At 41.3% G+C, this 104,785-nt stretch overlaps 4 protein-coding genes across 14 annotated transcripts; 3 read left to right on the top strand and 1 right to left on the bottom strand.

The window, feature by feature from the left end:
- Window positions 1–7,039: 7,039 nt before the first annotated feature.
- Window positions 7,040–24,514, top strand: cdk11b (cyclin dependent kinase 11B). Of its 7 annotated transcripts, none has more exons than XM_085444780.1 (20): window positions 7,040–7,097; window positions 7,820–7,950; window positions 8,267–8,406; window positions 8,984–9,111; window positions 9,201–9,342; window positions 9,707–9,843; window positions 10,073–10,192; window positions 10,314–10,412; window positions 12,462–12,593; window positions 12,668–12,742; window positions 17,209–17,438; window positions 17,552–17,642; window positions 17,736–17,857; window positions 17,954–18,059; window positions 18,229–18,350; window positions 19,665–19,772; window positions 20,138–20,254; window positions 20,661–20,809; window positions 23,151–23,340; window positions 23,875–24,514. In XM_085444780.1, the coding sequence occupies exons 2-20, from the start codon at window positions 7,840–7,842 to the stop codon at window positions 23,965–23,967; spliced, it is 2,412 nt and encodes an 803-aa protein (XP_085300906.1). In that variant the 5' UTR covers window positions 7,040–7,097; window positions 7,820–7,839; the 3' UTR covers window positions 23,968–24,514. The 7 variants fall into 7 exon arrangements, with proteins under 7 accessions (XP_085300906.1, XP_085300904.1, XP_085300905.1 ...); XM_085444778.1 differs by having other exon boundaries at window positions 9,668–9,843; XM_085444779.1 differs by having other exon boundaries at window positions 9,198–9,342.
- Window positions 24,515–25,574: 1,060 nt separating this feature from the next.
- On the bottom strand, window positions 25,575–34,865 carry mmp23ba (matrix metallopeptidase 23ba). The gene is made up of 8 exons (XM_085444781.1): window positions 34,485–34,865; window positions 31,242–31,378; window positions 30,401–30,540; window positions 29,808–29,975; window positions 29,549–29,713; window positions 28,589–28,699; window positions 26,060–26,186; window positions 25,575–25,947 (listed from the first exon to the last, which is right to left on the bottom strand). Exons 1-8 carry the CDS (start codon window positions 34,626–34,628, stop codon window positions 25,773–25,775), a joined length of 1,167 nt encoding a protein of 388 aa, XP_085300907.1. The 5' UTR covers window positions 34,629–34,865; the 3' UTR covers window positions 25,575–25,772.
- Window positions 34,866–39,573: 4,708 nt separating this feature from the next.
- ubiad1 (UbiA prenyltransferase domain containing 1) lies at window positions 39,574–44,456 on the top strand. The gene is made up of 3 exons (XM_085444472.1): window positions 39,574–39,773; window positions 40,828–41,452; window positions 43,521–44,456. The coding sequence occupies exons 2-3, from the start codon at window positions 40,888–40,890 to the stop codon at window positions 44,006–44,008; spliced, it is 1,053 nt and encodes a 350-aa protein (XP_085300598.1). The 5' UTR covers window positions 39,574–39,773; window positions 40,828–40,887; the 3' UTR covers window positions 44,009–44,456.
- Window positions 44,457–47,436: 2,980 nt separating this feature from the next.
- On the top strand, window positions 47,437–86,617 carry mib2 (MIB E3 ubiquitin protein ligase 2). 5 transcript variants are annotated; one of them, XM_085444852.1, is made up of 19 exons: window positions 47,437–47,517; window positions 60,707–61,105; window positions 62,147–62,318; window positions 67,916–68,022; window positions 69,355–69,549; window positions 69,821–69,963; window positions 70,329–70,436; window positions 70,529–70,633; window positions 71,243–71,405; window positions 71,993–72,126; window positions 73,524–73,672; window positions 74,127–74,283; window positions 74,983–75,137; window positions 80,668–80,794; window positions 80,896–81,156; window positions 82,729–82,907; window positions 83,143–83,336; window positions 83,475–83,540; window positions 83,853–86,617. In XM_085444852.1, exons 2-19 carry the CDS (start codon window positions 60,883–60,885, stop codon window positions 84,092–84,094), a joined length of 2,880 nt encoding a protein of 959 aa, XP_085300978.1. In that variant the 5' UTR covers window positions 47,437–47,517; window positions 60,707–60,882; the 3' UTR covers window positions 84,095–86,617. The 5 variants fall into 5 exon arrangements, with proteins under 5 accessions (XP_085300978.1, XP_085300975.1, XP_085300979.1 ...); XM_085444849.1 differs by lacking the exon at window positions 47,437–47,517 and adding an exon at window positions 51,355–51,767; XM_085444853.1 differs by lacking the exon at window positions 47,437–47,517 and adding an exon at window positions 51,778–51,949.
- Window positions 86,618–104,785: the final 18,168 nt, after the last annotated feature.

Here is a 104,785-nt window from a genome sequence, read left to right as displayed (position 1 = left end):
TTATATCCCAGCTCCCTGGCACATAGCAAACACTTCACCTTGTACAAAAGTAAAGCCGCTTAACATAAATTGTATTGCACCATCATTATTATGAAAATACATCTTCTGTAGAAATTTACATACCTTGTTGGGAGGAATAAAATCAAAATGTTCCCACACAGGGGAGGACATCCTCCTCTTCTTAGCTGGCTCCATTCTCTCCTGACTTTCTCTCCTCACTCTCATAAACCTCCAAACTGTCTCCAAACTCTCACTAACCGCAACTCTCCATCAAACACCTACATTTTGAATGAAGTCTGAGGGGTTTATATTGCTGTCATATCTCGCGGCAAAGTTCGAACCACTTCATGAACCAGTCACGTGGTACAGCCGGGCAGCGAGGCTTCGGACGTCATCATTTTCAGCTCTTCCCATAAATGAAGCAAGCCTCGATACGCGCATCGCGGAAACGCCCCCTCAATTACTCGACACAAGCTTCGAAGCCTCGATACAGAACGTCACATCACTAGTGTTTGGTTTAAGTTGAGTTCTTTAGGTTTCCCCAGTTTAGGTTTGTTTGCTCCCCGCTCTGCTCCTCCTGTTTTTGTCACCTTATCACCTCTGTAAATAAACATTCACTCGCACCCCAGCCAGTGCCTGCATTTTGGATCCTTTTCTCAATTCACCACACGACTGCTGCGCAGCCGTGAAAGTGTCTGATGCTAAAATACCACATATGTTCCCTCCTATAACAAAAATTAAAAACTAAGGATTGTTTACAGTTGATATTTTTTATCAGATATGTTCCCATTAGTTTGTGTAGGAATTATTAAACTGCATAGTGACAACCAAAAAACTGGTTCACTCACACCTTAGACCGATGTTGGACAACATGCCTTCCTCTAATGTTAAGTCAGTCTTTGCATTTTTTCCAGGTAACTCCCACAGGCATGACATGATGATTAAAGCTTGGATGTGTAATCTGTCGTGTGTATTATGTGCTCTCCAGCAAGATAAATTCATGTTTTTTATATAGTTTAACAAAACTGTTTGCAACATAGGGTACAGAGGCCTGTTGATTCAAACAGGTTTGTTTAGATGCACCTTTTTTGAGTGCATGTTTTGTATGATAAGTTTTAATCTAAATAAACACTTTAATTAGTAGCTTTAAATAACAGTCATCATACCCTGCAGAATTAGAGACGGAGCAGCCGGGCTATGTAAAAAGCATAAGGGGGCGTGTTCGCAGTCATGTCCAGAGACGCTCCACCACGAGTTACTACTGAGCAGACTCTGGCTCCAAAAGTGGAACATGGCAGCGCCCACAAGCGGGATATTTTGGCTTCATTTTCGCAGAATGGGAGGAAGTGCTGTCGCATCGTTCATCTTTTTATACAGTAATTGGTTAGGACCAATCAGCCAAACAGCAATCTTCTCCTCAAGAAATTTCAAAAATATACAAAACAATATATATAACTTCATAAGTCGACAAAAATAAAATCCAGAAAAATCATGTCGCTTTTCAGATTCATGATTCTTTCGGTTGCATCATAAAGATGTTTCAAGTTCAAGTTTATACACTTAACCTTAAGTTGAGGTCTTTCATGTTTCTTTAACAAAAAAAAATCCCTATTCAGAAATCTCTCTTCTATATGATGGTATGTGTGTGGAAATGTGTATGCGTGTCTGTGAATGTACAACGGACCACACAGCAAGCATTTGTTTGGCCTGCTAATATGGCGCCTCGAGCAAAAATCCTGGCCACGCCCCATCCCTTAAGATCCCGCTCCAAAGTCCTGTTAACCTACGGATCTACAAAGAAGATGCTGCACTTTTAACTCTGAGGGAGATGGAGAATGAGCCTATTTCTAAAAAAGTGGAGTGTGTTCCTTTAAGTACTATATTGTATATATTGTCAAAAACTAAAGTGTACACACACACACACACACACAGTTCAGTTCTACAGTTCTTGGCAAGCTCCTTTGACTACGATGACCTGAATGACTGAGAACCTTCACAGACAAATCTCTTAAAATGTTTCCAATAATGAAACATTTCAATGTAATGTAGACAAAAACGAAAAATAAAAAGATAGTTATGGATCAGGACTCCCCGATCCTTACTGCGCATGTGCAAAGTTGGACCGTACAAATCGGGTCTATCCGAATATGCGATGTCTTGATAAACCAAGCAGATATTTGAAATTTACACAGCTACTTTCTCGCCTGAAGATATGTTAAACGTTTATTTTGTGACCCAGAAAGATTAATAAGACTAATTTTAAAACTCAGTAGCAGCCACCATTGTTGGCAGCTGAAATTTGGCTGGGCCGCGCTATGAATTCTGGGATATGGTGAGCCACGAAGGACACACCCGACCCATCCTTCAAATTCGGGGAAATGAAGGACGCATTTGTCGGGGGGGCCAAGATGGCGGAATAAGCGGTTGTACAATCTGCGGGTCTGATTAGGAAACGTGATTTTGATGTCCTGAAAAATACTTTACTGACAAACAGTTACTCCAAAAGGAAGTAGAACGCAATCGAAACCCCCCGGAAGCTACTTTGAAAGACCCTCAGAAGGACACAAAGATAAACTTAGAGCAATAAAAATGGCTAACCCCAAGCTAGCAGGTAGCCTTTCCGATCACGATTTAAACCTTGCTGCTATGCAAGAAGCATGTGAGGAGGAAGATATAGAAGAGATGGAACTTCAACAAGAAATCGCAAGACCCATGGGTGACCACACTCCGTTACCAAGTCCCAATCCCAAGAAAATGAAAAGCAAAACTACCGGGAAGCAGGTGAGCATCGAGAATATACAGGGAGTGCAGAATTATTAGGCAAATGAGTATTTTGTCCACATCATCCTCTTCATGCATGTTGTCTTACTCCAAGCTGTATAGGCTTGAAAGCCTACTACCAATTAAGCATATTAGGTGATGTGCATCTCTGTAATGAGAAGGGGTGTGGTCTAATAACATCAACACCCTATATCAGGTGTGCATAATTATTAGGCAACGTCCTTTCCTTTGGCAAAATGGGTCAAAAGAAGGACTTGACAGGCTCACAAAAGTCAAAAATAGTGAGACAACTTGCAGAGGGATGCAGCAGTCTCAAAATTGCAAAGCTTCTGAAGCGTGATCATCGAACAATCAAGCGCTTCATTCAAAATAGTCAACAGGGTCGCAAGAAGCGTGTGGAAAAACCAAGGCGCAAAATAACTGCCCATGAACTGAGAAAAGTCAAGCGTGCAGCTGCCAAGATGCCACTTGCCACCAGTTTGGCCATATTTCAGAGCTGCAACATCACTGGAGTGCCCAAAAGCACAAGGTGTGCAATACTCAGAGACATGGCCAAGGTAAGAAAGGCTGAAAGACGACCACCACTGAACAAGACACACAAGCTGAAACGTCAAGACGGGGCCAAGAAATATCTCAAGACTGATTTTTCTAAGGTTTTATGGACTGATGAAATGAGAGTGAGTCTTGATGGGCCAGATGGATGGGCCCGTGGCTGGATTGGTAAAGGGCAGAGAGCTCCAGTCCCACTCAGACGCCAGCAAGGTGGAGGTGGAGTACTGGTTTGGGCTGGTATCATCAAAGATGAGCTTGTGGGGCCTTTTCGGGTTGAGGATGGAGTCAAGCTCAACTCCCAGTCCTACTGCCAGTTTCTGGAGACACCTTCTTCAAGCAGTGGTACAGGAAGAAGTCTGCATCCTTCAAGAAAAACATGATTTTCATGCAGGACAATGCTCCATTACACGCGTCCAAGTACTCCACAGCGTGGCTGGCAAGAAAAGGTATAAAAGAAGAAAAACTAATGACATGGCCTCCTTGTTCACCTGATCTGGACCCCATTGAGAACCTGTGGTCCATCATCAAATGTGAGATTTACAAGGAGGGAAAACAGTACACCTCTCTGAACAGTGTCTGGGAGGCTGTGGTTGCTGCTGCACGCAATGTTGATGGTGAACAGATCAAAACACTGACAGAATCCATGGATGGCAGGCTTTTGAGTGTCCTTGCAAAGAAAGGTGGCTATATTGGTCGCTGATTTGTTTTTGTTTTGTTTTTGAATGTCAGAAATGTATATTTGTGAATGTGGAGATGTTATATTGGTTTCACTGGTAAAAATAAATAATTGAAATGGGTATATATTTGTTTTTTGTTAAGTTGCCTAATAATTATGCACAGTAATAGTCACCTGCACACACAGATATCCCCCTAAAATAGCTAAAACTAAAAACAAACTAAAAACTACTTCCAAGAACATTCAGCTTTGATATTAATGAGTTTTTTGGGTTCATTGAGAACATGGTTGTTGTTCAATAATAAAATTATTCCTCAAAAATACAACTTGCCTAATAATTCTGCACTCCCTGTATATGAAGTTTTACTTGGCTTCACAAAAAGATGCGAGGAAAGGTTTGATTCGCTTGACAAGAAGTTGGAAGCCTTTGAACAACGCATTGAAGTAAACACACAGGCAACCCAAAAAAACAGAGAGGAAATTGACAAGCTAAAGAAAAAGGTGGAGTCGCTGGTAAAGGAAAACAAAGAATTAAAGGAGAGCTGTCTGGAGAGTGCACGGTACCGCAGAAGATGGGACCTCAGAATACTGGGTCTGACAGAGAAAGAAAACGAGAATACACATGAAACAGTGATCGGCATTCTAACAAGAGTGGTTCCTGTGTCAGTGGAAAAACTGCAGCTTATGGTTGATACAGTACACCGACTGGGGAAGAAAGACAATGCTGTGAGCAACAAGGTGCCAAGACCAATCATCATACAGTTCAGCATGAGGACAGCTAGGGATGAAGTATGGAAGAAATCCAAAGAGGCCAGGGTCTGCAAAGAACTGAACATAAAATTTAAAGAGGACTTCTCCAAAGAAGACCGTGAAGCTCGGATCAAGCTGTGGCCCAAGGTGCAGGAAGCTCGAAACAACGGCAGAAGAGCATTCCTGAAGGAGGGTTATGCAATAATAGACAGTAAAAGAATTGATCCGTGAGATGCACTTGAAAAAGTCACTGCAAGTTAACTAAAAAAATGTATGTATGTATATATGTGTGTGTGTGTGTGTGTGTGTGTGTGTGTATATATATATATATATATATATATATATATATATGTGTGTGTGTGTGTGTCTATATATATATATATAAACATTCTTTTTTTTTTTTTACAAGAAACACATTCTAGTAAGGAAGAGGAAACATTTTGGAAACATCAGAAAGTATTCTTTATTCGCATGGTACTACTCACTCAGCAGGAGTGATGACTTTAACAAATTTGCAGGGAAGGTTATTGATCATAAAAGCGATGGAATGGGACATTGGATCATGGTGTTGATAGAAGTCTGTGAACAGAAAATTATTCTTATCAACGTGAATGGATACAATAACAGGTCTCTAAATAGAAACATGATGTCAAACTTAAGTAAATTAATTGCAAACTGGAGTAATGAGGATGGCTAGTTCTACCCAGGTAATAACTGGAGGCAATTTTAACCTGGCACCAACAACCTGGGCTCGAACTGGCAATCTTCCGATTACAAGACGAACTGCCAACTCTTGAGCCACAATCGCCCATATGAGTAGTACAAGCCAGATTGTTTTATTTAGCATAACTGATTAATAGTTAAATATTATTGTTGAGGGGCACAGACAGGACTCTGCACGCACACACATTTAAAAAAATTGCGTCAACAAAAGGGCACTTTGGGCACCTACCAGGAAAGGGACAGGTGTTCAAGCCCCCCCTTTGCATGTGTCAAAGTATATTTTAAATATTTATTCAATTCTTTTCCAAACCCCAGCAGCTTTCTGTTCTAAGTTTTGAGTCTCTACTAAAATAAAAATAAAAGCACTCTAAGTTCTTTGTTTTTATTCAATAAGCAGCAAAGCTATATACTATTTTTGTGAACTGTGACTTTCCCCTGTTAACCTTTGATCACCCCCTCACCTGTATGTCATCATCCACATGTGTCTTATCAGTTTGCATTTGCCTTTCCTCACTGTTTTGAGTCAAAAACTTAACCAGCCTAAACATTTGGACTGTTTTTGTTGTAACCCACAAAAATCCCTTTTGCCCAGAATGCAATACCACCAAAAGGTAAGGTGTCTATCCTGTGCTGGCACTTTTAAATTTAAGCCAGAGATCAAAAGCCCTGCGTCCTATGATAACTTGGCCATAGTACATGTCAGTCTGTCATAAATTCTGCTGTAATCTTGCTCTTCTTTTTTCACCTCATTATATGACTCTATCTCAGTTATAAACCCCAGTGTGGTTCATTATGGTTTCATCCTGTGCAGATAGTAGGCTACATATGAACTAAAAATGTTAATGATGATGCTCATGATACTCCCCTGTGCCAGTGAAAACTCGATTTGATGTCTTTTGTTGTCTTTTCTTTGGCTACACTGCAAAGAATGTTAGTGATCCAGTTTGATGGAGTTGGAATAACAGCTCCCTCTGGTGTCTGTAGTATGAATAAATTCAGCAATCACTCATTTTGAGGCATGTACTCCACTCTGAGAAGAAAGCGTTTAATGTAGTTTTCTTTGACAAATATTATATGTTAACTTCTCTATGCTCTACTCTGCCGATGACCTTACATCAGCAAGGTGCTTTTAAGCCCCCTCCCCGACCCTCTGTGACTGTAGTTTGGTAAGATGCTAAGATCTTCTGTGCACAAATAGATGTTATATCTGCACTTATAATCAAAAAAGACCTGCACTCCCTCCCTTCTGGCCCACTGTACAGCACTGTAAAAAGTGAAGGAGGGCATGCATTTTGGACTTTTAACTGTATTTTCATTAGTTTTACGCTATTTATAGACATTTAAAATGACACCTGTTTTTCACTATCTATTATTGAAATACAACTTTGTTTTATAATTGCAAGACAGCCTGGGAAATAAGCCACCAGAATTCTTTCTTTAGTTTTTACATTTAATTCTTACAATAAAGATTTGTGATATTATATTATATTATATTATATTATATTATATTATATTATATTATATTTGACCTTGTTGTTTTACACCGGAAGTATTACATACGTTACCAGCGCGTTGTAACTTCCGGTGTGCCATAATACCGCTGCGCATATTTCAGGTTTGTTTGACCATTTCATTCGCTCGGTCAATAATTTTAAAGTTAACTGCATTTATGCTTTCAGTTTTAGATATGCACACGCCTATATGTGTGTAATTGATTAACATTATTGGCAATATGAGTAGTTTCTTTCAACACCATCTTATTAGCTGTTGAAGTTGTTTAGCAGTGATTCCCCATGTTAGCTTTCGCTAACTAACGTTTAGTAGCTAGCTTGTTAGCATCCACCGCTTTAGTCAGCCGATTTAGCAAGAAGTCGCTTTTCGACTGTTGCTCTATGTATATATAAACTTAATAATGGGTATTTTATTTTTGGTGGCGACCTGTACGTGTCTAACTACACTTGGTTGGCGTCTCTGATATATGAAAGTGGTAAAAATGACTGACGGCTGAGCAACACTTGAACTCTCCGACACACTGCACCAGGGCATTAAACAGCGTGTACACAGTGTATGTTATGTCCACCAGCTAAAATTGGAAATCCGCAAGTCTTTCATTGTCTTCCGTTACTTTATTTAATTATTTCAAAAGCCGTAATCAGTTTTTTATTAGTAGTTGTCCAAAGCAAAGACGGGGGTGGGATTCTGAAGCGTTGATCCTAATTCAGTTGAATGGTAAATTAAATCAGTAATTAACAAATGGTAAGCCCCTTTCTCTGATTCAAACAAAGCTACGCTAAGGAGACAGTACTGAACCCTCTGTGTGTTTGTGTTGCAAAGCAGGCGGTGGAGAGCAGACGCCGATGGGGGACGAAAAAGACACCTGGAAAGTTAAAACTCTTGATGAAATCTTACTAGAGAAGAAACGCAGAAAAGAATTACAAGAGAAAACTGATCCGAAACGCCAGAAAAATGTAAAGTATCTAAAAGCTAATATACACTCTATGTTACACATGCATGCTGACACAGAATGCAACAAACAGATTTGTGAATTAATGTCTTAGGTCTCAGTTATTGTCATGTTAGCATTTTTATCTTAAAACCCAGATGTTAATTTAGGATTGGAATATAGAATTTATTAAGAAACATAGCCTAATTAATTTTGTCTAAACATTAGTGAAGTTGCTAAATACAAAAATGTTGTGGTCTTTTTTTGTATGTTAGCCCTCTTGTACTCACTGTCTTCTTGTAGGCTTTAACCCCAAATTCTGGATTTCTTGTCTTGGCCAGTTCTCAAAGGGCCTTGCTTCACAGGCGGATGATCGGGAAGCCAAACGAGACACTCCGGAGGAAGGAGAACTTCGGGATCAAAGAATGGAAATAACAATTCGTAACTCGCCATATGCACGTCAAGACTCAATGGAGGACAGGTACTTGGAAGTTGGGGGAAATTATGAGTGGGTAAACTGATCCATGACTTTTTCTTCTTTTTTTTAAATGTGGAAATTAGTATACATAACCAGCAGAAGCTACTATAACATACAGCTAGCATGCAGGTTAGCAGCAATAACTTATTACAAAGTTATAAGAGCTTAAAGCTGCTGTATAATGTTAATTCAGGTCACGTTTTTTTGTTGTTGTTGTTGTTGGGCTTTTTTTGTTATTGTGCGGCAAAGCAAATTTGCTGTATCAGTTGGGACAGCACAACAATACAGAGGACACACTAAACATGCAATGCAAAATTACAACATAAGGGCAAAAAATTATGAACATGCAAAATATAGTACAATACAGTACAGAGTACTATAAATAATATAATTAATATAAATAGTAGCAGATTATTGACTTTTAAGTAGTCTGCTATTGCTTATAAGTGGTTATAAAGCCAATTCTGAACAGATTTATTTTATTTTATTTTTTTAGTGGAATGATCCATAAGGGTATTAGACAGATATTGGTTCTGAATTGGTGCAACTCTCCTCACAATGTTTTCTTTGTTTCTTTTAGAGGGGAAGAAGACGAATCACTAGCAATTAAGCCTCCACAGCAAATAGCAAGAAAGGACAAATCTCACCACAGAAAAGAGGAGAAGCGAAAAGATAAAAGACGTCATCGCAGTCACTCAGCTGAAGGAGGTTCAGAGACTCTGCTTCACATGTTTTACAGATACATATTTTTATTTTTAGGGCTGTTTTTTCATGTCTGTTTGTTACTTAAACAGCAGGAAAACATGCACGACTCAAAGATAAAGAAAAAGAGCGCGAAAGCGATCGCAGGAAACGTCACTGGGAAGAGGACAAAGCCCGGCGAGACTGGGAAAGGCAGAAAAGAAGGGAACAGGCCAGAGCTCATTCACGTAGAGAGAGGTGAGCACCAACTTTGGCCAGAAGTAAATAATCTCATGTCAGTTCAGATAATTTCTGATAATTTTGCCTCTTTGATATTGTCAACGCTAACTTGTTTGAAAATCTGTTTTGTTGAACTTTTGTTGATTGCATGTCAGAATGTTAAATCCTGTCAGCGCTAATGTGTTTGATCCTTTAAAAAAACACTAATTTTATATGTGATGTTTTTTTTTTAAATTAAATAAAGACATGAAACATAAATAATTCAAGTTAATACTTAACTACTGTCCATTTAAAGAAACCAAAGAAAGCAGTGACAAGAGTGAACTTTGGATTATCCAAACAGACCTCCAGTGGACTCTGCTGGGTTTTTTTTGGATCACAGGGACCGACTGGAGCAGCTCGAGCGCCAGCGGGAGCGTGACCGAAAGCTCTGGGAACAGCAGAAAGAACAACGAGAGCTAAAAGACCGGGAGAGGAGGGCTGAAGAGCGACGCAAAGAAAGAGGGACTCGACGAGAAGGTCAGTGAGTGTAACTAAACATGGTGTCCTTTCCCAGCTGTGTAATTTCAACACAGAAGAAGAGTCATAATTTTATTCTCATGTAACTGGGGAAGCAAATGTATTTAAGCAAGTAAGCAAATGTCTCAAAATGCTAAACTGTGACTTGATGGATTGGGATTTTTAGACCCTGCAGCCTGTCAGGCAAACCTGCATCAGTGATTACCTAATTAATTTTTCTCATCTAAAGTGCCATCTCGGATGCTACCTGAGGAATATGATGACAAGCCAAAACAAAGTCACCGCAGCCGTAGTCCAGTACGTGTTCCCAGAGAAAGGTCTGATCACAGTGAAACACGGAAAAGCGGATGTGAGTTTTAAATTGTTCTTGTTTTTTTTTTTTTAATCAATGGTTATTGTTGAGACTATTAAGAGATTATTGTGGCTCCAACGTAACTCATACTAATTTTAATTTTTTTTCTTTTCTGCAGCATCAAAAGAAGAGAAGCCTGAGAGCAAGGATCTGCTTGCTGATCTGCAGGATATCAGTGATAATGAAAGGAAGACTAGCACTGCAGAATCCTCCCTGGGTGAGTTAAATTGTAACCTACAGATTTAGCAATTAGCAGATGATAATAATAATAATAATAATAATAATAATAATAATACATTTTATTTATAGGCGCCTTTCAGGTCACCTTACAGTAACACGTAAACAATACCATAAAAAACATAAGAAAAATGCATATATAGCAAACATGGTAGATAAAATTTAGACATAAACAGTCATAAAAGTATAAAAGCAAATATAAAAACTGAGCAAGGTAAAAATGGCCTAAGACAGATCAGGTGTATGCAATTCTAAATAGATGAGTTTTGAGTAGTGATTTAAAAGTGGGGAGACAGTGTGTGGTCCGTAGAGCAAGTGGAAGTGCATTCCAAAGTCTCGGGGCAGAACAACTAAAGGCTCTGAGTCCCATGGTAGTCAGGCGAGCAGGTGGAACTGACAGAAGGGAGGCTGAAGAAGAGCGGAGTGTACGAAGGGGTGAGTATGTATGGAGAAGATCGGATAGATATGGAGGAGCAAGGTTATGAAGTGCTTTGAAAGTGAGAAGCAGGATCTTGAAATTGACACGGAGGTGAATTGGGAGCCAATGGAGCTGTTTAAGAACAGGTGTTATATGTTCAGTGGATCTAGTTCTGGAAATAATATGAGCAGCTGTATTTTGAATCAACTGCAATTTATGGAGGGATTTATGAGGTAGACCATAGAGAAGAGAATTACAGTAATCCAGACGAGATGTGACAAGAGCATTGACAAATATGGCGGTACTGTGTAGTGTGAGTGAGGGACGAAGACGGTTATTACGGAGATGAAAGTAGGAAGACCGAGTGATATTATTTATATGTGCTGTGAAAGACAGAGTGCTATTGAGGATGACACCAAGACTCTTAACCTGAGGGGATGGTGTGACAACAGAGTTATCAATGGATAACGAAAGACTGGTTGGAATTGTAGTCAGTTTTGATCTGGTGCCTATTAAAATGAATTCTGTTTTATTGCCATTAAGTTTAAAAAAGTTAAACTTAATGGATGTCAAAGACTCCACTACAGCAGACGATTAATATTGATAGGGATGTTCGTTGATTGGTCAAACTTGGTAAGACTTCTGATCATCATCAGAAGAATAGGATGACAACAAATATCTACCACAGCTCACTGTGTTAGGAAGGCTCTGTAGATTTGCAATAGGGCTGCACGATTTTGCATAAAATGAGAATCACGATTTTTTGGCTTAGAATTGAGATCACGATTCTCTCACGATTTTCTTTTCCAGTATAAATATTTATTGCACTTATCAACTGCACATCAACTTCGTAACAGTTGAGACTGAACATAAAAACAATAAATAAACATAAAAACAACAAATGTCTCACGTTTTGCTGTTGCCGCAAAATGTCTCACGTTTTGCTGTTGCCGCAAAATGTTGTACTGCTTGAAATTCCGTCTCCACCGTTGCTCGACACTGCGTGCATAGAACAGGTAGTGCAACAATAGAAAAATAGTTGCGGGACGGCACTGTGTAGCATTTGTCTAGGGTGTTGATCATTTTCCTAAATCCCTCGTTTTGCACAGTGTTGATGGGAGCCATAATCTTTGGTCAGGTGATAAGTGATAGCCTCCGTAATTTCTTTGTGTCTGCGGGAGTTTGACGGGTATAGGGAAGCGCTGAATAAGGTTCCCGTTATTGATGTTTGGGTGGTTGACCGGGACGGATTTTCTCCTGTCACTTTCTCGTCATCCCTGACGTGCTCGCCGTTGTTTTTTCCCTGCTAATTTTAGCATCACACGGCACAGCTTCTGTATCACGTGGTATAAGGCTCCGCCCTTGTCATTTGTTGAGCAGGAAGAGTGAGCGCTTGTTTTCATGCAGATTACGTCCCGGATCAAAATGCGGTACAATCGTGGTCGTCGTCTTTTTTTTTTTTTTTTTATATTAATCGTTGTCATTTGGAAATGAGATCGCACATAAGTATGAATCGAGATCGCGATTTTCTAACGATTAATCGTGCAGCCCTAATTTGCAGTTAATTTCCAGTTTTTAAACAGTTTTTTTATCTTTCCTTATTTCATTTAGCATCAGCGTCTGTTTCTGAGGAAGAGGAAGATGAGGAGGAAGATGAAGAAGAGTCCAGCAGCCAGAGTGAGGGTGAAGAAGAAGAAGAGGAGGAATCTGCTTCAGGCTCAGGGCGGTCTGAGCAGAGTGCAGGTACAAATATTTGTGGCCCATACGGTTCTATCACTGCCATCAGATGCTTATCAAAGTGGCTTTCTTCCTCTCAGAAGACGTGAGTGAGGACGAGCAGTCTGGGGAAGATTTTGAACAGGAGAGGGAAAATGGAAATCACATACCTGCAGGTGAGTAAACCTCAGATATCAAAGAGAGTAGAAATCATATTTGGAGAAGTAGAGAGTTGTTTTTTTTTCTTAGCTTTTTATACCCAGCCAGGACTCTAACACTGCAGACTGTGCCTTTAAGAAACAATCGCACCACCATAAGGGCAAAACACAGAAATAGTATGAAATAGTATTCAGGCAAGAATGAAAAAAAAGTTCCTTAAATTAAGCCCTTTACTTTAGTTTTATATTCGGTAATTAGATGACATCAAGGCATCTGTATAGCTAGATTTTATCAGCCAAATGTTACTGTGCAAAAAATTCAGTACTGTTAAAAATGTACAGGATTTTCACATTTAAGAGAACACATTTTCTGATGGTGTTTTGAAGATGTGTATAGATTTTTTTATTTGATTGTTTTGACCTTATGTCACTAAATTGATTGATTGAATCTTTATTTTGAACATGTTGAAAAAGTATAAAAAAAAAAAAAAAAAAAAAAGAATTAAAAGAGACAAATGAACAAAGCAAACCAAAGGAAAACGAGCAACCACAACTCCAAATAACGTCCATGTTCAAAAAGGAGCAGGAAGAAGCATAAGCTTATTTAATCCCACCCCTTTTCCACTATCTAGTATCAATAGACTACAGAAATACCTCCTTGTAATTACATTATATGTTATGTGTAATTTTTTTTTTTTTTTTTTTTTTAAATATATACACATATATGTTTCTATCTATCCATACCTACGTATATACACACATACGCACATATACACATTTTCAATAACCCCATTAACACCTGAAGGATACACAACCTACAATTTTATATATATTTAATATATATATATATATCACACATACATACACACACATACACATACACATATATACACATATATATACATACATATATATATACATACATACATATACACATATATGTATATACATACATACATACATACATATACACATACATATATACCCATACCAACAAACCCGTGCATGCGCACACACATGAAAATATTAGACAAGAACACCCTATCAAATCTCTACCTTTTCCCTGTACCCTGTAAAAACCATATCCTTAAACCGCTTTTTAAACTGCGCCATGCTTAATTACATAAATTAATTACAACATTAGCATGGCAAAAGAAAAGAATCTTTAAAGTCATCATTTTTAACTCAAACTATGGCTGTTTTTTGTTTTTAACTACTGTGCTTTAGTAATGATGCAAAATAAATACTCTCTGTAGCACATTCATAAATGACTAAACTTCTGATAAAAACTCCCCTCGATCACAATCTACACAACATTATCGCCACAAGCTAAAAATGGAAAAGTCATCAGCATCACTAATGAGGCACGTTTTGGTGGCTGATGGGTCACACCTCAGGTGTGTGTGACTGTGCTGTGGATGTTCCTCTCATATCTGAGAAGTTTGCTGAATGAGCATTTGTGTACAAATCACACATTGTTTGGAGTTTATTCATCTGAAAATTCCAGTAATTTAAATTTTCTGACATAATTTTGAGAGATCTTATCTTAATTTCATGGAAAACGAATATTGTACATATTGGAATGTCTTCTTGATTGCTCCATCACATGGCTGTTTTTGTGCAGAGTTGGGATTCTTGTCCTGCTTTTGGACAGCTTTTCCTGTGCTGTGTCACATTTATGAACCATGTTACTGGGAAACTATTCTTTATCTCATCCAACCGATGAGCGAAGTGGGTGTTGTCTTGCTATCCCTAAATGATTCCCCAAAATTGCTGCTACTCCTAAAGTAGAGGTTCCCAAAGTGTGGGGCGCAGAGCCATTGCGGGGGGGGGGGGGCAGTATGAAAAGAAAGGGGAAAAAAATGAATGCTTGGATGAATGCTTCCAAGCCAAAGACTAGAAAATATGATGAAGCATATCTTCCCTTTGGCTTTACATGCAAAAGTGCCAAGGTAGGTCTCCCCTGCAGAGTTTGTTTTCCTTACAGACAAACAGTATCCCACATTCTTGATTTTTAGTTCACAAACACTTCTTATAATGACTAACTGCTCCTGAAATTTTGGCGATGTTAGCTGTTTATACAGTAAAGTTACAGTGGGATACAAATAATATCAGGCTGATCCTGCCACCATTTGTTCCCCCGGTTCAAATCACGGACAAACAGTATCCCGCAGCTGTTTGTTTTTGAACCCATTTTGCACATAGAGGCATTTTTTTGAAAATGTAAGCGTGTAAAAACTGAAGATAGTCAGATTAACAGTAGCAGTATTTTGTCTATCTGTTATTGTAGAAATTCATCTCATGTAAACAATAACATGGCGCACAGCGTGACGTCAAAAAAGGCACACACCTTTGATGTTGCGTGACAAACTCCGTATTCCTCATCCACACGTAAACGCAAAAACAGAGTTTTCGAAAATCTCCAACCTGGCAGGAGTTTTTCAAAATCTTGTAAAACAAGATTTTGTAATACATTACAATTTAGAAACTAAATTGTAATGTATTCATTTAAAATGCATACCTTATTTATTAGGGGTGCAACGATACACAAAATTCACGGTTCGGTTCGGTTCGATACTTTGGTGTCACGGTTCGATATTTTTTCGATACAAAAAAAAATGTTCATGCCTTTTTAATTTGTCATTTATTAAAATTATAAATATATATTTTAACACAAAAGTACAGTTTTTAAATTTAACCCTAACCCTTGTGCGTGTTGTTTTTTAGCTCGTCATATTGCAGCCACAGAAATTCTTTTGTCCATGAAACCATAAAGCTGCACTTTCTTTTTGCCTTATAGTCTGATTTGTCATAACTTCTCCGTTTTGTGGTAAGCTTTTCTTTGGCTGTCACTTCTTCACCCTGACCTGTCTTATTTGGCTCAGCAGAAGTAAAATATATATCTGTCTGTGAAGGTTCTCAGTCATCCAGGTCATCGTAGTGAAATATATATCCTGCCGCACTCACATAAGCTCAGCGATTCTCTGCGCGATCAACCTCTCACATGTTTAAGCTGCGGGAGATTTCACTTGTCATGTTTGCATAGTAAGCTAACAATTAATAAGACGATGTCAGAGGAATTGGTGCACAAATTATCATCACTCACAGATCAGTGCTGTCGCTCTCTATACACAGTTCGCGCGATTGCAAAGTGAAAGCAAAAAAACAAGCGCAAATTCAAACACGATTTCAATATGTCACATATTGACAGTGGCTCACCCAATGACATAATTACCCAGCTACATTTCTGAAAGAATGCAAAAGCATTGATATATATTTTTCCTTCCTACAATAGCCCGACAGGCAGGGCAGAGATAGCCCCGGGACATCGGGCTAGCGATTTTGCGAGCCCTGTATCTGATTGAGGAATCACTCATCTTTGGAAAAGAGAGTTTATTACAGAGAAATGTCTCTTTCCAAAATAAAAGCTATACTATCCGCTTCTTCTGGGCTCTATTCTCAGCAGCATATTAAACATATCAGGTCTCCATAAGGAGAATCCTGTGCTAACAGCTGTCTAAATGACTCGGCTAAAGTTTGTAGCATGCATGCTTGTTGTTTTTGTCTTTGCACTAGGATGATGTCGGCGTAAATGTGCAGTCATATTCGTCGTGTTCCCACTAGTGCTTTCAGGTTAATCTCGTTGAAATAACCTTAACGCCACAACACGGCAAACCTCCGTTAACGAGCTACCCTATAAAGAGGGGCTAGACGGCCAACACATTAACAAGCTAACTGCGCTAACACACTAGCTCCCACCCATGTAATTGAGCATTGCATGGCACATCCAACATACTGTTTTACTTTAGTCCATGACTCGCTTACCTTCAGGGTCATACGTCACATGAAAACCAAAATAATTCCAAACGCCAGATCTGAATGAGGGTGGGGAGGTCCACTTCTGTCTCGCTAGCTTGCCCTGCGCTCTTCCTTCTGACCATGCTGTCTGTGTTGAGTGCTCAGTGAATCTGCGTTCGACTACTCCGCCTAGGCTGCACTCTCGAGCCTAGGCGGAGTAGTCAAATGCAGATTCACTGAGCGCTCAACACAGACAGCATCGTCAGAAGGAAAGTTGATAAAATAAATTACAAATTTTGTATTGTTCTTTTTTTTTCTCCCCTTTGGTTTTCTTTCTTTCTCTCCCCCTCTTTCTTTCATTCTTTCCCCCTGTCCTATCCCACAGTCATGTCTGTCCCGTTTGCAACTGAAAATAAAATAAATTCATAATTATAATAAAGGTCAATCAAATGGACCAATATGATGATCCACTTAAAATAAATCCTCTTGGCATCTTTCTTGGCCTCAAGACAACAATTCTGATGGCTATAGATCCAAACGGGACACAAAAAAAAAAAAATTGAAAAAAATTGTATTGTTCGATACATATGCGTACCAAACCGAAAGCACTGTATCGAACGGTTCAATATCGATACGAATATCGTTGCACCCCTATTATTTATAACATGTAACCGTTTACCACACAGTACCAGAGTCCCGTTTTGACCATGACTCAGAAGAGAGTGGTGAGGACATGGAGGAGGAGGAGGAGGAGGAAGATGAGGAGGAAGAAGAAGCAGGAGAGGGGGAACCCACCCCTCACTCTCAAACTCATTCCCGTTCAGCCACTCCAGAAGGGAACTACATCCCAGAGTCTCCCCCAGTCTCACCTGTGGAGCTGAAGAAGGAGCTGCCCAAATATCTGCCGGCTTTTCAGGTTAGGGTCACAAATGTTGCGCATCATCCATATGAGCGCAAATTATGGATGTATGTTATTATTTTTGGCCCATTTTCTGTATGTTATAATCTTGACTTGCATTTTGTGTTCAGGGTTGCCGCAGTGTTGAGGAATTTCAGTGTTTGAATCGCATAGAGGAGGGAACCTACGGCGTGGTGTACAGAGCCAAGGACAAAAAGACCGGTATGAAAAGAAAGATACTCATCTATTTGCTTTTGTGCTCTTCAGCTGGGTTTATTGTTTTTAGTAAAACTGACTATAGTATCATGTTCACAGATGAGATTGTTGCGCTGAAAAGGCTGAAGATGGAGAAGGAGAAGGAGGGCTTTCCCATCACATCTTTAAGAGAAATCAATACAATTCTCAAAGCTCAACATCCAAACATTGTCACAGTAAGGGTAAGAAAACATTTTGATATTTGCTTAGCGATTAACATTTCACCATTTACAGCTTCTACTAATGATTTGTACATACAACTAATCCTTTCCTATCAGGAAATAGTTGTTGGAAGCAATATGGACAAGATCTACATTGTGATGAACTATGTAGAACATGATCTGAAGAGTCTGATGGAAACAATGAAGCAGCCCTTCCTGCCAGGTAGAATGGATACATTGCTTGAATCCATTTTCGTGTATGTCTGTGTGAGAGAAAGGTTGAAAAAAGATCTTCTGACTTCAGTAGAATGTAAGATCTCATAGATGTTTCTTTGCTTCTGGGTTTACCTCTGAAGGTAGTTAACTGTACAATGTGCCACCTTCTCTTCCAGGAGAAGTAAAGACTCTGATGATTCAGTTGCTCCGAGGAGTCCGACACCTCCACGATAATTGGATTCTTCACCGTGATCTGAAGACGTCCAATTTGCTGCTGAGCCACAAGGGTATTCTCAAGGTATACCAGGAGAGCAATTCTAACTCTGAGGGACTAATGGTGTGGTAACGTTAGGCTACGTTCACACTGCAGGCGAAAGCGCATCAAGTCCGACTTTTTTGACCCTGTGCGACCTATATCCGATCATGGTATGACAGTGTGAACAGCACAAATCCAACATTTTAAAAACCAATCTGGGTCACTTTCGTATGTGGTACTGAATCAGATACATATCTGATGTTTTAGAACGCAACTGCTGTTTGAATGGTCAGGTCGCATTAAATCAGTCTTTTACGTCACTGACACAAGACAGACGCCAATTATCAGTGCCGGAAAAGCGCCCGAGAAGACATCGTGAACGCTTCTTGGCCATCCAGTGAAACTGTTGGGAAGACGATGTTGGAGAAACGTGAACATGTTATTTGTACTGTATAATCTGCAGATTCTGACAGAAATCAGCAACTATCCTTTGAAGCACCGCTCCTCTCTAAAACAGCAATAAGGATAATTATTAGGCCATATGTAAATAACAAAATAACTTTATAACTTAAAGCAAAATTCTAAATGTAAAGTCAGAAACAAGTCTTTATATTAAGGGCCATCAGTCAAACAATACTGTTTGCTCTGGGTCTAAATAGAGCGCGTTGTGTGTGACGTCTTCTTTTGCACATGCTTTGAGGGTTCACACTAGAGTGCGTTTGCTGTCGCATTTTATTTGTAGTGTCAACAAGCAGACAAAAAAAATCGGATTTGATCAAAAAATCGGAATTGACCTGCAGTGTGAACGAAACCTGAGACACTGATAGTTGGTTTATCACTAGTCTTCATTAAGAACAGTCACTAGATGACAACACTTAAAAGTCCTGGTTTGACTCTTAAATACTGTCTCACTTTTTTTACATTTTTTTTTATCTTTCACATTTGTTTTTAATGGAGGAATAGTAATGGAGGAAATCCAAAAGGTGATTTCATTAATCTGTCTTTCCAACAAGCTAGCAGCGTGAACACAGTTGCATAAACAACACATGATTAGTAGAATTCAATTAGAGCATGAATTTCTGGCAAAGTGTAGTGAAGACTGGGTCCATGTGTAAATAAACAAAATTTTTACAGACACTTGTTGGCGTGAATTTTATGCAAATTGGCAGTAGATAATGTGAATTACACTCGATTGTGTAATTTTTTTTCAAATTGAATATGACTCCCTGCTGCCAGGATTTGATTTCTTCTTTAATGGTCAGATGATTTTGATATAAACATCTTTAATGCTGAAATACTGTTATTTAGCCCAAACTAGAGCATTTCAAAGGTCTCCTCATCCGTCTTGGATTGTAGATTGGTGACTTTGGTTTGGCCCGGGAGTACGGTTCCCCCCTGAAGCCTTACACCCCGGTGGTGGTTACCCTGTGGTACAGATCGCCTGAGCTGCTGCTTGGAGCCAAGGTGAGAATTCAAATTCACACACTGCAGGAGTCTGATGAATCCTGAATACAATAGCTGAAACTACAGACAGTAAAGTGATAGCCTTTCATAGATAATAGTTACATCATCCTGACTGATTGTTTTACACAAAGGCATATCTCTCCAATAGAAGACAACATCTGTTGAGCATTTGGCTTGTAACACACCAAATACCACAAAATGCTATTAGAGTTTTACATTGCATGATTTATGCCGTCAGACGGCAGAGGCCTAGCGACCCATCAGTGTGCATCCACTTTCACATAAACTCCAGGAGGAACGTGCCAGGCAGACAGTCTACTTTATGTTTCTGTGGACTGCCACTGTGTTTGTTCTTCTCTCCGCAGGAATACTCCACAGCTGTGGACATGTGGTCAGTGGGCTGCATATTTGGCGAGCTTCTCACCCAGAAGCCTCTCTTCCCTGGAAAATCTGAAATTGACCAAATTAACAAGATTTTCAAGGTAAATGCTTTCATTTGTGCTTATAAAAGGTGGGGTATTGTCACTATAAATATTAAAGCTTTTCTTTTTACTGCTTGTAAGGTTTTCTGTCAGAGTGCAGTTCTGCAGTGAACCACAGGGTGGAGCTGCTGGTAGCTGTCACCCCAGATGATGTTGTTATACCTTACACTAAATGATCTAAATTAGGCATAACAGCAATATGAAGCGATGTTACCTGGGCCTCCCATGTTGTTGTTACCAGTGATCAGTTTTGAAATGCACCAAGGACTGGCTACTTGCCACTTCTGCAGTTAATGAGCACATCAGCCAAACTGGGAATCTCTCGTGTCCACTTTTTGTTTTTGTTTTGTTTTTTTGGGGGAGTGGACTAAAAGTATGTCTGCTGACTTGTCTGTGTTGACTCTAGGATCTAGGGTCGCCCAGCGAGAAGATCTGGCCCGGCTACAGCGAGCTGCCCGCTGTGAAGAAGATGACTTTCACAGAATACCCCTACAACAACCTGCGAAAGCGCTTTGGAGCACTGCTGTCAGACCAAGGCTTTGACCTCATGAACAAGTAGGATTTTTAGAGACTTTTTTTTACTCTTGCATAAGAAACATAACTCCTTTCACTGCACTGCAGTCAGGTTGTAGTATTGCAGCTATTGTCTGTTTTCATGTGTCTGTAGATTCTGTGTTTTCAAAAGATACTAAAGAGGTTATAAACCATAAAGACACCATTTGAAAAGAAAGGTCAAATACATTATAAATTAGCCATTTTTAAGGGATAGAGAATAAGTCCCATAGACTTGTGTAAATATTTGATGGCAAATTTTCAGTGTTGAGAGAACACATATCACTGGTATACAGTGATGAAGAGCATGTATTAGGTAACAATCAGCATGGCTCCTGCAGTGGAAATTGCCTTACTTGGACGAACCCTTTTCTACCCTGTCAAATTCTGTTACTCTTTCCACAGCTTTTTATTTAGTCGGTGCACTTCTGGCAAGCTTTCTTAAAACATGACAGCAGTAGTGGATATATCCCAGCAGGAGTCCAGTTCCATCCCCCTTGTTCCGTTTCACACACACGCACTCACCATGGTGACGCTCCACAGTACAGGAAAATGTTTTAGAAAACACACATTTAATAGGGAAAATCAGTGATGGCTTCATAATTCTTTCTCTCACATTCCAAAGATCAGCATTGTTCTGCACTGCGCAGATGAGCTTCTCAACTCTCCTCTCAGGTCTTTAACCAGCCACAGAAACTTTTCTCTACACCTGTAAATGACAAAACCATGCTGGTCAGCTAGCTCCCAGCTGCAGAGGATGGTAACAACATGTTTGCTGTGCTGCTGTGTGAGGAACCACAATTTGGTGGAAATTTGGTTCATTTCCAAAATTGCTGAAACTTCAGCTGTCAGTGTACAACACGTAGGGAAGTGCTGTTAGAAAAGCTTCACAACGGAGCAGTACAGAGAAACTTTGGAGGTGTATCTGGCAGGTTGACATTGCAGAGCAATGGTTTTTTTGGTTGTTGTTTGCAATATCACACCTCTCCTGTGTGTGAAAGCATTTGAAGACCCAGATTCAGTGTCTAACTGAAGGAGGTTTCAATTCACAACTCTTTAACCTGTTATACGTTTACCATTTCAACATGTAGTAGTTAAGAGATCCCAATTTTAATCCTCCTAGAGAGCCAGAATCCTGCCTGTTTTCTGTCCTGTTTCTATCCTGTTAGATAATGAGTTTCCATTACCTGGTGTCCCGTGCATAAATAGGACCGTAGTCCTCAAATGAAAAGCAGCTGGGTCCTCAGTCAAGAAAAGGAACAAGCTTACAGGACAGGGAGAGTGCACATTTTTGTAATTCCATAACAAAATGGTGCATTGGACACAAGTAGCAGGTTTTGTCTTATGTTGCTAGTATAGTGCTCTTGTCTTCTAGACCTGGTGTCTGTCTAATCCCAGCCATTAATCCTCCTGTAGATATCCTCTCACGTTAAATTAGAGATCATTTGTTTTGTAAAATCTTTTATGTTTAATGTCTGCACTCACTTACGGAGGGTTCCCCTCAGACACAGTCTGAGTCTGTGTTGCTCCTGTCATGTATAATTCCGACTGTTTGCAGAAACTCTCTGGCCTTTGGCATCAGCACCACACCTTGTGTTCAGACTGTGTCACTACAGGGCCTGTTATACACTGTTATACACTAAACACTAAACATTTTTGTTCTTTGACTATGTAAGAGTAACTTTGCAGAATAATCAGAGTGATCCTTGTTAATATTATTTGGGGACGTTGAAGATTAGGTGGGTAGTCCTTCTGTAGACAACCATATTGTGAATATGAATTTTTTGACATCATTTAGATTAGAAAAAGTAGGGAAAACAACGGTGAAATGGAGCTTTTCGAGCATTTTGATGCCAGTTATATGCCAGCGTTACTCAGTGTGACTGTGACCCAATAAAGTAAAAGTCAGCTGGCACATGTGTAATCTTCAAATGTTCGCATCAGACACAACCATCAGCAGGACTTTGATTACACAGAAACCATTAATTAGCTGTTAGGCGCTGTTAACTTACAGCAACCTGTAAAGCTGCGTCAATCCCATCCATGCATGCGTCATTCTGCTGGCCATTTCTCGTCACTATTTTTTGGCCATGGCACAGAAAGATCGCTCCTTCATGGTTAATCCTACCTACAGAGCCCTGATTGGTTTTCCAACTGTGGAACTGGCCTTCATTGAGCTAAAAGGCAGACCCGTTTGAATAGCAGAGAAAAAAAAAAACCTGAGGTGAGAGCAGGTCTGGCAGTTTTGTCCACACAAGAAGCCTGAGTTCTCCGAGGCAGTTTGGCATCTCTGATGAAACGCTGCTAAAACATAAGTTTAAAATTATTATTGATTGTTTTCCAGGTTCCTCACCTACTGCCCCAGTAAGAGGATTTCATCAGATGAGGCTCTCAAACATGAGTACTTCAGGGAGTCTCCTCTCCCCATTGACTCCTCGATGTTCCCCACCTGGCCGGCTAAGAGCGAGCAGCAGAGGGTGAAGCGAGGCACCAGTCCTCGTCCACCCGAGGGAGGCCTGGGCTACAGTCACCTGGTAAGAGCATTAGGCCTGACTTTTCTCCATTACACACAGCTACCAGGCTTTCTGAACGCTGCCTGTGTTAAATAGATTACAGACCTACAGGCTTCTGCTTTGTGTCCGCGTATTTCCTCCTCGTGTTTTCCATGATGAGCACTTTTTAGTTCCTAATGTTTTCAGCAGTGGTCCGGCTCACCCAGCAGCTTAAGGCCACTACTGAGATTTTTCAGTGGAATTAAGTGTTGGTATTTGCTGCCTTACACGCCAATTAGACCATGACAAGTGTATTTTTGTCTCACTTTTCTTCTCGTCAGGGTGAAAAAAAAGCTTGAGCTTGTGATTAAGTATTTGGAGTGTTAATAATAATAGTCTTAATACAAACTGTTAGTTGTAATCAAATCCGTCATTAAATTCAGGTTAGGGGTTTCCAAAGGTAACTAGAGTCATAAAATAATATTGGTCAGTTTTGTAATAAGCATGTAAGAAGTGCAAGATTTCAAAAGTTTTTGTTAATATTACAAGTTGTGAATGTTTCCATTGTCTCTGTAGGGCGATGATGACCTGAGAGATACTGGCTTCCACCTGACAACCAGCTATCAGGGGGCATCTGCAGTCGGTCCAGGATTCAGCCTCAAGTTCTGAGCCTCAAGCTTCAGGACGCCCAGCTGGAAAACAGGAAAAGATCCAGCAAAGACTCGTGGGACTTCTTGTTTTGTTTTGTTTTTTGTTTGGAACCGGATCGTATCACTGGTTTACAGCTTTAGAGCAGATCAGTATCTGATCATTTACAACTGTTACCACATAGTCAAGACTGTCTCACAGCAAGACTGATGGCTCAAACCTGTTGAATTTCCACTCTTCCTGTTTGGGGTTTTTTTTTTTTTTTTAAATATTAAGCCATTTAACTAACTGAAATGTGACCTTTGTAGCTCTTAAAGAGGAGAAACAACCATAAATCTATTCGAAAGTGTTTCTCTCATGTTTGACTTTTATTTTCCCTTTTATATTTCATGAGAGAGGACCAGGTTTTATAAATGGTTGGTATTTCCTGGCTGCCTGAGCTACTGTATAATGATGCAGCATTTGCTGTGTGTTCCATCCAGCATAATGTTAAAATTTAAATGGGAATGTCAGCTCTCCTGATGACAGGGAACTGATGTTTTTGCTAGAAATAAAGTTTGAAACTTTGTTTTGTCTGCCTTTTTTCCCATATTTATAAACTCTGTCCAAGCTATGCAAACACAACCGCACACTGCCAAAGGAGGGGGAAAAAAATGAAGGGAAGTCGAGCCTGAAAGAAATGCAGCCTTCAAACCAGCTTGGTAGCTGCTGTCCAAAAGTGATGTCATTCCTTGTGCTGCACCACTTTGTCTCAGTACTTTGTTCTTTCAGGGGGAAAAAAAGGCCCCGGCTTGCTTTGCTTTTGTTTTTAAATGACCCTGACTTCAGAATGAAACCAATAAATTCTTTGATTTCGAGCCAAAGAAAAATAAACAGTGCAGCTCGGGTCCCTGCAGGACTGGAACAGGTACTGAAAAAAGGCCCCTCCTGTCCTGGGGCTCGCAGAGCCAGCACTAAATGGAAATATTCATTAATCAATTTTATCTATCCCCTGGACCCACCGTAGGCCTTTCTGCAGATTATTACACCTGATGTGTTGAATAAGCTTGGACAGAGAGCTGCGAGTGGAACTGACTGCTCAGTCCCTGGAGGCAGACTATTGGCCTCAGCGTGCGACTAGTAAAGTAAGCTAGACGTCTGAGGTGTTCCATATGCGGTTTAAGGTCCAAATGGTTCCAAAGGCTGTAGACAACATTGTTTATTCTGGCTTTAGTAGCTTACTTGGGGCAGTGTGTAAATTATTTGAATGCTATGCATCTAAAGCAAGGGCTTCTGTAAGTTTTTCAGGTCCATTAAAAAAAAAAAAAAAAAAAGACATTTGGGACATTTTGTAGAAGGCTATGGTGAGTTCTCCCAACAGTACTAATATCTTCTGGGTTTCTGTGCAACTAATTAGTCCCTATTTTTCAGAGGAATCCCGTGGGTGGCCTTGGACTCCTTCAGCTGCCTTAGCTGAAAGAGCTTTGAAGAAGTCCAGGCTTGATGAATCCAGACTGACGTCATCGTCCCGAACAACTGATGAGAGCTGCACAGAACTTTCATCACCAAATAAAATGCAAACCACAGCATCTGCCACAAACAGCTTTTTACAGTCAGGTAGTGTTTTCCACAAAAAAATGTAAAAAATATCTGTCACAGAGCATTTATTCTTTGCACAGATGTAAACGCATTTACACAAAGACGGTCAACAATTTTACGTGGATACAGGAAGAACGTTTAAAAAACAAAACAAAAAATACTAGTATGTGCCCTAGTGAGTGAGGTCTCCTGGTGACCATCTGTGAATATGTCCTGTTCAGTGTGCAGAGGAGCTGGGCTGTTCTGCTTCAGAAGCGCACGCGTACCCTCCACGAGTAGTTAGTGAGAATTTTGTTCTTCTTCTTAACGATGCAGGTGTACATGCCTTCGTTGATGGCGTTGGCCACTATAGTAATGTGGTCGTCTTTCAGTGAGATGTAGTTTGGGTGAGAGAACTCCAGCAGCTCCCCGTCCTTGTACCAGCTGAAACAGGATTCGCACGTTAGAGACGGCGCTCAGCAACTGCAATACTGTAGCATCACTGTAACCAGGTAAACTGATAACATATTGGAGGGATAGAGAGAGAGACACTCACTGTACTTTGCCTTTCTTTGATGCTATTTTCTTCCCGCAACGAAATGTCAGTTTCTTGCCCTCGACCACCAGCTTGTGTTTGGTCCTTGGGGGAGCCGGGGTGGGAGCTACGGTGGGGAAAGGGAATTCTGAAGAGGATAGAAAAGAAAACACTGGTGAGCTGGTGCACCACAACAGGAAATGCAAAGGTCATAACTTGGTGTTCTTAACCATAAAATGATTATCTTAAGATACACATGTGCAGTGTGACAACTTGCAAGATGTGGGCTAATTTAAACGATAATACAACGTTTGGGTTGAATATTAGTAATTTAATCACTCTAACCTGTAGCTGTGTTTCCATTCATATAGCCGGTGTGTGGCTCTTGGCTGACTTTATCTAACTTAGTCAGTGTGGCTGTATGAAATAAATGTTTCCCACCCGTGATCAAAAAGGAACTAAAAGATTTGTGATAACCATAAACCTCAGTTTCTTTCACTGTCTCCAGCTGTCACAGCCTTTCCTCACACAGCAGTGCCTGAAAGGAAAATGTGAACTAGGTGCAACAGTTTATTGAAATTATGCAATCATACATGGAAATACTGTATATACGGCAAAAACAGAGTTTGTGTGCAATTCTAGTGAGCTTGAAAGTCATTATTGTTATGACCACCTTTATTCTTCCACACAGCCTGAACTCTCTTGTCATTTCTTTAAGTAGTCATCAGGAATAGTTCTCCAGGGTTCTTAAAGGGCATTCAAAGCTCTTCTTTGGATTTTGGCTGCCTTTTGTCAAGATAATCCCACACTCCTTCAATAATGTCGAGGTCCGAGATATGCCAAGTTTTTGTCTAATAGCTCTTTGGGAATCATCTTGTTGGTGCAAAAATACGATTCCATGCCTGTCAAATTGTGTTATCTTTGGTATTTTTCATAGATTTGACTAAAGAAATGGAAAAGATGATGCTTTTTTTTTTACATACTGGCAGTAATTCTAAGATTGTCTGTTATGTGTAGACACAACACTGATTCATCCCTTGAGTTAAGCATCTTTTTTATGATTGAATGATTGATAGGTCAGTCTTATGAGACTTAACAAACAAACAAACGAGTGAAAAAGCAGCCAATGTCCAAAGAGAAGCTGTGAAAAATCTTCAGAAAGCCTGGCGAACCATTCATCAAGAAAACTTTTTTAAAAAAGTACAAGAAAGTCTTGTTTATTGGAGCAAAAAATTAAGAAATTAAGTTATCCTGCTTTCTGCTTTCCACTATATTTTGGATGCACATAGTGTCATTTGTACTCCATATTTTTTAAGGTTTAGTTACTTATTAGTTATTGTTTTAATCTGCTGAAACGCTGTATTAATGTAGAATTACTGTAGGTAAAACTACCCGAGAGTACATAAGTAAATAATATCCTCTCTAGCAGCAACATTAAAGAGAAACACAGATGAATGAATGCATGTTCCTGCCTGATGAGTCATTTTCCTTTAGTACTTGAAAGATATTCTGTGTGGGCACTACACAGACTTTTGATATAATAGTCTATCTGGGCGTCGGGCTGCACATGAGAGATTTTTATCAGTGTTTTCTACGCCAGGTTTCTTCACTCTGTTTATTTATTTTTCACCAAATATATAAATTTCTTGATTTGAGCCCCCGTGCGTTCCCCATGTTTTGTTTGTTTTTAAATCCCAGAAACGCCCATGCTTTCACAAACGCCTCGCCAAAATGCTGATTACTGTCAAAATCATTGATAGCAGCGTTATCACGTCAGGCATCCATGCTGCTAACCTGCTGGCGGTGTGCCTGTGTTATCAGTGTAATCTCTCCCATCTGGTGACAAGCGCAACAGGCCGCCTCGTGATCAACTCAGTCTGCCTAAAAAACAGTCGCTCTCGTTAATGCTGCAAAAATCCAAATTGACCTTGTGTGTCTCTAACCCTCAAGCCACAGTCTGAAATTCCAGCGGTTTGGAGTCACTCAGGAATTTTCCACAGCCGTACAACGTCTCCCAATCAGCAATGAGGAACAGATTACTGTGAGCCAGGAATCGTATCCTCTTGCCTCTCTCCACACTGTCCCCCTGTTGCTGACAAAAAAATCTCAGAAAGCCACAGTCTGTGGGGCTGTGATAGTTAAAACTGAGCCACTTCTTGTTGTGCAAAAAAAAGGAGATCTTTGCACCACAGCATCCCACAATAAACCTACAGAGGCAGTTGTCTGATGAGTGACACTTGTGTAAAGCAGCCCTCACTGAGAGAGCAATCGACAGGTAGCGGCCCTGCTGTGTGAGCGTTCTGAAACGCTGCCACTCTCCAGAAATAAAACACAGACTCTCCCAGCGCCAAGTGTAATCTCCCTACAAATCAGACCCTTGAAAACCTCCAGCGCAGCTCTGCATGGCTGGACCTGTTGGCTCCCGTTGCTCCATTGGCAAACGGTTCACAGCAGCTCCTTATGCTGCTCAATTGAGAGAAAACTTTCTCTGTCTTCTTTTTTTTTCCTTCCCCCTGGACTCCTGCTGCCGTTGCCACTGCTGCTTCTTACCGTAACAGAAATCACAGCTGGAGGGGCAGTGCTTCTGCATCAGTCTGCGCTTGCTCTCGCAGTAGCCTTTCCGAGCCCAGGCCGGACAGATAAATAGACGATCCAAACATCCTGGAGGAGGGGGGAGAGATGAAGTGAGGAGGAGGGTCAGATGGCAGCTCTTAGTCAGGCAAAAGAATTGGAACACCTCCAACCCTCCAAACACGAACACACAATCTGCTTTTTGTGCCAGTGAAAATGACTCACTATGACACACGCTAAAGACCACTCGTGAGTATTTTGTACAGTATTCATTAATGTTTCGCTTTCAGTCATCAAACGCAAACATTGTGCTCTACATTATGATTGGTTTTGATCAGAAGCGCGCAGCAATACTCCTTTACAGGAATATCTAGATGCTTCTAATACCAGCATCAGACTACATTCTGAGAAAGCGTCCGATCCGGGCAATGCCTTAAATCATCCCGGTGGGATGTTGGACAGCGTCCTTTACAGGACATATGCAGTTTGAAGGCCAGTTGGAGTCTAGACCCAATTCGTCATCTCATCTGACAGCGGCAGCATCAATCTTGTTTTCCCTCAGCCATGTTTAACAACAACGTTAAGGAATTCTTGAACCTGTCAAACTGCCCGAGGGAATGAATTCTCCTGCAGGTTCTTCTGTCAGGCTGTTGAGAGGCTTCCCAGATGCACCGTCAGTTTTCTGCCCTTGTGAAATACCAGTCGACACTCAATGCTCATTTTCAATCCTGATGCTGCCATATGTGTCATCAGCCTCATCATGTGTCTTGATCCCAGCTCTTTATGGGCCTCATTCATTCAATCAAGAGGCTTTGGGGTGCCTTTCAATGTGTCATCTAGACCACATACGTCCCCCCAAATCCTCAGATGTGTTATGAAAGTACAAAAAGAAGACCTTTAATGTTTGTGTGAGAGAAAACATAAGGACTGTGAACAAACCGTAGAGCCGGTGCAAACCCCACACCTCATCCTGTGTGATGAGCTTGCGCCCTGTCAGAGTTGCATTCAGGTGCATCAAAGCTTTGGGATCCATGGAGTGCATGAGTCCCAGGACGTGACCGATTTCGTGAGCCGCCACGTGGACGAGATCCGTCAGCCAAACCCCTGCAACAGAGACAGCTCAGCTCGGTGTCTGCTGCATTCATTACTTCACGCATGAAATATTAAAAGTTTCAGCAAACACAATAAAGATGCGTGCCTTTCTTCCAGCTGAAGCGCATGTTTCCCAGAATCCAATATTCGTGGTCGTCAAAGTGGATCTCTCCTGTTGGCGGGAAGAACGCGTGAGCCAGTTCTCCTGTGATGCCATCGAAACAATGGTGCAAGTGGGACTGCCAACAGTCTGTGTGGTTGACTGGATAGAAGCCTGCCAAAACAGAGAAACGGAGAGAAATAGCTCAGAGCCAAGGAGGGAAGCCCTCCCTCCATTATTCCTGCTCCGTGGAGACTGGAGTGGGGAGATGATGGATCACAAATGACAAACTCAGAGGATGACGACCATTCCTCTCACTCACTCTGAGAATTTATGCAGGACTCTCGAGTTTGCACCCAAAGGGGGCAGATAAAGCAGAATTTGGGGACTTTTGCCATGAGCTGATATGTCTGGAAGTTGTTAGACATTTTTTTTCATTAAGAATTATGAATATGTGTTGAATATAAGCTTGGTAATGTCATTGCAGTGCTGCGATTTAATGAGGCAAAGAAATTGCGGCGACAACAGCAGGGAGAAACAGAAAAGTCTGGCACTCAGAACTAACCAAGCAACATCTTTTGAGGGAGAGATGCACCCACCGATCTTGATGTCCGCCTCTTGGTCGGCCGGCACCTCTCTGAAGGTGAACGGCGAGACGTCGCTCCACATGCCAAAAGCCTTGGCGATTCCCCGACGTGTATCGCTGGCGTTCATCAAGTTTGTAGGGAAGGAGAGCAACCTGCTCGGAAACAACAGCACGGTGTGGTTAATAGTTGTCCCTCAACACATTCCTCTACAGCTGAGGAATCTGCCAAAACACAATAGCTACTGTTCAGACACAAAAGACACATTCCTCAGCACCGCTCTGTTTTAGTGAGACCAGATAGTTTCTAATATCACAGTTAGACAGTAACTTAATAAATTGTTGATACCATCCATTTTACTAGTGCGAAAATTACTTAAATTAAGCTGTTTAAAAAAAAAAAAGTTTGTCTACCACCAACCAACGGTTTTTGGAGCTCCTCTAGCTCAATCTAATCTTCCCGTTAGCGGATCATTTTACAGCTCCAGGATGAATAAAGTTACTGGATCTTCTCCTGACAGTTAACACAGCTCAATCCAACTCTTTGGAAGCCAAGCAACTGTGGCGTGCCTTTCAGAATCCCCTATGTGCTCACTATTTTACAGTGTTCACAGTCAGATGATAATTCAGACCACTTTTTGGTGCTTCGACAAACTTTTGGTGGACAAGGTTCAGTGCAAACAGTGACTTAAGATTAGAAAATGTAGCAGCTGACCCACATCAACAGTAGTTATAGTGCACGATTGTCTGAAATCTGGAGCCTCGGTCTCTCATCTCGGTTTCTTTTAGCACAAACATTCGCTCTCCCTTTGCCTAATTTGTATTGCTTTTGTGCATCGCAGGCTGTAAATAAATACTTGTATGTGAGCTTGAACTTGTCCCATTTGAGCTTCTCCGGGGTGAGGGTGTAGCGCTTGTTCCTGGAGAGGTGAAGTACTTGTGACCGGGCCTCTTTGCGGATCCCGATGAGCAGCACAGTGGTGTGAGCTTCTTCCTTGGACAAAGAGAAACTTTGAATGAATGACCTCACACTGTGACAGGAGTAACTGAATCCTAAAGACTCATTTGGCTTTCCTAAGAATTCAATGAGATTCAACTGGTCACATTAGTGAATATTATATTTTCAACTTTCCATCTCAGGAAAGAAGTAAGAAAAAAGTTGCATTAAGTTTGATACTTTTCACCAGTATGTTGAGTCTGATATCTCTTCGGGGGGATGACAGCTGGAGTCTGGACTCTGTTATAACACTGAAATGCTGCCTATGGGTGCTTTGAGTTTTAATGCTTTCATAAATATTCTGCGGCTGATGTTGAGTTGCAGAGATATTCCATAATAGTGATCACACCTCGCAATAAATCTATAACTTTCTATGGAAATGGGTTTGAGCAATAAATCCGCTTTTCGGCACTAGAAGAGAGGCTGCGATTTCTCAGTTGAGGAGCCCATTCCTGTGCTTGACAACAGGAATGTTTCTCGCACTGCCTGATGGCTTTAATGGGGTTTTAAGGAGGCAGACATTTAAAAAGAGAAACTGCTGAGGGTACACAACTGGCAGTCATTGGGAGACACGTGCACAGCACACGCTTTTGAAGGCGCTGGGTGAATATAGGCTTAAACCTGACTTTGTTGAAAAGTACCACTTGGTCTGTTATACCTGGCTCTTTACAAGAGCCTGACTGATGAGCAGGAATACCGTGTGTCAGGTGAAATGCAAGGGGATGAACAAGATTTTATAGTAGAGAGCAAAGCAAAGTGAAAGTTTTCAGTATGCTTCAGACTAAGTGTTTCTTCTGTGGTCTGACAACAAGATTAGAAATGTCCTTTCAGGGTCTAACATGCAGCCAACACGAGGCTATGGGTCATGCTCGCCAAGTCTCTTTGGGTGTGAAACTAACCAGTGTCTCCATGTGACTGCAATCATCGTCTGAGTGAAAAACAGAGAGCAAGACACCACAAATTCTTAAGAGTATTGGGATTCTTTTTCACGAGCATTCAGAACATGCATAAATACTGATACATTTAGATTTTTTCAGGCAAGAAATGACACAACCTCTGTTAAATCGTGGATGCGCTGATTAAAAATGGCTAAAGGTTCAAATAAAAAGGTCAGATTATGAACAAGTTGTCCCCGTGAGCCATTCAGTTTCAGACAATTTTTCCTTCTCTTGCCTCTCTATGATGTCATTAAGCGTGGATATCTTTAATATGGTCATATCAGGCACTCTGCTCTGATTGTAACCACCGAAGCCCCAAACCATTGGCTGTTTGCATCATCTGTTTGTGAGGGGCAGCCAATCAGAGAAAAACCTTACTTTTACAGGGGTACGGTCCTACTTCAGAAGTCACTTGGATATAAAGCTGGATTCTACTGTAAAACCACAACTCCAGGATTCTTTGAGTACCATGCCTCTTTTTTTATATAATATCTCTGACACTAAAACCCAGTACAAATATAATTTTCTTTTATAAATATAAGTTTCTTGCTGAGGAAAAACACTGAAGATGGAGAGAAAATATCAAAGTCTCTCCCTTCATTTTGGAATCTACGCCCAGTCCTCCAGTTCCTGTTCCTGCTTCACCCAGTCAAGACAAACAGATGCAGTACTTCCTTCATTTCCTTTCCAAAATAGTACTTTGGGTGGCCAGACTGTCCCACACCGTTATTAAACTTCACGATCTCTCGTGGTTTGGTGTTAAATATAACATTTCACTACCAGATTAAAGGCATAGGTCACTGTTTTATACAAAAGTTGCTTTTCCCGACCTCAGCTGACATGCTGGAGTCGTGCGTTCAGTGACTTATGAGGTGTTAAAGCCAGCGCGTTTCTTAATGTGTCACGTCTTGTTATATTCACCACAAAGCTCATCTGGCATGTTTGCCACAAATAAAGATGAACCGCAAACCCACTAGTCCTCTAGACTAAACCTCAGAGCCGGCGGTGAGAGCTGACAGAGGGCGAAACATCTGAGGACAAATCCCACATGGATCGTTTGGGGAGTCTGGAAGAGTTTAACCTCGTTTCCAGAAATTTCTAAACAAGGGATTATGATTTTCATCTGAACCTCAGAGACTTTGAGGGTTCTAGTCAACAAAAGCGATTTTCTGTACACAAATCAAAACACAGACTGTCTGTCGCACTTTTTGTCAACACGCACATATTCATGTTAAAATGAAACAGAGTGAGGCTGAACATTGTCAAAACAAATATTGTTAATCTCGTTTAGTAATATAGAAATAATAAGTATGTTACAGTGGATAATTGCCGATTCATTTCAGTATAAATCAATGAGAAATGCTCTTTGGTTGTTCTGTTACTTAACTTCATGAAGTTGTGTAATCCCCACCAGCGGGCTTCTTGACTGACACATAATGAGAGCGTGTGGCAAAGGCAGTGACATAAAGCGATCCCTCAGGCTCTATGTCACAGCGGGTGGGTGGCACTGAGTGAAATGTGTGGAGAAACACATTTATCCAATTCGCTGAAGATATTACTGCACAGAGACCCATTCCATAGACATAACCTAATAGCAGCATTCATCTAACTTCACATAATTGAATCTGATGCCTATTACCATCACTCACTGATTTCATGTGAGGATTTCCAGCTAAAAATATCTTTGAAGATCCAGACGAATGGCTTGAAATTGCACGGATTCTTGCATAATGTAACAGTGAAAGAAAATGATGTGCATCGTTCCTAAATGATCTGGTATTTTCCTGATACCCGCTGCTCTGTTTTGCTGATTGTCAAGTGGGCACCGCCAGCACAACTAATAATAAAGCCGATAATAACCTTTGTGGATTTGTGGTAAATATATGGTGCGTTGCTTTTACCTTACCTCTTACTCTCAATATAAAACAGCGTTTCATTGCTGGGTTCACCATTACTGCCACTTTCACCATGAACTATCAATAAGCCTTACTTTTCTACCCCCGTATGTAGTCTCCTGTTACATAAACAGTTTTGCAAATGGAGCAGAATTCTGAATGGAGTTTGGCGTTATGTGACTTCAAAAGGTAACCAGCATCTTAATAACTTCATAAGCACAACTATGTGCCGGACTCTGCAGCTGCAAGGAAAAAGTGGTCACAGCATACCTCTAATCTCCAGGTGGGAAACGCTGTGGTCTGCTGCATCCCTGCAAGCAGAAAGCTGAGCAGCACAGCAGCCAGCAGAGGTGCGAAGCCCCAGTCGCCGTTTCGTAAACTTCTGCCACTCTGACAGCTCACCATGGCTGCCATAGCGCACCTCCAGGGGAGACAAAAACAAGAAGAATCCCTTCTGCAAAAGACTGCTTCACCATCTATTCCAGTGAATGCTACTGCGTGGCCATAGCACGCATCGCTGCTGGTGGGTCACTACTTGGGGAGCTTGTGGTCGCTGTGCGCAGCAGGCAGCGCAGTCCAGCCCCGCGGACCGACCGGGTTGTGAAAGCAGTGCAGACTGCATCAGCTCTGCTCGCCTCTCTTCCGCACTGAGCGCCTGCCAGCGGGCTGGTTTCACGTTACTGTAGACGGGGCAGGGGGTCAGTGTCGAGACGACCTAATGAAAACCAAACGTCCGTCAAACCACTTGTTGCAACCGCCGGAGATGCAGCCAAAGCGGAGTCAAAGGCTGATTTTTTATTTTTTGGGCAAGATTAGTTTTTGCACGTTTATGTAACGCTGCTGAGTTTATTCTTCTCCTCCTTACAGCGTGGCAGATATTTTTAGGTCAGAATAAAATCGGGGCTTTATTTAGTCGGCTGTTTTGTTTAAATTACTCTATAAGAGACAGTTTTAAGTGTTTATTTTAAACATTTTATTTTAGTTTTACAGCTTGCATGTCCAGGAAGAAGAGTATGATATGAACAATGAATGTACCACAGATAATAGATTTTACTTGTAGTTTTCCAGCTCCAGAGGTGACACTAATATCGTGTACATGGTGAAACTTGAGGGGGTATGGACAACTCCTTTTCAAACAAATGATGTAATGATATTTTGTAATGATTGTGAAGGCACATGTTTGAAATGTTTGAAATAAAAATGAACTGAACTGAACTGAGGTGGTCACAAAAATATTGATGATACCAACCTGCTATAGTGGATCGATACTAGTGCGATAGGATCAATATTTAGTTTCTATTTTTCAAGTTCAGTATGGCAGGGCAGTGCCCATCTGAGTCTGATAAACTTTGTCCAGCTGGGATGTGGAGAATCTGCAGCGCTTGGAGAGAAGAGTTGAGCTTTTGTGAGGGAGCCACAGGAAGTGGGTTAACTAAGCCACCCTCCTCTGTACTATCCACCTCCAGATACTGTCTAAAGCTGGGCACAGTGACACAGGCAACCCTTTATGGTTCTGGTTTGTGCTTGTCTAATCCATTAACATGAAATCAGTCCAGCTAGCTGCAGGGACATCAACTGAATACTCTAGACCTTTGGCCTCAGATAAAACTGTGTCCCTGGACTCAGAGAAGAGAGAGCCCTACCATGCAACAGCAGTTTTTCCTGACACTTTCTCCAAAAGTGTGACCTTTTTTTCCAAGATGGAGTGCTGGAGCAGGCAACATGCAGGCAAATGTCCATGCACACGTTGTGCTTGTCTTTGTCATGCAAAGAAACCAAACCGGTGAGGACAAGTGCAAACAAAACTACTGCTTAAAATCTCTCGAAGGTACAGTTTCCAGAGGCGATCTGCAAGTCCTTCACTTATCACGTTTGTGTTTTTTAGAAAGGAAAAAAATGTGCTTGCTAGACTGAATTCGTATCAGGCCTCTCTGCATTGGGGGTTTATTTGTGTCCAGTTTTAAGGAGGGATCTGTTTGTTGGAACCTTACTCTTACTCTGTTACTCTGTCACTCTCCGGTCGACCTCACTGCTGCTTCGTTTCTCTCTCTGCTCATCAGCAACTTCTGCTGATTCCCCTTTGTTAACACCAAAGCAGAAAAACTGCAGATTTAGTTTTTTCTAGTACACCCTTGGGTGAAACCAACAACAAAATGTCCGGGCACATTTCGTGCTTGTCCTTGTCATGCAAAGAAACCAGGATGTTCATCACTGAGATTTGTTTTATATTCAAAAAGTCCAAAACCCACTTTTTTCCCACCCCAAGTTTGGAAGTCTTCCTAGTTTATCAACTGAACTTGTTGTCTGTTCTTCCTTTTTCAGCCAGACTCAAAATGCATAGTCGATTCCCAGAAATCATCACAAAACACAGACATGCGACATTTTAAATTAACTGTTGTTGTTCAGACGTTGATTAATGAAAATAAATTCGTTTTTTATTTACTTCAGAGGTTCCCATTTAAAGAGATTAAAGATGCCACTAATAGCTTGGTAAACAGTCAGTTCATTACACTGTCAATCTGAGCTGACACAAAATAACACAGAAGAGTAAATCTGTACAGGTGTTGATTTAGTACTGATGATATTAAACTTTCCCTTTTCATACATAAAGACACTTCCAACCATGATGCATAAAAGGTGGAAAATGGTGCAGAAAAAAATCCACCAAAATGCAGGAAAGGATGTGTCAGAAATTTAAACTTGAGAGAAACCTGCTGCTTCTGGGATGAAAGTCAAACCATAAGCAGTGAGTCAAAAATAAGGTTGAGTCTAATCACAAAAATGTTCCATGAAGTTGTTCCCCTACAAGACGTAGTGACACTTAAATGGCAGTTTACATTTGCACCCTCTGTGTGACCCTGTTATGACTCTGTATTTAAATAGTGTAGAGGTATTTCTATCATGTGATCATTTTTGTGGCTTTTAGGTCAAATCTTGTTTGAGTGTCTCTGACTCCGGTTGGTAAATAGTTGCTTTTTCCCCCGACACACAGTCTGACTGACAGGAAAATTGGTGGAATTTCTCGAATTAATAAATACTTCATAATGTCATGCCAGTTTCAGGGTTCTGGTATTATGCATGCTGACTCGCATGCTTGGCCCCGAGGACACATAAATGATATTTAATAATGATTCTGCCCGTGTTTTTCCTTCCCGTGACAAGCCAAGATGCTCTAAAGAAGACAGATCAACAAAAGTAGAAGGTAATCAACATTTTTTTTTCCTGAACTTAACTTTCAACAAACTAGAAGCATTACTGCAGCATTAAAATGCTTTATCTGTTTGATTTGGTACAGTGACCAAACCCAGAAGTTATTTCATAGAAATGATTCCACTGGATCCTTTTCTAAAGTGATGTAGCTGAATGCACTCCCACATTATTTGTCTTAGATAACCCAGTAGCTGGAGCGACCAATCCATTTTTGTAGTATACATTTGTGTAAAATGTTACAACTTTTTCTCTCTCTTTTTTTTTTACATTTTCTTACCGAGTATATCGTGTGCAGCCCAACTGCTCGAAGGGGGAGATTTTCTTTTTCCCCTGGTCTGATGACCTTCCCCTGAGTTTGTTGTTCTAGTACACCCTTGGGTGAAGCTGGGAAAGGTCCTCAGCCAGCTGACTGTCATCTCTGGCCAGACCTGGCTAATCTTTTTTCCCTTAAATGGCTGGAAGCTAGACCGCTTGAACTCATGCGTCACTCATCCAACCACAAACCACTCTACTTACACACTGATTTTCTTTTTTAAGTAGCTTAACTGTGATTAACTGAGGTGAGTAAATCACTCTTTGTTATATGGCCAAGCCACATGTGATAGTTAGATTTCTTTCCCTGTGTTTGTCAGTTTGTTTGTTTCTTCCAGTCATCTGTTTTGGATTGTTTTCATGGCTATGAGCACAAACAGCTTCTTGTGACCTCAGTATGCATATGATAACTATGGCTATAACCACTTTTTCCTTTAAATTGTATATGTCATTGGAGGGTTGACATTTTGCCTGATTACATCATTGTGTGTGTTTGATGATGACATAATAAATATATATACAATACTGTGCAAAAGTCTTGAGCCACGCTCATTTCTTTACATTTTGCTTCCAATGAGTCAGGCCTTCTTGGGATTTTTTAAATGGTCTTGAACAATAGTTCTCCAGGCTTTCTGAAGGACTTCATGAGTTGTTGGTTATTTTTGTTGTTGTTGTTGTTGTTGTTTTTTATATTGGCTGCTTTTTCACTTATTTTCAGTCCAGTCCTTGTACCTGACCATTGTCAGAGAAATGTTGTTAAGCCACTTAACACTGACCTATACATCATTCAAGCACACAAAAATGCATCTAGCTCAAGGGGTGAACCAGTGCTGTGTTCACACATAACACAGTTTAGCAAAGAACCATTTTTAAAATGTATCTTTAGGCATTTTATTACCATCTGCTTCTCACAAAAAAACCCCCAAAACAAAACACAAAAATCTTTTTTTCTTTCTTTAGTTGAATCTACAAACGATGAAATAACAGAGTCTGACAAACATAAAATAGTGTTTTCACCCTAACATGGTGACTCCCAAAGGGCTATTAGCTAAAGAAGTTTCATAGCTTGGTTTGATGTCCAGTGTCTCCTTAAATATTTGAGGAAACTGGACAAGTTGGAGGTCTGGAGAGAGGTACAGTGAGTGTCTGCAGCCACCCGTAAAACACGGTGGAGGATCTGTTGCAGTGGGGCTGCATTTCAGCCAGTGGTGCTGGAGACCTTCTTAAAACAGATGGAATCTTTTAAAAAGTCCTGTCAGATTTTGATCCTCCACCACCATTGATCTGCTATCTGTATTCGGGTTAGCTATATATTTTTTAAGCATAGCAGTGATCACAAACACACTGTCAGTGGAGTAAAAGCATTGACAATGTGTTTGGGAACACCATCAGTCATGGATAGGCCTCCACGGAGCCCGGACCTCAACACTACTGCTGTACTGTCGGATCGTCAAATGACAGCCAACGTCCAAAGAAGAGCTGTGAATGTTCAAGAAGCCTGAACTATTCATGAAGATGACTTAAAGAAATAAATGGAAGACAGTTCAGGCTGCGTTGAAGAACAAAGGCGTTCACATCAAATATTGTCGTTCAAGCTGGATAGAATTTTACAAACACGTTTTGTTTTTGTTTTTTACATTTTTGTGCCCTATATTCTGTGTCTTTGCTTATGTTCCAATAAACTATTTCCCATTTTCCTAACAACATATAAAAAGACTTTTCCAGTGCTGTATCCATCCATCCGTCCACTTATTTTCTGCCTCATATCCGGGTTTATATCTAAGAATAAAAAAAGGAGGGCGGAACCCTTTTTACGACGCTTGTTTTCTTCGACCTTTGTACGCGGTTACACTCGTGGCGGAGGAAATGGCACCCGTCTGGTCTCGCAGGCTTTACAGTGGCCAGCCAGTCGGGTACTGTCGAAGCTGACACGTAAGCTTTCTAACTGCCTCCTGCAACACAGAGCTCACCTTGAAGAGAAATATGGTTTTAAGTGGAGAGAGTGCAGGTGTGTGTGGGATATTGAAAACATAGCAGGTAAGAACTGCTGTCAGACATTTCCTCCCCTCCGTCCCTGTACATACAGCCATTAGCTCGGATGGCTAGCACTTAGCTTTAATCCCATAATCTCAGTCGTTAGCCTCATGTTGTTTACCCCCTTTTGAGTGCCGTGTCCTTGTCTGGGTAGCACCTGAGCCGTTTTTCTCCCGAGGGTAGTTTCACCCAAATTTCAAATGAAGTTTGCATTGGCAGTAAGCCGGAGTTTGGCTTTTAAAGTACCCACTTAAAAATAAATTCCCTGGCGTTACTTTCGCGGAACTCAGTGAGACTATTTCTCACGCAATTCGTATTTATTAATTCATGGCAGTTTAACAAACAAACTCAACATGGTGTGTACATGTCTACAGCCTTAAACTGTGTGAACATTTGCCAGAAGATGGAGGATGTGACGTGGTTGTGGACGTCAGTAACAAAGTCTGTGTGAAACTTTTAGAAAAAAATGCGTAAAAGTTTTTAGTTCTTCGCCAAAACCAAAACAGGATAGCATGTCACTCCTGTTTTAGTTTATCTTAACTTTTGGATTGTTTTTATGATGACTTTTAAGGCCCTCTCTGGACTTCCGTCAAAGTATAATTGAAATCATATGATACCATAAACTTGTGGTTTCAAGTCAAGACTCTGTTAGCCATCCCTGTCTTTTTAAATCTCTCTTATAGACATTTTTTTTAATAATTGGGCTTTCTCAGTGTTGAGTTACTGTTGTATAATGTGATCTCTTTTGGGTGATTATTTTTCAATATGTTATATTTGCTTCTGCTTTTAATCTCCATGTACCCAATACATGTGTCAGACTCAAACAGCTAAGAGTACTAAGTTGTGACCTCTTGAAGCTGGCATTCATTTCTTTCTTAAAACTGGGGATCTTTTGTGTGTAAGGTAAAGGCACGTATTTCCTCAAAGTACTAAAGTTTACTACCTGGCTTTGTTTAGCGTATTGGAAATGACATGCTCATATGATGGCTGTGGTCTTGTAAACACTGTCAGGTGTCTATTTTGTAAATTTATATTTTGTGTTTTTTGTTTCTTGCAGAAATCCCAGACTCGGAACATTTAGGAACATTGCTCGTGTTGCAGACCGCCTTGAAGGACAATGGCCAAAGAGCAGAAACAAAGCAGGGCGGAAACGTTTTTACTTGCAGGGTCGAATGGTCATAATGGCCAGCAATGGGCGACTGGTATGAGTAACTCTGTGCAAAATCATCCTGCACCTGCTAACAAAATGTCAAGGATGGCTCGCGTTGCCTCGGATGTAAGGCACAAGTGTGCGGCCTACGTGCTAGCATTGAGGCCATGGAGCTTCAGCGCCTCACTAACGCCCGTGGCCCTTGGCAGCGCCTTGGCGTACAAACTGGATGGCTCCGTGGACTTGGTCGTTCTGATGGTGTGTGCTGTGGCCGTCCTCGTGGTTCACGGGGCGGGTAACCTTGTAAACACCTACTATGACTTCTCCAAAGGGATTGACCACAAGAAGAGTGATGATAGGACTCTTGTGGACGAAATCCTGGCACCACAGGATGTTGTTATGTTTGGCGCTTTGTTATATTCTCTGGGGTGCTTGTGTGCCACTCTGCTTTTCTTCCTGTCTACGCTGAGGCTGGAGCACCTAGCCCTAATTTACTTTGGGGGTCTCTCCAGCTCCTTCTTATACACCGGTGGTGAGTGAAACGTTAAATTGAGTATTAATCACTGCTTAGCTGTTTGTCAACACACATCTTAAATTTAAGCTGTCCTATGCAATTTGTTGGAGGGTCACTTTTGGTTCATAGCTTTGCAGATAATTTGTACTGTGCATCTACCCTAAAATCATTGAGGTGCGATTCAACGCTGAAAAAATATATTTCACAATCTGGTGGCAGATGTTTAAGAGACAGATGACTGAAAACTGGCAAAAAAACCCATCCCCACAGTTACCTGTTTGTTGAATTTGGGTGAACTGGCCCTTTAAGAAAGCATTTCTTTAAAAACATGACAGAGATGTGTCACATTTTTTCATGAGGTGACGTTTATGCTTTCCAACAGAAAGCATTTTCATCAGGACTTTTTTTTTTTTTTTTAAGTGTGATATTATTTTGTTTTAGGGAAAAAAGTTCAGGTGATCAGGATTCATATGTAACAAAACATTTCTGTCAACCTATCAGAGCTGATTTTCAGGAAAAATGTTTGTCTACCAGCACAAGATGTTGAATAACTTCTATTACCAGATATCTGCAAATGCAAAGGACACGAGTTTTGGTATGAGAAGCTTTCTGGTTTCTGTTTGTAGTCTTATGTAATCGTATGAAGGTAAACACTTCATACAAGGACTGGATTTGCTTTAATGCAGTCTGAAAACCAGATCATCTCATGACAGTGTAACTATTTATTGGCTTTTGAAAATATTTCTGCCTTGCTAAATAATGAGCGGTAGATGCAACACAAAGTATTGGCCTGAATTTACTATGATTATACCAGAGTGCTTATAAGATTGTTGAGCTTAAGCAGAATTTATGGGCCTGCAAATGTGTTGGATCTGTGTACGTGTTTCCATTCGGACAGTGATGCCTACACCATAACCTTCCATGTAACATGATGTGCATCTCCCGTCGTCACGTTGCTGAAAATGGCGGATGTAAGCATCAAGTAGGCCGGAGTAGGAAGGGACTGACAGCAAAGTTCAGTTGGAATGGGGAAAAGCACCCAAGAAACCGCAATAAAAACGCAGACAGTAGCTGCAGTGGACTTTTGTAACTGTTTTTACCACTGTGTTAGTGGACAGTGCACATGTTGCCTCTGTTGGACTGCAGGCAGAATTTATGGTCCAGGAGAGGTGGCACATTCGCTGACTGCTGGCACTTCAGGGATGGCCTGGATGCCTGCAGAGAGCTTCTGTTGTCAGATGGAGGCGATGTACAAAGTATGTCGTACAACTGGTCTAAGGGTTACTCCAGCTTGTGGTGTTGGTCAGTGAGCCACAGCGAAAAGCGAAGTTTTCTCTGTGAAGCAGCCACTGTCTGTGCTTTTCTTTCTGTATTTATTTGCAGTTCTGCTGTTCCATGTGTATTCCACTGTCACTCTCTTCACTATTCCCTTCCACTTTTCAGCCAGTCACCATATGTCCAGATGATAAATTACGCTTCAGTATGCACACTAGCTGGTGGGTTCCTAGATTGGCTGTTTGATAACATAGTCAGGCTAAGGGATCACTTTATCTATCACTTAAATTTCTAACATTGTGTTTAAGTAGAGTCAGTTGCAGTGAGGTGGTGGAGGGGTCGGGTATTCATAGATCCACTCAGGCTGAAGTAGGCAGAGGTGTAGGGTTACATTTATTCCTGAAAGACTTTACCATTACAAATAATAAAGTAAAATGCATCATTTGAATGAACGGTGATGTGTTTTTAGGAATTTGATCACTGCTAAGGGGAAAAAAGTTGGTGTTGGGGAACATCACTGATATAAAAACAGCAGTTTACTGGCTGTGGTAGGTACTGGTGAGTGTGTGATAATAGTTGGTCAGTTTTTCAAACTGGCTTGAAAGACTTTACATGGCAGTGAGGCACTAATGAAAGGCTTAAAAAAATCGTGATGATTCTGACCAAACTAAGACTAACCCAAACTTTTTAACAATGCAGTACCCAGACTGCTGGAATACTCTTTTAAATGTACTGCCAAAGTTTTGACTGTGAGACTCGGTGGAACTCAATTTGCTGTTTTTGACCGATCCTGTTTTCTCTTCTTCTCCAGGCATTGGCCTCAAGTATGTGGCCCTGGGAGATGTAGTCATCCTCATTACCTTCGGCCCACTGGCAGTCATGTTTGCCCACGCGGTGCAGGTCGGGTACCTCTCCGTGCTCCCGTTGGTGTATGCCGTCCCGCTGGCCCTCAACACAGAAGCTATCCTCCACAGCAACAACACACGAGACATGGACTCTGACAAGCAAGCGGGGATCGTCACCCTGGCCATCCTCATTGGACCTATGCTGTCTTACATCCTCTACAACCTCCTGCTCTTTGTCCCTTACGTGCTCTTTTGCATCCTCGCCACCCGTTACACCATCAGCATGGCACTGCCTCTGCTCACGTTGCCCATGGCCTTCTCCCTGGAGAAGCAGTTCAGGAGCCGATGCTACGCCAAGATCCCCCAGAAAACAGCCAAGCTCAACCTCCTGATGGGACTTTTCTATGTATTCGGGATCATTCTGGCTCCTTCTGGCAGCCTGCCATTACTGTGATTTAGTATAAAATTCAAATTTTGTCGATTTAATACTGACTAGTTTACGTACTGATTTGTATTTGTATTCATACAAAACTGTCTAAAGGCTCTCGCTGGCTTTAATTTATTGTTTAATTTATGACCTGAACAGACTTAGCTCCTCCTTCGGGATGCTGAAAACATAATCAAGATGCTTTTATCGAGTATTAAGCCTGCTGTAATGTGTTGGTAAAAGTACGAAGTGTTGGTGTTGATTTGTAGGGGCGGGCAACATTTTCATAATATAAAGACTAAAAGTAAACCTACTGTTGCCATATTTCTAGACATGACATATAACATGATCCTACAAACATCAGTAAACCATTGCTGTCCTCTCATTATGGTACATACTCTTAATTTGTTCATTGTGGTTTTTATTTTGGAGAGCCTAATAGTATTTTGTCAGTAATAAAAGTTACTCATACTGATGTGCCATGTCTTCACTTTGAATCAATGGTAAGATTGCTTACTCATCTTTAATCCAGATCGGTTGAGATAAGTAAACATCACTAAACACTTAGAAATCCTTAGTTTTACATTGGGTGGGGGAAAAAAAACAACCTCCAAATATGAAAAAGAAAATGCATCACGCATAATGACAGAGCAACTAATGCTTCATAATATGGACACTTCTCTCATGTTCTTGGAGTGATACAAAGTTGGCATGACTAGTAGCACAGTCTTATTCATACCACGGGGAAAGATCATTTACATGTCGAAGGAACTTAGAAAAGTGACTGAACTTCTTTAGGGTTTCTTTTTTTGGGGATGATGATGTTTCACCTCTCTTCCAAGGGGCTTCCTCAGTTCTAAAACCAAAAGGTGGAGACACGAAGGTATTTAAATTCTAGTGTTTTTTTTATGCTTAGGAGGTGGTCATTGACCCACTGTCATCACATGAGCCAAGGTGTGAGTCGTTACCACCACCCACAGGTTTCAGGTGAAACCATTGGAAGAACTTGCCTTACCCTATCATGTGATCTATTGAGATCACATGACACAATGCGCTTGGGAAGGGGGGCAGCCGCTCCCTCTGTTCAATGATGGACATAGCTGACCTCTTATTCCTCTTTCAAACCATCTGTGGTCTTGCTTCAAAACTTGAGCATTGGCATCCTCAACGGAGGGACCTTTAACCTTTAACCTCCTAAGACCTGAACTCTTTCATGGCATGCAGTTTTAATTTCTCTTTGATATTTGGGCTGATTGGGACCTGATGAATGTAAAAACAAAGAATTACCTTATTTTTGTTTCTAAGAAAAATGAGAGCAACATATAAGGATATTCATTTAAAATTTCGATAGGACAGTAGCAGTATAATGTCCTCGTAAGTGGATATCAGGCTCTTGTAGAGCAAGATTGAGTATTTTGGTCTAAATAACCCAAAATGTGATGTCCACATATATGGACGCCAGGTCCTAGGAGGTTAAGAGCAGATGTCTTATCATGTCAAAGTGGCTCTTCTTTCAACTCTGTGCCTTGGCTAACATGACAAGGCACAGTGGTCAAACATTTCCTAAAGAACAAAAACACCATAAAGAAGACAAGTCGCCTTCTTAATATGACCCGGATGACTGAAAACCCCCACAGACACATCTAGTTGTTCCTCCACGCCACTATAACTCCACTAAATTACATTTCTAACAGCAGGCACTAAATAATACAATAATGTTGAAGTTTCATTAACAAGTGCATATTGTCCCCCAACAAAAACCATGGTCATAGCTGGCCAGCAGGGGGCAGTATTGAACAGGTGTTAGGACAACCGGCACAGAAAGCTGTCACAGGCTTTGCGTTATTAAACATTTCACGCGCTCTCTGACGTTTTGGTGTAACGACTCGGTGTTAGACTAATTGTTTACATATTATATGTCTTATATGATCAAACTCTATGAGTATCACTAATTTGAATATTAGCAGAAGACCGATGATAAAACACAGCCTCTGTGGAAAGTTATTTTAAATAAAAGATCGCAGAAGGAGCTTTATTTTTATTCTTTTAATTGAATACTTTTTATTTACTGGACGTGTTTGCAGTATTCCTTTTTCTTTGTCCTTAAACATAGCTGATAGTTTTACACTTTAACCTTAGTTACAGTGCAGTTAAGAGTCGAGTGCTTTAATTGAATTTCATTAGGAAGGCTGTCCCGAGCTTTACTTTAATAATTACATGGCTCCATACTGCATTCTGCAGTTTCCACCCATAGCCCAGAGACATGAGGGGCAAATGAAGTGGATGTTGACAACTGCCACTCCCATCTGGTAAATGCTGTAAACAGTGGAGCACCATAACATTATGCATTGAAAATGCTATTGAAATGTTGGCATCCTATAAATACTGATGAACTGTAAGGTACATTTAGCTTGTGTGACTCGTTGTACTTCATTTAGGTGACGAGAAGGACACGTGAAATATAAGTCAGCTCAGTGAACGACTGTTAAATAACCTTGTTTCAAATAGTTCTGCTTTCCCTTTAACCCATTTATTGTGTTTCTAAAGCAAGTTTGTTTGTTTTGTTTTTTTAAAAATAGCATTATCACTTCAAATGTTCTTGTTTCTTTGCACTGAAGCTACACAGGTGACAAATGTGATTGGTTATTATTTGAAGTCAAACGTTATAAAACACACTTACTGGCCACTTCATTAGTTACACCTTCCTATTGCCTTCAGAAGTACCTTAATTCTTTGTGGCATAAATTCAGCAGGTTGCTGACAACATACCTCAGAGATTTAGGTTCATGTTTACATGGCAGTATCCCACACTTGCTGCGGAGTTGTCGCCTATTGTCCAATTTGACCTCTGTGAACTGTGGCCTCAGTCTCTTCTTTGTAGCTGGCAGGAAGGGAACCCAGTGTGGTCTTCTGCTGCTGTTGCCGGTTTGTGCTGTTTTGCATTCAGAGATGCTCTTCTGTATATATTGGTTGTAACGAGTGGTTACTCGAGTTACAGTCACTGTGCCCTGACCTCTGTCATCAACAAGACATTTTTAATCAGACAACATGTTGTGCAGAAAAATCCAAGAAGATCAACAGTGTGAAGTACTCAGATCCTGGCACCACTAGACATGGCACGTTCAAAGTCACTTAAATCACAACTCGTCCCTATTCTGATCCTTGGTTTGAACTTCGTCTTGACCATGTCTATCTACCCAAACACCTCGAGTTGCTGCCATAGCTGATAATATAAGATGGGTTGGCTGTCCAGATATCTTAATTAACGTGACTGTTGAACCGGTATACCCAATAAAGTGGCCGATGATCGTATACACAGTTTGTATTTGAATGAAGATTTGTTTCCTTTTTCACGAGGAGCACGTGAAGGTAGCACCAGTGACGCAACGCATGGGCGTGTTGTCATGGCTGTGTGCAGCAAAAGCTTTCAGTATTGTAAATACTTATTTGCCTTGAAGCAAGCCATGTCAGCGTTGATAGCAGGCAGCAATATGGAATTTTATTTCACTGCAAAATAAATTCGTGGAAAAGACCCGGTGAGTAGCTCCACCTATAAAATAAGCTGCCTCTTTTTTTTTTAAATATACCAGTACAGGTTGGGCAAACATGAATTAGCTAGCTAGCATTAACGTTAGAGAAGCTAGTAATACGCAGAATCCAGCCATCCCTAAAAAAGCGACGCTGATTTCTGGTCACTGTTTTACCGAGGAAAAAAGGTCTCTGTGTGTGTGTCACGGCACAGTTTTGACTAAATAAGAACACAGATGTGAGTCTGTCCAGCTGCCTTTAAGATGAAAGGCTTCCGTTAATTTTCCTGTTATAATCACAGCATCTTTATACTGTGGTGAAGCTGCTTGAACTTCAGTTGTCAATTCAAAAAAGCCACACTTAAGCTAGAGCGAATAGTTTTGGACTGCCTTTAAAGTGTAACAATCTGTATAACATTTGCTATAATTAAGCCGGCAAATTGTGAGAGGTGTTTAGTGTCACGCCTTCATCACATGAGAGGTCAGGGAGTCGATAACAAGGAGGCTTACTTTCAGTTTGTTGGGTGTCATGGTTGTTTTACTGTATCCATCAGCATTGGTCAAACTTTATATTCACTGTCACCTGACTGAAAATGCTGAAAAAGACAGAACTGTGGGAGCATAAGAATAAAAACTATTAGAATGAATGATGGGCACTGTTAGAGAAATTATTTTGTCATTGATGTTGCAGTGTCTGGTTATCCTGACAGGTGCTAAGACTGTGGCACTGTTTTTTGTTTTTTTTTAACACCTGTCATCTTTCTGGTCATTTGTTAGTGATGAATCAGAGCTCAGTTGCAGCTGCCTCACACTGGAGCAGCAACTGGTCATATAACTGGACAGCCACACCTACTCGGCAGCATAGTTTCAGCCCTCTGCTGTGTCTCTGTCTCTTATTGGTTCCACAAATCTACATTACAGTAATAACCTGAAGCGCCTGCTCGCTTTCCTACATCACGGTTGTGGCTAGTGTTTTAGAGAAACAGTTCACTTGACTGCGTTTGAGAACAAATGGGGAAAATATTATGTGGAAATACCCAAGGTAAGGTATTATGCTCTTTGATTTAACTTTTGGAAGAAGCTTGAAACTTTCTTCAACACATGGCCTTTTTAAAATAGCAATTATTAGAATTAATGATTTCAGTGACCCTGTTATGGTTTGTGTTTCCATCATTGTTGGCTGGAATGATACATTCTGTAAATAATGGAAAATATGGTGACCTTTTGAGTGTTTCCACATCTCTTGTCATTTCTTGTCTTTTTAAGTAGATTTTCTAACTAAGCTAAAAAAGGGGATTTTTGGCTGACAAGCATGCATAATATCGCATAGCAGAGCTTGATGTTAGTGTCACGAGTGCAGTAATGGGTTTAACAAAGTGTAGCAATCCACAGGTCAAAAACAGTCTAATTTTGCTGATGTTTTAGAGTGCAGCATTTGTGCCAGAAAATAGAATTTTTCTTGGGATGGAACAGCGCCTCAGGTGAAGAAAACTGCAGCCCAGAACTTCGCTAACCATTACCCAGTGGATGTGCTGTTTGGAGCACATTAAACATTGTGGTTGAAATTGGACATTACCCATTGTGTGCTGCATGTGAGAATGGACGAATTTGGACAATGACCTGACCTAGGATGTTACCCCCCCAGGTCTGGTTGTGGCTTCCTGAATCCTCACAAGGTAGCACGTGGTAATACCTCCCTCACTCGGTCTTCTAAATCTTCTTTTGGCTCTCCCTTTGGGAACAGCTTTCTGTCATTTCCAAAACCACAGCTGCCAGGATCAGCTGGTCCAAGGCGTTCCAGTGTTTCTGAATCTTTTTTTTACAGCTAGTGATGGTGAAATGGAGCGTGAGGTTGAGGTTGAAGGTTTGAACTGTCACTATTTCTGTTATCCTGAGCTAAAAGTGTACTTGTATTTGCTAATGTAAATTGCCAAAATGACTGTTTTTTTGTGGAGTGGCTGGGCTGAGTGTGAGCCAAGATAAAGAGCTCCAATTTGTGGAAGGAGTTGCTTCTCCATTGTGTCCTGTGTTACCATTTTAAGTGATTTCCGTGTCTGATCAGGATTGCCCCTACTGCCTTGCATTTGAGTTTTTTGGGCACATCAAATTTGGGGAAACCCTGGGTTGGACAAAGAACACACTGCTGCTATTAGATCTCATCTGGTCTTGGACCACCTCTGGGTGTTTGTGGTCTGTGTGTTGTGGTAGCTTTCCTGCTGCCATTGTGATCTGTCAAGAAATTGATTGATGGGTGTCACTAAAAAGTAAAGTGTGGCTATATTTGCATTTAAGGGTGTAAGGGGAAACTTAATCAGATTTGGTTGTGGTGTCCAGAAACACAGAGAGCATTGCTGAGAAGGCTTTTTTTAACCCACTCTTGTAATTACACATGATTCTTCTGCTGCCAGATTAATTGCATGTCTGCATGCTCTATTTAGCTTTTGATTACCATAACATGTTGCATAGTTAAGTCATCTGACCAAAATATTATTATTTCAAACCTGGCATTTGTTTGTTTTTACGCTTGTAAAGGGGTTGCAACTGGAGAAACGGGTTAAAATCAGATACAGCCTCCTCTGTATTTATGCCACTTGGGCTCATTGCAGTTTCTACAGTTTTCTAAAGACTAATTTGTAGCTTTGTGAATTACTCCTGGGGGGTGGGGGTCACTGGATATAACCTAGTATCAGACTTGGCTGATGTGCTGGAGCTTTAAATGATTACAGTGAATGAATGTTTTCACTCTGTGGAAAAACAAACATTCATAATTTTTCATCATCACACTAAATTTCCATACCGTTTCATCTGTAGTATGTTTGCATTCATGGCACGCATTTGGACTGAGCAGTGAGGACGCCTTGGTCTCATACTCCAGGCCTGAGTACCCAGGACATAAATAGAAGTGAGCGTTTGATTCTTTGCAGTGCTAAATGTGTTTGCTGTTCCCTGTTGTCTTTTGTAATAAAATCAAGGTTCTAAATAAAGCCAGTGTACCTGCTGGGACAGTTGGTTGATCAGACATGTCTTGCAGCTATATTAAAACATCTTTTTTCACAGCCTCTAACGAGGCTTTTATTTCAGCAGTCCTCCCAGTCTGGTGACATCTGATGACATGTTTGTGTGTGTTTGCGTCTGCTGGAAGAGGAACTGGGTGACTGAATGCTTCCTTTTATATATATATGTCTATTACACAGACAGCAGGAGCTTTGTTTACAAGAGTGGTGTAATAAACTTCATTATATGGCTGGGTCTCAAGTACTTCCTAAGCTTGCACTTGTCTTTTCGCATCTTGGCATTACTATCTGTACATTCATGTGTGTGCTAGCATGGACAGAGTGTCATTGGCTCACTTTTGGATCCATATTGGTGATGTCTCCTACAGCTGTAGCCACATTGGAAGATAATTGTTCAAAGCTAGGAAAGCATTGGGAATCTCTTACTCTCTCTCTCTCTCTCACACACACACACACACACACACACACACACACACACACACACACACACACACACACACACACACACACACACACAAATGCCCGTCTCTTCTCAGTGTGAGCTTGGAGGAATCTCTGGGCTGGTGTTGCTATCTGACTAGCAGTGGTTGCACAAACCTGTTTGCGACTCAAAAAAAAAACAAAAAACGAGGATTGTGGCAGATGCCCATTCATCAGAAACCATAACCAGCCCCACCCCTTTCCATTTCCCTGAGCAATCTCCCAACACAAAACACAATATCCAGACCCTCCCCCTGAAGCATATGCCCCTCCCCCCTGCTCTGTGTCCTTTGCTTGTCTGCTTATTGGCAGTAGAGCGAATGTTGTCCCCACGGGCTATGAAAGAGAGGGCTGTGCATCCTTATGCAGAGCTTGATGCGCATGTGTTTTTGCATTTTTTTTTTTTTGTTTCTGTAAACACAGCGTGTCAGCTTCACATGCGTGCTGCCGATGCTCACGTCCCTCAGTGATGGAGTATAGCATCAGAGGAAGCCTTTACAGAGCAAAGCCCATTGGCCTGTTTTTTATGTGAGACCACGGGAACGTCAAGCTGAATGCAGCGCTCATCAGGCAGCCGCTTTTCCTGGCCTTCCTCCTCCCTCTCACCTCCTCCTCCTCCTCCTCCACGGCGGTAATCCTTGCTGACACAACGCACAAAGGACTAAATGCTGGCTGCATCCTCCAGCAGCAAGGCACTCTCCTCTTCCTTCAGCTCTGATCCTCTACAGCCTGTTTGTCTGTACACTACAGAAGGATGCTGGTTCTGTAAGTCTGCTTGCAAGTGCATATGATATCTCTTGAAAGACATGCTGGCTGTCCTACTCCTCCGCCCCCCAGTATACCCTCCTCCTCCTTCCTCCGGTTCATTCAGGGAGTGCATCAGAACGAGGCGTCAGTGCTGAAGAGGCGTTTTATATTTTCCTTGCTGGAAGCTGGTGGGACCACTGGTAGCTTATTTTTCATTCTCTGATGTTTTTATGTAGCAGGATGTAGGAGCTGCTTCCTCTCCTTCCTGTTTTTGTCGGTCTCTGTGTTCACCCTGCTGCACATCACTATACCAACAGGTAAACCAGCTAAATGGGGTATGCATTATGTAGCAAGTGATGCAGCTTCAGTGATGTCCATTTAAGCAATGCTACCTGCCTTTTGTGTAAAATATTGAAATCCATTCTGTCATTCTGTTCATATTTCAAACCCCAGCAATATATGGTAGACATATTTCCTGATTTCATAGTTTAGCTCCCAGACAGAGAAACTGATCATGTGCAACATACATGCAGCCAGCATGTGTCCACGGCCATGCTACTACAATTGTGCCACATGTCTTTGCAATCTGTAGTAAAGCTAGCAGTCGTGCTGAGGCAGACATCTGGCCGCTTGGCTGCTGCTATCTTTGTTTGATTATAACCAATCTGTCACATAAATGGCTAAACATGTTTGTCCTGGCCTGCAGGCACTGCATCACGCTAATGTACGTGTTGTCAAAGTAATGCAAGTGCTTTTGGATTTTAGTGTGTCGATTCACAAATGCCGGTTGTTTAATCACTGTTCTCCCCATCTCACAGGCATTTGCGTTTATTAGAAGTAGCTGTCACAACACTGCGTGCTTGGTGAAGCGAACTAAACTCGATCAAATAAATGGACACTGGCCTAGATAAGACTTAAAAGTTCATATGTTTCAGGTGAGGTTAGTACAGCCTGGATGTTTTGATATACAAATACCTAAAGTACAGAATCAATGCTGAGTCACATTGATTCTGTACTTTAGGCCTGTCGTCAATTGCGCTGATTATGTGTAGGTTTTTTCTTTACCTCACTCAGCCAGTATGTTTTTCTTTCTTTGTGTAACAGCTGGGTGACAATCACAATACGAAAAATGTTTGTCCTGACCTGCAGATGCAATGATCTTGCAATAATCTCAGTATGAGGTGTCAACGTTGAGTAAGTAATTTTAATTTTAGTTACAGGGAAGCCAATCACAGTTCTTCAACAGTATTAGTATAGGCAATGACTACAGAGCTGTAGGGAGTGCTGTCAAAAATGTCGAATAAGTAGACTCTTTTAGAGAGGATTTTTGTGATGCGGAGAATACTGCATAGATTTTTAGCTTTTAAGACGAGAATGGAGCGAGCCAGGTATAGCCAGTGGGTAAGACTTAATGTCCCCCTGTTTTTGTAGGTGACATTAATACAAAATCAAATTATCAAATGCAAGTAGTCACATGTGACTCTCTATTGACTTTTAAAATGATGTATTTAAGGTCTATGCCGGCCCTGATTGGACTTGCACTTGTGTGAGTTCAGCTCATTGTATGAAAGATCACCCTTGGCAAACACATGAACTGATCAAAGCTTTCGCGTACCTCTGATGTGACAGTGCTCATTATAGCACAAAGTAATGTGTTTACCTAAAAAAAACAGTCTTCTTGTGGGATTTGCACTGTTTGTTTTTTAAGTTATTTCTTTACCGAATCAGTATGTTTTTCACCCCAGATAAGGCGTCAGGCGCATGTAGTTCTTGAGCAACATCTGTCATCTGTCCCAAAAAAAAAGAGGGAGAGAGAGAGAAACTGCATGTTCCAAAACAAAGATCAAAGTTCACAGCAAACCAAATACTGAGACTGTGCTAGAAAGGTGGGGTAGTGGGGTGACTGGAGCTTTCACATGGTCTTGCTAGTAGATCCTGGATAAAAGTAGTTGAAGCTTGAGGTGTCACAGCAAACTGGAATCCTACAGCTGCTGACATGTTCAAAAGTGGACTAAAGATCATGGGAAGTGAGTATGACTATCATTATTGTGCGGTATAATATGATTAGTACAGTGCTGTCATAGAGTTTTTTGATGTCTTTTATAAAAGTTTCTAGGGTTGAAGTTTTCTTATCTGGAAACGTCTGTGAGAGTCAAGCTGTAGCCATTAAGCTTTCTAAGTATGCTTTTGAACAAAGAGTTTAGTGTGAATTTGTTTTAAGAGGTGCATGGTCATCATATATTGGAATTGTGGAACTGAAGATCTTCACAGATGAGCCACAATATTAAAATCGCCTGCCTAATAATATAATATAGTGGGCTCCTCTTGTGCAGGGCGATAGCTCTGACATATGAGGGGATGGATACAGGACCTTAGGTAATGTCCTGTGTGACTGCCACAAGGAGAATAGTGATGAGTGAAGACCGGTAACTAAAAACATTTAGTTACCTAAAATTAAAATAAAAACTACACCTTTAAAAAAATGTACAGCTGAAATGATTAAATGTATAAATATAGAGGAAATACTTACTTTTAGTATCTGTTTGTTGAGGCATATGCCCTCTGTAAAACTAAACATTTTCAAACAATAATGGATCCTGTTCATTTTGGGCTGGGGTCTTTTGTGGGTTGGGCTTGTTGTTGTGGATGCTCAGTCAGTCTGGATCAACACCTTGTGCTCTTTGTAGTGTTTCGCACTCTGCTGCAGATCTGTTTTTGCTGTGTAGCAAGGATCGTTGTCCTTCTGAGGAAGCCCGCAGTGGTCAGGAAATGCTGTTAGAAGAAAATGAGCAATATTATATCTCATATCTGTAGCGAGGCTGTGAGATTGGTGTATCTGTTAAGTCTATATGACCTGCTCTCATTTGATTATGTCAAGTAAGCTAGGGCAAGCAGAAACCTGAAACGGTGAACTGAGAGTTCTCTTTTAATCTCGACACCTAAGCTGGAGAAATCTTTTTGTACAGGTATTATTTACTCACGGTCCTTATTGATTTTCCCGCAACTCCTCTGGCCTCCAGATGTTTCTGACGTAAACTAGTTCCAGCAGGCTTTTACTCACTTCTGATATTAAAGCTGATATTAAACTCTTGTGTATAGATTACACTTTGGTAAGCATTTTGGTCCGGTGACAGTGATGAAAGGAATATCAGTACAGGCAAACGGGCTCTTGTTATTAGAAATGAAATCGAGGATATAAGCCAATTTGAACATGTGTCTCTGGGCGCGCAGCCAAACTGGGCCTTTGCAGCTTTGCACAGTAGCACGTATCTGATGGTGCTGGCTCTGCCAATAATAATACTCCTGACTCATTTTCCATTTTGAAGCTGCTCAGTGAGTAGAGGGCAGGACTGGGTCTTTCTGATGGTTGGATAAAGAAGTGTAAATATGTAGTATCTGCTTCATCGATGTCTTCAGATAGCTTATCAGGCTGTGGGCCTACATCTCTGAAGATTATGTAACAGTCTTTGTTTAAGTTAAAGTGGGGACATGTGTTTACTATTAATACTGATTCTGAAATGCTTCTCTAATCATGGACTATTTTTCAGTGCGATTTATGACCATCGCTGCCTGCTCCCAGCTGCACTTCATTTAATGATACATTTAGGTGAATGTTAATATTCACAAACAGCAAAAAATCTCAGAGTATCTATCAGTATCATTTCTCCTATTTAATTTTTTTATGCTGTATTGCATTTAACTTTATTTCAGTAAACAATAAGTTAATAAAAATGGTACAAATACAGAAGAACTGACTAGCATTTCCTATTTTTAGCAGAAGAAATATCACCAGTGAGTAATATATACATCTTTCTTCTTTGCAACTTCTGTATTTATTGTATGAGATAAAGAAATCAATTAAGGGTGCTATTAGCATTGAGTTACTTTTACAAACAACATACATGCACAAATAAATTAGACATAGTGTTGCTGTTTGCTTTGTGATCAGCTGCTACACATAATAATTCAATGAGGATTTTTTCTTTGTTTTTGTTTTTTTTTTTGTTACTTTTTTTTAAAAATGTGTGTGTTTGTTTTTGCTGTGTGTAATTTTGGCATGTCTGCCTGTTGTTTGTGTGACGGACCTTACTCTCCCAGATTGGCCCTCAGCAGCGTGTATGACGGAAGCTAGGCCATCTGTTGTTGCAGGCAGAGATCTGTAATCCAGGCCGTCTTAGCCCTCTGTCGCAGATTGGCAGTGACATTTCAGCAACACAGGTAGCCTTGTCATGACTGCCTTCACCCGCGCCTCTCATAGAGAGACGTACAAGGAATGCGCGCTGGAGAGCCGACCTCTGGAATAAAAGAGCTCATGCTGCACCTGCACCTGTTCGCTCTAATTAGATATACGCTTGCAGTTGTCGAAATGTGGTGACACTCCAGAGTTTGACATCTGGAAACTATGATTCAGAATATCTCACATTGTTATTGGTTGTAATGCTTTGTAAAACTCGTAGACTGTGGCTACAATCTTTTGTGTGTTCTCAAACCTAGACCACCATTGAGAAGCTTATTGTTCTGTCCTACATTATGCATAAAGTCATGCCATGAGCTCACTCCTTTTTTTTTTTGCTGTTATCATAAACGACACTACAGGCGCTGATTAGGTTTGAAAGAACTGTCTGTCTGGTATTTATTTAAATGTATTTGTGGGTGATTTTTAAAAAATATGTCTATAAATGTAAACACAGTATTGGTACTGTGCAACTACTAATTGCTGTTGTCTGTATGTCCCTGAGCAGAATTTTGGCTGGTGGAGCACTAATGAAGTAGTAAAGTCTGACAGTAAATTTCATCATTAAGTCTGTTGGCACAGTCTTGTATTTGCCTTGCAACATTACATATGAGATGTAGTAATACATGAAAACATAGAGTAAATTTTAAAGTTGAAGTTGCATGAAGCTGTTAATAGAAGAGCATGCTGAATTGTTTTTACATCCGTACCGCTTTGCTGTCAAGCATAAGGTGGTAGTCACCGTTTTCTGAAATGTTTCCATGAGGTAAAAGTGTGCTCTTCACTTGAGGGCTGGTGATTCGTTTTCAACAGGATTCACTCTTATTTTCAGGATTCTTAAACAGCAGCTTTGTTGCCTAAGATGTTGGGATTCTGTGATCTTTTTTTTTTTTTGCAGTTGGTGTGTTGAGAAGAAGGCTGGAAGCTACCGTCTGCCAACATAAAAGAAAAAAAAATACTTTGGGATTAAAGAATATGGCGATATTTTATTAATTATGTTTGCCAAGTAGGGCTGGGCGATATATCGAGTTTTTTAAAAATATCGATATATTTTCATACGAGATATAAGATGTGACAATATCGTTTATATCGATATAGTCTATGTTACGTTATAATTATACTTGTGGAGCCGCAGGTATACCTCTCTTTCGTCCACTTTTGTCTCTACGCAACGTTACTCGGCCTCACCTCTCCTTCACTGAACACAACTCCCCCCTCCCCCTTAGCTTCACCTGCAGGCAATGACAAGATGAAAGCGGAATATCTCCGTTAGCGAGTTACCGTGCGTGGGGCTGGACGGCGTCAACGTGTTAGCGAGCTAACCGCGCTAACGACATGCAGCCAGGAGGGGCTGCACGGCCTAAAATCCTTTCATTTTCTCAAAAATCGACAGTGCGCCTTATGTATGAATTCTGGTTGTGCTTACTGACCGCGAACCGATTTTATGTGGTGCTCAGCAATCTGTCAAAAAATGTTTTAATATGACTTTGCTAAGCTACAGAGCTGCACCGCTTGATGGATTGTCGGAGGATTACGGCTACCGAGGAGGAGCCTCGCGGAGTGATACGTACTGTGTGTGTATAAGGACCTGTTCAGAGACGTGGTGCAGCTGTGAAATCTGTCTCTTTGTTATTATGCTCAGCGTCTATTAGTTTACATTTTGACTGCACAATTGTGAGCTTTTTGTTATGCACAAAAACAACATTGTTTTCTTTTATTTATGGACCATGATTATTTAATAAATGCTGATAATTTATTTTTGAGTAATTTCTTCATGTACATCTACGCTGTATGTAAATAAAAGTGCCCGTGTGACATCTGGGACACAGTGTGACTAGGAACTCTCTTTTTGTTCTTAACTTATGGCTTTAAAAAAAAATATCGAGATATATATCTTATATCGCCATCCAGCTAAAAAATATCGAGATATGAATTTTGGGTCATATCGCCCAGCCCTATTGCCAAGTACAGCTTTTAGCTGTGTGTTCACCGTTTGTGCACACTGTGCATATCTTCATGAAGCTTTTCCACAGGCAAAAACACCACCTTCCTCAGCACTAAATTGTGAAACTGGAAATGACCTAGTTGCGTAGGTAAAGCGATCCAGTGAATCCACTATGTTTTAGTCTACTTCTCAGTACTGCACTATTTAATAATGATAAGATATCAGTAGTCACGCTGGGTTCTCTGGAACACTGAGGGGGCTGTGGAGTGGGTGGTATTGGAGGGGGGGGGGGAGGGGGGGGGGGGGGGGGGGGTTATGTGTGGATAGCAGAACAGTTTTAAATGTAGGTGATAGGTTGGTATTTTTATTATTATTATTATACAGAGCTTCTAACACTGAATGCTAAGACAGCTGACTGCTTTTTCTTTACTCAGCTTCACTGCAGATTTAACTGTGGTATAAATATACTGACCTCCAGGGTTTCAGTTTGACTCTGTTGCTCTGAATAAGTTAGGATTGTGTTGTCGTCCAGCACTTTTCTTACTTGCATCCATGTGCAGAATGCTGGGAAGCTTCATGAAGGCTGTCCACTGCCCCTCACAGCTCCTCTCTGTGCACGCTGAAATATTAGATAACTGGGATGTTGTTTCAGTGCACAAAAGAGGCTAAGCTGTCACGTTGGACAGAAAATGGAGTATAAGCAGCCTGCTTTTCCTCCTTTTATCCCCTACATCCCTTATGTTTAAGCAGTCACCACCTAAATGACATTGTAATCTCAATAAGCGTGCAAGTGTAATCTCAGCTTCTTACAAACATCTGTCCGCCCTCTTATATAAAGGTTTTTGTTTATCTTTTAATAAACACTATGGGTGTATTATTAGGCTCAATATTAAAAGACATGTTGGGTGTAAACATGAACAAATAATGGAGGGTATTTGGAAAGTTTAAGGATTTTTTCCCCACAAATATGCACAGACTTGTGGATTTAAAGATCATTTATTTATTTATTTTTTCTCTGTTTGAGCTGTTCATAGAAAAAGCTTAAATCTCATCATCTGCTTAATTTAAAATAATAGTTTCTTTGAACAGGGAAGTTATGGACTACCCACATCATCTTTTAGAGATTGTCGTCAGATATCATGCCTGATATGCCACAGATAAGCTGTTATTGCGTTGTTTATTGTTCTGACTTCCAGTTTAACCAGTCACTACTAGTGACTGCTGTTACTGGTGTCTCTGTTTGTGTCAGTAACTGTAGGGGTATAAAATAATGACTGATTTAGGGTCTACCACCATTATTGGTAAGTCCAGGGCTGTTGTCTCACTGGTATTCCTGGAAATCCAAAGCAATCAAGTTACAATGCCTGCATTGTCTAAGTAAATTTCCTTCCTCTCCATTACAGCAAGACAAGAGGCCTCTTTGGTAGTGCTGTATGTGGAGGCAGGCCGTGTGTGTGTGTGTGTGTGGCAACCAAAAGAATGTGTACTTCCAAAGAACTGAAGATATGACATCTTCAAATTCTTCTTTATTGAATTGCATGTTGTAGGAAAGGACCTGGTAATTATTTGAGACACACTATATTTAAATAGCATTGCTTTAATAAACAAGGAATACTTTAAATTGTGATGGAGATGTAATGATGTGGTGTATAAAAGAGTAGATCTGATGTGCCACATGTGATTAATGGATGTAATTAGATGTGTGCTGATGATCATGGTCTCCAGCAGAAGTTTCTTTCTGTGCTGCTGACTCAAGCTTTCCCTTACTGTAAATGCCACTTCCTTTTACTTGTAGTTGTAGTCTCCAACACCCAGCAGCATCAGTTTAAACCACTGGTGTACTCAGTCAGCTGTGTGAAATGTTTTCTCCTTCAGACAAAATTTAATCTTTTTGGTTTCTTTTGAAAAAACAACCTAAATTAATTTATTCGCCTACGGCAAAAGTTTGTTTCTTTTTAATTAAGGAGATTTAGGCAGATTACTCCCTACTTACTGAGGAATACTGTGAGATTTTTTTTTTTTTTTTTTTTTTTTTTTGCATTTGATTTTTTTGCTGTTATAGCTTAGTGTTCACTTGTTCATGAAGAATATGACAACAAGCCCAGGCTAGGGGAGTGTGGGTAAGATTTTTCTTGTGATTAACTCTGTGTTTAAGAAACCCCCGTATAAGGAAGTTCAACTTGATGGCTTAACCCCTGATCGTATCTGGACCAGTAGCGCCAGTCTTTGTGAGACAAAATACTTATCTCATTAGCAATTACATAAACTCAGAGTTTTGTTCATTGTTAAATTGTAACTTTGTTTATGTCACTTAAAAGATGCCTGTTTTGTTTGTTTCAGAGATCTCACCTTATGTGTTTTCAGTTTTTGCCCCATGATTACTAGCTCAGTCTTATGAGTTGACGTTCAGGACAAGAATGAGGCCAATATGTTGTCCTGCTAAGGAATTAAGTGTGTGTGTGTGTGTGTACATGTGCACATATCCGGCCAGGGCTTGATTAGCGCAGGAGGGCATAGCATTGATGTCCAGCTGCTTTCTCCACAAGTGTGCCATCATGCACAGCAAGACCTCCAGTGAATGATCCACCACTAAGAGTAAAACACTGCTAAGAAATTAATAGGACGTATGGCATGCTGCTATTCAAGTCCCCAAGCAAACACTGATAGGCATGTAGTAAAACACACTGGTGCAGGAGTGGAATGTATCAACTTCTTTTGTACTTGGAGCATTTTACTGTGACTGCTCTTTCAATGCTTTTTATCCTTTTTTTCCTTCAGTCACCCCTGATCTGTTCCCGGAAACAACCCTTGTGCCGTCCTTACCAGCAGTACCATCGGCACGAGCCGGCTCTGCACCTCAGAAGCCCCGGAGGCGCAGCAGCAGCGGACGTGACAGCGTTGCCAGGCCTCAGACGTTGCCCTCAGCCTGTCGGCCAGGCCCCAAAAGAGGCAGCATGGAGGTAGGCATGCGTGTTGTGCGCGGCCTGGACTGGAAATGGGGAAACCAAGATGATGGTGAGGGCCATGTGGGTACTGTGGTGGAGATCGGGCGTCAGGGCAGCACTACAACTCCAGACAAGACGGTGGTGGTGCAGTGGGACAGCGGCACGAGAACCAACTACCGTACTGGCTACCAGGGTGCCTATGACCTGCTGCTTTATGATAACGCTCAGATTGGTAAGCGATTACATTAGAGTCATATGAAACTGCTGTGAAACTTTTGAGTCATGGCACCAGTGTGATTGTAGTTTTGTTATTATACCAAACGATACTATGCTATTGTATTGTTTTCAGTCCTTTCAGTAATTCATAGTTAAAATGGTTATTTCTGCTTTTTCCAGCTTAGGAAAATGCTAGAAGCTTTGATGTTCAAGAGCGCCTTCAAAATAAAATGTTGCCTTTGGTTAGATTACTTTCCAAGCTTTTAATAGGTTCAAATTTGTGTAGGTAGTTATTGTTTGCTACGAATTATAGTGTTATTATAATCCTAATACTTCTTTTAAATTAAAAAAAAAAACATTTGATCAGGATTTGTTTTATAATTATGTAAATGCTTGAACTCGATCTTATCCTGATAATTCAGCATTTTTAAAGCCGAGCACTAGCTTGAAAGGCTCTGATAAAAAGTGAAAAATGTATCCATGTAGTTGATCCATGTAGTATTTTTTATTTATTTATTTATTTATTTTTACACACATTCTCTTTACACACTTTGTATTTTTGTGAACGTAGCCTTTACTTGGCCCATTTAAAGAAAGCGGGGTACAGTAAGTCATCTCTTATCTTCAGCCATCAGCCATCCAGCTCAGTTTTGAACTTGAATGACACACACATTAATGCAGGACTCATTAGCATTTTTGCTCCATTTCAAGCAACATTTTTCTGCCTCACAAAACTTGCCCTTCAATTAATGGAGCGAAAGAAGAGGAGGAGAAGAGATGAGGAGCCAAGGGGGTGGGGGGCCTGAGGCACATGCTGTTTGTGCCTCAGTTTTTGCACATCTCATGATGTTACCCTCTGCAATAAGTAACATCATCAAGGATGTGACGTATGCCTTAAACGTTTCACTGACTTAGACACGGGGGAATGAATGGTAGTGTCCTCTTTGCTGTGAAGGTTATGACATGTTCTGTCAAAACATATGTTTCTTTGTAACAAAAATACAAAAAGAAACATCAAGCCTGTTGTGCCCACTCAACATCTCACTTTCCACTCCAGGGGTGCGTCATTCCAATATCATCTGTGACAGCTGCAAGAAGCATGGAATCATGGGAATGCGATGGAAGTGCAAGGTGTGCTTCGATTACGACCTGTGCACCCAGTGTTACATGAACAACAAGCATGACCTGAGCCACGCTTTCGAGCGTTACGAGACAGCACACTCCCAGCCGTGAGTACAACTCTGCTCGCTCTCCAGCACAGCTGATCCTTATTTAATTCTAATGATGGTGTCTTTGCTACTTTGCTGTTTTCAAATTGTGTTGGCCTCATAATGGCTTCCTCAAATCTTAATCTTAATCTGGAATTCATACATTCCTGTAGGTCTGGTTGGAGTCTTCTGAACAACATCATGCGGCCACTATTGCTTGTGATTGTGATGTTGTACCTCAGCGTTATTGTTATTGTTTGGGCTTTGGCTGCAGCTGTAGTTAGTCTACAGTGCTATGTGTTAAGATGTTAGTATTTGAGGGTGACACAACCATTAAAAAATGGATGTGTCACAGCCACAATTCTAATGACCTCAGCAGAGCATGGCTGGTCCCGCACGAACTCTAACGAATGTCATCACAAGACACCTGTGGTATAAAAGTGGGCATCGTGCAAACTGCACGCCTCCTTGCTGGGGATAAATGTTTAGTGAGCTGATTCCAAGTGTCCTACGTATCCAGATTTACTGGAGTGAGTTCTCCCTTCAGAATTCACTCTTCTGCATCAGTTCACAGTAGAGCTCCAAACTGCTCCAGGCACTGTCTGAATGTCAGCTGGATGGCCTGTTCTCATTTTAACGAGGTGATATGTATGACCCAGATTTCTTCTATAGTTTAGTCCCGTCCAGGTCCAACACAGTTCCATTTAATTCCTCTGAGTCTGTTGCCCGAAAAATGCTCAGAATAGGTGCATGAATCATGGCTTCTTACAAATGGCTTCCTCTCAAAAGTTTTTTTTTTTTTTTTTTTTTTGGCCCAAGAATTTGGTAATCTTGATTTCTATTAAAACCCTTTAAAATAAAAAAAAAAAAAATTAAGTCTCACAATCAGCACATTATTTTAAAATGGGATGAACAGATGCATTCTTACACCTTTGCTTATGAATGTGCAGCTTGATTTTTCCTGCATTGATCTGTGAAATCCTGTTTTAATTAATTAAATATGAGACGTATTGTTAATAAAGTGGAATTTTAGATTTTGGTCAGGTCTGTACTCGTCTGCTATGGATAGGTGGTATGGTACCGGAGCAGCACATCAATTGCACATCTGAGTGAAATCTGGCCTTTGCAGTAATCATTTAGCATTCTGACACCAGCTGGAACTCATTTCTTTTCCTTCCTCAGTTTCTCCCCAAAACTATTGATTTTCATTAAGGTCAAAATTTTGTTTGGCTCAGCTGTGAACAGCATTGAGATAACAGAATAAAAACCTTTCTGTGAACCTCCATGTGGGTTAAAACATCAGCGCCTTCCTTTTGTCAGTACTGGGCAAGTAAATACTAATACTCACTGACAGTTCATTTTTTTTATTTCATTGAGTTGGGGATTTCTTTAGACACATTAACAAAGATAATGATTTTAGGAAATATATAGTAGTGATATATTTCAAGTAGCAACCTGCCTTTGTTATTGAAATCTACCAAACAGGCATTGCTGCAATCTCATACAGGGTGCATAACATCAAAGTGAGACAAGGCTAAACTTAGAAAGCCGAAAATAAGGCTGTACTTTATTGAGACGAGAAACACCTTTAAATTGTTTGAGCTAGTAAATGTAAGTAGCATTTGCGATTCGTCAACCTAAATGTTACAGTTTTGCATTGTTGTTAGTTACTATTTATACTGTAGAAACCTTTTATGTGTGGGTTCTTTGAGATCATGGCACATTACGTAGATGCTAATTTAAAGCGGTGTAGAAGAATAGAAATACAGAATCTTAAAATACAGAGATTTCAAAGACTAAAATAGGATGTTGTGGGATTAATATCTCCATTTGAAAGATGTTTGAAATGGCCTTTCATAAATACTAGGCTTTATAATATGAATGAGATTTAGAAATTGTAGCTCTTTTCTGCAACCTTTTTGAATGGAGTGATAACACAATGAGCCTCTCTCAATTCTGGCTCTCAGGGAGATGACTTTTAAAGAATCAAAAATACAAATGGTATATTGATGCCTATCAGAGTCAGCCAACCTTATCCTGTCACGATGTGGATGAAATCTCCAACCGGTCGAAGCTCTTTGTCTTTTGAGTGGTTCGGTGTTTATCATTGACGGCTCTCACAGCGAGTGAGTGCACAATGTTCCACGTATTGTTCTCGATGGCGGTGAACTTCAGTGTGACTCAACATATTTTCAGTTGTTTGACTACAAGATATATTTATGTTGCCCCAATAAATATTCCAGTCATTCCTTTAACTTCTGAAAACTATGTACTGGCTTATAATTATGCCCTGCCCCCTTAAAGTGAAATTTTAGCTTTTAGAAAACAAATTTTGAGATGTTATTGTTTGTTATTCAGTTGTGTTTTTCACAGTGGTGATAAATTGGGTTGGATTTGAAGTTAGAAATAACTTTTGTTTATGTATGTCAGAAGCATTTTTATAGAGGAGTCTTTTTGGTCAGTGCAAGCTTACTCATAATGCCAGCACACAGCCAGTGTAGTGAATGCAAATTATACAAGACAACCAAGATCATTTAATCATTTGATATAAGTAACAGTTTTTCTCTCATATCATTATAATGCTATCTATTTATATCTTGGAGTCTTATCAAAGGGAGATTTGTATAATCGGAGGAAAAATTAAATTGCAATTGTTGTCTCTCACTGATACAGATTTGGAAAATCATCACATGAAAGTCACTTCTTTTCTCATCCAATGAATGAAGTAGAAGAGCAGCCGACAATATGTGATGCTAGACACACAGCACTTCTTTATTTCCGGACCACACTGACCCATATTTCACTGACAGCATTTCAAAAGATGAATTTATAATCTGGCAGTCATGGGACACACTGATATTTGCCTGGAAGGACAAATTTAACTTGCCTTCATAATGTTTGTGACTTCATGCAGTGCCAGCTGTGATTTTTGTTAGGAAGCTCAAGTTGGGGCTCGGGCTAGTTAAGAGGGACTCCTTTCATGTGGGTCAAACATGTGCAAGGCTTTAAATGCAACTTAAGCAAGCTTGATCTATTTGTAGTTTACTGTCATACCGTTGGCAGAAACCTTATCGGCGGCCTGAGGGGACAATCGGTGGTCAGCGTAATAAACGGCTGCAGAATGCTGACAATATAATAGCGGCGTCACAAACGTGGTGTGAGAGCTGAGCCGGATGTACTGTACATGAGTGTTCCATTGTAATTACACAGATTTAGCTGGATTAGCATGGTTACCATTCTCAGCTGTGAGGATTAGCATGTTAACATTTTCAACTTCCTTGAAGACATGTTTTAACAGGTCTCAGATGTGGAGCGAGTCAGGGCGAAGTTTTATGCTCACAAGCCATGAAGCCTGGTCGTTATTAGCCTCTGGCTGTTGTTTTGGAATAATTTTGCAATGTACCGAATGCGCTGAAAAGCCTGCCGAGTCCTGCATTTAGTTAAGATTCATATGTTACATGGTACAAAGAGGCATGTGTTTACATGCTCACAGCAGCATATGTGCGTGCCATATGTTTACGAGGAGATGGTCGGTATGCAGCTGGTTAATCGGCTCTCCCAACGCAAGCACCACACATGCGAACCTATTGGGTCAAATCAGTGCCTAATCCTTCACCGCCCCACCTGACTTCTCAGTTTTCTGCTGTGTGTTCATGTTTAAGCTACAACCAAACTATCCTCATTATTGTCCTGCAGGGATTTCTGCTGCTTTCCCTCTTCCAGACAGAACTGAATAGAGTTGTAGCTCTGGTGGAAAAATAGCTGTCTCTCCTTTTCATTTTTTTGTTAGGGATCTAAGCACTATGTGTAATGATTTTTTTTTTCTTTCCAGTCTTATCAAAATAGCGTTTAAAACGCTCCTCAAATGTGTTAAGATTAGTACGTTACTAGGTGAAGTATGGATTAAAACAAGTATCGTACTAGATAATGACAAAACATGTTATTTCTAAAGATATCACCAATAAGTCTGGAACCTAATGCTGTTTTTACAGTTGTAAAGGGGCAACTCACACATTAAAGGCTCTAAATGCAAACAAGACAGACATTTTAAACTTGCTTTGAGATACAAGCTCTGAATGCATTTGCATGACACACTCCTGGTATTTTCACATACACGTAGTTTAGCTTTGTCTTTCTGACAGATGTGACTTCTCTTTGCTTGGTAGATCCTTGTGTGTATTACACTGCTTTAATACCAAAGGCTATTGCTTGGATGACTGTTGATCCAGCTTTTGTGTCAGTAGGTTTAGGTCTCTTGCCCTGATCCTCATCTTGTCTGTGAGCAGCGCTGACATTTGGTCAAGCTGGATTAGAAATCTTGATCCCTTGAAAGAGAAGCTGTACTGAAAAAACAAACATGTGAAACACTGAGGTCGTGTGTTTCACTGTCCATGAAAACGGGGACATCTGTCAGTTTATATCTTCTCTGCTCTCAAAAAACCATGGGTCATGTTTTCATAATAGGTTTGTTTGTCTTAATGAGCTGACTTATTGTTGTCATAAGTAGAGGTGCTCATGATACTTAAGTTTGTCCAGTCTTTCTAAACTAAATCTGAATGGTGCCATCAGGAAATGGGCATTTGTTATTAGCAGCTTCATGGTTTGAAGTTGTATATGCATGTGCATAACTATCTAGATGCACATAGTACTGGATGCTAGCACGTGCACTGTCTATGATTTGCCCTGTGGTGCCCTGCTTTCTGATAGCTCTGCTGTCTAGGATTAGGCTGAAAGCTCTGTGCTCAGATACACATCATTCTCGGCACAGACCTGTCTAAGCTCAGACCACACTCACTGTTGGTTAGCTTTAAGAGGAAAATGCACTGCTATTTTCTGCTGTGGCACATATGGGATCCTGAAAATCTGGCTAGCGATGGGGGTGAAGTTAGTCAAGCCTAACTTTGAGCGAAACCCCAGCACGAGAGTCTCTATGAGACTCCCTGAGGATGACGGCTCTCACAAGGCTCTTTTTTCTTTTCAACACACTGGATTTAATATGATTTGGAGTTTATCCCATTAGCTGTTTGCTTGGAAAGGAAGCTGGGCTTTGATCTCGTCGAGAAGTATGGGAATAGGCAGCTCTTTTGCACCAAGATCTGATCAAATTTTTACCATAAAGTATGTTTGATTTTGTAGATACGGCTAGCTCACCTATGTCAGATTGTGTTCAAGGTTAATGGTGTTGAGAATATTGTGGCTTTAATAGTGTGTGTGTGTGTGTGTGTGTGTGTGTGTTATTATTAAGCATAGCTATTCACAGTCCTTGAATTCCTTTTACAAAATGGCCTTTGCTAAGTAAGATATCATTTCTCAGAACAGACAGCCTTGAGTAGCATTTGTTTGATATGTCAGGCAGATGTGTTCTTTACTGCACTGTCATATCTTGTGTAACTTCAAATGTTTTCTTGTCACGAGTAAATGTATTGGCTGCAAGTGTTACATTTTTTTCTTACTTGCCTTGCCACTAATTCCAAACTCTTACAAATATGTAAGAGAGTTAATTTTTAATTTTTAGAACTTCTAATGTGCATATTTGGAGAAGGTTTTGGGGTTGCTTAGCACCCTTCAGCATTTTCTATGATTGTTTGTTCAGCTGCGTCTTCATGCTCTTGTCACAGGGTGAGCCTGGCACCGAGGCAGAACCTCCCACGAATCATCCTCAAAGGAATCTTCCAGGGGGTTAAAGTGGTTCGTGGACCAGACTGGGACTGGGGCAACCAAGATGGTGAGTGATGTGTGGGCTAATGATACCAATAACCTGGCAACTCAGCAAACTCTGTGCATGCTTGAGTGTGGAAATGTTCCTCTTCAAAGTGTTTTACCATCAACAGCCCATAATAACATTGTAACCTCACAACTCATTAACCTGTAAGATGTTGTGTTAGCATGTGTCTGTGTGTACTTATTTTGCGGGTGACTCATATAAGTCTGTCTCACAGATGTGCCTGACTGTTTGCGTCTCTGAGAGTCCCAGTTGAGTCCTCGTTGTTTGAATGTTTGCCTTTTCTTTTCCATCATTGTGTAGTGGCATAAACTGAGAAAGACCCTGCACCTGAAGTCTGTGGTCATAGTTTAGATAAAAAAGATTAGTTTAGATAAAGTAGAGAGTTAAGAATATATGAGACATTGAATTGTGTTTTATTGCCTCCACGAATGGCTGAAGTTTAACTCTGTCATATACTGTATACTGACTTCGCTGTTGCATGTTCTTTTTTTTTTCAGATCCAAACAGCCTACGCTGGCTGATGTTTAGTTAAAATCTTAATTCAAAGTAATCTTCCACATCGATGGGCTAAATTCAAGTCTGTAAACGTTCCCTTTAAAGAAATAGAGAATGGCAACGTGTCCTTAGACTTCTTCTTTTTTTTTTGGTCCAGGGTTGTGAGAATAGCAACGCTCCCTTTTCTTTCTAAGGAGAATGAGTCAAAATGTCCTTTTGGTGCCTTTGAAATCAGTGCCCTGGGGTTCGGTTAAGTCACTCATCAGGCCTAAATGGTGTATGCTCTAAGTGCATAAAAGACACACTGAGCATGCTCTGTGTCTTCCCAGCCTACCGTGTTGTCTTACAGGTCACTGGTTTAGTTGGTGTGTTTAGGCGCTGAAGCAGCTTGATGACTTAAATGGCATAGCAAGGATTTATTTACATCATACAGCTGGATGTATGGATCTGAAATTATCCTGTGACACAACACGTGCATTAATAATGTGGTTTGTGTTTATTGTTTGATTATTTGGTCCTTTGGTTTCACTCAAATCAAAAAGAGGAAATTGTCAGGTGTTTGACGGTGATTGTAGAAAATCATAATGAATGTCTGTGATACTTGGCAGCCCCTACAATGAAATGTTTGTCTCTCACTTTGTTTGCACTCATGTTTATTTATTTATTTTTTGATCATTGCATCACACCACGGTCGTCTAACTAACCACCTTTCCTTCTTTTATTGAGCTTGTTTTCTTTTCACTGCATTTGTTTCCCATTTTTCCCATAAACTGATGCACTGGTGTTTCTTGCATTATATCTGTGTTTGTTTCTGCACTTTTGTGTGTGTGTGTGTAGGTGGGGAGGGTAAGGTTGGGAAGGTAGTGGACATTCGTGGCTGGGACAACGAGTCTGGTCGCAGCGTGGCCAGTGTCACCTGGTCTAATGGCACCACTAATGTTTACCGAATGGGCCACAAGGGCAAGGTAGACCTGAAATATGTGACAGATGGCCAGGGAGGCTTCTATTACAAAGATCACCTACCAAAACTTGGTAAGACAGACTTTCTTTATTCAAGTATGCATTCCTTAGAAAGTTTAAAGTTATTTAGTGGCTCAGAAACTTGATTTAACTTGATGTAAACAACTTATGTCTTGTATGTCGTATATCAGTGCTTATCAGTACTTCTGTGTGGCATTGTAATACTGTAACACTGAGAAACTGATTACATACTGGCTTTAAACCCAAGCTATTTTTATCATTAGCTTAGGAAAAAAAATTCGAGTCAGTTTCTGTTTGTTGACGCTGACACCTGTTCATCCAGGAGAGCACGCAGAGCTGCAGCGTCAGGAGAGCGCAGACGGCCATTCTTTCCAGCAGGGTGACAAGGTCAAATGTCTGTTGGAGGTAGACATCCTACGGCAGATGCAGGAGGGCCACGGAGGGTGGAACCCCAAAATGGCAGAGGTACAAATGCCTTCCGCTAGAAAAAGTAAAAACATAATACCGGTTGACTATAGGCAGCTTTAAATAACTCCCTATTGAGTACTAATACAATACAGACGTACATAGTGCTCTTCCTTGGGTTTTTCCAGCAGGTTTCCATTGTAACCATATGAACTGCTTCATGTTTTACACAAACATGTCCTCAAATGCACGTGGCTCTAGAACACAGCATACAGAAGATTTATATAAGTGGCTCAGATGGAGGTTGCAACAGAGGAGAAAGAAATGGAGCATCCAACTCTCATATCACAGCTGCTAAAAGGGACATTAAGGTCACAGCCATGTAGAGGAAGACCCAGGGTTAAATAGCATATTTGTGTTTGCAGTACATTTGCCGGATTGGGACGGTTCACAGAATCACTGACCGAGGAGATGTCAGAGTCCAGTACAGCAACAATATCCGCTGGACTTTCCATCCTGGGGCACTCACCAAGGTACTGCGTTACTTATTTTGTTATTTTAATATCACAGTTTATTACAGCTAAATTACTTTGTTTAGACTTCGGCTGCTTTTTTTCCCCCTTAGGTGAACACGTTTGGAGTTGGGGAATTAGTGAGAGTATTGGAGGACATGGAGAGCGTGAAGAGACTGCAGGCTGGCCATGGAGAATGGACAGACAGCATGACTCCTGTATGCTCATTTTACCTGATAATATTCGTAGCCTCCTAATGCTAACTTACTGTGGTTTTTCAGAATTGGATTGAAAATCCTCACCTTGTGTGCAGAAGTGAAGACTTGAGTCACATAAATTGGTGAAGTAATGATCGCTTTGAAGAATGACTTTGACTTGAACCCAGTGTTTCATAACTTAGTCCAGCAACCCAGCTAATCTGTTGATTTACCCTCCGGGGGCAACAGCCAGTTTTCCATGGCTTCCGCTGTAGCCAGCGAATATCCTAGTCAGGATTTATGTGTCAGTTTGCTGTGTATTGTTTACTAATACAGATACGTTGGAACATGGCATCATTTTAGATGTTAGTTAATGCTTTTCCGATGCATTTTGGCAAATGCCAGTGCCCTTTTACTCCATTCTCTATATTCCGGGTTTCAGGTTTCTCCCTGTTTATGTGCACAATGTTTACTGTGCTACTTGCAAAAGTAAAGGATCCAGTTGTTTAACGTCATCACATTACGACTGACCTACTTCATGAAAATTAGGTTGTACATGGGTGTTTAGTAAGGATCATTTATTTGTCATTGTCAATTCTTTCTCACCTATTCATTGTGTTATTCTCATAGGTGCTGGGCCAGGTCGGCAAGGTGTTGAAAGTATATGCAGATGGTGACCTACGGGTAGCATTTGGAGGCCAGACATGGACATTTAACCCAGCGTGCCTCTCAGCCCAACCCGTGGAGGTGGATGCCAACCTCATGACGGCCGAGAACCCCAACGAATCTGGAAGTAAGGCCTCTGCCGGGAAGAGGGGGCTCATCTCTAACACACCAGCTCCAGCTTTATCTCCTGCAGGCTTTCAGTTATCCCCCTACTCTCCCTCATTTCAGCTTTGCTACGCATCCTTTCTCATCCATGCGGCATCAGTGGCATCAAGTTTGTTTGTTTTTTTTCAGCAGTGTGTAAAGTATGCTTCTTTCTGAAATTTTCTCTGTAGCATCTCCTGATCCTGCACTTTGACAGCAGGTGGACACGTTTGTCATCATGTCACAAGTTCTCAGCAGTCTCTTAATCATGACAAAATCTTCTCTGTTTATGTGTTCAGTTCAGATTATGGGAGGCTAACAACAGACTGATGTGTGTTTGCAAATGTGTGTGGTCAGATTCCAGTGCATGCTGGGACATTTTGACTCATTCTAGCATTCGTTAACCAGTTCGAATGGCTTATTTTTTTTTTTTTTTTTTTTGCAAGGCTTGTGCGACATTAGAATTGAAGTGGAAAAAACTAATGTAATTCTTTTGTCCTCTGTTCCCTTTTCACATCCTACCCCTACACCTCCTCTTCTCCCTCTCTTTCTGACTCTGTCTCTGTTCAGGTACTGTCATCTCAGTGCTGGAGAAGCTGCTCTCTCAGTCCACAGAGCAAGACAATCCCAGTCGGCTAGTCATTGAGGCAGCGCATGGCAGTGCCAGCAAGGTGCGGGAGCTGGTGCAGAAGTATCCTGACAAGGTTAGTGCAGCACTCCTTCTCTTTGCTGCAGTCCACTGTCTGTTCCAAGAGCTCTTTACATCAGGGCTCCAGGCCTTGGGTTGAAGTCTGATTGACTTATTGAGCCAGATACAGCAATATTATAGGCTGACATTTTCCAGTCTGTCAGTGCTATTATGTAAAAATGCAACTCAAACTCAACTATAGGACTCACTTGTTAACAGATTTACAAGGTTTCCCCTCCACCCTCACCCACTGACACAGGCAGTGGAAACACTGTCCAATAATTTATTGATGTAACCCCAAAGCATGACATATGTATCTTCAGGTCACACACAAGAGGGCTGAGACCTTACATTATTATAGAGAAAACCAACAATTCCCCCATGGTTTGGAGGAAAAATCTCCAACACAACCAGATGGGCTACCTTAGCCAAAGAATCAAATAATTCCAGGCATTAATTGCATGTTTGAATGACAGAACGTAAAACTGGTTTTGAAAGGACAGATCAGTGATTGATCCAGGCATGCTGTATATAGAATATATTTTCTTTATGAAGGTATTTGTAACAGTGCTTAAGTCACTCCTAACTGATTACAGGTGAAGAATAAGGCATAATCTAAAAGCTGTCAAACAATATGGGTAAAAAAAAGCAATAAGTGATCAGTTGTTTAAAAGTAGAATAAAATGTTGGCATCATTTTTCACCCTTTGATCATTGCCTGTGTTTTAGTGAGGTTCTAGACTTGCTGTGCATCACTGTGTGCAGTTTGTCTTCATCATGAACCAGATTTTCTCGGCATCTGTCAAACCTGAGATTCATTGTTTACACTGTCTTTTGCAATTTTCAAGTTTTCCTGTTCACATGTGCTTTTTTTTTTTTAGAAAATACCCAACTGGTCATTTTGGGAAACCCAGCTGCTATAGATAGACCTCAGATAGGCTGTGGGTTTTACAACCTCATTATCGTATTGAGTTTTTTCTCTAAATGGCATCCCTCAAACACCTCTGAGTCACATGTGGCTCCTTTTGTGCATCAGTGACACACCGAAGTGTCGAAATACTTTTGAAACCTTGCAGTTTGGCCACTGTGTGTTAGTGTAGCTGTGTCGCACTCACTTTTCATTCAGTGTTGATCTAGACTACTTAAATTGATGTTTGAAATTTCCTAAGATGTTTTTCTTTTGTTCAAGAAAAAAGGAAAAAAAAGTCACACTGTGAAGTCGGAGTAAATATTTATCTCTGCATTCAGCTCTGCTGTGACGACACTACTTATTTGGATTATGTGTTCAAGTGTATGACGAGTGTGGTTGTTATTCATGTGCAGATTATTTCCAACCACTCTGTGTTGAGCTCAGTTATTGTCCAGACTAGCATCAGCTCTGATGAATCTGCAACGATGTGTGTGCCCATGGCAGGTGGATATCAAGAACCAAGGCAAGACTGCGCTGCAGGTTGCTGCTCACCAAGGCCACATGGAGGTGGTGAAGGCCCTGCTGCAGGCAAACAGCTCAGTTGAGGTCAAAGATGAAGATGGAGACACGGCATTGCACTACACTGCTTTTGGGTAAGGACACACACACACACACACAAAAATATATATATATATATATACAGAGACAATTTGCCAAATACAAACAAGAAAAGACTAGCATATTGCAAGTCCAAAACAGGAGCTTGTGACTGACAGATAAATGACTTGAGCTCAAGCTAATCCCTTTCCTTGTAATGTGATCACCTGTTCACAGAAGTGACTGCCTTGAACTGTTGCATAATAACCATAATAAGGCACCCAGTTAACGTCCTGCGTTAATGTGATCAGGAAAGATTTCATATAATCCAAATTATAAAAAAGTCAGATGGGATATTTGTGTGTCGTGGTAAGAAACTCTTGGGCTTTTTGAAGATGCAGGTAGCTTTTTCTTTTTCTTTTCATTTGTTGTCTCCTAGTTTTGAATTAATATAGTTTACAGAAATGTGAACAATCAAGTGCGGGTTAATTTGTGTCTGTTTTGGTCCAGTAATCAGGCGGAGATCGCGCGGCTGCTGTTGAGTAAGGGGGCAAATGTCAACCTCCTGAACAACTCCATGTGCACGGCGCTCCACATCGCCGTCAACAAGGGCTTCACTGACGTGGTGCGGGTGCTAACTGAACATTCTGCTGATGTCAATCTCCAGGTGAGAGGTGGCTGTGTGCTCAGTCCTGACCCCAGCCATAAATAAAAATGATCCAACATGTTAGTTTTTTTTTATGCTTGATCATTTTTCCAGTGTTGCTTTTTACTCCTTATCTTTTATTTGAACTAAATTAACTCAACTATTTGACTCACTCTGGCGCAGTTACTGGTTAGGAGTGAATGAGCTTATTATTAATTATCAAACTAGTCAGTTTAGGGGGGTGGAGAGAGACCCTTGAGTAAGTGTTTAGATAGCCAGTAAGTAATCTTCTCTGGCTTTCAGTCATACTGCCCATAGGGGATTTTTCACATGGTCTAACACGCCTGCAACCAGGCCAACAATTTCCTAATTTATTTTTTTCTGCTTCAATGGTGTGGCTACTCAGCTAAAAACATGCCAGCCCAGAGTTTTTTCAGCGTTTCCGTGTGATAAATGTGCACGTGATCTGAGCGTACATCTGCTTTTTTTGACCATTTCATAAAGGCGGGGAAGCATATAGGCAATCAGGAACTTTTGCCTCCCTGGATCAACAAATTGTAGTGAACAGAAATCATGTTCAGTCGACAGATCACCGGAATATTTTGTATAGAAGATGTTTAATAGACCATGTCAATGTTATTTTCTAAAGTCTCAAGAAAATATTTAAAAACCTGAATTTGAAAAGCTAGTTTGACCCTGTTTGCTTCCTGTCTTTAACAGGATTCATACGGGGACACGCCGCTCCACGACGCCATTGCTAAAGATTTCCGCAATATCATTGAGATCCTGTCCGTGGTGCCCAACATTGATTTCACCCAGCAGAACCACAGAGGCTTCAACCTGCTGCACCATGCTGCCCTCAAAGGAAACAAACTGTGAGTGGGGATGACGTAATCATATCTGCATGCGCAGTCACATGTCATACACAGAAGTGAAATTAGGAAATATCCCCAAAACTTGTTGGAAAAGATTTTTTGACTTTAAATGTTTTTTTAGGCACTTGAGGCATTTTCTTGAGCTCTAACATGCAATTGGGGTTTCTAGGGGTTACCATTTAGTGTCATTAGAGGATTTTAGGACTTTTGAAAAGATTTTGCCTTGTAGTCTTGCAGTTGTCACTTTGAGATTAAGAAGTATTGGGCATGTGCCTTAAAATATCACAAAATTGAATGTGCCAAAGCAATAAAAGACTATTATTGACTATTGTTACTGGCAGGAGTTGGGGTAGTTTCTTTAGGAAGAAAATCATAGTGGGTTTCATGTGCCAATCGTTGCTGAATTTCTTGCAGTAGTCACTGGCATCAAATTCAAATTTTTTTTTTTTTTTTATTTGTCACGTACACAGTCATACACAGTACGATATGTAGTGAAATCAGTGGTTCTGCTTTGGGCTGAGCAAATTAATGATACTATACTATGTTTCAGAATTTGGGAAACTGGTTCTGGATTAAACCTCGCACCACGTTGATGAAAAATCAATCAAAAGCTTTGGTTTCCCCAAATCCAGCTTTATGTACACCAAACAAATTCAGCTGCAAAGTAAAAAACCTTTAGCGTCATTCAGCTTTCAGTCCTTGCTCAGTTTTTCACCGTGTATTGTTAGTTTAAACGCATGTATCTGTGAGCGTTGGAAGTGTGCGTGTATAGGCTTGTGTGCTTATGTGTGGGTCTCTTCTGTGGGTTCAAATAAGGATTCAAAGGTCGGCTCTCTCAGCGCTATCTGTTACAGATAGATCTCATCTCCCACACAGCTTCTGCTGCTGTCAGCAGGCTGACTGTCAATATGAGGCAAAAATGCAACAACATTTACTTTTGCGTCACTTCTTTCTGTACACACTCAGTTTTTTTTATTTCTCTTTTCCCTGGACTGTATGCAGTCTAGTCATTTCTCAGCAATGCAGTTTTGAGATTCATGAGTGCGTAAAAATTCCCAAAATCCAAACAAAAGCTAAACAATGAGCCAGACATGTTTTCCCAGGAAAGACTTTATTAACACAGCAAAGCTGTCACGATTCGGCTGTAGACTTTGTCACTGCTGTGTAACACTGTTTTAGAGGCACAGAGAGAAGATACTGTACACTGTGTTACATAAACTTCACTTTGCAACGCTGTCGAAATTCAAGCCCATTCTGAAAGCGGCTCTGCACCAACACAGACACTGTCCGGATGGGAAAGAGGTACAAGTGACACCGTTCGGAAGCTGGAAAAGGATCAGCTCAGCCATTTTACTCAACACTGAAGTGCTTAAGGCCAGCCTTCAAAGTTGCCTCAGTGGTACGTGCCACAAAGGCTCCATTATTTTCTGTCTGTTGGTTTGAGGCTGATCAACACTGGAGGTTCTTAATCTTAAGCTGAGTCTTGACACAGAAATGCAGTTGATAACTGAGTTTTCTCACAATGATAGGGTTTCATATAAATGTTCCCTGGATTTTTGTTGGTGTGCCGGTATCTCCCTCTGTTCTCCACACCTCCAGGAACATGTAAAGGTAGAGGGAAAAGTCAACAATCATCATTCTTCTCAGTAATGCGTTGCCTGTTGCTTAATGCGGTCTGTAGTGTGATTTTTTTTTTTCTTCATTAATTTCCGGAGTATTAACAATATATTGCTTGAAATGATTGAGTGCAGTTCTATATGTATAAATCTGTATTTTCTTTAGGTGGAAATTGGATTATTTTGATAAGGTAAAGAAATATTGCATTAAAGATTCAAGTGACTTTTAAAAGGTTGCTGTTTCCCTAAATGCAACAAATCTGACTGAACATTTGCTTTGAGGCCTTAACAACCTTTTGGGAATTTTCCATTACAAATAGCACAAATTTGTCATGGAAGATTTTCCCCGGCTTTTTAAGGGGTGGGTCAATAAGGCAATAAGGCAAGTAGTTAAAAATACCAGAATCACCGTAAATTCCCCCCGAAGCAATTCATTCATTCAAGGCTTTAGTTCAAGACTTTAAAAGTGTATCTTATATCTAAAGTCCATGAATCTGTATGGTCAGTAAAGAACAAATGCATTACTCTAGCTTACTATAGTCCGCTGGCTGTTTTTCCTGAAGACTCTCCTCTATTTATTTATTGCTATAAATTTACTTAAAAAATGCTGCAAGTTAATGAGGCTTTCTCCTCAAAAAAGGCTTTAAAGCCTCAAATTCTGACTTCCTCCCAGTGACCCACATATCCTCAGCACTCCCACAGCCAGGCTCCTCCTACGTGTCTTATAATCTACTGACCTTGAAAAATAGTATCTCAGGACATCCCTGCACATGAGCGGTGTGTGGACAAATGTGGACTGAGCGGGGAAAAGACTTTTGGCAAGCAACACCTGCAAGTGGAGGCCGCAGTAGACAGTCATTTAATAAATGTCCGATCTGTTCTGGCAAGTGTCATATGTGCACCTCTGGGAATTTAGGCTGCTCTCCCCAGCATTCATTTAGCCTGACATCAGCTGCTGCACCAAAAACAGAGACACAGGATTTACAGTGTTCAGGATCAACTCGGTTCACCAGGTCCTTCATTTATCATCAGCAGGCCTACACTATACTAATGCAGGACAGTGACTGTCTACTTTTTGTGTTTCTATATTGTCCAATACACATAGCAGACTAAAACTGCTTCTTTTGTTTCCCTCATTGTCTGTTTTCAGTCCATTTGTCCATTAGGATATTTCCACTGCTTAATTGATGGCTGCTTTACTATCCTGAGGATTGAGTTCTCAAGAGCAGCTGTGACCTTCTTTTTTGTGACCAAAAGACAAGAATGTTCTGTTTATTAGAATATTTATTTATTATAAGGAAATGGAAAAATAGGGGCTTGAGGCCAAGTTCACAAACAGTCCTGGGAAAGAAAAGAAACAAGGCTTGTTGCCAGATTTCCTTTTAGAGGTTTCAGCTCGATAGGAGAGACGATGCTAACTGTATTTACTTGAAAATGAAAACTGCTTGCCTCTATTTCACCTCAACATAGCTTTATTGTTTTCTCCTCACTTTCACCACGTCTGCAGCAAGTTTTTTTCCCCTTTTTCTTCAAACCCTTGTCTTCATTTTTAGTGTTCATCTTGACAGTACTGTGTAAACTCTCTGACACAGCTAGATTTCACAACTTAGTCACTCTTATAGCTAATAATACCGCCACGTTTTATGTTTTGTTTTGTCGTCTCGTGTACATCAAGCAGTCCTCCTGCTTTTATCAAGCTTTGATTGAAAAGCAAGCTACAAACAAGCATGATGGAAACTCCCAAAAATAACCTAATGATGACTTCAGTCCCCAGGAAAGTCATTACCAGCGTGCCTAAGATGCCCTCCAGCTCTTGCGCGTGAGTGCATGTTTGTACAAAACTGCCTCAAAACGCCAGCTCAAGTCTGAATATTCGTGAACACACACAGGAGTAAGGCTTATGGAAGAAATGCAGAGAAGAAAGGCACAGCAGATATAGAGGTGACACAGCTGAGGCGGCTGCTACCCGTCCTGAGTGAAGCTAATAAAAGGTGGTCTGGAGCTAACTTTTATAGCTCAACCACACACACGCTGACACACACGTATAGAGCTGCATTGCAGATACCAATGACCTCTAACACAGTGTCTCCCTAACAGCCTTCATCCATCAATCGTGCCTATACATGCCGCTTACTTATAGCAGTCCAGGACCTCATGTATTAGCGCTCTGCTGCTAAGAGTCCTGTAATCACTGTAAAATTTTAGTTAGGTCAGTGAAACCTGCATTAAAGTTGTCCCTGTTACTCTGATGTCATACAGTTGCATCCAGTCGGGTTAAAAGAAAAAGCACAACTTTGAAAACCATTATTCGAATTGGAAGAGTATTATTTCCAGAATATGAATTACATTTATTTATTATTATCAGACAGACTACAGTCTCAATTATAATGCGTCATCTCAAGGCAATGCAGACAGTGATTGGATACAGGGCCATGTTGGTTAAAGTGTCCACTCCCCTAACAAAAAAAAGGGATGAGTTAAAAAAAATAATGATGGGTGTTCCTTATATGCCATCTGTTAATCTGCTTCAGCTTCACTATGATTGCTCGACACCAGCTATCGATGTGTGCACCACTGGTGTTTTTCAGTGAGACCCAGCAGGATTGACATTAAAATTAAGTTACGATCACTGGAAAGTTTGCTTCACCTCACACGGAGGCCTTCACAGACACGCTAGCTTCCCGGGCGTTCGTGAAGGCTGTCGACTTCAATTTCACACGTCATAAAGCAAACTCGGCTACAGACCAGAGGGCAACTCAACAGTGCAGTCCATCCTTAAACTGCAGAATTAGTCCAGTGTGGTAAAGATAAAAAAAATAGTTCCCATATTGTCACTTCACCGAATGCAGCCGAATTTCAACTTCACTTTTGTTAACCTCTCACAGTTAAGACGACTTGCTCTAATCTCTAATCTGACCAAACTTGCTCTTAAATTTTTCACGTTAGAAAACTTGAGCTTGGCTGTCCTCAGCTGAGTTGAGCACTGTGTAAATGAGGTGGAGGTTGTGGTATTTGTCCTTGATGTAGTGCACTGTTTGTTTGAACACTGATGATGATGGTGAGCGTTCTTGTCAGATTGGCTTGTTAGCGGCTTTACAGCAGCTGCGTCTCAGTCCAAGCTCATTTCAGAGACCAGGAAACTTGATCATATTTCCATTTCTGAGAGGTTTATGCTTTGTGCCTTTTCTTCAGCTCAAGGTGGTGTTGTAGACACTTGTCGCTGTCTGGTCAGATTCAGGCACATAATGATAAGCCTACATCAATATATGGTTAAGGAAGTACTCAATGTTGTACATTTAGGCTGTTGTCGTTTTATTTATACTGTAAGTGCGTAATTTCATTAAAATTCAGTGGAAAAACAAATAGTATTTCCCCAGCTGACATCATAAATACATTGCACTTTTTGGGCCCTTTTTTTTTACTTCTCTATTTAATATTCATTATGCTGATGTGCATGATGGATGTTCACTTTATACTTGGTATTTAGTAGAGATTTAGAACAGCTTATTTGTAATCCTGCTTGATTGTTTTCTCATTTTAAGGTCACATAGTTATTGCTGATATAGTATTTTATTTTATTTTACCTTAGGAAGGGAGAACAGGCCTTATTACATATATTTGAGTAAAATAAAAGGACAGTTGAATAACTATTTTTTTGTTTCCTGTAAAAGCCTGACTTGTTGTCCCTTTGTTCCAGTGTCCCTACGTTTAAGTATTTGTAGATAAATAAAACAACATCAAATAAAATACATTGATATTCCATTCAATTCAAGTGTTACCATTATATCAATATTCAGCCGTTTCTGTGAGTGTTTGATGGGGCAACAAGCTCGAAGACAGCTAATACAGCACTTAATTTAAGGAGTCAGGAACGATGTGGCTAATTGAGTGTTGTGTTTCTGTCCTGCTGGCAGGGCCACAGAAAAGATCCTGGCCCGAGCACGGCAGCTGGTCGATGTTAAAAAAGAGGACGGCTTCTCTGCGCTGCATCTGGCGGCTCTCAACAACCACAAAGATGTCGCAGAAATCCTCATCAAGGAGGCGAGTTGACCATACGTTTGCATATTTACCTGTTTAAACCGATGCTTTTGTTGTAAAACGTAAAAAAAAATGTATTTGTTTTTGCTCTTCTTCTTCTACAGGGGCGCTGTGACATCAACATCCGAAACAACCGGAACCAGACGCCGCTTCAGCTGGCGGTGACGCAGGGCCACACAGAGTTGGTGCAGCTGCTGGTGGACGAGGGCGCCGACGTCAACATGGAGGACGAGGACGGTGACACGGCCATGCACGTGGCCCTCCTCCGCCCGCAGCTGGCCAACGTTATGCTCAGCCCATCCGTAGGTACCAGCAGCAGCGAGGAGAGCAGCGACGGATGTTCCTCCACGTCTCTGTACTGCAGGGTGAGAACTGACGGGGAGGGGGAGGTGGCATGTTGTTAAATTTGTTCTTTTCATTTTTAAAAGATTCCTTCGAGGGGAGCGCCTGGTTTGATGAAACTGTTTTACTGCTACACCAAAGTTCACCACTTTTTAACTTTTGCGATTCCCGTTATGATGGGATAGATTTAAAACATGAGATTGGCATTTAACAGATCCTCTACTGTTGAATTCTTGGTGTTGCTGGAAGTGGATCAAATGAAAAGAGAGCAAGAGAAAAGATGCTGTTTGACAGGATGAAATGGTGGCTAAATAAAACCTGGCAACAAGGTAAACTAAGAGACTACTAAGAGATGTAAATATAGACTGGATAAGAGAGTAAATGGCGATCAGAACATTACTTTAGAGCTGGAGAAAGATTATTGCGGGCTTTAGAGTGTAAGTGCAGGCTCATAGTAGGGTAAATAAAGGCTAATAAGGGTCGAGGATAAAATGATGGACATAGATGAATAAGTGTTACACTATTTACCCTTAGTTCTAGGGGTTAATTTAGTGTAAGAGAGTTAGTTGACTTTACCAGGTAAACAGCAGGATGAGTGTGAGAAGGAGTTGGAAGGACTCAGGTGGCATGACCTTAAAGACGGCGTTAAATAAGGAGTAAGGACTTTGGCAGGTTGTATAAACATGGCAGAAGAGTGGGGTTAACTGCGGACAAAGTAATGAGGAGTGCAGTGAAATGATACCATATATAGTTTAAAGCAGGGGCTGCATGCCCAGTGAAGCTATAGACATTTGAACAATAAGCCCTCAACATTTAGGATTTCGTAAGATGACTGTGTCTTTGACTCTAATCTCGTTCTGTGGCTTTAAAAGAAAATACTGGCAGAGACTTTGTAATGAATGAGAGAACGGCTAATTCTACTACTTGTAGTTAATCCAAATTGTACGTTGTTAGGACTGCTCTGACATCATCAAAATGGGAAATAGATGGATTTAGGTCACATGATTTCCACGTATTCCTACACTGGGAAAAGAGAGGTTCCGGTAATTAGATAGATGCTAACTTTGTTTATCTGTTGTTTGATACTTGGCTGAATCTTTTACTCACGAGAAGTGGCCTAATATTCATTTTACACAGACCTTGACTCTTTGCTTTGAGCAGCACTTTAATTGCTGTTCCACCAGTTCGTGTTGGTATCATTGCACCAGTGAAGAAGAACGTCCTTTCTAGTATACATGACCGCAAACACTGCAGCTCCTCTCAGCATCCTGGACACCTGCCAAGCGCACACTAATACACACACATACACAGCCATGAAGGTGGCTAGACTTAAGTGCTCAGGGCTGTTCTGGCCACTGTCAGCAGATGAGTTATTAGGAGTTCTTCCGTGCTGATTAGGAGTGCAATTATATATCAGCCTTAGCTGGGTTGCACTGTTTTTACTTCAGTTACCTGGTGTTGCTTAAATTCAGCTCCTGGAGGTTTTTAAGTTGTTCTCAGCTCTCACCGTTCGGATCAGCTGTTAGGTTTTTAAAGAGTGCGTCTCTAAAACGGTCTAAAATTTCTCTCCCCTCCCTTATCTTCTCTGTCCACAGCTGAACGCGACAGGTCTTCTGGGGAGTACGGAGCTGAGCATAGGCACAGCTGTCGCCTGTTTTCTAGCGATGGAAGGTGCTGACATCAGCTACGCCAACCACAAGGGCAAGAGTCCTCTGGACTTGGTGGCAGACAGCACCATGCTGCAGCTCATCAAGAGCTTCTCTGAGAAGCACAGGTAGCCGTTTGCAAAATTAGGGTTGAAGTACACGAAGCGGTGGCTGATATTTTTATGATGCATAGTTCATAAAACATTCTGACGGTCATATTTACACTCTTATGTGCTATTTTTCATTGAAATGACAAACAGAAAACAGTTGCTAAGGAATAAGCGCTGGTGTGTGGGAGTCAGCTGAGGTTAAAAAAGGAAGCCTTGGTTTAGTGGGGCGTTATAGCTGTGTGTTGTGTGTCAGGTTGCAGCGCCTGCAGGCCATCACATGCGGACAGGGCCTGAGCAGCGCCAGCCTGCGGCGGGTCCACACGACGCCCAACACCATGACCAACCTGGTTCTACCAACGCCGCCCGGGCCCAGCGAATGCCTCATCTGCTCCGAGCTGGCTCTTCTGGTTCTCTTCTGCCCCTGCCAGCACAGTGTGGCCTGTGAAGGTGGGCTATGCCTTTTTTCTCTCTGTGTTGTTTGCTCTACTTTCATTATTGAATGTCAAACAGTATTGTTATTGATACAGACAAAAATAGACTTTGAGTCTAATTGATCCTTGGCTAATGCGGTGCTTGTCTAAACAGAATGTGCCCATCGCATGAAGAAGTGCATCAAATGCCAGGTCACAATCACCAAGAAAATTAGGCAAGGTAAGTTCTAGCTGCTTTACTGTCCGAAATCTTAAGCCTTAAATGTTTCTTGTTATCTTAATGTTTATTCATGAAATTATTTATTCATTTATGATGTCCTAAAGACGACGTCTCCGTATTCGTGGTGCTGTCTGGTCACTCAGACGCAGCCTTGAATGGTAAATGCAAGCAGCTGTGTGTTCTGGACACTGCTGTCTCCGTGTTAACCTTATTATTTTGAGCCATTAGTACAGCAGGACGGTCTCATCTTGCACAGCACTGCACAGTCTGCATAAAATGAACTCGTTTAATAACAATGACCTCTTTCCACAGACCAAACGGAGGTGGACTGCAGCCCCGGCACCGAGAACTCAGAGCAGCACAACCTGCTCGAACAACTGCAGTCCCGCTACCGTCAGATGGAGGAGAGGATGACCTGTCCCATCTGCATCGATAACCACATCAAGCTGGTCTTCCAGTGCGGGCACGCCTCCTGCATCGACTGCAGCGCCGCGCTTAAGACCTGCCCGATCTGCCGGCAGACCATCCGCGAGCGGATCCAGCTGTTTGTCTGAGCTTCTCTCTCCGCTCAGTCCAGAGAATAGTGGAGGGGGGCATCGGAGAGAAGCGAGGCTGGGGATGGGCAGTGGGCAGCTGTTATTTTGGACACCCCCAGTAACCCCAACCATCCCCTTGGATCAGCCCACAGGCTGCTTGACTATCAGATGCTGTATTAAATCACTGAGAGGCCACCTTGTGTTCGGAGTAGCTTTCATCGAGCAGCGCAGGCAGGAACGTGTTTATTAATTTAATTCGATTTTCAGCTCCAGGACAGATGTTTAGCTGAGTACGACAGTCAAAGTCACGAGACGACGCCGCTGCTTTGATTGGCAAGCTGGGAGGGTAAAAAAACGCCCCTCCCCTCACTCACTACTTCTTTTCCTCACTCCCACCCAGCCTCTGCCTCGTGTAATCTGTCCTCTCTTTGCTGCTTTAAGTGGATGTTTGTCCCATCATCCTCTCTGGCTCTCTGGCCACATCTGTTTACAAGGCTGCGCAGAAATCACTTCTCATCTTGCTCCTCAGCCTGTCCTGTGAATTATGTTTGCTCTCATTTGTATCAGTCTCTTAATAATCAGTGTTAGTCTCTGCAGAGGGAGTTGGTATAACTAAAGGCTCTCTATATAATCCCCAACCAATTGTCTGTATGCAAGGGGAAATACACACTGTATATGCATGAACATATGCATATTGCAAAGCTGAAAAGGACCGTGTCGTCATGGGTGATTTGTTGTCGTTTTCTTTCTCTCTGCTTACATTTGTGGTTTATAACGTACCTATGAGTACAGGTGTGTATTTATGTGTGAAAGGTGGTATTACTTAGTAATGTCCTTTTTCGGCCAAAAGGTTTTTGGTTTCTACTGAAGTTCACCCCCAAGCCTATGTCCTCTACTCAGGGTATCAAATCATTGAAAGCACTTGGAATATCCATACAGAATTAAAGAGCCACCCCCAGACACACACACACACACACACACACACACACACACACACACATACACACACACATACAGATACACAGCATTATAAAGCAACAGGTTACTGAAACGAAAGGATGGAGAGTTGGGCATACTGACTAAGAACTGAAGTAGAAACACTTTGTCTAAAGTCACAGTTTCATTCTCATTAGTTAAACGAATGTTTGCAACAAAGCTGATGTTTTCCTCTGAAAATACAAGAAAAAAAAAAAAAGTCCACCAAGCTTCCCAGAAGAACCAGTCGGCTTCGTTTCTGTGTTTCACTTTGTGTGTGGCGACCACTCGGTCTGTCTGTCACACGGCTGGTGCGGAGAACCCAGCGAGCACACACTTTAACAGCTATTTTGTTACCAAACCCACCAGATGTATTGTAAGATCTAGAATCAGAAGGGCAAAAACATTGCGTAGTCGTGTCACTTGTGTATTTCCTTCCACGTCTACCTTTGTAGTCCAGTCTTTTCAGAAGAAAGCCTCCCTTTCTCCTCTGGAGTTCTGGATTGTATATCATCCTGATATCTGTTCTTGGTGTGTTAACTTGAAGGGCTTATGCAGATATATATATATATATATATATATATATATTAATTTAATTTTTATTTTCGGACATAAGCTTCCAGAGACATTTTTTTTTCTTCATTAGATCCCAAATTTTGGGAGAGGCAATGTTAAAAAGATGTACATTTGAATGTTTTTTTTTTTTTGGGAGGGGGTATATCCGGTCTCACTCTGCCTTTCTTATGTATAAAGAAAAAAAAAAAGGTAACAGAGAAGGAGCTGGAGAAACCAAGGGGTACCACGAGATTTGCTTTGAGGAAAGAATTTTTCTTTTCTTTTTTTTATCAGTGCCAAATCGCATGAGGATGTGCATGGGCATGCACGCCCGAAATTACCTAGACGCACTATGCTAAACCCCTCTAAGCTCAAGCGAGCGTTCGGTTATTCCAGCAGTGTGAAGTGAACTAAAAAAAAAAGAAGCTAATTTTCATGTTTTTTTTTAGGTTAGAATCAGAAATATTATCACAGCACACTCGGTTACTGATGTTAGCAGCTGAGCTAATGGTGTTAGCCTTTTAACTTTAGCTTACTGTTTTGAACCTCCTCGTGTTCTCAAAGAAACGTGATGTTACACACTTCTGAAATATTATCAGTCCCATATCGTTTGGAGCTTTTTACAAGTATATATATATATATATTTATATTTTGTGAGACATTGTCAATCAAGGGACACGTTTCTTACAGAAATTTCAGCATTTTAAGGATTGTTGGTGTTTTAAGGTGATGGGTTTACAGGCAAAGGCAATAATGTTCTAGAAAAAAAGGGGAAGATGTTTGTGGTTTTTTGTTTGTTTTTGTTTTTTTAAGGAGGTCGCTGTGAGGGCAGGAAACAATTTATGTATAAAAATTATATTAAAGCAGCAGTTGTTACTATTGGTGTTTGTACATTTCAGCTCTTGGAGTTCTGATGTTGGCCTTACTGTCCATTCCTCCTCTGTTGATGTTTTTTCAGTTGTATTCTGTACAAAAATATTTTGCAATAAATATGGAACTGTTTTCTAAGGACTTGGGCTTCTCCTATGCTTCATTTCTTAATTTAAACAATGAGATTTCCTTACCTCAGTTGAGTGTGCTGCATTTTCCCCTTGACTTGAAGCATGCTTGCAGAAATCAAGAGTCAGCAGCAACAGAATCAGATGCTAACCTCTGTGAATGAATGGTTAACTTATTAATTATATTTTAGATTGAAAAGGTAGCTCATTCTTTCAAATTTCACAGATTAAGCTGCATGTTTGTCAAAATTTTATTTGTAGAATAATGTGTCCAGTCATATCGACACATCTTGTTTAAAATGATGTGACAAGATGCTGTTTTTAACAAAGGAAACCTCTCAGCTGACCAGATATCCGTCGGTTCTTCTCATGGATGGAGGCTTGAATCTATCCCAGCTGTGCTTACCTGAGTTTATAGTCACCACTATTTTTTACAAACATATATGGATGTCTTACAATGTTTCTATAATGTTTTTAGCTATTTTTATTATTTTTATTATATTCCTCTGTTCAGCACTTTGGCTGACGCTTGATGTCTTTTAAATGTTCTATATAAATAAAGATGACTTGACCAGGTAACCTAACCCCATGCATGTCTTTGAAATGTGGGAGAAAGTCTGAGTACTCTGAGACAACCCACGCAGACACAAGGAGAACATGTGAAGTCCCCACAGGAAGGCCCCAGCCAGGATTTGAACCAGGACCTTCTTGCTGTGAGGTGATGATGCTAATCACTGTACCGCTGTGCTAGCCATAGTGCAAACTCACATTGTTGGACAAGAAGTACTCTGAAAAAAAGCTTTTGATCATATGTTTGTGATTAAAAAAACAAATGACTTCTTCAGGAACATTGTACATGTATTCAAATTATTATATAGCATCATCACTTTGTCCTTCGGATTGATCGATGGTGCAGTTCTTAGCACTATCCCCTCACAGCAAAGCGGTTTTGGGTTTGAACCGTGTGTATGGGTAGAACTTTTTGTCTGGGTTTCCTCTCACAGTACAAAGATGTGAAATTGCACCCCGAGGACAGTCCCACGATTTACACCTGTCATATCTCCAAACATGTAGCTCAATTTCAGCTGCCTATATAAAAAACAAATGATGATGCTGATTATTATTATGTGCCCTTTGACACTGGTGAATAGCCTTCACAGTATTGACAGGAATGCTTTAGATTTGTTTTCAAATAGTTTTTTTTCTCCCTAATCTGAAGGAGTTCTCCAGGGCTCCACATTAGGAATACTGATCTTCTCTGTATATAGTCATTTATGAAATGCTTGGTCCATTTTTATCCAGATAATTCAGCGATCTCACCCTAGAGTAACACAAACCCTGTAAAACCTTACCTACAGTACATCGCACTTCCTTTTTATAATAGTGAAAATTTGATTAATAACGTGTTAATAATCTTTCTTTGTGGTAAAATCTCTTTCCTGTTACTGAAAATCCTGTTATAGTAACAGAGTGGATACCTTGAACGAATGATACCATGGTGTTATCTGTTTTCTTTTTTATTTCATCTTTTATTTTTTTAATATAGATGAAATCAAGAAATAGCGGGGGTATCTTTGTAGTTACATGCAGGAAATAAAAATAGGTCAACAATACAATTTGAGTTCAATTTAAAGGTCTTATTTTCAGGATAATGAATGTTTATGAGCAACACATTTCCAGGGTAAAGTGTCATCAACAGAGATGATAATGTCCTGTAACAAGGTCTCAGTCTGGCCTGTGTCATGAATTTGATCAGAATGACCCACAGTATCCTTACCTGAACCATTATGGACTCTTCATCAAAGCAAAGGATTAAATCATGGAAAGTTTTGCACTCAGTTATTGTTAAGAATGATCCTGTTAGTATTCTCGATTTTCGAAGCCCTTTTTGTTGCTGCCTCGTCTCCCTGCTAATCCTTACCTTCATCAGTGCACACCTGCTTATTTTCAGACACTATTTTCATTCCTGTTTTCACCCACACAGCAAAGAAATTGATTTTTTGCAGCCTGTGAGAAATGAAAAGACTCCAAATGACTATTTTTATACCAGGAAAACTATTTCAATCACACTTTCCTCCCTGACTACATTTAGGAGGGGGGGGGGATTAAATGGAAGAACACTCACTGCAGTGTCAAAGATGATTTGAAAGGTTCAAAGACTGAAATATTTAAAGTGTGTGTAATAATGGATCCCTCGATCCCTTTCCTGGATGCATCCTCCAATCTTAGTTCCGCTAAACAGCAGGTGAGCAAGTTGTGTCCGCTGTAACCCTTTTAGTGTGGCTGGTTTCTGAGCAGCGTCTCTGGTTAAACACTGCCTTGTGCTTCCTCTTAGTCCTAATTGTCTTATGGCTCAGAAGGCTTTGGCATATGACTCAGTGATTTGGTGACGTCTGAGGACAGGATGACAGAACAGTGGGACCAAAAATCAAGCCGTGATGTTCGAATTTCTTGTTTTTGTTTGAACATCACAAAGCTGAGGCGATATTTATTTTTTTTAAAAAGGTTACTGGTTTGTCTAATCCTCTATGATAAACGCCAGCTCGGCCAGTTTAGTTAGGTGGACTACAACATAAAATCATTCAGTACTCAATATATATTTGTTTGACTTTTTGTTCACATGTTAACATCACATCTTTTATACTTGATATATCCCAATATTCCCGCTCTTGCCATTTCATCAAATACGCCTCTGCAATGTTGCGTGGAGATCAGGGGCAGTACCTGTGGACTGGCAGACCGGGGTGGTGGTCCCCATCTTTAAGAAAGGGGACCGGAGGGTGTGTTCCAACTACAGGGGGATCACACTCCTCAGCCTCCCTGGGAAAGTCTATGCCAGGGTGCTGGAAAGGAGAGTTCGTCCGTTAGTCGAACCTCGGATACAGGAGGAACAATGCGGTTTTCGTCCTGGTCGCGGAACACTGGACCAGCTCTTTATCCTCTCCAGGATACTTGAGGGTTCATGGGAGTTTGCCCAACCAGTCTACATGTGTTTTGTGGACTTGGAGAAGGCATTCGACCGTGTCCCTCGGGGTGTCCTGTGGGAGGTGTTGCGGGAGTATGGGGTGTCTGGCCCATTGCTACGGGCCATTCGATCCCTATACAACTGTTGCAAGAGCTTGGTTCGCATTGCCGGCAATAAGTCGGACTCGTTCCTGGTGGGTGATGGGCTCCGCCAGGGCTGCCCTTTGTCTCCGGTTCTGTTCATAATTTTTATGGACAGGATTTCTAGGCGCAGCCAAGTGGCGGAGGGCTTTCGCTTTGGTGGCCTCAGAATCTCATCTCTGATCTTTGCAGATGATGTGGTTCTGTTGGCTTCATCGGGTGAGGGCCTCCAGCTCGCACTGGAACGGTTCGCAGCCGAGTGTGAAGCAGCGGGAATGAGGATCAGCACCTCCAAATCTGAGGCCATGGTTCTCAGCCGGAAAAGGGTGGAGTGCCCACTCCGGGTCGGGGATGAGTTCCTGCCCCAAGTGGAGGAGTTCAAGTATCTCGGGGTCTTGTTCGCGAGTGATGGGAGAAGGGAGCCGGAGATCAACAGACGGATTGGGGCTGCAGCTGCAGTAATGCGGACGCTGCACCGGTCCGTCATGGTGAAGAGGGAGCTGAGTGTAAAAGCGAAGCTCTCAATTTACCGGTCGATCTACGTCCCTACCCTCACCTATGGCCACGAGCTGTGGGTAGTGACCGAAAGAACGAGATCGCGGATACAAGCGGCAGAAATGAGCTTCCTCCGAAGGGTGGCTGGCCTCTCCCTTAGAGATAGGGTGAGAAGTTCGGCCATCCGGGAGGGGCTCAGAGTAGAGCAGCTGCTGCTCCACATCGAAAGGAGCCAGCTGAGGTGGTTCGGGCATCTGACAAGGATGCCCGCTGGGCGCCTCCTGGGTGAGGTGTTCCAGGCATGTCCCACCGGGAGGAGGCCCCGGGGCAGACCCAGGACACGCTGGAGAGATTATATCTCTCGGCTGGCCTGGGAACGCCTTGGTATTCCCCCGGATAAGCTGGAGGAGGTGGCTGGGGAGAGGGAGGTCTGGGCCTCTTTGCTTAGGCTGCTGCCCCCACGACCCGGCCCCGGACAAAGCGGATGAAGATGGATGGATGGATGGACAACTGTTCAACCTTGGAGCTAGCTCGGTGCATTTATGCACGTAGACATGGTGAAGACAACCTGGTGAAGTTCAAACCGAGCATCAGAATGAGGAAGAAAGGGGACTTTAGTGACCTTGAATGTGTCATGGTTGTTGGTATTTCAGAAACGGCTGACCTATTGGGATTTTCCTGTGCAGCCAAGTTGAGTGTTTACAGAGAATGGGCCACAAACAACACATATCGAGCGGCAGTTTTCTGGGTGAAAATGCCTTGTTTATGCCAGAGGTTGGAGGGGAATGGCCAGACTGCCTTTCTCCTCCAAACTCTGCCAACAGTAACTCAAATAGCTATTTGTTACAACAAACAGAAGAGCACAAAGGTACCACTCCTCTCAGCTAAGAACAGGAAACTGAGGCTACAGTTTGCACATGCTCAGTAAGATTAGTGAATAACCTAACCCCATGACTTGGTCTGGTCTGGCTACCATTAAGATGGTAGGGTCAACTTGAAAGCATGGATGCATCCTACCTTGTATCATTGGTTCAGCCTCCTGGTGTGTGGGATATTTTTCTTGTTCACTTTTTACCTCTTAGTACCAACTGAGCATCATTTAAATATCACAGCCTACCGGAGTATATGACCAAAAGAGGTTGGCTGCACAACGCAGCATGTTCAGTGTACCTATGGTGATGGCTGCTTTCAGCAGGGTGACAGACCAAAACTGAAATCCTTTTAAACTGGTTTATTCAACATTAACCAGTGAGTTCACTGCACTCAGATGGCCTCCACAGTCACCAAATTTCAATCCAATAGAGAACAGGAGATTCACATCCTGGGTGTCCAGATGACAAAGATATTGCATGATGCTATCATGTAAATGGACAAATTCTTATATAGTGCTTTTCTACTCTCCTGGAGCACTCAAGCGCTTTATACAAATGCCTCCTTCACTCATATTCATACTCTAATGAGCGACTTAGGGTTAGTGTCTTGTCTAAAGATATTTGGCCTGCAGACTGGAGCAGCCAGGGATCGAACCACCAACCTTCTGACCTACTCTACCTGAGCTACAACCCATATCATGGCAATATGGAACAAAAGGTACCTTGGTGAATGTATGAAATTAAGGCACTTCTGCAGGCATAAGGGCCCCAGCTAACATTTGCCGATGTAGCCATGAAAATAAAGGCAAAAGGGGATGTCCTTTCTGTTATGTGAACTCAAACTTCTCACTTACATTTTGATCATGGGAAGGTTTGGTGAAAGAAAAATACAAAAACATGTTTAGCACAGGATAAACAGAAAACACATGTTAGGAGACATATATACTTCGAATATTTGTGAATAAGGAACTGGCATCCATCCATCTTTTCCACACTTTTAATTATGATGATCAATATACTGGCATTTTCAGGTGTATTGTGCATTCTTCTGTCTCGTATCCTTCTGATTTTAGCTTCTGTTCCAGCTCCTCCTCGTTATTTTCCTGTATTAGAATAAATACCACTCTGACGATCTGACTCTGTCTTACTGATTTTCGTTCGTTTCACCGACCACGAACAACATCCATGCAAACATTTGCAGCCAGTGTGTCACTATTAGTGTGTTTCATCTCCTGCAGCAAAGCCAGAGAGATGAGGTGAGATCGCCATCTAGTGGCAGCTGGAAAATCAGAGTAATGACGTTTAAACACACACACACACACACACACACACACACACACACACACACACACACACACGATGTTATGATTTATATCCATGTCATTATGTCAGGCAGACTATATGTGGAACGGGAAGGCAACAAGCACAGGGCGATGTCTCAGGGCGCCTACAGAGGGCGCACTTCCTCACCAAACTGCTTTCCGTGCCCTGTGTGAACTGAAGCTCTCTCTCCTTTCCATCCATCCAGTGAGGTGAAGAGTTCTTGCTAGAGTATTTAGGTTATACTTAAAGGTCTATCCAACCATCTATCCAACATTAGTGCTCACAATGTTACAGAAGGAGACTGATAGTTGGATTTAAAGCTTTTGTGAGTGTTAAATAGCTGCTTGTGTTCTGTCTGAGAAAAACTCCTACATAAAGACACTAATTATTAAAGACACTGGTTAATTTAGGGGTTTGAAATTTGTCCGCTGTGTCCTGAACCTTTCAGGAGCTTTTCATACAGTTTCCCAGTGCAGGTGTAGCACTCTGCCGGTGTCATGGGGCACATTAACTCAACTGCAGAAACTCGTGTTTCTCCTCTGCTCCAGTCAGCCAAAGAGTACCTCAAGGATTTGTGCTGGAACCTCTCCTTTTGATAATTTATATGCTTCCACTAGGTCAGATCATCCACCACCATAAACTGAGCTATACTGATAATGTATCTCAGCACCAGCTTCTCCAGTTACCTCTCTTTTCCACTTCCTCTAAGACATCAAAAACTGGATGTCATCAGCTTTCTCAAACTGAACTCTTGGCTGTGGCTCCCGAGTGGTTGCTATATTGGTCTTGATGTGGAAGGATCTTTCCAGCTCCAGTAAGATGGAGGAACTATCCACAACCTGGATGTCATCTTGTACGCTACCCTCCTGTTGTTATCATATACCAAATCCATTCAGACTCTGGCCATTACGCTGAAACCACCATTCACACCTGTTCGATCTCCCTAACAGAGGCCTGGACAGGCTACAGTATGTTCAGGACTCACCTGCCAGAGTGCACACCTGGCAACACATCATCCCCACCTGAATCTCCAATAAAATCCTCCTCACCTACAAATCTCTATATGCCATTACTCCTGGTACTTTTCAGACCTTCTCAGCTAAACGTCTACTCTCCTTTTGAGTCCTCGGCGCTGTTGCCCGCACACTCTGGAAACACACTCCCCTTTCCGCTCTAAAATGCCTCGACTACATTTTTAAAAAGCAGTTGATAAAAAACTGTCATGTACTCACTGAGGCCTTTGACTTGGGTTCTTTGAAATGTGCTATTTAATCTAATGTGCTCTCAATATTACTGAAGAACGTAAAGCTAATGATCAATATAACCGGGGGTTTTCAAACTCATGAACCTGTGTATGAACTGTATCAGCATGACTAAGTAGGGATCCAATGGCTGACATGACGCACGCTGCTTCATATTCCAGTTTTTAAGTTGTCTTACAGGTTTGCTCAGACGCTCACTGTGTTTACTGTATTGCCTGGTAACTGTGGGGGGGAAAGAAAAGAACAGGTGAAAGCACAATAGGTTTGTGCGTACACTTTCACGTGTCTGATATAACGAGCCCGGGGAAGGAAGTGTCATATGATTCAAAGCTCTCAGCCTCACATCATTTGGTTCTAGACTAACTTTTATTTGATGCTCCATCAGATTTTGGACAGATCAGGAATAAATGCAGATTATGCCTCTTTTAGCATTTAGCATGATTCAGTCTTCTGTCACTTTTTCTGCTTTAAAACACAGTTTATCTGTGGCGTTATCACAGTGTGACTCTTCCTACAGAGGTGTGTTTTCAGCACTGTTTACCTGTTTGCCACATCCACAATCCCCTGAGAGTCAGCTGTTTGTTACAAGGTGTGGCACCCTGAGTCAGGAAGTCCACATATTCCTCTGTGTCCTGTTTCATTGATGAAGTGTAAAACAAACACCAAAAAACCAGAATGTGTTTGTAGTCACAGAGAAATCCGGCCCAACACTTCCTCTCAACTCTTCAGTCTTTGTGGCAGCTTTGCCCTCCGAACTCTGCGCGGTCCAGTTTTGATGCTTTGATGGAAGTTAACCAAAAAGATGCTGCGAGTTTTTCATGCTAAGGTTTAGTGACGCAACTCGCCCACTGGGGAAAGAAACCAGTATTCAACCTGGCTTTGTTTACACTGTCACTAAACAACTGTTGTCCCATCATCGGTTGCTTTGTTTTGGGACATAACTTTAAAACGTCCACACCTGCAAGTTTTGCTCACTCGCTGAAATAAAGCGGGAGATAAAGGGAAAGAAAATGCGGCAGGAGGGCTCCCTTTACCTTCTCCAAATGTCTCACAAACACAGTGGACAACTTTAAGTTCATCTTTGGAGCCTGTGAAAGACCTACGAACCATCCCAAATTTGGAATGATGTTTGGCACAAATAATTCTGGCTATTCGACTCCTGAGATGCAGCTTTGTTTGCATCGTTTCAAATACATTGTAAAAACATTTAGCATGTTTTCACCAGTAATACTTCTTCTTTAAATCCCCCCAAAACAAAACAGTTAACAAACCTTACAGGCCCAAAATGCTACAGAAAGACCTCAAAAACGATTCAATAAAAATGAATAACACTGTCATTTATTAACAAGAGTATTTAAGTAAACATGGGGATTTTCCTCATAATGTCCTGCAGCTCTGACCTACAAAACCTCGTGTGAGCCTGAATGTAGCCTGAGATCCTCTGCTAGAAGTTCAGGCTACAAAACAGAGCAGATGAGGTTTTTATTGTCAGACGTCCCCCAGTCGGTCATTCCTGTTTCTTCACTGAAGAAACTTTAGGATTGTATTAGCACAAATATACAGTGCTGTGCAAAATTCTTATTTATATATAGCATATAAGGTAAAAACAGTGCTTGTGCAGCTCTAACGAGCTTGAAAGTCAGTATTTTTGTTATGAGCATGTTTACTCTGTAACACAGCCTTAGTCAGCTTTCTAGTCATTCCTTTAAGTAGTTTTCAGGAATATTTCTCCAATACATTCAAAGCTCTTCTTTAGATGTTTCTGCGTTTTGTTCTGTTCTCTGTTGAGATGATTCCACACTTCTTCAATAATATCGAGGTCTGGGCTCTGGGGAGGCAAATCCATGACTGATAGTGTTCTGTTTTGTGAGCTTTTCTATCCAGGTAGATGATATTTCAACAAGGAGAGATGATATAAGAAGGATTGAGCATGCTTTGTTGTGATAGAGAAATTAATTACTGAGGAACATTCCTCCGAAAATGGTCAGGTACAAGGAAGGGAATGAGAAAAGGGAAAAGTTTAGAGGATGGAGGATAATTAAAAAATAATTATTACACATAGACTTGTTTTCCTTTTAATTTGAGGCATTTTGCCCAATATTTGCAAAGAAAGCTTCAGAGCATTCCTGAAACAATTTATTAAGTTCATGTATAAGTTCATAGCTTCGCAGTGCTGAAGGGGGATTCAAGCTTTTCACGGCTGCACTCCCACTTAGTTTCAAGAGCTCAAAGATAGTAGTAGTAGCAGCAAAGGCCAAAATATCCAGGCTTCTAGGATTGTTTTAGTCTTAGTCTTATCTAGTCTAGTCTTATCAAACCTGATGAAACTGCTCCAGAGCTGCACAGGTTTACTGACTGTCACGGTATAGTTAGTCCTCCTGGGGAAAAAGGAAAGATCCTGCGTTTAGTTTTAATGGCACAGATCGTGATAACTGTGACCCATGGGATTAAAGCTTCTCTTTAACAACAATGACTTAAAGTTTCCTGGAAGTCTCAGTGTCTCCTCTCGGTCACAAATAATTAATAAATAATAAACACATGATAAATAAGTAGCACAGGCTAATAAACATATAGTGTCACCCTCAGATTTTGCTTTTAATGGGAACATTTAAATCCCCAAACAAGACAATACCTTTGTTACTAAGACAGCATCCCTTGCTTTAAACAAAGAAGCAGAAATCCTGTTATTTTACTGCTAATGTCTCACAAGACGATTATCTGAGGATACAGAAATGATCTTTACAATCTCAGTAACAGCAAGGGGTCGGTTGTGCATTGGTGGTAAATGATAACTGATGCTCCAATTTGTGATGATTTGGGTGTATTCTTATCAAAGTGCTGATAAAATCCAAGAAAACTATATGTTGAATATGTTTTATAGGCTTTTTGATACACGATGGAAATGATGCACCTGCTCCTTTCAGGAGGCGAGCACCTTGTTTTCCCCTTTGTGCTCCTGTTCTCGCCTTCCTCCCAGGCTGACTGTGGGCATCTGTTGCTATGATGAGATTCCCACTGATGCAACACCAGCCGAGCTTGGCTCAACTCTCTGGGCACACGAGAGCCTTGTGTAATTTCGGTGTTTGTGCTCACAATACCCCACACAGGAGCTCGTTTCTTTGTGCGTGTGTGTGTGTGTCCCAGGTACAGCTGATCATTGATGCGACTCCACAGTTGCCTCAAAGCCATTTGAACAGCATTTTAGTGCATAGCCATCTCCCCACACTACCTGCCACACCTTAACTGCTTAACACTTCAATAGCGTGCCCATGCCGCAACTTGTGCACCCACCACCCCCTTCTGCATCCCCACCCTAACTCCTCCCATCCCATCTTGCCCTCATTGTAGTCAGCCAGCTGTTTCCTTGCTGCCCAGAGTGTCCCCCTTTGCTGCAGATTTGTAAAAAAGGTGGTCATTACACTTCTTATAGGATAATACAGTCCATATGTAGTGGGACCCCCACCACAGCAGATGGGTAAACAAAGAATGATGCAGGTTAATTAGGCCTGATGACACCCACAGGATACGTCTTGTGTGAGTTGTAGTGCGTTCACATTGTTCGGAAACCATAAATAAAACCAGATCATAGGGATTTTACTTCTAAGGCAGGTTAAAATAAAAAATCTAATCCATCACATTTCTTTCATTCATTTCACACATCACTAAAAGAGCGGTTGTGGCTGTTTTCAGTTCCCCCGCAGCTCGTCTCTGTGCGAAACTGTCGCAGACAAAGGGCGCTGCCTGTTAGTTATGTTTGCGGCAGAAGCCAGTTTTGCATCTTGGTTTGATTTGAACAAAAGAGGTCAGGAAGAGAGGCCTGAACATGACAGAGCAGCCTTGTCTCCTGCAGGCAGTCCATGGATGCAAAGTTATTTGCATAGGAAAATAGAAGTGAAGCCTTTGGAGGAGCAGGGGTTATAGCGTGACCATCGCTGGTCCATTCAGTTGGAAGAAATGTCGATAGATATAATGTAGATAATATGGACTATATTATTACTTTATCTGTGCTTGTGGCTGTTTTCCCCACATTTTCTATTAGTTAAAAAAATACAGGCAGTGAAACAGAACCAAATGAAAAGTGGTGGCTCAGAAGCTGCTACAGCTCTGCCCGTGTACCCAGGCTCTCCCACATACTGCCTGATTTGCCTCTGATGCAAATATCAACCGAAGATGCGCTACGGTGATGACGCAGCTCAGACAGCAGAAAAAGCTGCTTCAGGCAAAGGAGAGAGTGATTTGACTTTCAGTGTCAGACTGGGATTTTCTGTGCACCTGGTGAAACTTTGTGCTTCACTTTCAACGTCTCACTATTCCACGTTTTATCTCCTCAACAACTGAAACCCCCCCACAATTCATCCAAAAAATCCACGCATCAGTCAGGGGAGTTTTGATCCTAGATCAGTGCTAAAAACAGCTGTAGTGTAGACATACAGGATCATCGTTTGCTTCAGTGGTGTCGTGCAAGCTGCGTATATTTCTTAAAGCAACTATCAATGTGCTTTCCTTTTGTTCCTGTGAGTTGTGATGCTGGTGGGTGCCTAAAAACTCAAGGAACAAACTTGTCTGACTACATTAAAGACATATTTAATCAGGCCCTTAGTGTGCAGCACACTGATATGGATCTGTGGCTTTGTAAATAAAGATACAGAAGTATTTGTATAAGGACATGGTATAAATATACACCAGATCTGTGGTAGGGTTTTAAAAGGTAGGTATATGGCAGTTAGGTAATGCAGGGTGGTGTTTCACTGCACTGCTTCAGAAAAGCAAAGAGTGATTAAACGCATCCCCAGGTGACCTGATTAGGAGGCAGATCCATGAATTTATTCAAATGCCAGTGATATTCACCTGCAGGCCTCAGCAGCTGCACTGCGGGCCTCAGTATGTTCCACACTTGTCATATGAACAAAGCAACAACCGCCGAAGTTGAAAAAGGAAATCTCAAAAGTACATTTTCATAAACGTTGCCAGTACTTCTTTACAGGCTCCAGCGTAAAAATGCCCAACTTTGTTGCTGAAATAAATATGGATATAGGTTATTTTAAAAATAAGAAAATTAAAAAAAAAAAAAGTCTAAAAATGGCATCGAGACTAAAAGTGGGGCAGCTTGGGGAATTTATGGGTTCTCCTTGTGCCTATATAGAGCACATGTGGAAGTCCTCTTGGTGCTCGGATTTCCTCCTACGCTGGTTAGCTGCTACAGTGCGGTGAAAATGTATTTGACCCTTTTTTTGGGGACTTGTATTTGTGGATAAACACTCTCACTGTGGTTCACTGCAGTCACAAAGCCTTAGAAATAGCTTTTCATCTGTTCTTCAGTTTCTTTAGATCGTAGCATGATGTGTTGCTTTGAGAGATCTTTTAGCCTATTTCACTTTGTCACACAGGTTCTATTTTAGTGATTTCTCAAATCAATGGTCTGGCAATAATCAGGCTTGGGTGTGGCTAGTGAAACTGAAGGCTTTCCAAAACAATGTGGTTAATCACAATTAACTCATGATTTAAGAAAACTATTTACTTCTGCAGCAGGTTAAAGTCAAAATGACCTTGTCACGTTTTGTCTAATATTCGAATGTGTTTGATGATGTGAAACATTCAAGTGTGACAATCCTATTAATAATAATCAGTAAGGGGCAAATATATTTTTGCAGCACTGCGTGTGTGTATGTGAGACAGTGTGGCTGTCTGTGTGTCTCTCTGTAGCGCTCTGATGGAGAAAGTGGCTAAAAGTGTTAGCAGCCACAGGGCTGGGCTTTTCTGCCATGTGTGGTGTTGTTGATTTTTGTAGCATTTAATTGTAACTGTCCAACAAATAGTCTGGCCTGTAGTAATTTTTGGGTTCAGCACTTTCCACAAGCCTATGTTTCAGTTTTTTTGGTTGATGAAAATTTTTGTGTTACACAATGTGTTACACAGGTCAGGGAGACAGACAGCCACTGTGTTGGATAGAGCTTTAAAGTTCAGGGCCTTTTTAGTCCCAACATAGCAGCGCTCCTGAGGTAACACCGTCAGGTCCTGTGGGTCTCTGACATGAAAGAAACATGGAAAATTATGTGGACAGATATGACAGATATTTTTTCTGCTGAGTCCGATTTCAGATGCTAAAAAAAGAGCCAATCTTTCACCTTAACTTCATGTTTTTTCACCTTCCTGTCCTCTGTTTAATAAACACAGAAGCCTGTTATTCAGTTGGCTGTTAGCCTGTTTGCTTGTCTTTTATGTGCTGTGTATTGGGACAGTACAGCCCAATCTCATGCAGGGGCCTATTCCCCAAAGCTGGTAGTGTGGCGCACTAAGGCAAATTGTGCCCACAGGTAGTTTTGGCCTCTAGTGTCACTGTCGCTGTTAGCGGTGCTCCAGGTGCCACGCCCTTCTTTCTCTCAGCAAACCCACTGAAAAAGACAACTCAACCTTTTTTTTCTCTAGCTTTTCACCTTTAGTATGAGGTTATTGTTTCTGGAACCCTGGCAGCTTGATTTGGTTTGATTTGATTTTAAAAGTGTCATCAAATGGTTGTTTACTTGTTCAAAAATCCTTCATTTACCTTAGTTTCACTTATCTGTGCCCCACCTGCAGCGGCTCTGTGCACTGCAGTCTAAGAGGCAATAAGATGCAGACGCAGTTATGTTTGAATGAAGTCATGTTAAATGATAATAACATGTGAATCTGTCCTGAAAACACTGAGTTGACGTACATTTGCACACAACTTCTTTTGAAGTGTGTGTGTGTGTATGTTGGCGTGGTCTGTCTGCGGTCACCCCCCCCCCCTCCACATGAATAGAGCTGAGCCTTGTGCAGTCGACAGCTGTCTCCTTTGAACAGTCCAAAGACAAAAAGCCTTAAATCCAGTAACCTCCCTCTTTCATGTGTTCATTTGATACCACTCTTCCTCACCTTACTGTCGCTCCATTCAGCTCTGCAGCCTGGGGCTGCAGCTTGCTACCACGCTGCATTCATCGCCGGGAGTTCCTCACTTGGTCCCTCTGAATGAGATGAAGGAGGGAAAAAAAGCTTTTGGAAAGACAGTGTGCAGCTGAGTTTGACTTTTGTATGGCGCCAGAATGTGGGATCCTTTAAAACTTGTTTTCACAGTTGAGGGTTGATAACATTTGCAAAGAACCCCCCCCCCCCGACACACACACAATTGTTCCGTGTTTTGAAGCGCACACCTTTAATGTCATGAGTTACAGCTGGTATTTTCACAGTATTCCCTGTTCATTTAGCATGCGAGTTCAAGCAAGACTGGAGTGAGACATTATGAAAGATATGACACCCAAAGAATTTATGGGAGAAATTAGTAACAGCAAAGATGGTGGTGCAAGTATGATTCTCAGGAGAACCTGGCTTTTTAAAATCTTTTTAAGCAGCGTTTCTCAGATTTGACTGGCGAGTAGCAGTTTTAAAGTCCTGGTGACCAACGAGATTAAAGTTTATTTAAGATAATGGTTTTAAATACCTGCCAGAAGGTGTGTTTAAGATGGCTGCTTGTTGTAGAGCAGGGGTGTAAATTTTGGACTTTAAACTGTATTTTCATACATTTTAAAGCTTGTTCTACCGATAAAGGCCACGGGGAGGCCATTCATACCGCGCCAAAGTAATTAAGTAATCTATAAACAATAAAATGAGAGAAAAGTTCTTGTCTTTTCTTCTTCTTTACTAAAGCAGACTTTCTTTGACATGTGTACACTCTGAGACATACTGTCGAAATTTCACTTCTTTGTCTTACATTACGACATCTCAGGATTAAACGTGTGTAGTTAAACTTTACATGGACAGAAAGCGAGGTATCACTGGTCTGGCCCACTAAAGTCCAAAGTGGACTGACTGTACATAGCCTGTGATTTAAATGGAGAGTGACATCGCCACTCTAAAGAAACTTTAAACTGGATTAGCAGCTTGATAAAACAGCCAGTGTCTGTAGTACCTGAGCTCTGTGTGTGAAGGAGTTTTGGGGAAAAATAGCAAAGTGCAAATCAGGATCTTTTTCTGCACTGAAATATGTTGACAGATAAATCAACGTATATTCTATTCTTCTGCCTCTGATCAACAAACAGGCTCTAAGTTGAAAGGCAGCCTTAAACAAGAATATTTTAAACTTTGCATTGAAAATGTTCTGTAACGAGTTCCCTCTGTGAGGGAACTGAAAGCACACTGATATAAAGGTTTTCGTTATAGCTTGGCCTACAGCATTGCCCAGAACAAGTCTTCTCCTCAGGATACCTCCCATATACTTTATGGCTTCTTAGGGGAAAAAAGCCATAGATGAAAGCTAAAAATACTACTGTATATTTGGAAGAAAAAAGGGGAGTCTTGGGTGAGTGTGTGTGATAACCCAGGCGGTTGGCCCTCTGTGTGTCCGACTGCCTCCCATTCACTGAGGGTAATTAGAAAATCCTCAGGGCAGGAACTGCTCGGCTGTGTGTGTATGTGCCAGAGCGCCACTGAGTGTGTTTAGCTTATGCACAAGCAGGCTGAGGCCCAATACTGTACCAGGCAAAGGTTTCCACCGGATCGCTCTTGCATAACTCAGTGAGTGATAACACCGGTGCATTCCTCTCAACACACATCACCAGCTGCCAGCATCTTTTCCTCAGTTTTTCCCAGTTCACGTTTTAAATGCACTTGGTCTCAGAGCACCGGGTGAACAGGAGAGTGTGAGGTTCTAGAGGAGATGTGAGTTACGGGGACACGTTTGCAGATTCACCTCTCGGCCTGCTTTGAAGGAAAGGAGAGACTGGGTGGTCATCCAGGCCAGAGATTATGCTCATCCACAGGTAGGTCAGGTGGGGTCAAAGCTGCAGGACTTCCCACATCTATTGAGTGTCTTTACTTTCCAACCTTATGAGAAACACATTGTGGAAAAGGAGAAGGGAGGGTTTTTCTTATTGGATATGCACCGACAGGAGCTTTGATGGCAGTGTTTAGTCGTATTTAATCCTAAAATGTCAAGGTGGAGTTAGCTCGTGGGGTGCGTTTGCTAAATTTCAGCTGTTTTATGGTGCCTACTCTTGGCTAAATTTCAGTATGTTGATTCAGAGGCTCCTTAATGCCAGTGTCTTCCTGAATGATCGCAGATTAGATAGCATAAACACACTGCCATGAACAGAGCGCCGGCCATAAAACAGCAGCATCATACGGGATGAGTGTATACACTCTGACCGCCAAAATACAGCCCTTACCTTCACTTCCTCAGCCGATGAACAGCTGGTCTCCATGGCACCTGCTCCTCCACAGGTTCTCATGCATTGTATTGCACCTAGCTGCCTCTTTTCTGATTGGCCGTAAGGATTATATGAACCCAGTTGCCTGCCGTCTGGAAACTGTAGTGTTTACAGAGCGGCGCCCGAATCCACAGGGTGTGTTTGGCGTTGTAAAAGCTGTGGCTGAGGAAGCCTTTGTGCTGAATATGTTAATGTGTAGCCTCTTACTATGACAGGCTGGTGCAGCAGAGAGGCCGAGGTAATGTTTAGGCCTGTGGACTTTGACACGCATGTTTTCATGTGCTGATGATTTACTCGCATAGCCAGCTCTATGAATTAAATCTGAGGACAGACTTGGGAGTCAACTGAGATCGAAGCTGGAGTGGTTTTCCAGAATCCTACCTCCTTTTTATCAAATCCTGTGCTTCACATATATACTCTATATGATTAGCTATATAATTATCTAATTCAAGTGCAGCTTTTAGCAGCAGAAAACATTCATCATTCAGTGTAACACTTTTTTGCTTTATGTAGAAAGGAAGGTGTAGCTTACTATTTGATGTTCAATTTTGTTTTATAATCACAACAGTCGCCTTTTTATTGTAAAGACACAACAATAATAGAGAAATAAAAACTCAACCATCACATGACCCTGCGAGCGAACACTTGGCAACAGTGGAAAGCAAAAACTCCCTTTTAACAGCAGAAACCTCCAACAGGGGAGGGGCAGCTGGTTGGCTGTGAGGGAGGGAGACGGGACAAAAGATGTGCACTGGTAGAGAGCAAGAGATTAATATCCATCCGTCTGGACAGGTCACCACACAGGGCAGTTTAATAATAACTAATGATTAAATACAGAGTGGTGTTTAAACACATAGTAAGTGAAAAAGGTGAGTGAAGTCAGTGCATCATGGGAAATCCCCAGCATCGTAGGCCTACTATGTAACTATGGGAGGGTTCAGGGTCACCTGATCCAGTCCTAACTGCAAGGTTTATTAAAACAGTAAAGTTTTAAGATTAATCTTAAAAGTAGAGATAGTGTCTGTCTCCTGAATCCAAACTGGAAGCTCGGTCTACAGAAGAGGGGCCTGAAAGCTCAAGGCTCTGCTCCCCATTCGACTTTTAAATATCCGAGACCCACAAGTAAGCCAGGAGTCCGAGACTGAAGTTCTCTGCTGTCCACTATGTAGGATATATGCTCTATATGTCCAGTCCCTGTCAGTTCTCTCGCTGCAGCATTTGCTCAGCAATGAGTGTTGGCGTATTTTTAATAAGCGATACTGTAAATGCACAAAGGGATCTATTCAGTTCAGGGGGAAATCTGTTTCCTTTCACATAAACATTCAACAGCTCTTACACCACTTACAGTTGCGGAACCTGAACTCTGTTTGCATGAGGAACAAAAGCTTTTTCCTGCATTGATCCGATATGCAGTGTGCTCACAGCGAGCCACAGCACGAGTTCCTTAATGAAGTGTGAGTTTGTGTTTAGAATAGCTGCAGATTAGCTGAAGATGGCTCACTCTTGAGCTTATTTTAAAAATCTCTTAGCCCTCGGCCCCTTGTTTTAAAGTTTGAGTGGAAAGGTTGAATTTCTCGGTATCTCCCTATTCCCCTCCCTTACCGCTTAGGTCAGATGTATATTTTGGCAGCGACGTTCAGGATTTCAAAGAGCAGCAAAGAGATTTAAGCTATAAATTTCACTTAATTGCATCCATTTTATATGGCTCGGCAGTAATTTACTGGCAACAGACAGTGATGAGAGACAAAGCCTTTATGATGAGTTCCTAGTCAAGTCAAACAGATTCGTAGTATGTGTAATAGCAAAACACTGTAAAAGTAGTTCAGAGGTAAGTTACAGTACAGTGTGTACAGTTAGTTTTCTCTTTTATTACCAGAGTTTAATGTTTAGACGACTCTTCGTG

This window comes from Copadichromis virginalis, linkage group LG20, assembly GCF_057382275.1.
Source record: "Copadichromis virginalis isolate Kocher_CV1m ecotype Utaka linkage group LG20, C_Virginalis_male_GT1.1, whole genome shotgun sequence".
In the NCBI taxonomy this organism is placed as follows: Eukaryota; Metazoa; Chordata; class Actinopteri; order Cichliformes; family Cichlidae; genus Copadichromis; species Copadichromis virginalis.
This window is presented reverse-complemented; position numbering and strand designations above follow the sequence as displayed.

What these genes read in the sequence shown, in the direction of transcription:
- cdk11b (XM_085444774.1), top strand. Translation starts at nt 7,840, where the DNA reads ATGGGGGACGAAAAAGACACCTGGAAAGTTAAAACTCTTGATGAAATC. An exon ending in CAAGACTCAATGGAGGACAG is followed by an intron (nt 8,407 to 8,983) that starts GTACTTGGAAGT and finishes TGTTTCTTTTAG; the next exon opens with AGGGGAAGAAGACGAATCAC. An exon ending in AGCTGCTGCTTGGAGCCAAG is followed by an intron (nt 19,773 to 20,137) that starts GTGAGAATTCAA and finishes TTCTCTCCGCAG; the next exon opens with GAATACTCCACAGCTGTGGA.
- mmp23ba (XM_085444781.1), bottom strand. Translation starts at nt 34,628, where the DNA reads ATGGCAGCCATGGTGAGCTGTCAGAGTGGCAGAAGTTTACGAAACGGC. An exon ending in AAGTTCAAGCTCACATACAA is followed by an intron (nt 30,541 to 31,241) that starts GTATTTATTTAC and finishes GTTTCCGAGCAG; the next exon opens with GTTGCTCTCCTTCCCTACAA. An exon ending in TCAAAGAAAGGCAAAGTACA is followed by an intron (nt 25,948 to 26,059) that starts GTGAGTGTCTCT and finishes ATCCTGTTTCAG; the next exon opens with CTGGTACAAGGACGGGGAGC.
- ubiad1 (XM_085444472.1), top strand. Translation starts at nt 40,888, where the DNA reads ATGGCCAAAGAGCAGAAACAAAGCAGGGCGGAAACGTTTTTACTTGCA. An exon ending in CTCCTTCTTATACACCGGTG is followed by an intron (nt 41,453 to 43,520) that starts GTGAGTGAAACG and finishes CTTCTTCTCCAG; the next exon opens with GCATTGGCCTCAAGTATGTG.
- mib2 (XM_085444853.1), top strand. Translation starts at nt 51,790, where the DNA reads ATGATATCTCTTGAAAGACATGCTGGCTGTCCTACTCCTCCGCCCCCC. An exon ending in GAACCCCAACGAATCTGGAA is followed by an intron (nt 71,406 to 71,992) that starts GTAAGGCCTCTG and finishes GTCTCTGTTCAG; the next exon opens with GTACTGTCATCTCAGTGCTG. An exon ending in GCACAGTGTGGCCTGTGAAG is followed by an intron (nt 83,337 to 83,474) that starts GTGGGCTATGCC and finishes TTGTCTAAACAG; the next exon opens with AATGTGCCCATCGCATGAAG.